Raw genomic sequence first — 143006 nt, forward strand, 5'->3', positions numbered from 1 at the left:
AGTTTTTTTTACTATGGCCCAATTTCTAAGAAGAAAATGAATACACTTTGAAATGAACTAATCTGCTTAAACAGGAGAAACAGAATATAGCAACAGTGAAATATAAAAGAGAGTAGCTGCTATGCAGTTTGTCATTGCCCATGCAAGTTTTGCTACATGGAAAAAACAGTGCTAATCAATGCTGTTGTTTATTGGCAATAAAACAGCAAAAGCAGCTGCTGTTATTTTTGTGGTCTCAAGCATTTCTTAAAAACTTTTTATTTCAGAATCACTTTACCAGTCAGAAATGTGACTCTGAAAGACACAAACAGTCCTTCCCCACAACTGCCCTTCCCCCTGCACCCTTTCCCCAGCTCCTTTTAGTCTGGACTGCAAGTATTAAATGTGGGCTTCACTGAAGGCGACAGTGGAACTCCTATTGTATCAAGTGCCTAGGCTTTTCACCTAACTATCCACCATTGTATAGTTCAGATTTTATTGGAGTGACTACTGCTTCCATAGAACAGCAACGCAAGTACCTGTAACACAATGCTTAGTTTACTTTAATACTTCATGCCTGTGCATAGAACTTCCACAGATCTCAGCTGCGTCAAGGCTCAGGACAGGCAAACCCGTAGGTGCAAACAGCATTACTGAGCTCGGTGTGCTGCTCACACTCCATGAATCGCTCCCGGGCTGCAACGCCTGCAGTTCAGCCTTCTCACGCTGGCCGGAGTGCCCACGAGTGCAGGGGGAGAGCATTAGTCTGGTTAACAACCCAAGTAAACTTCTGACTATTTTTTACCCTTTTTCTGACACTGTCATAAGTCAGTTACAAATTTTTACAAACACATTATAAAGAACATATTCTACTGGCAACCGAAAAGAAAAAGATGAAGCAGCAGCCCTGTGGCAAAAGCAGTCAGGAGATCTGGATACTTTTCCTGGCTTCGCTTCAGACTTCGTGACTGACCTTGGCAAGCCAGATAGAGGCAATCCCACTCCCTTCTCTGTGCAAAGGGTCCTGCCTGCTACTCAGAGAGAGCGGCTCCGCTACGAGTATGCACCGTCTGAGCATATACATACATGGACGCATAGTACATACAGAAATACAGATCACTTGCACAAGAGGCAACTATTCAAATCCAAAATTCCTGTCATTGACACAGAGCAAGGCGTTAGCTTGAGAGCAAGGAAGGAAGATAAGGCGCCGTGCAAGTCTACTGGGTTTCTCCTCCTGCAGGTCAGGTGTTGTGGAGCATTTTGTAGTCCTGATGATGAAGTAACAGACAAGCAACTTATTTATTGGGTAGTCTTCAAAGGCTATCTTTCCTTGCTCACATCTCTAAAAGTGAGGAAAATATTACCTACATTGTAGGATGGATTTCAAGGCTAAGCTGGTAAATATTTGTAAGAGACATAAACTTTGTCAGATAAACTATGCTTTAGAAAGACAAAATGTTATCTCTAGGCTGCCAGATCCCCAGAGGTGCCAAGTTTCTACAAATCCCACCAGATCTACCTTTTTTTTCTATCGAGGCTCGTATTTTCTCTGTAAAAAACAGATTTGTTTCTAAGCCACCTATATGATGAATAAACACAAGTTACTTCTCCTTCTCATTTTTAATTCATCATTAGATCTACTCATAACTATACCGAGATCTTCCTTGTACACTTAAAAATGATTGTGCAGAGTAACGACTGGATACATGAAGCATGTTTTGATAGCCCAGGCTTCCACCCTCCTCCACCAAATGAACAAAGCACCCAGTTGGTATGAAAACGCAGTGCTGGGACACTTTCTGGACGCCTGACTGCAGCAGGTGAGAGCTGCCAACACCAGCCTCAGACCCCCCAGGTGTGAGTTCCTTTCTTTACCACACACCATCTTCTGGTTGGCCAAGTCCAAGAAAAGGGAAGACATGCTTTGGCAGAAGAAGACCTGCGGACCAAACGCTGGCCGCCGCTGCACAGCAGACACATTTCTGGAACTACACGTTAGTGTTCCTGCTCCTGGCTGTGAGCGGGCAGCAGGGCCTGGCCCCGCGTCCCTTCTCTGGCCGAGGGCTGGCTCCCCAAGGAGGAGATGCTGCCATTTCTCCTGCGGCTTCCTCCCCTCTGCCCCACGGTGCTCCCCGACACCCGAGCTCCCCGCCCCGCCTCACACCGTTTCTCCTCTCACCCCCGGCCCGGCCCGGCCGCCCCGGGGGTCCCGCAGCTCCCCGAGGGCCTGTTTCGGAGACACCCCCACCCCCCCACACCGCTGCCGGCCGCGCCGCCCCGGGGCTGCTCCGGGGGGCGAAAGGCGGCCGAGCCCTGTCGGGGACGGGCAGGGCGCCAGCTAACCGATCCCCGGAGGACGGCGAGGGGGCTCGCCACACGAGGAGGGGCCCTGCCCCGGCTGCCTACCGGCCCCCCGCCCCGCCCCGCCCCGCCGCGGGCCCTAGCAACAAGCCGCCGGCGCCGGCCTCCCCGGCGCGGCCGGGCGGGGGGCGGGCCCTTCCGGTTCATGTCGGAGCTGGGCTCGGCGCGGAGGAAGCCGGGCGGCCATCTTGGCTCGTCCGGGAGCGGCGGAGGGGCGGGGGGCAGGCAGGCGAGCGTCGGGCGGCCACCCAGCTTCCCCAGCCCGGCCGCGGCCCGCGGGGTGCCGGCCTTCTCGGAGCCTGGGGCGGGCGGGCAGAGGCGGGCCGGGATGCCAGCGGCGGCCCGGTGAAGCGGGGCCGCGGCGGGGGAAGGAGAGGGGAGCCCCCTCGGCGCGGGCCTGCGCTAACCGCCGTGCCCCGGCTGCAGCGGAGAGGGGCCGGCAGAGCAGCCGGGCTGCGCGGCGCCCCGCTGCCGCCTCCTCCTCCTCCCCGCCCGCCCTGCGTTTCCCTCCCCCCTCCCCGCACACCCCGGAGCCGCTCCCTCGCCGCCTCCCTTCCCCCGGCTCCATCCCTCCCCGCTTGATGAGGCGCCCCTCTCCCCGCTGCTGACCCCCGCGGACCCCGGCCTGGCTGTAGGATGAGCCCGGAGGACTCGGAGGGGGCGAGGCCGCTCCGCTCCCTGAGGGGGATCTAGCTCGGGCGTGGGGCGCCGCCGGAGGGTGGGGGGCACCGACGCGACGCCGCCCCCCGCCAGCCACCTCGTCCTTCATGGTGGCTCCCTGCGACCACCATCTCCGAGCAGACGCGCAGCCCGGCCCGGGGGCCCGTGTGTGTGTGTGTGCGCGCCGCCGTCGCGGGCAGCGCGGCCGCCCGAGTGAAGTAAAATGTCCACTCGGACTCCATTGCCCACGGTGAACGAGCGCGACACCGAGAACGTGAGTACCGCCGGCCGCGGGGGGACCGGCCCGCGTCCCCTCCCCTGGCGCCGCCGGCTCTGGGGGCGCCCGTCGGGGCGCGGCCCGGGGGCACCGGGCCCCGGCCAAGCGGGGGGGGGAAAGGGCATCGCCCTGCGGAGAGCTGTCATGAACCTCTTGCCGCTCGTACTGTGCCCAAATTACCGATTTATTTTAAATTATTTTTCAAGGCCCCCACCGCACGGTTAGCCTGTGCAGTAGCGTTTGCGGGCATCCCTCCCCCAAACCCGGTGTCCCCTCTCTGACGCTTTATTGGGGTATCTCCGGCGACGAGGATCGGGTTGGTTATGTTAGTAACGGGGGAGAGAAGATCCGCGGTGGGGAGGGGGGTCCTGGTGGGCTGCTGTCTTCTCCTTATGTGCAAACTTATTACTAAAAGCAGCCGAATAAACCTCCGGTAAATGGATGGGAGTAATTCTGCTTTGGTAGGGGTGGGCTGGGTGACCTAGATAATAGGCCTCTTCCCTGCTTAATTTGCAGGGTTCTCGATGATAATGATGCTGTTAGACTAGTCACCTGTTCAGATGACATTAAAAGGGTTTCTTTATTGGAATTACCTTCTAGATAAGACCCTGTTCCTCCTTTCCTCCTCCTTCTTTCCCCCCCCCCCCCCCCCCCCCCTTAATAAAGCCAGGGTTTAAGAATTGATGTTTTATTTACAAGATTGAGTCAAACACTGTATTAACAATCGCACAGGTCGTATGCTAAAGGAAGAAAGGAAAAAAAAAAAAGTAGTCCTACCACATGAGCAGATAGCCACAAATGAAGCTCAGTAGGAGACTCCCTTTCTGCAGATAGGAACTGTATTTCTTTTAAGTTAAAACTTGATCCTGGTGTATCCTGTCTAACCGTTTTTCTGCATAGTCCCCAAACGATAAACAGAAGGGAGTTGCCATTCACTCTAGTATAAAATGAGTCGATCAGTGAACTTTGTATCCAGCTTTCTGTAAAGGCTATCTGATATTCTTTAGAAGATAGATGCTAAGCTTGACAGAGGAGCTTTTTTTGCAAGGGCTTCTTATGTTTTGGATGGGCATAAAAAGTGGAAACTTTGGTTAAAGATCAGGAAAAACTGTTGGATTGTTCCAGACCATAAACAGTCCAAGAAAAGTGGTAGCCCCATTGTTTAAAACAAGACCAGACAAAGCGTTAGAAAACATGCTGCATGGAACAATTACTGCATTACTAGGGATTTAGATTTTATTGACATAATAGGCACTTCTAACTTCTGTGATCTTTATTTGTTTTAGCACTAGATGCAACCTGCAGGCTAAGGGCTGTATTGAGCAAAAAGCCAACTAAGCATATTTGGTTGTAAAATTTCAATGAGCTTCCTGCCTTGTGGAAGAAAATAATTAAAATATTATGCAGCCCTTCCTATGCCATGGGGAGAGTTGAAGTTGTAGCATACTCTACAGAATACTATACAGAGTTTATCTGGATAATTGTTTTAGTCTATAAGCAAACCTGACTGAGGTTTTCAAGCGCCATGTATATGTGTGGAGGCCACCCAGTAAATTGTTTTAGAAAGTGTTCAGATCAGGTTCTCTAATGTAATTAATTCAAACTCTATTATGGATAGCTTAACGGTGGAAAGACTTAGTATGTGCTTGAGGAAATACATTATTCACAAGCTGTGTGTTCTAGCACTTGAAGTTAGATTTTTACATGTCTTCCACTTAGGGCACCTTGTTCTCACTTCAAAATATTGGTCTAACACTTCTCTTTAGTAATCTACATGATGTAACATACATGGATTGTCTTGCTTGCAGATGAATTGCCTTAGGTTTAGGTTAAGGCATATTTTTCAACTGCTGTAATCTGGGCTGGTGACCACAGAAATACCTTTAGGTAGTGATATTGACAGGGAGTGATTAATCCAAATACTTGCCAAATCTATTGAACCAACCTCCCAGTACAATACTGTATCCCTCAAGAAGCTGTCTTTGGTCTTATGGCCACCAGCTATCTAGAAATTCACAGAAATGTATTCTGTTCAGCCTTGCTTAAAACTAAATTTAAATCTGACATTTAGTCTGTCTGAATTACCCCTACAGCTGTAAATGCCAGGTGCCTCTTTTAATACCAAATGGGACGTTTTTGATACTTCAACTACCTGTTCTTTCACCCCAAAGCTGGGTGTATTCTGTTGGCAGGTAAATTGAGCCCTTAATTGTCATTCACCTAATAGGAGTCCAACCAGTTAATATTCATGGAACTCTTTGAAGCTCAGGTGGGAAGAGGCTTAAGAGGTGCCAAGGTATTCAGCTAGCCTTTGGGCCATGGTTGTGGACCCCCTTAATGCCTTCTCTCTGCTTGAAAGGTTACCACTGCTGACAAAGGCTTGGCTGGTGTTGAATCTGGTTGAAGCGTGCTGATCATAGCTTATCCATGCCTATACTTGCAGTTTTGAAAATGAAGTTAGCCTCCAGAATGACGGTGAGCGTAAATTATCATTGTCTGTGCTTGCAGTTAACCACGTTCAGCGGTTGGCAACTCCTGTTGAATAGACAAGGTCTAATTGTCAGTACTTGATTTCTTTTTTTTTTTAAGGCAGTGTATACCACTTCTTATTGAGACATGTACTGCTGAAGTGGAAATACTGTCACAGTGACTTTCCCCAAAAGCCACTCACAGCTATCGAGCCTTTAGTGCCTTTGAGATTAAAGAATTTGGCTCCGAGTCACCTGGTTTTGAGAGGAAAGGCATCCCAGATGATCTGTGATCATAGGAACTTCACACTTGGACAGTTGGAAGCTGGCTGTTGGCCTGTGATGGGCTGGCTTCTCACCACGAAGGTACAGCAGCTCCTCACTGGCCATGTCTTGTGCAGCAATGGCTGCCAGCTGCTTAGGGGACAAAAGTGAATGAGAGGATCAGGTCTTTTCTGTCTTCTTCAGAATCATGTCCTGCATGTGGGAGAAAAAGCAAGAGGCAGCAGAGACCTCCTTTATCCAAAACTGGGAGACAGAGTAGACGCTGAAGAAGGATCTTTAGGTGACAGAAGAATGAGTGAACCTGTTTTACTAGTGATGAGGAGGAAGTGAGAGAAGATGGAGGAAGAGTGTGGAAGCACAATGGGAAAGGAAGATAGATGGTGGAAAACAGAAGAGGAGACAGAAGAATGTGCACATGGCAGGATGAAGGACAACAGTGACAAAGAAATAGGAGAAGGAACAAGATTGTGGGGAGTAGGACAAATACTCATTTTAAAAAATTCCCAAAGAGTGGGAAGATGATAGCAAACTGTAGATAGAAACAAGGAAATACGGGTGGTATGGAGGTTGGTAGATGTTTTTTTTTTAAAGAGCGTGAAATCGAAAAGAAAAATCTTAGACTAAACAGTTGAGTTTGAACCTCTGTGTTCGTTGCACAGCTGTGGTTTTTTGGGGAAAAAAGGTAACCATTTTGAGTGTGTTGGTACTGCAAGCCAATCCAAATTAAAAATCTAAATAATTTGAGGAAAAGCGAGACTAAAATATACTCTTATCTCCATGACTGTGCCTAATGTGAAAAATTTGCTATTGAAAAACGCCAGTGTGATGGCAACTGTGCTTGTACAAGCCTATACAAAAGGATTCTGTGCAGTAAAAGTATCTTTTTTTTTTTTTAATTTAAAAAGGCTTAGTAAAGGCAGGGTTAGGTTCAAAAATCTACTTTTAAGATACTGTGAAGGCTAGTGCAGTACGTCTTGGTTTATTACCAATTAGCTGTGAAATGCAGTAGAGCATTTGCAGACAAATATGCAAGCTCACATTATTCTATATATTATTTATCAGTCTTCTCCTATTACAAATAGATCTGTAATCGGAATGCTTTCTTCCGTAGCGTGAAATCCTGGTGTTTTGGTTTGTTTTTTTTTTTTTTTTTTTAAAGAAGGGGCTGAGGAGGGGAGCATGCCTGTGGCCAAGAGTTCTGGTAGGTTTTCTTCTACAGGGACCATCTATGTTCTTCCATATTTTTCACCAGTTGTCATAAATGTTCTGGTTTGAATTAAATTAGTTGAAGGTGACAAAATAATTAGAAATAAAATATGTTTTAGGAATTCATCTGGGATGTGTTTTTTAATTCCAAACTTTCACAGAGCAGGAAAATGCTTTTTGTGCATTTCATACTGCCTGGGATGCCTGATAGGTCCTGTACTGTGTTTGTACTCAGAAAATACCTGATTAGGTTGTGTGACATTGTGAGTCCCTGACTGCTAGTATTTTCACATTTTGAAGTGAGAAGTTTCATTCTTCAGTTCTGCTAAACAGCCTGTGCTGTGTTGTTTAATCATTTGGTTTCACTGTCAGCTCGAACTGATAGGAGGCTGCTGGGGGTGTCAGCCTTGGCTGCCTCTTCCCACCTGCGGTTTATGCCAGCACTAATTACTGCGGGGCTGTATGACGAGTCTGGTCAGCGCTCTGAGCTGACTGGAACAAACCCTTAAGAAAAGTGCGTTTATTCCCATTGTGTGTGGCTGCAAATACTGACACAGAGGAGAGGATGGGAATGTCCGGTTCAGGTGGGGAAGGCTAGAAATGTTTCTTACTATTTTTGGTTTGGTTTGATTTAAGCTAGTCATAGCACAGCACCCTAGGGCTAAGATAACATGAGCTGTGCCACAGCTACAGAGCTATGTAACTGCAGTGGTGCACCTTTCACAAATTGTGGTGTTCTGCTCCAGGAAGCAACCTTCTTTTTTGACTTTGTTACATTATTTCAGTAACTCAGAAAAACTAAGCTACAGGACCTCACTCCAGAAGTTGTTAAAAAGTCAGACTTAGGTAATATATTTTATTAGCACTACTGAACATGACTTAAATTGTTGCCTTAGAAGTAGCAATCTGAAAAACAGAGCACAAGTACAGAAATTACTGAAAGAAAATAAATGAAGAAATACGGGATTTAGTACACTAAACTTTGTAGATGTCTTCCTAGACTTTCTTACCCACTCACCTAATAACCTGCTTGATTATCCATTTTAATTCTAGTCAAAAGACATATTCGTGTTGATGTGAGCGGACAATTCCTGTTGACTACATGTCTCAGGTGACTCAAGTCAAAGGAATTCTAAGAGTGGAGGCATTTGTCTCTCCACATCTCCATTTCATATAAGTAGCATGTGTCTGCAACTTCCTCTTCTCAAGTGAAGTTAATGCTGCCTCATGGATGTCAGCCAGATCAAAAATGGAGGTCACTTTTTTTATTCAGGCTTATGGCATATTCAGGTTGGCTCTGCTTAGTGTAGAGATCATTTGACACTAAAAATCTTCAGAACACATGATGAATAGATGCTCATTACTCATAAAACATAAACCTGAAAGGTACTGAGTACACCTGTGATAACACTCCAGTCAGTCTCCTGGATGAAACCCTTGGGTTAAGAAGAATTCTTGGCCTGTAAAGCAGCAACTTGTTGAGCTCTGTGTGTGTATATATACATATAAACAAAAATTAACTTTCAAATAAAATTTGTTCCTGCAGGGTTAAAGCCTAAACAAAGTTTTCTATCTGCAAGCTCAATGTGGTCTTTGAAAATCAACCGTGAGGTTTTTTTTGTTTAGCATGTAATTACTGACAGTGATGATTCTGGAAACAACTTAGTTGGCAGTATTGTTGATGAAGAATAGAATATGGTTGGCTCTTCAGCTATTATTCCCCAGGCTGATGTCAATAAATATCCATTTTAATCAGCAGTAAAGAAACTTTGGCTGGAAAGATATGATGAATGTCAGATCTTGATAATGTGAAGCAACAAAAGAGCTTTTAAAAAGCTTTTCTAACCGGCACCAGACTTATCTTTTTGATTATATAAGCAGGATTTCTTCACTGTTGTGTTGTTCGGTGCTAATCATGGAATTACAGATTCACTCTCTTTCATATGCTGTATAGAGTATGAACCAAATGATGTCAAATGCATCAGCAGAGGCTGTAGCGTTTGTACATGGAAAGGACTCCTGAGCCAGACCCTGTATGTCTGTGAAGAGGAGCATCCTTCCTTTGCTGAAGGCTGTTGGTGCTTTGCTGTCGGCGCTCTCCCGCCCTGGTCTTCAGGGCAGTGGTGCAGTTGTCACTAGTTCTTCCCACTGCTGGTCTGTGGCCAGAATTGTGAGTGTGCAAAGTGTTACTTTGGGTAGTAATGCTCCCTCTGCCAAGTGAGTCTCCTGTATGTCAGTCCATACAGTCTGCCTTCATCAGGATGCCCAGTCTAGAGAGTTGCACTGCTGTGCTTGGTTTGAGCTGTAGCTGCCTTGTCCTGACTGTTACTTCTGTTTTTTTTCCTTTGTTTTGCCTTCCCTACCGAGTTTAGGGAGAATTAGGAATGTGTGTTCAGAGGTATAGCCTGTGTGTGCTAAAAACTCTATTTACTCTTCAGGTTCTCCCTTTAAACTGGTTGTTTGACAAATATGACCTGATTAAACTAACCACTCGTTTTCATGAAGTGTCACACTGGTTAAATGAATGAGTACTACAGTAGGCTGCGAATTGCACAGTGAATTCTTCACCTTTTGACAACAGAAGCATCCAAATTAGTGTTTTCTCTCCCTTACCAGCTATAATGTATTTCTAGAAGGTCTGTTTGTCTCCCTTGCTGAATTCTGACCCTCTCAGTTGTTCCACTCGATCACAGCATTCATAATGGTAGGGCTGTAGCACACTTCAGTGAATAAATATGCCTTCATGGATTGGTAACTTTAGCACCACATTGGATAGCATTTTCTTTTGTAGGACATCATTTAAAATTTCATGAGATGGAAGCCATGACTGTTCACCCTTAAGATTGATTATGTAGCGAGCTAGTCTAAAAACTGCCTTTTAATTATATGTGCTGGAACCAAAGAATTGGTTATGCAAACATCAGCATGGGCATACTGAGTGTGACAAAATCGACTTTGCTCCGTGTCCTGGTTTGTGCCACGGTCAGTGGTAGGAGGGAAGTAAAATCAGGATAAATACAGGATGTCTTCACCTGATGTCTTCCTATTCTATAATATAGGAAAATAATGTGATATTTTATAATATATGATGACTTAGGGATTCCCAGAGCAGTAACTGGTATATAGACAATTGTGGTTGAGTGTTTGCTGTGACACCTCTTGGTGGTTGCCAGAAGCGTAAGTCTGTGTTTTGACTTTCCGGTAGAATTCCTTCGTCAGCAGTCGCAGGATACCCTGCTGTGCTGTTTCATGGATATATCTGTGCAGTAAGACGCTACCTCTGTGAATACCCCTAGGGCTAACCTTTTTTCTCTTACACTGAGTAGTACTCAGCAGTCTGCATGTTCTTAAAGATGTTAATGATAAATGGGAAGTAAAATACAACACATTGTTAGGAAGGGCTGCAGTAAAATTTGCCTTTGCGTGTTTCATTTAAAATATTTTTGTGTTTTAAAAAACTATGACATGTTTCCTGATAAGCTTTTCTATAAGAGTGCTGGTGGGGAGTGCACACCCAGAAATTACAATGTATTTTTATGTTGTGTGCCCAAGTTAGGGTAATGAAGCAATGTAGTGTGTCAAATGTCCATCGTGTCCTGGAATGCTTAGATTATTAACATTGTAAGGTGTAGGCTTTAAGTACAATTTTTTCTCAGTATAATTAAAAATGCTGAATCGAGTGAGGCTATCATGATTGTTACTGGTCTGACAGCTTCCCAAGAAATTCTATAATATCACTTCGTAGTATTTCATACAAAGATGAGGTAACAGCTAAGGTAATAAACATTCCTAGAGACTTTTGTAAGATTACATTTTATTAGTTCATTTGGCTGATAAGAAGGTGGTTTTCACTATTGTATAAAATAAATGCTTTTAAAAAAATGTTGATAACGTTTGTCCTCCTTGTTTTAGAAAAGAAAGCTTCCTACTTACTGTAAATAAACATGGATTTTTGCAGGTCTTGGGCATTCTAATTTCTTAATTTTTTTCAGCTTTTCAAATGGATATCAGATTCTGTCTCTTGCAGGTTCTTCTCAGCTGTTGGCACCTTCTTAAGCAGTATAAGAACTTTGATACTAGTCATCTTCTGCCGTGTGTGTTTCTAATGCTCTGAATGTTAAGATATCTCTAGTCATACGGATACTGGATAAAGCTAACATCTACCAAAAAGATTTCAGTTATCGGCACCTTCATACTTCATTTGCTTTTTACTTTCTTTTCTTTTCTTTTTCTTTCTCTTCATGCTAATCATTATCTGGCTATGAAAGGATGTCGGCTCATCATTGGGGGAAGGCTTTTGCGAAAAGGTGGGTTTTGTGTTGTATTCCAAATATAGTTGGTCTTAGGCTCAGTCCCTCACAGTAAGGTTTTTCACAAATGGAGATGTTTTACTCCATTTCCTTCTGGGTTGAGTAATACCAGGGTGGGGCTGGGAGGAGGAGGAGAGAGGTTTATGAGAGAGGTTGTCACGTTGGCTTGAAAATGGATAGTTTTTTAGGGAACCCTCCTACTATGTGCAGAAAAAAACTCTTTAAAGTATTTAAAAGACTTTGAAATGGAATCTGATGCATGTCAAGATATGGAAGAAAGTGCCTTCTTGTCATGAGTGGATTTCGGGAGACTTTTCTTTTAAAAGAGATGGTGACTCTGGCTAGCCTGAAGCCACACAAAGTACCCAGTCTCCTTGCTTCTGTTCCCCATCTGCAGTATAATGGTCTTTCTTTGCATGAAGACAGGTGTTTTGGGAATCCCTCAGTCATGGTGAGTGTCATGAACGAGTGTTACCCTTACACAGAATGCATGTCCAGGAGATACAGCTCACCTACCATGATGTATGGAGACTTACTACAAATAAACACATGCTTGTTTTAAATCTTATGTTTTTAAGACAAACCCCCTTTCTTGTTGAAGCCATATGAATGTGGACCTGGGAAAGAAGCCTGAAATTGAACAGAATCTTTGGGGGTCAGGGGGTGACAGAGGCAAAATCCATGGAGTTGAGGGCCTGCTTGGGAGAAGACAAGTGACCTGCATCTCAATTTAGAGAGCAGAAGATGCTGTTACTATTTCTCCAGGCTGAGGTTGGAGCTCTTAATCTGTTTGCTGAGGAAGCTACCCTGGGAAGTAGCTGAATACAGCCAAAGCTATACAAGCCAATGTGTGACTTGAACTTTTCCTGGACCATCTATATTTTTGCTTTTTGCCTACACCATTTAGCTTCCCATCTACCTATCATGGCTTCTTGAAAATGGTTTGGGTGGGAGAAAGACTTTTGCTCAGTTTTGAGTTTATGCCTTTTAGTACTGTATGCTACCAAGCCCTCCTCTTTCTTCATTTCCATAAACAAAAGAAAATCCATGTTGAAAATGGGAAGCTGTTTTCTGCAGTTTTTGGAAAGCTTGTGTTCTGTTCAATATAATAATCTTGTATTTGACAGAGGAAGGACTTGCTAATAGATTTACTTATGCAAAGTGAAATAAAGTCCAAATTAGATACGGTTACAAATGGACAGATTTCTACAGAGCAAAACACGGCTGTGAGCAAGTCAGCTGGAGAGAACTGAACTGCTTAGGAACACACAGCTTGATATTCAGAAACCACAGCTAAAAAGGTCATATTCTTGAAAAGAAATAATCTGGGTTAGGGTGGAAATGCAAACCTCCGTACAGGGAGATTGTGTTAAATTTATCAACGCTATTCCAAATAAGTTCACAGCTGTTAATTCCTCCCCTTAAGTGCAAAGCTAGAAAGCATGAAAAAAATGATAGGACACAAGAAGTCATTCCTCAACAGAGGACAGTGAAGCTCTCAAGATATATTAACTAGGGTGGTTTACTATGTGGAATAGAATTTGTTAGTGTAACAGAATCTTTCTTTTACCTAATATTGTTTATATAACGAGTATGATGAGTTCTGAATAACCTGTACACAGGTTCTCTGGTTTGGGAATACATGGTACCTGATGTCCACATTTCAACTGCTGCATATGCTAGCTCAGGTCTAACACAGTTTATTGATTCAAGCACGAGACAGCACAGATGGCAGATACTCTGTTTTCAGTCAGCTGTGTGGTTCAAAAGCAACCGACTTGTTAAATCTATCTGCTAGAGAGCCTAAGCTAATAAGCCCTTCTTGGAGGCAGGCTGGCTCTTGCTGAAGCTAGCTTGTGCTGCATGCCCATGTGTGAAAGGGCAATAGTCTAAATAGTTCTGATACACTTCTTTTTCTGAGGTAGGTTATCATCTTGGTGTAGTGCAGTGTAAGGAGTACAGCGGTATTCCTGGGATGCTGTACTTGAACTAAAAGTGAGCTTTCCTCTAATATATCCAAGAAATACCTTCATGGACCTGTACAGAACATCCCGGTCTCTGATTGCTGGGGGTAGCACTGTGGGGGAGGATGTTAGCATCTAGCATCAGCAGTTGCTGCTTTTTTCTAGCTGGTCTGAATAATTTGACACTAGAAGGTAGCAGAGGAGCTGACAGAGAAGTTCTCTGCATTGTGTGCTGCAAGGTTTGTTAGAAGTCAAAGTTTAGGAAAGTATAGAGGATTGGCGTTGCTGTGCCAGTAGATAGAGGGGTAACTAAGATGGCCTAAACAACCAGCACCATCCTGGCATTGAGGGCATGCAAAATAGTGAAATTGTTGATAGAGGATTTCACTGGCTTTACTAGTTCCTTCAGCTGGGCAACTGCTCTTGTCCTTCCTCTCCTTGAGAATTATTGATTGATAAACAGTTATCCACTTGTTATAGGTCTCGAGATACTGTTGAGAACAATGAATTGTTATCAAGCATTGAATTTTTACTGGATCTTGTTACGGGTGTGCTGCTTGTTCCTGTGCCAGTTATTAGTGGTTTGGAAGAAATGCGTACTACTGCTCTTGAAAACTAGGGTAAAGATTGCTAGCATATTAAATAGGGCAGGGTGGGCTAATCAGTGGCAACACATAATAACCTGCATGTAAGGAAACTGCATTTCACTTCAGCCAAATGTGAGATCATGCACGTGAGGAATGAGGAATGAAGGTCATTTTGTGTGGTAAGGAAATGGGAAGCAATAGTTGTTAAAAAGAGTTAGGGTCAGTGTTAGGTGGTCACATACAGATGGTCGTCTGCCAAGAAGGCTGGTTCTGTCCGTGTAAAAATCAGTGGAGTGTTGAACAGAAGATGCAGTCTCTGTGTTTAGTCCTACTACACCTACTGTTGGTATGGCATGTTCAGTTCCAGCACGGACCCCACAAAAAGATGTTGGAAAAATAGGAGAGGGTTCTGAAAAGAACTGCAAGAAATGTTTCCTTGTCTTTAATCATTCTTACAGCAGCCTGTTTAGGGATATATATAGAGATATAAAACTTATTAAAGTGAAGGGGTAATGTGATCATAGTAATTAAGTACCTATATGGGAAGCACAAATCTGTGACAATGCAGTAGGCAGGCAGTAAGGAGAAGCTAAAGCCAGTTGTATACTAAAACATTATATACACCACAGTGTGTGTGTGTGTGTGGTTTTTTTAAATAGTAACTATTGAAACAATTTTCCAAGAGTTGTTGTAGCCTTCTATCAGTAGTATTTCTTAAATGAAATGAATGTGTTTTTAAAAATAATTTGATCACAGCTGTTGTACTCAAATTAACAAACCAAGGAACTTAAGATGCCAGAGTATACGGTCACAAGGTTACATCAGGTTATTAAATAGAGTGTGAAACTTGCCAAGTGTCATGCAAGCATGGATTTGTTCATTTGTGTCTGTACCATGGTTATTAGCTCTCGGGTTATGATCTCACATCCTTATGCTACAGTGATTTTCAGATTGTGTGTTGCTGTATGCCAGATTTTTGGTTGTCCCCTCTGGGTTTCAGCAAGAGTAGTAGTAGTAGAAGAGCAAGATCTGGGATTTCTGGGATGACTGAATTTAGCATCTTCTGTGTAGCCAGACATTTGCTCCGCATTTGCAGACTACTGAGCATTTCTAACTAATACTTTAATGAGTGAAGTTGATGTATAGATCTCAACCATGAGTTGAGAACTAAGGGACGTGAGGGGACCTGCTCTTTCATAAACAGGCTGTCAGGAAATGAAAAAATACTTTACTGTTATCTTAGCCATGTGATCCAATGAATAAAGATTATTATAGGCATTATATATACTCCCTTCATTTTTACAACTAATAGCTGTTCAAGGAAACTGAGTGAAAGGAACTTAACAGATTGCAGACGTATCTCAGATCTCTGCAACTGGTGCTCAGCCTAATTATATCTGAGGTTTCTATGCATTTGGTAAGATTTCTTCCCTTGTTCTCCAGGCCATCCTGGCTGTTTTCAGGCATGAGGTTTTGTAGGAACAGGAGTCTAGTACCAGGAAAAAAAAAAAACCCTTTTATTATTTTATCGGTAGTATTAAACTGTCCAGTGAAGGTGAACATTTTATTTACTGTGTCTACTTCTGGAAAAGCTTTGTTCGTGTCTTCTTTCCAGAGGCTTTTCTGCTCTAGTTAGGCACAGTAATGCAAATGGGAAATAATATCAAACACCTCCATGTTCCATAACTGATCTGGCAGTCCACATAAGTTACTTAAAAATGCTTAAATATTGTTGCAGTTCAGGTGATGTTCCACTTGGTCTTTACCAGGTGATGAAATGGATATTGTGTTATGAAATGGGAACCTCTTTATTGTCGCCATCAGAACAAAGTTCAGCGTGAATCTGAAGTCTGAGTTGGATCCTTTGAAGGTTTTTTCAAAGGTGTTGCTGATGGTTTTGAATGTTATATGCTTCTTGTCATTGATGTGTTTTTATTTATCAGCCTTATCTGTGTATGTTTTTATTGCAGCACACGTCCCATGGAGACGGACGGCAGGAAGTTTCCTCTCGAACTGGGCGCTCTGGAGCTCGCTGCAGGAACTCTATAGCTTCCTGCGCAGATGAGCAGCCACATATTGGAAATTACAGACTCCTTAAAACGATTGGAAAGGGGAATTTTGCAAAAGTAAAACTGGCAAGGCACATCCTAACTGGCAGAGAGGTAAAGTGGTATGGGTGTAAACAGCAGTGAATTGCAGTAGGTGTGAAGGTTTTCTTAGAAGAGCATCATCTAAGTCTGTGAACATTTAGCACATTTTACTAGAGGTATTGCCACTGATGTAGAAAAAAATAGAAAAGGAGAACTATTTTTTTAGTAATGATTACAAAACAATTTCTCTTGAAAATGGTCTCTTAGATTTGTATTTGTGACAAGTCCCCGTCCAACTGAATTGTGTTCAAGTGTGCTACTAGAATTCTCTGCTAAATCCTCCATTCCCAATAGCAATTAAAGAAGTTTGCTGGAAAGACTGTCTCTTGGTGTCTCTATACAGCACACTGCAGGGCTGTACTGGAGAGGAAGTCAGGAATGAGAATTAATATCTTCTCGATTATGGTCTGAGTAGCCCAAGTGCAGTATTTTCTTGCCAAAGCAATGCATTTCACAGGAATTCTGCTAGTGTCTGCAGTGCTGGGCAGCCTTGGGAAGACACTCCAGTTTGTTCGGAGCCGGTTTGTGTGTCTTGCTCTGTGTTGTGTGGTGTAGACAAGCTTTCTCTTGTAAATCTTCATAGTGTATTACTTGGCTCCATAATTAGTTTCTACATGCCATTGCAATGTAATTAATAACTTGTACTTAATGATGGCTTGGTTTGGTGACCTGTAGTGCTGTTTGCTTGTTACAAGAAGGTACTTCTTGGTGTTGTTTTACTAATAGCAACTCTACGTACTGAAAGAGGGAGAAGCACCTTGTTGACCTTTTCTTGCCAAACCTGTCCAATGAAGTAAATGTTTGCCGATACCGGCAAGGACTTTTAAAGAAAGCTATGTGGCTGACTGCAGCGCTTTAAGGGAATTTCTTTCTTCTGAGCTAAGAAAGAGTTCAGTAGCACTAGGAGGAACAGAGGGGACATCATTTTGCAAACATTGTTGGGAGGGATTTTTTTTAAGCCAACAGTTCCGGTGATCGACAGTTGTCTTCTGTTGTTAAAGTTAGTGACAGTTTGTAGACAAAGTTTTTGGTTAATTGCTTTCCACTTAAGTTTCCTCCTCTTTTTACTGATACTTAACACAGGAAATGCAAGTACTTGGTTAGTATTTCTTTGCCTTTATTATAGGTATATGAGTTGGAGGTAGGTATCGTGTGTCACACAGTGCTTTGCAAAAATTGAACTATGTTTTCTTCTACTTGCACGTAACTGTGTGTTGACCTCTGGTTCATTATTTTTATTTCAAATTTCAACAAATAAAGTGACAGTGTAAAATCTTCGGCCAAATTTGGAAAGATTTAATTACTAAGTTTCTTTAACTCTCATGAAATAGATGTCATTCAATCAATTAAGAACTTAAATACTTTCCAGGCCATGGCCATTGGTCCTGGTTACTTAGAATGAGTGGCAATCTTTTGAAGGGAACAATTAAGCTAGTTTTATATGAATATCTTGAAGGTATTTTAAACTTTTTTTTTTAAATTGTGATATGAGTAAAAGTTTCTCTTCTTGATAGGTGAACTGTACAGCATGGATAATAATTAAATACTTTAGATGTGTATGATTAGAATTGTTCACAGTATTCTGGATAACAGTTTCCCCAGTGTCATTAATTTACCCTTGCCCTTACAGAAGTATTTAACTGATCAATCTTTAGATTGTGCTAACCTTTTTCATGGCTGTCACAATGATGTTTTTTGGTTGTGATCAGCAACAGCACCTTGTACTTTGTTGAATCTTGCTTTCTTTGCTAACTCATCTCCAAGGTTGATTATATCAGTTTTCCATTTTATTTGATGGTGCCTCTTAACTCCTTCAGCAGACTTAATCGTTATGGTTTGACTTCCCGTGCCAAGGCCACTGATACAGATATTAAACAAGATTGGTCCCAGGTCCTGTCCTTGAAAAACTCTTACTTGTTCATTTCCAACCTGATACCTCTTTAGCCATTTTTTTATTTAAATTAATAAAGCTCTGCGGACACTTCAGCTTATCTGGTTCAATAATTTCCCTGCATCCTCCTAGGTGAGACTTTACAATAGTCCAGATAGTCATATCTTGTGTGTTTCCATAGAGCACAATTAACTGTAGGAAAATATGTTGTGCTTAACCCTTCTGTCTGTTTCCCTATTTTTTCTGCACAAGTTTCAAGCTCAAGAATTTTGTGGTAAATGGCTCTACTAAGAAAAAAAAGAAGTGTGATAGTTTCTAAACTTGTGCTGCCATTTTGTTCTTAATAGATGTTAGAAATCTGTGCTACAAGAATGCTTTTTTTATTTCTTTAAACCTGCAACTCTTAAGAATTCCAGGATAATGTTCTCAGTCTGGCCTCAGTCAGACGACACTCATCTTCCTGAATTTGTGATTTCCTGCTTTACACACTCGTTCCTGCTGGCTGTCCTGCCTTTGTTCCTATTCTTTTTTTCCATCTTTTGTACCAAAACCTAAAATAAAATGCTGAGTTTTGGGAGTCATGCATAAATGAAATTTTTATCTCTGTTGTATCCTTGCTGTATTTGAACCCTACTATCTTTTCCTTGTTATCTATGTGGCTATTCTTAATGTTCTTTTAAGTGTCTGGTTCAAGTTCACTTTACGGCAATTCCTTCTTTATATTTCTGTGCTGATTAGCTTCTAAATGATGCTGCAGATCAGCAATTTTCTGTCATTTCTCGGGAGGATGGTATGTTTGTTCAAGCATTCTTCTAGGGTAATTGCTCATCTCCTTACATCTGGAGTCCTTCCATATGAATTTTCCTGTTGCTTGAGATACAGCTTTCGTGTTTCCAACTGGAGTAAGTTCCAGGACTCTTTCGTGTCCATCTTTAGTGTGTCTGCAGGATTATGAGAGCCCAGGCTCAGATTACAGAAAGGGAGAAATGTTTAGCCCTTTGGGGGGTGATCAGAACATCAGCTTAACTTGAGGGGGTTGAATTGTGGCCTTCTGCTCACTGCAGAGGTATGGAGGGAGGGTTAGCTTCACTGCACTAGAGCTGATGTTTGGAAACACACTCCTTTGAGATCCTCTGTCTAGGAGAGTATTACTTGTAGTCGGTCTGCCCTTTCGAAAGAAAGAATCTTCATTGTAAATCTGCTTTTATTAATTCATTGGCTTTAAGCTGTGTATTTTCTGTTGTAATTTATCAAAGGATATTTCCTCCGAGTTTTCTATACTTGTCAAAATTAATCTAAAAGATAAAACTACCTTTTGCTGTTATTGAGGTGGTTGGAATCACAACAAAAATACATGGATCCTTCCGTTCGTTAAAGGCATGTGTTCAGTTAATAGCCAGGAAGTTGAAGTTTCCTAGTGAGACAGGATTCTTTCAGGATCCAAGTCTGACTCCAAGGAATCTATTGTCATCTTCTTTCTGTTCTTCCCTTGGAAAAAGTGAAATTTAAGAGGGAGAACACATTCTGAGTGGTAGCAGGTTGGCCAATTTGCTTAGTGTCTCAACTTCTAATTGCTTTAACTCCCTCATTCAAGTCATGTAGGAGGAATGTTTTAAGTCATGTTATTGTGAATGGTGAAAGCGAAGTTAATTTTAATTCTACTAATGATCTCACACACAATATGATGGCTGATGCAGCGGTGTAACAGTGTAGGTGGACTTGAATTCCTCCAACATTGGCCATAGCACACAGAATGGTTTTAACATTCCAGATTAGCTTTGTGTAAAGAGAGCAAAGTTTCTGCTTTGGAAGGCAATTTGATGCTTTACTAACTATGTTTAGTAAGACGGAGGATTTTTTTTCTCAGGCTTGTCAGAACTATTCTTGATGGCAGGCTCCCTTTGGAGACCTTATCAAGGTACCTGAAATTGCTCCCTGTTCTGAGGACGGGTTCAAGCTCTCAAAGCCATTGTTAACACATTGTACTCTTAGTGTTCATGTGGATAGGAATCCTCTAAATTCATCTTGCCTTTAAGGCTATAATTAGTGCACTGAACAGGCCTGTGAGTCTGCCTTTCAGAAAACTGAGGTGTGTACCTTCCCTGTGTCTCCAGGGCTGAATTTGTTTGCCGGTGTCAGAGACCTCTCTGATCATCTGACACCAATGTACAGTGTGAGAGGTGAGCTGTGTTTTGCAGAAACTCAATACCTTAAGACTTAGTGGGTTGAAACAAGTTTGTCTTTCAAAGATTGACCAGAATGGTACAGCTTGGAACACAAATGCAACTTTTTCTGAGTGGCATGCACTTACAAAGCAAACAGACGTCTTCTGAGGCATGGGTAGTCTTGGGGTACCAGGTGACTTTCAAATAACATTATCTGCTCTTGACAAAGGCAGTGGTCACTCTATATCCAGCATGGATTTACAAGAGATTGCAGGAAGTTAATAACTTGTTACCTTTGTGACGATAGTTCAGCAGGCAGAAAGGTAGAGATAAGAATCTTTCGTGGTTTCGTACACAGCTGCTAATATAAAAATACCTATTGCTTAATGTGTTTATCTCTTGTGTGTATTTTTGAACTGATTTCTCAAGGTTTTGCAACAGAATTTTGCCTCAGGAAATAGAGATCTTTAATTTCAGTAGCATACCTTAGAAGAAAATACTTCTCAAAGCAAAAGTATTCTTAGATGACTTCGTGGTGACATCACATCATATCTTGCATCTAGAAGGGCTCAAAATAAATCTTGAATCTCAGTTTCAGAAAACACCATATCCATCACATAATTCTGTGATGCACCCAAGTGTTGAGCTCTGTTCCCCTCTTACCCTCTCCATCATGATGATCCATCCATGTGTTTTTGCACTTGAATGTAGGGATATAAATTTGCTTTGATGTAAGATAGTCTTTATTCCGTATTTTGCCAACCCCAAGTTAATGAGATGACAAAGATAGCACAAAGCGATGCAGGGAAATGGGAACTGTGGCATGGGAAGGAGCAGCATCTACTGTTTGAGCCAAAAATTCAAGGGGAATTGAAAGCCCTTGCTTTGCACCAGTAAGGTATTATAATCAGCTGAGTTTCAGCATCTTGCCTCTTTGAGAGGCACCATCTCCTTGGCTTCTGCACGGTTTCTTCTGGTATGTTTAGTCTCTAATTCAGAAAGGAAAAATACCAATTGGCATGTAATTCTAGAAAGATTCCCTTTTCCTGTTCTAACTCATCCTGTATCCAAATTGCATTGCACTGAAACTAGTCTCTGTTGCCTATTCACTGCCTCAAATCTTGAGGTTCTGACTAGTTACCATGGTACTGAATTTCTCTCTTGATTGTTTTCTGAAATTTTTATGTTGTTCTTTAATATTTTTGTGAAGTATTTACTGAAAAGATGAGAACCAGTAAAGCAATGAACTTGCCCAAATTGCTGTACTGTCACCAGTGGGTTTTTGCTGATGCACAAGTGATACCTTTTCGTATCCATCAGGGAACAAATTGATACAAATAATCAGTGAATTTCCAAAGGTGAACTTAGTTCTTGCAAAATATGTGTGGAATTACTTTCAGCTTGCTCTGAAATCTCAGCTTTTAGAAACATCTTCACAAACTGCCAATGCCCAGTCAGTACTGTGTAATCTGTTGTGTAATTATAGTGTGTAAATATTATCTGTAGGCACACTGCTCTTTTGGGGCACTGTCTGATGTTGGAACTTCCACTGTAATAAGTGTGATGGTCTTTATGTCAAGCAAAAGACTTAAGTGAGCTTTAATGCGCTTAAAATACTAGGGTTTTTTTCTACTCTTCTAGACTCTACTCTGCTAGAACTGAATTACACTTTAGCTGTTAATTCCAAATGTTTTTAGTTTCTTCAGCAAATTATATATTTGTATTTAAACTTGAGTTTTTTTTGCATCACTTTCATGTTTTCCATTTCTGTTGACGATCTTGTAATAATGCTGCATTGTTCATATGGAAAATACTGATTATGAACTCTTCCTTTAGGTTGCCATAAAAATAATTGACAAAACACAGCTGAACCCAACTAGTCTACAAAAGGTAGGTTTTTACATTTAATCTTGCAACTGTATTGTAACTTGTTTCATTTCACCACCTCCTTCCTTTAACCCTGAATGCCCGTGCTAGAGAAGCTGAAGCACTGCATACCTTGCACACATCTGACTACTGTATTTAATAACTAGTTTTGTAACAGATATTTTTGACAACCCTGCAGTTGTTCAAGATGAACTCGTACAGAACTGTAAACTGAGAAAAGAGTGGTATTACCCGCTTCCTTTGTCTCCTAAGCATAGCTAACTGTAGAGAGGAGGTTCATGGTTTGATGTCATGCCCCTGTGCCTCCTTCATGCTGGTCACTTTGTTAAACTTACAAATACGAAGCTTATGTTCTGTCCTCTTAAACTGGCCTTGAAAATACTGCCTCTGGACTGAAGGCCAAGCAGTATCTATGCCTTTCATGTAGTTTGCAGCAGGAAAGGTGATGCAGTTTTATGGAACAAATTGGGGCATGGCTATTCTGGTTTCTTCCCTCTAGCCTCAAATGTTTAATGTGCTGGTACAGTTGTATCGCCTTATCTATTTTAGTAAGTAGTGATAAATCCTACTCTTTCATCAAGGAAGCCAGTCTGCTTTGGAGTGCCCGCAGGAAGTACATTTAAATGTCACTTTTACCTAGGACTTTTCTAACTCTCTCCTTTTAAGTGCTGCAGTCAAAGGCTTTTTATTTACTTTTGAGTACTTTGATAAAAAAGCTCCTTGCAATATTTCTATTTGAGAGAATACCCAGAACTTACCTGCAAACAAAATGAAATGGCATAACCAGAGTAAACTGGAGAATATACACATTTGGATTTTATGCAAATACTAAAAAGATCATGTGACAAGATGTTTTTATCAAAATTAATGGTGCAAAAGTAAATTGGAAAAATACACAAGTTCTTACATTGTACGGTTTGGTTGAGGGGCAAAGAATAACCTATAGAAGAAATGCTGTTTTCTGGGCAGGTAGCAACTATCTACTGACTCTGTAGACTGGATAAAAGTAGATAATGTGGTTCCAGTTTTCTCAGAATTTTTTTCAGATTAATCCCTGAGGTTATTGGTAATTTCTGGGTAAGCAGGGAGGAAATTAAAAGCAAATTAGATAAGATGATGGATTAGATAAAGTTGATTTGTGTGGCAGATCTGCGCAACTTGGAATACCTGAAAAAATCGTTAAATGCTTGAAGCGCTTGGAAGAGAAACAAAAGCTGTGTGATATGAAGGGAAGGGTCAGGGCATGGGAAGAATGGTCAGAGAAAAGTAGAGAGGCCATGTTTTCAGACAAAAATGTAAAAACTTAATTCTTCACATGGTGTTATCTTGAGACTGGGCCATAAGGATAACTTGAGCTCCTATTAAGGTACAAAGCAAACCTTTTACAAGTCACAGGTGTTCAGTTGGTAAAGCCACATGCTGGAAAGTGTGATTGTTGGCCCTTTGGTTCCTGGGTTTCAGCCTGAGCAGTGTCCAGTCGTGTCTCCCTTGTAATTTCATTTTTATGTACAATTTATAAAATTAGATTATAAAATCTGATTTGTAAATTGGTCTTGTTTACCACTGCATTAAATGGGAGTGTGGAAGAATAGTACAAAATAGCAGGGTAGAAATCAGATCAGATTTGAAGAGTGAGATTGCTCACGTGTTCTCCTCTCTAAGCTCATTTGTTATAGGAGCACAGAAAAAAATTTGTCAAGATACATCGGTGTTCTCAATTCAAAAATTGAAAGTAACTTTCTTAAAATTAAATGCCTGCTTGTCCGTATTAAGCAGAGTGAATGCACAATGCATTACTTACCAATTCTGCTTAAGGCTTTTTTTGTAAAGCCTTGCCCCTTTTCCCCCAGCACTGTCAGCAGTGCCATATCCTCGGTGCGTTTGAAGCCAACTGCGCACGCGACTTGTAGGTGCGGGGGAAGCTAAGATGGAAGTGCTTCTGATCTTGCACTTCTGGAGAGAGCGATAAAATATTTGAGGTATGGTGGGGAGGGAAGGGCTGTGCCGAGAAGAGGGTGTGGTGTATAGTGTCTTAGCTGCGGTGTAGCTGCATACCCTAATCTTCCTTAGGTGGAGAAACACATGGTGATTAAGGCTGCTGGTTCTGATTTTTTTGTATTACATCTTCCACACTGATACTTCAGCTGCCAGAAAGAGGTTAACCTTGTTAAGGACTTGCTTTGCTTTCTGGAGCAGTAATTCTTGGTATGCCCTCGTGGTAAGCTCTGGGCGGCTGCAGTCCTGACAGCTCAATATTCTGCAGCACAGCTCTTCCGAAGAGTCGGGTTTCTTGTCTGCTGCTGAGGAAGTCTGTGGTAACCACATGCAGCTACTCTTAACTGTTGTTTTAGGACCTAATTACTACTCTGCTGCTCTTGCTTAGTGAAGAGGAAACTGTAACTGGTACTTCCCTGCTTTGAAAGAAAAGGGAATTCTTAGAGCTTTTTTCCCATGCCGGTGGTGTTAGTCATAATGGCTGTTCTCCCCAAATATACTTGTGTACCCAGTTCCAGTGAATATCGGTCTCACTGGAAACAAGTGCTGATGCTGCAGTAGTTCACTTCCTCCTAGACAAAAAAAAAATTTTTTTTTCTTTTGAATTAGCAATGCCATTATATGCAAGGGTTTTTTATCAAGCCCATATAATATCACTAAATCACTTCTCATTTTCCTTTTTTAGAGCTTGACTCCTCAGCCAGATATTTTTGTTCATTACATGCAGATGTTTTGCCACTTGTTTGGGCCATTTTTTTCTTAAAGCTTTTTAGAATTCTTAAGCATCAATTTTAACATGGACCATGTCCTTTCTAACCATGGGTCAGTCCATATTTTAAAAGCTGCAAGAAAAGGATGAGAATTTAAAATACCCAGGCTTTTCTGTTTATAACAAGTATTTTTTTCTGTTTTCAACTCGTGGTTTGTTTGAGGCAAACTTGTATTGTATAAAGGCTTCCTGCTTGAGCCTCCAAATTATACGTAGGGCATATTTCAGTGAGCAGTTACCAGGAGAAGCCTAATACACAGGCCAAGCTTGAGCTGGCTTGGGACAACATCTCATGAAAAGTCCCCGCTTTGTGGGGAAGGAGGCTAGGATACGTTGGTTCTCTGCATCCAACAAGTGTACTGACTTGCTTTTTAGCAAATTTTTTTTCAGTATTTTTGAAAGAATTTGTTGCTGAAACTCTTGCAATAGCTAATGCAGGAACACTTCTGTCTTTTGCTGTGTTCAAAGAGAATTGGCTCAAAAGATGGGTCCTTCTTTCGCCCCACTCCCTTACTGTTTCAGATGTCTCAGCATAATAAAGTTCAAGTCAAATTGATTCAAGATTATTACTCAGTATGTGTCTGTGCTTCCATTGCTGGTTTGTTGGGTTTTTTTTACTCAGTTTGTCAGCTAGCAGCGTTAATCAAATGTAATTCTTTCCCCATATCTAACATGGCTTATAGTCAAAGGACCAGACCACAACAAAGCTGAAACCCATTTGTTTGGCAGACTAAGGATGTTTGTCTTTGCCTAGAAACATTTGTAGAGCTCCTGTTGATGGAAAAGGAGCCATTCAACAAGTTGGGAGTAGTTTTTAATCTCGGTATTAGAAATTAAACTGATAAGCACTGGTTTCAGTTGATCATCTGCCTTTATGGTCTCATTATGGCAAGTAAGTTCCTAAAACTAAGAAAATTATTTCCTGTATTGAGAACCTTTGTGTTATGTCTTCCGATGTTACACCTTCCGCGTTCCTGGGGCAGAGAACCTCAGATATGTGGGCTTTTATCATACCTGGCTGTCTGCAATGAATTTTACTGTGATGACAATTACTACTTCATTTTCTGGAAGAATGCACATAATATTTTGGGGGAATGAAATCGAGGAAACCTTTTTTCAGCATTCTGTGTGAAAGTTGTATGATGTTTTGCATTGTATTCCTCTGTCAAAAATAGACTATAATAATACGATGTCAAGCATTTGTAGATATCCCTGTGGAAGTTGCTCTGTGTCAAGATGCCACATTTAACATTTGAACTGACTAGGGGAGCACAGTCTGAAGTGAATTTATATAACTAAAATTGTAATAAAGATTTTGGTGGTGGTTGTATCCTATTCTCAAATATTTTTATTTTTAATTTCCTCTGAGACAAAAATAGTTGTTTTTTAAAAAGCTTGTTTCTAGTCACCCACTTCAACAAATGGCTTATATGTAGAAGCTACTTTTTGACATGCTTCATTCAGGTTAGTAATGCAGAGTAGTTGTCCTGTGGACCAATGTTATATTTAGAGCAGCCCAAAACATAGTATGAGCCTGACTTCATCACATCAGACCATCAAAAAGTAAAATGGAGGAAGTAGCTAGCTCCAGCCAAGTCAGCATACTTAAAAAAAAAAAAAAGTAATTAATATATTCATTTATATTATGACACTGTGAATTTTAGCCTCATTTTTACTGTCTTATTCTATATTGCCCTGGTTGACTGTTCTTGTTTGGTGGCACCAATTATGACTACCTATATTCCCATATTTAAGCCTATGAATGTTTTTGGTGGTTTTTTTTTTTTGGTGGGTGAGGTGATGATAAATAGGCTAACGGCTGAATAACAGCCAAGGTCTTCATCTGTGCAGCAGTGGAGTTGCCCTTGGTGAGAGTCTGACCCAATAGGCTTTATCTGAGTATTGGGGGTAGAAGATATCAACAATCAGTTAGGAGTGAATTAAGCAAACTGTCTTCAAAACTTTAAAAGCTGACCAGAGGCTTTCAGTTATATAAGCTGTGATTAAAAATATTAATGGAGTATTCAGAATATATTATACACCAGTTCAGCTGAACTGAATGAAAAAGAAGAAAAAAATAGCTATAGATCCAACTGCTTTTAAATTTCTGATGATCAGAGAGATATGGTGAAGTAGTCTACCTTATTTAATTACATATGAAAAAGCTCCAGAAATAACATAGTTTAAAAAAAAACCCAATTTGCTTATCTCTCAGGGAGAAAAAGAAAACATGTATGCGTCATTTTTGAAACGCTGTTTTGCATGGCCAAAAGTTTACTTGATCAGCCAATCCCGATTGCATTTAAGCAGCTTGTCATCTAGTGAAGTGTCAGGTACAGACCTGGATAATGATAATAATTAAAAGCATTTGGAAAACTGTTTAGTTTTACTCTGTGTTCAGGTAGTGTGCCATTCACAGCTGGGGTAGTAGCATGGGAGAGGTCTGTTGGGCAGTGAAATGAGGATTGCTCCCCAAATCTTAGCCTTTACAGAAACATCAGGAAGCAGAGAATGGTTAGAACAACTGGTGATTTTTTTTTTTCCTATTTATTTAAATCCTACCCCCCCATTTTCTTTTATTTTAAGACAAAAAGGCATGAGGATTTTGTTTTGTTGACTCTTTGGTTGTTTTCTGTTTGTTTCCTATGTTTCACATTTTTTTTTATTTTATTAAGTACACCTACAGATTTTTGAGTCGTTAGTAATACATGTAGACATATTAAATGTCTTCACTTTATCTGAAATCTGACCTGAGGCAAATCTTGCAGCAGCACTTTTTGCTTCCTTACTGTTAATAACAATGCTGTTATCTCTTATTTACAAAACTCTTTCTTTTCTCCCATGACTGTGTTCCTGTGGAGCTGTGGACTTTCGTTCTGCTTCAGTCTCTTTACATTAAGCTCCATATGCTCTGTTACATTTCTGGTATTCCTCTAGAAGTTGGTGTTAGGTTTATAATAAAACCTCTTGATTACTCCTGCTTTTTGAAGCATGCTGTTAGAAAATAATTGTGGCTTAAGAAGGTCAACCCTCTGGAGTCTTGGGCTGGCATGGGGGGAGCTGCAGGGTGAGAACAGCTATGCACTTGACTGCCATATATATTTTACTGCCTAAAAAGAGAATTCTTTGGGTTTTCTGAATATGATAGTATTTGCCTTTTGATTTTTTTTGGTAATAATTTTTTATCTTGCGTCTTTTCTGTGAGAGGAAGTGGGACTACTTTTAGTTCATCTGCTATTAACCAGCTTCATTAAAAGCAATGTTTTATATCGCGGTAACACCCCCCATGACATTTTTAGTATGACACTTAGGGATTTACGTGCATCTTAAAACTCTTCTGCAAAAGACAGTTATCAGAGGTGAAAATAATTAACAGCTGATCAGTAGTAGACTTTGCTTTCATTTGTGGTTTGTTAATGTCATTCCAATATTATCGTCCAGTTGCAAGAAGACAAACTTTATGTGACAGGCTGTGGAACTCTGGAAGTAACTACTCAAGCAAAACCCTCTTCACATGGGTATTTCTTAGGGCAGGGCGGGGTAGGGGAAGCCAGATCCTTACAATCAGTATGTGTTCTCTGGATGCAGCGCTGTTGATGTAACGTCATGCTACAGCTTGAAATGAGCAGTGGTACTCCCTCACCATCCATCCTGTCAAAATAGATGTGCTGGGGCGGGTAAGGGAGCTGCAACAGAAAACTTAGAGTGTTTTTATTTGGGGGAGTTGTGTGTTTTGTGAGATTTTTCTGTTAAATTTTTTCCTGGACCTTGTGTGTCAGTCTGGATTAACACCAATGCTTGCATAAAGAGAAGCAGTACGGTCCTGTTGCATGGCAAGGTGGATGGTGAAGAGGGTGGGAGCAGGCTGATACCTTTGAGACTGTATCCCTGAAGTAAAGGTGTTTTCTTCTGTCTGCTGGGGTCAGAAAAATGCTGTTTGTATTCAGCTCTATTAATTTTGGCAGGTACGCTCAAGCGTGTTGTACTGGCTGAGCAGCCTTGGAGGCTGGGTGTCTGCCAGTGTTGTCAGTGGAGCTGCAGTGACAAACCCAAGACTAGATGCTGCTGTGTCTCAGTTGCCTTGTAGGAACGTTTCTGAAGGGCCGAGGGGGAGCCTTGCCTCCCCATCTCCCCTTAAATCTCTTAAATCTTGCTCCTTGCTGGTGTAGTTGGATAACACACTTTCTGTGCAATATAAGCAGCTGATTTTTCACCTGTGAGTTCTGTTGTAGCATAGTAATTCCATGGCTTTAACAAAGCACTGAAGAGGGATGAATTCATACCAGTAACATACTGCAGTGGTCTTCAAAAGGAGCTCTGGTGGGGGTTCCTGAAGCTTTGGAAACAGTATTTTCTGTGAAGGAGGTGAAAGATGGTGTGAGATGCACTGGCGGACAGGAACTGCGTAGGCTCATAATGATCTTCTCGCCCCAAAAGACTGTGAACCACTGAGCTGAGATCGCTTATCTCCTGAACTATCTGGAGCTCTTTTTAGGTGTTTTCAGGTTTTTGAGGGTTGATTTGTTTGGGGAGGGATGTTAAAAGAAGCAGGCACTCAACTCTTTCCTCCAATAAGTGCTTATTTCATGAACTTCATTGAAATGCTAATAGTAACGTTTGTCCTTTTTTTTTTTTTTAAATAAATATATCAAAATGATCAGGCTTTAGGAAGAACGGGTGTTACCAATTTCATTAACTTATTTCATGTTTTATATTTATTTCAGCTCTTTAGAGAAGTAAGAATAATGAAGATCTTAAATCATCCAAATATAGGTACCTTGTTTCTTTCACATAATTTCCACCTCTGGAGAAATTTTAGCTTTCTCGCTGTTAAAATTGTTGTAGTATGAGTTTAAAAGATGATTCTGCACTAGGGTGTCAATTTACTGTAAAGTAGCAGTAATAAATACTTTTTCAGATCTGTGTGGCTTTTTTTTTTTTAAAAAGCAACCCAAAAACCCGTTTTGGTCCCTTTGCACAAAACTATTATTTGCATAACTAACCGATAATTTTGCTCCTTTTGAGTATAATACTGATTTTGACTGAATTCAGGCTCTCATTCAAAGTAAGTATATACCAAAACCAAGAAGTGGTCAAGAAATTGTTCAGGATTGTAAATTTAAATGATATAGTATTGTTAAGGGACTGTCAGCAAACTGATAACTTACCTGTCACCATATATGCCAGTTTATTGCATAAAAATGGCTATTGCTGATGCTCAAATGTGTGAAAGTTCTGCTTAATTTAGTTGCTTTTCCCATGTAACAGAAGCAGAGTATTGTTTCTTGAGAAAATATTGTCCTGTATGAGTTGACCAAATGTGTTACAATATTTTCCATTAGACAGAAAAAAGTTTCTTTAGGGTGATGGTCTGATATTATCAAGCAGCAAGCAAATAGGTGTTTTTTTCCTCTGACAGAATTCTCTGTGGGGTTAACATAATACTTCTGCAACTAGTTAATTGGTTAATAAATGGCTTTCTTTTCTAGTGAAGCTATTTGAAGTCATTGAAACTGAAAAAACTCTCTATTTAATAATGGAATATGCAAGTGGGGGTAAGTACCTCTCTGCTGTGATGACACATGTAAACAAATTGCCAGGTGGGAGAAAGCACTTGTTTTCTTTGAAGTTTTGCTTTCTTTTTCAGGAAATACTAATAATGTCATGGTAGTGTAAAATATTAAGCAAAATCTTTAATATTCTCTGGGACTTCTTTGGGCAACATAATTAATTATAACTTGTAAAACCAGCTTCTGAACTTACTGCCATTTAGTAACATTTGCTTTGTTTTCACAACTCAAATTTAATGGGAATCTTTATTCGGCCATCACTTGTTCCTGTTTGTAATAAATGCCAACTTCTGTTGTATTCAGCTCCCTACCTCTGGTGTCCTATTTTGTATGAGATATTTGGTAAAAACATGTTCAGATGAAACATTTTTATTTTTCTATAACTCTTGCTTTCAAAAGCAGGAGTACTGCAACTTCTGGTTTTTAGATGTTGATGACATTTGACATATCTTAATCACAGACCTTTTACAGTCAAGAATTGTTAGGCTTAGCCTTAGGCCATTTTAGGAGGAACTTAAACATTTATTCCTGATTGCAGAGGGGGAGGGGAAGGTAGACATCATGCAATGTCAGATATTTTCACCAGAGCTAGAATTAAGGTATTCAGGCTTAATTTACTCCTTGCTGGCTAAAACCTAATAGCACCCAGTTTGTCAATGTGACCCTTTAGCATCAGCAACTGGGAATCTCAAATAGTTGAGACTTTTCTTTAGTTTGGGAGGGAGATGAGACTTCTCTTCAGAGAAAATCAACACTGAATTCTGACTCTTATGTTAGACTACCTGAAGTTTAACGAATTACTATAAATCAAGTAATGATTGTTTACCTGCCTGTGTTTTCTTCTAGCAGCTTCCTAAATGCTCAGCTAAGATTTGTCTAAACAGGAACACAGTTGGTAAAATACTGTTAAAAATTGCTAGTACAGGTGTTTGTGTAGGCATCTCTGTGCTGTTTGATGGTGTTAGACTTAGAAGTGAAGTCCTATTGCCATCTAGTGATTAGCTTCTAGGAGGTAGAAGGGCCAGTGGCTCTCTAAAGCAGTGAGGATCTTTCTCAGAGTAATGGAGATACACATACTGTACTGGTCTAAAAGGCCATGAGCAGTACCCTTTGCATGAGCCATGTTGTGCAAGACAGGAATGGTGGCAGGCATCAATTCCCCATATTTCCTCTTTATCAAGATACTGGTCACGCGTGATGCATATGAACTCCGTGGCTGCAGGATGAAAGAAACTATTGCTACAACTGCAACACTTTGCATAAATTTGGGCTAATTCTTTCTCTAGTGTCATTTTCCCTGAATTATCAAGAAGTGTTCAGGTTTGTTACTTCAAGCTTTTTGAAGAAACAGCTGTGAAATACAGCTGAGAGAGTTATCTGAGTTGAGTATTAAATAATACACTACAGAGTGTAGTAAGGCTATTTTGTAGAAAATCCTGATGTTCCCTCAGATTGCTCAGTTGTTGCTTTTCCTGCTGTATGAATATGGGGGTTTTATTCCAATTTAGTGGAGTTGCTTCTTTTCAGAAATAAATATGGAGTTACTCAGCTCTTCCCTTGTGAGGGGGGGAAGAAAACGATGTTTTCTTACTCAGTAGAGGATATTTAGATATTTGATCCACTTATAAAGTTTTCATTAATTTTGCATATTAGTGAAGATTTTTTAAAACTGCATACTGGTCTGTGTTTGTAGGAGTTCTTATGTACGTGACTATTGGGTTTTAGTAAAGAAAATCTCCCGTGTTCTCACAAACATGTCAGTGTTTCATGGGCCAGTTGGCTGCACTTAAAGCTCAAACATTGTAGTCTTATTGATGTCCTGTAAAATGACTGGATCGATTAAAGGGAAAAAAACCAAAACACAACAGATCTTCAGTACTGTTTTGATAATCTCCTTTAGCCATCCATAGCTATACAACATTGGGCTTGTTCAGGAGTAATCCTTCTCAGTATATCTTGCAGATCTGATGGTTGTGTGATTATGTCAGTGTGTCCTGCTGTGCTCATTATTGCAACGTTCCTTGCAGATACCTCTTCCAAGCCTAGGTTAAAGATAAGATTTTTGGGGTTTGGTTAGAACAATTTTATACACATGCACAAAGAAAAATTCTAGTGCTGGTAGGACAGTATTTACAAATATCATCAGATGTTCTCATATATGAAGCTATTTTTTGTGGGGCACAATAAACCCTTGTGAGAAAGTCTGTGAATGTTTATTTACAAGACAGAAGTATGCTGCTAAGTTTCTATCATAAATAATTGGAAGGAAGTGGGGGTTTTTGTCTATATCCAGTCATTCATTAAGTCTTATTATTTTCTTGTTTAAGAGATGACGGTGTAGTAATTGCATAGCAGTTGTGCCTTGTTCTTTTGAGCTAACCTGTAATCATAAACTTGAAGTACAGTCATTCCAGTGAAGCTGCTGTGGGCAACTGCTAGAGAGGAATCTCTAGAGTCTGAAACTGGCATTAATATATCTCTTTATTGAATTGTAGGGGAAGTGTTTGACTATCTGGTTGCACATGGAAGAATGAAGGAAAAGGAGGCTAGAGCTAAATTTAGACAGGTATGTATAACATTCCTATACATCAACTCTTCCCACCCTCCTTTTTAATGCTGAAATGATTAAAAAGGCTGTCCTTTGCATTTGACTTCTTGCAGTGTTCATCGTGTTGTGGACTTGTAGCCCTTAATGAGAAAGAAGCTTGGGTTACAGTAGTACTTGGAAGGGGCTAGAAGTCTCTTCAGTGGTGCTAGTTTCCTTAGTGTGCTGTGTGCCAGGGTGTCCAGGAATGCCAGAACACAGTTACTGCTTGATTTGGAAGTGTGTCTTGTTCCAAAATGCATTTCCTCTAGGTTGATTTCATATATCCTTAGTTCAGCTGGTTTGTAACATTTTGGAAGTTATTCAAATGTAACAATCTACAAACAGGCCAGTTTCAAAATGCAGGCAGTGCATGTAACAGGGACCCATTCACATCCATCTGCTTACATGAAAATATGCAGTTTTATTGTTGTTCTAAAAAGTCATGGAAAAGTCATTTCTAGGCTTGTTACTTTAGCTTTTTTTATGATGGATAAACTAGCCCTGAAAAGATGTTGGAATTTCATTGGTCTGTAAAAAGCATTTCCATTACTGCAGTAAAGCAGTATTGAACGTAACCAAATATTTTTGCATAACTAATTTAAATCTCTGCTCTTGTAGCATCGAGAGTTTCATTTGCAGACCTGACTGGTCTGATATACTTTGTTTCCTGGTCTTGTGCAGAAATTTGGTCACTTTGATAACCTAGATAATGTTGTGAAAAGTAATAAGTATCAAAATTATGCTCGCACTTACTGACACTTTAAAATAATGAATAGGGACGAGAATGTTTTGTTGAATGATATGCAGGGGTTTTAAACTGGTGAATTGTGGCAACGATGTGACAGTGAGTTTCACTGTTGCAAGGGGAGGCTTCGATAGCTTCACTTAAGTGTAGCTATACAAAAGTAGAAGAAATTTTGTATAATATGTGAGACTTCCAGGAGATTGATTAATGACTTTCACAAAATGCCTTGTAAAGAAAACTTTTACACTTCTCTAGTGTGGGTAGTGTGACTGAAAGGAACAACTAGGGAACTAGGAAACTGTGCCACAACTGTTTTGCTCCCTCTGTCTCATATAGTAAGAGTTGTGTGAAAGCAACATAAGCAAAAAGCTCAAAAGTAGCAATGAAAGTAAAGAAAAATAGTAATGTGTTTAACCCAACATAAGGAGGTAACAAAAGTGTTTCTGAGAAATCCTTGTTCCTTTGTTTTCTTTCATCCCTTTAAGTCTTGTATTTACCCTCTTCAATCTTTTTTTGGGGGGAAAAAAAAAAACCAAACCAACAAATCCACCAAAAACCAACAAACAAAATGACCCAAAAAAAGCAGCTGCAGACTTTATATCCCCAGAAGTGATTTGTGATTACTGGAGTGATACAACTTGATAGTAAGGAATTTTTTTTTCTTCCTCTTTAACAAAATCTTACATATCTTCTGCTGCTGCTTCCCTCCCTTTCATATTCCAGCAGGTAGAGAACTTTCCTTTGTGACTGAGGGTTTCTGGTATGTGTTTCTGTGCTGTGTTGGAGTAGATGTGATGGGTTGTGGAGCAGTCATTCCCACTTCAGCCCTCTTTTCTAAATCCCAGGCTGTTGCCTTGCTCTGTGTAAGGCCACTTGAAGAGCTCAGAGTAATTTGAGAGGATTTGCTGTTCTCTCTCAGATGTGAATGTTGAAAACTTCTACTGGTATGGTTCTCTGCTCTTTGTCCTCAGTTTCTTTTGTCAAGAGCTGTGTGGAAAAAGATCTTGCAGTAATTCCATTGAAATTGCATGTTTGTTCAACAAATACCTACTTTTTTCCCAACAATTTGACTCCCTTTTAAGTGAAAACTTGTGGAAACAGGTCAAACATGTTTTACAGGTACACTTTTAGTGCTTAATTTTATGGGAAAATGTGGGTAGTACAGGATATATGTAACTTCATTTTTCAAAAACAAATGTGAAGGGAAAGAATTTAAAAGGTAGTTAACCTGCTGAGCTGGGCATTTGACCCATCAAGAGTTGATTTTGTGTACTTCAGATGCTCAGCTTTTTTTGTACTTTGGTAGACTAAATGCTGTTTGTAAGGATATATAGATGGCCTCACTTGAATCCACTGAAATACACAGGAGTATGTTTTCAGTTTCTTCTAAGTCTTGTCTCCTGATGCAGGCACCTGTGCTCTGTCTGTCCTCCCTCAACATCTGACTTCCCAGCTACTGAGCACAACCAACTTTAGAGGACCTTGATCGCAAAGATGGGAGGCTCTAGAGAGTTTCAAAAGCATGAGTGCCTGGAAAAAGAGAATGCTGGTAACGACCCAAGGAGAGAAACTATAGCATGAGCTCATTGCGCTTTGCTAGAGAGAGGAGCATGTGCTCAGTACAGGCAACTTTGATCAGAGTTTGGCATTTGTTAGCCGCTAGGGCTCTGGCTGTGGGACAGTGTCAAAGGAAACTAGATCTTACTGGGTTTACAGGTCATAAAACTATTAATTTCACCTTACTGTAGTCCCAGAATAGCTTCATACAGCTTTTAGCCATTGTTGGAGGGAGAATGCTCTCTGTAGACCTTTTATCTGATTCAGTGCAGCTGTTCTTACGTTAGATAGAGACTTATGACATAAGAGGGATTTTTTTTTTTAATTTGCTAACTGGTTTAACAGACGGTGGCTTTCTTTGAAGAAACAGTTGTGCCCTGGTATTGAGCTTAGTTCTTACAATAGGTTGTATTATATCTTGTTTTCAGATCATGTTTCTTCTTTCAGTAGATGTGATTTCTGGATCAAACACTTGTGTTATATCTGAGGAGGCACTTCCTCTCTAACAGGCAAAGAGCAGAATTTGGTAATTCTCCCCTCTTTGCTTGTTAAAAAAAAATACAGTATTTTTTTGTACATTTTGTTACGCATACTTAAGGTTTTTAGCAGGAAATAAGAATGTCAAAGACAGTGATCGTGTTATTCCAGTCACGCTTGACAAGGAGCACAGGGGAGGGCACAAACACTAAAAATACAGCCATGGTCTGCAGTTCTCCATTTCAAACTCCTTTTGTGCAGCCATGTGTGAGAAATTCAAATCCAGAACATTTTGCATTCTTAATGTCACCTTGTTTTTCTTCCTCTCTTACAGGCTTCCAAGCAGTTCAGGTTCGATCTTACCATCCTTTTTCCATAGAAAAATCTGCCCATCTGGATAAGAATTAATGTAAAATGAGAAGCCAAGACTGAAGGCAGAGGGTCTCCCAAAATTCATGCGTATTAATTCCTTCTCTTCCTTTACTGGAGCCAATTAGATCTGGCCTCCTTCAGTCTTCCCACTCTTTCCTTGCAGAAGCAGTTTAGAATTTTTAATGCTGGTAGATGTTAGGACAGATCTTGCAACATAAAAAATCCACAAAATACATCTTACTTGTGTATGTTCCAGTTAAGAAGCAAAATACTAGTGGCAGTGTGGAAGGGACCTTGAGAGGTCATTTATCTATCCTTTTGTCATTTAATCCTTGTGAAGAATTGTTTCTCTGCCTAGAGATAACTTGTTCCAACTTGTTTTTTAAAACCTATGATTATACAGATTTTTGAAACCCCTCCCAATGCTCCAATTGTTACCTCTAGCAAAAAAGTCTTCTGTTTCTTCCCTCTCCCCACCTGCCAAGCATCAGCAAATTTCTCACACTCAAGTAGATTGGGGATGAGGGGGGCTGTCAAAGGAAACAGTGATGAAGGTGGAAGACAAGGGAGTCAATCCAGTGCAGCCATGCTTTGTGCTATTTTTCATTGTTATGACTGCTGTTCTTCAATTATTGATGTCATACACATTGTATTATTTGCCTTCCATTTAGATTGGACTCGCTTCTGCAGTCTCTGTGCTATCCTGTTGCAATGCAGGGTAGTTCAAAAGCATCTCCAAAGGAAACTACTGATTGATCATCTGCTAGACCTTCCGCTCTTAGTCAGAGTAAAAGCAGTATAGGAGCGAGAGGTATAGTGCTGTGTCTCTGAGGTGTTTGTCATGCTATCAGCCTTGGAGAAGCCCCTGCAGAGTGAGCTTGTGACTAGCACTAAAGTAATGGTAGCGGAGAGGAAAGGCAGGAAAACCAAAAGGATGGTACAGGTGGTAGCGTGGGAGCACTTTGGCAGTTTCGGTAACTGTAAAAAGCTGAGCTTGGAGTCTGAAAGAGGGAGCCAATACATAAAGGAACAAGCTAAAACAGAATGAAAGTGTAGGAAATGGAAATATTTCAACTTTTCATAGACTGCTTGGTTTCTAAGGTGGCATTTTGCACGTGTGTGACTAATACAGGAGCACAAAGGTCATAATATTGGTGCTTATGTTTCAAATGCAAAATTGTCTGGTAAGGCAGTTCTGTGACCTACTTTACTTTCACTGACTCTAAATACTAGGAGAGAGAACCATTGCTTCTTACCAGTACAGGAGGATTCTTATACTAAGCTGGGCGGTCCGATCACAAGTGGGTTTTTTTTGTAGCAGTAGTGATACCTCATCTTTCTGTATTGGAAATTTTCTTAATCTTGAATGAAGAATGGAAATATATTTATTTAAGCATAGTTATTACAGTGAGTTATTTTTATGTGCAGTTCCACTTAAAGAAGTAATAACATCTGCCTCAATTCTGACCACGTATGCATGACAATAAAATATATTTGACCACACTTGTGATCAGGTAACAGTAAGACTTTATCCAGCTTTTCCATACATGTAGAGTTCTGCAACAATGCTTATGACTCTAAAGCAATGTACTAGGACACTGTACTGTGCAAATAGCTTATAGTTTTCTATATAAAGCAGGAAAAACTTGGTATTTGGAAATTGTGATGGAAGAAGTTATTCCGTTACACTTAAGAGACGGAGTTTTTTCCATTGAGCTTGCTATTCTTGTACAGTATACAAATACAATAAACCATATGCACTTAGACAGCAGACCTGTGTCAGATGCATAGTTGCTTCTGACTGCATAAGTTTTGACAAACAAGCTGCTGTTTCCCAGTAGTTTCTCCAGTAGCTAAGCTCATTTCTTACCCTTTTCTCTCCATGCTGCGGCATGAAAAATCACCTTTGGAGAGGGACTGGAAGACTTCAGTCTAGAGGGAAAGCTTTGATAGCTGTATACAGTATTGGAATGGAAATACTTCACTAACCTTTCTGAAAGTCATTGCTTTTACTGGTCTATAATTAGCCACACAGGAAAAACAAAATCCTCTTTCAAGTCTAGTAGAAACCAAATAGATCAAATAACAAACACCTAAGTTATTTAGCAGCTTTTCCCCAAATACGCTGGTCACTGTAGTAGCTGGTTACGTAGCTCTGAGTGAATAAGTACGTGTCAACTTTAGTAATAACTGTTGAACTTTTTGATTAAAACTCCTGTTTCTTTGAGATTTCATTTATATAATTGGGTTTGTTTTCTATCCAGATAGTATCTGCAGTGCAGTATTGCCATCAAAAGCATATTGTTCATAGAGATCTCAAGGTGAGTAGAAAAATGTGCGTGAAGTGTGTGTGTGAGCTTCTGTACCTGTGGGTGTGATCTTTATTGGGCTGATAAAATGTAGTGGATATTAAGCTTTCTGATTTTTTTTTTTTGCATGTGTTATAGCAAGTTTTGAGCATGTTTAAAGTATAGAACTGTGTCAAATATAAGGAAGAGGATTTGTAAGGCTTTTAAATACAGAAATGTAATGGCTGCTGAAAGATAGCCTCTCACCCTGTGGTCAGATTCAAATCTGATGCAGGTCAGTGTTAACTGAGAGATATTTTTTAAAAAAAAAAAAAAAGGTAGTTTGATAGAGGTATGACAAGCTTTGGGCCTGAACAGAATGAATTACCAGTTGTGATGATGAAACTGAAGTATGGCTTCTTTGTAGCTTGGCATGAAATTGCATATCCCTTAACATAACAGCTCCCATAGTTTGAAGCTATTGTACAGAGATTTTTAAAATAGGGGATGTGTGAATGATAGACTAAAGCAAGACCTTGCAAGAAAGGGAACGGTAACAGATGTTTCAGCTTTTTTACTTTTAAGAATGAGTAAAAACAGACAGTAGCATTCAAAACCAAGTATTTTAAGTTCATCTTACAAACCATTCTTTCTCTTCCAGGCTGAAAATCTATTGCTAGATGCAGATATGAACATTAAAATAGCTGACTTTGGTTTTAGCAATGAGTTTACAGTCGGAAATAAACTGGACACCTTTTGTGGCAGCCCACCATATGCTGCTCCAGAGCTCTTTCAAGGGAAGAAATATGATGGACCTGAAGTAGATGTTTGGAGTTTAGGTGTTATTCTTTATACTCTTGTGAGTGGATCTCTTCCTTTTGATGGACAGAACTTAAAGGTGTGTTTTTGTAGAACATGTTGGGCCTGTTTATCTAATGTTTTAAGTGATTTTCTGCTTACAACTTACTGTCTCTTTTTCTTCTGTTACCAAGGAACTTAGAGAAAGAGTGCTAAGGGGAAAATACAGGATTCCTTTCTACATGTCCACAGACTGTGAAAACCTCCTCAAACGTTTCCTGGTGCTAAACCCAACAAAAAGAGGCACTCTAGAGGTAATGACACAAATAAGGTGCATCAGAAAGCTAGAAATTATGTTTTGCAAACGGTATCTTTGAGTTGTAACTTACTATTGTCATACTGTTCCTGAGTAATTTATTTGAAGTGGGTTCAGGGGGTGGGGTGTGAGTAAAGCATATGGCTTTTCTTTTAAATTTTGTTTATGGGGGTTACAAGACACCTTACTCCACAGTTACTTTCAAAATGAGTGTGAGACTACAACTGCATATGTCATACAACTTATCCTGATGGTTACCTTGTGGATTTCTGCGTTAATAGGTGATCCACCAGCCCATTTTCCACATTTTCAAATGTGAACTGGAAGTGTTGGCTGCTAGGTTATGATGTGGTTGCCTTTTGTCTGCATTTTGTACTATCATGGAGGAAAAAGACCCAAACAATACTGTCTTTCATGAACTTCCATAGTCGAGCCTGAACCTACTAGACTTGTCAGAGGTGTCACACTGCTCCTGGCCTGTGTTACAGGCTCTTAGCTTTCACTGTGTGCCAGAATACAGCTGATTGCAAAACAGCTTGGCTTGATGTGCATAGTTGATTCTCCTCACTGAAGCAAAACAAAACTGAGTAGGTGCTGGGGCCTGTTCTGGAAAAGAAAAGCTAGAAAAGGCCTTAGTGTTTGGTAGATAGGGGAGTTCTTTCAACAGCTCATTTTCTTTGCTGGTAAGTGTACTGCACTAACAAACCACTTTCTTTTATAGCAAATTATGAAGGACAGGTGGATCAATGCAGGGCATGAGGAGGATGAACTTAAACCTTTTGTTGAACCAGAACTAGACATCTCGGACCAGAAAAGAATAGGTAATCGGGTATTTCTCAAAATATGATACTGTTTGCATGATGTGGGTGTTTTTGGTTTTTTCCTCCACCACTCTGTATTTGATTGCCATTTGGAAAAAGTAATTAATCTTTTAATATTGGTATTTCATCAGGCTTATGTTCTCACACTTAATTGTTTTGTTTAATTCTTTAAACATGCATTTCTTTCTCTTGAACTTAAACACTCAGCCAGCCTAAACATCAGAGTGTTTCTGTTACTTACAGGCTGTGTGTTTGTTTTTAGATATTATGGTAGGAATGGGATATTCTCAAGAAGAAATTCAAGAATCCCTTAGTAATATGAAGTATGATGAAATCACAGCTACGTACTTACTGCTAGGAAGGAAATCGTCAGAGGTAAGTACCATTCTTATACATGCAAAGAAACAAAGGAATCAGAAAGTGTCCTTAGCAAAGTTAGAAGCAAAAATTAAGTCAGTAACTATAGGCATTGAATTCCTGCATGGAAGTCCATTACACTTAAAATCACATTATTCTAATCATCAGTGTCAACTGTCCGAACAATGCTGGGGTTTTTTTTCCACTCTGATCGGAGTCAGTAAACTCTTGCCTTTAAGCTCTCCAGAACTACCCTGCTTGCTCAGCACTTACTTCATCTGAAGGACTTTGTATGCCAGTTACTGTCCTGTCTAGTCTAGGAGCTCAAGTGTGAATGCGCCAGCTATTAAGAGAACCAAGGAGGAAAACCAATAAACCTAGAAAAGTTCTTGCATTGTACATTACCTTTCCATATGATGTTGAGAGGGCTTGCCATCATTAAACTGCTCTTGGTTCATCTGCTGGAGGAGTTGGTGTGGTGGCTTCTATGAAATGCATCCTCTCTTCCTGTTAAAATGCTAGAGAACTCTGAGGAGAGAGTACTGGAGGTAGAGATGGATTTTCTGATTGCTCTTTGAGGAGCTGCAAATTCTGCTGAGTTTTACCTAAAGCAGTTGCACAACAATCTAAGAGAAGTTGGGGCCTCTAAGAAACTTCCTTGCTGCCAGAAAGTTTCCTGTGTACCAGAGTCATCTTCCTTCTGCCTCCCTGTTACTGCTCCCATCACATGATGGATGTTTAATTTGTTTTGCCTGAACTCCTTTTTTAATGTTCTCATTTGTGTTGTAGTTGGATGCAAGTGATTCAAGCTCCAGCAGCAATCTTTCACTTGCCAAAGTTAGGCCAAGTAGTGATCTTAATAATAGCACTGGACAATCTCCTCATCACAAAGTTCAGAGAAGCATATCTTCCAGCCAGAAACAGCGGCGGTACAGCGATCACGGTGAGCAATTCTCATTTTCAGTGTTGCAGAATCTAGTGACTTTGAGTTCTCTTTGGTTTCTGAATTTGCCTCCATCCCCCAAAGGTAAGGATGATAACAGGAGTGTAGCTGACAGCATGGGGGTTAAATAATTTACTGAATAACTATTTTTTTAAAAAATTGGTTTTGTTATAAAGCTTTCAAAAACAGCGTCTAGAGAAATGCTGAATACACCAACTTAATTCTCTTATTCTGCCTTGTGTTATCCCTTGCATTCCTGACCATGCTGGGAAAGTCTTGTTACACAAATTGAAGAGAATGTTGCAACCCCCTTTTTCATGAAAAGCACAGCACTCCTCCCCCATGCTCTTGTATGTCTGTTCAGCTTTTGTTTTCTTTTGACACTAGTAGGTCAGCTTGTGTCTAAAACTTGAAGAAATGTCAGTTTGCCAATATTTCTTGTTTCCTGTTTCCTGAGGGTAGTGTCACTTCATTGTCCTGCAGGAATTAAATTTCTAAAGAACAGTGTCTCAGACAAACTTAGAACTCTTCTGCTTAATGAGTGTGCAAGATAGTAGCTTAGGGTTTTCTAGATAGCTTAAACATCTTCCTGCTCAGACACTGACTCATAAAAGGAGTCTCTGCTTAGGTCTACTTTTAAATACCTGAAGTGCATTCAGAGGTTGCTTTCCTTTGGAAAGTCTCCTGGGGTAATGGTTACTGTGTTTTGCGATGTTTTTTTAATATATATATTTTATTATATACATATATGTAATTTTATGTGTGTGCATATACATACGCTTTTTGATTAATTATTATTAAAACACTGACTACAGAGTTGATGTATCTTGATGTATCCTCTTCCGAGGAGGTGTAATTGAGACAGCGAAAAACACAATCCTGATGTCTTCACAGGCTTTTCCCCATGTCCAGGAAACTATTAAAGCAAGAGGGGGCTTGGGACTGTTGAAGGGGCTCTTCGTTCTCAGGTGTGCCAAAGCAGTTTTCTGTTCCTGGAACACCCGGGGAGGCTGGTGGCCAACTGCCGCTGCTTCTGGGCTGTTCCAGGAGCGCAGTCTGCTGGCCATTAGTCCAGGGTTGTGTCACCAGGTTCCCGTCTCAGGAGCCTGTTTTGTCAGAAATTGGCTTGAACAGCATGTGCCAGCTTTGTGCTTGTGAAGGATCATCTGGTTTGAGTCAGTTACTTGTTAAGTATCTTTAAGATGACTCTAAAGGGTTTTTCCTAGCAAGCCCAAACCAGTGTCAGTACTCAAACACCAGAAACCTCCATGAAATTCATAATTCTTTCATGGAAATCAAGTAGCATCTTCACCTGGAAAGGTTTTTGTTTTTCACAATATTTTACTGTCTTCTGAAATACACATATTTTGATCATTTAAATAATTACTTTTTTGCAACTCTGATTTCTAGCCCAATTATTTTGATTCTCATGTGTGAATACTTTTCTATTGTAGTGAAAAATAGCTACTGCACTTCTGAGAAGAAAAATCCTTTTCCTGTTTCTTTTGTTCATTTTTTAAGCTGGACCATCCATCCCCTCAGTAGTGGCTTATCCCAAAAGAAGCCAGACTAGTACTACAGACAGTGACCTCAAAGAGGAAGGAATTCAGTCAAGAAAATCCAGCAGTAGTGCTGTTGCAGGAAGAGGAATTGCACCAGCTAGTCCAATGCTTGGAAATGCCAGCAATCCCAATAAGGCTGATATTCCTGAACGTAAGAAAAGTTCGGCTGTTCCTAGTGTAAGTAGAAACTCTTATTTATCAAAACCATGCAATGTTTTTGAGGGTTGAAAAAGTGTTAAATCTGTGATTTATCAGTGGTGCTGATTTCATTCATCAAGAGTAAATGTAGGTATCTCATACAGTTGCCTTTTTTTCCCCTACATCAGTCAGCTACTCAAGTTACCTTTTTAATATTCCTGAAGTAGTAGGTATTAATAATTAGCACTAGTAGCTGTTTGTAAACAGACATAACTTGGGTGTTAAAATATATTTTAAAAAAAAAAAAACTGAACCCAAAAGCTGTCCCCTGAAATTTCGTATGAGTTATTTCTGTTATCACCAACTACTCGTCTTTGGCCTCTGTACAGAAGAACGAAATATCTGCTTTTATTGTCCTGTTCTATAGTTTTATGTATATTAAGGAGCCACCTAATCTTTGTTCTTAAACAGGCTATTCCAAGTCATAGTTACATATATTAAGACTATCAAAGAAATGTAGCTCTAAAAATTGTTCGAAGGTGTTTTTCAACCTGTATTTAAAAGCAGTATGCCTGGCTTTTGTCCTTGTGGGCTTCTCCCACCTGCCCCTAAACCTCAACAGCAAAAAACCCACACTAAGGTGCATAACTAGTGAATTTACAGGATTGAACAGTAGGCAGTGTGCCAAAAGAAAAGAAAATCCTTTGTTTGGTTTGGCTTTAACTTGTATACTCTGTGGTGCTTCCCTCTGGGGCAAAATTGGAAACCTGTTTTCACGTAATAACTCTTGAGCCTTGTAACATTTAATTTCTAAAACTTCGGAATTTTGTATTGAAAAACTTCCTTCTTTTCAGAAGAAATAACTTTCCAGTTCTTTATTCAACTGCAATGGAGTGATTTTTTTTTTTTTTTTAAACTTACCCCACAAAGCTGTTGTATTTGGCCATATACTCAGCACCATTACTTACAACAAAGGAGAACAGAACTCACTGAGCTCACAGCTGTCTGACAGTCTGAAGCAAAAGAAGTAAAATAAGATTTGTTTTACCTTACTGGGTCTGTATTGTCAGTTGTCTTGGTGAGTGATAGTGATGTGTCTGGAGGATTTCAGCCAAAGAGATTCCTTGGAAAGACACATCTTCTGTAGCAGCTGTTACTCACAAATGTGAGCAAGAGCTCATGATTTTGGGGGACCCTTTTCTGATTTTTGTGGTCCCCTGCCCTTTCCCTGGGTTTATGATCAGTCCAGAAACCATTCAGATTTTGTTTTGTCTTGCGTGACAGTTCTTAGCTACTGAGTCTCAAAATGGTAGGATAATCAAATCAGTTTTGTCCTACGTTGGACAGTATTGTGTAGTGCCTTATTCAGCTTTACATTACAGTTACAACATATTTTACATATACTGTCTTTAGTATTTTGATGTGCTATTCTACACCACTCCCAAATCCTGGGGATTTATTCCAGTAGTCTTACTTCAAGTTTTGTACTACTGTAGCTGAAATAGAATATGAGCTCATAACCATAGGATACTTCTGTCTTCTGAGTCAGGGTGCAACTGATCCAACTGATCCTTGACAAGCAGTAGTGAACAAGAAATCAGACTTGTGATATCACTGAATCAGTGTTTAAAATTGTTTATAGCTCTTCATGTCAGAACAAACTCTCTTCCCCCCTGCCCCCCATTTAGAGATTAGTCTTTTGCTTTCTGGCTGTTGGGGATGGAGGGAAGCACTGACTTCTTACACAATTCCTGGAACTGATCAGCATGCATCTAAAAGGGAAAAAAGGATGTTGGAGTTAGCATATTGTCCTGAAGCTGAAAAAAGTTTGAGGTGGAGAGCTTGTGTTCTCACTGAGCACTTAATAACATGATGAGAAAATCACTGAAGAGACAGAAAAATACTGTTTAAAAACAATTATTACTTTGACAGATACAGAGAACGTAGTAGAACCGGTTCTTGCTGGAGACCCTTAGCTGGTCATGTACTGCTCTTATTAAATAACAAAGCTTATAAGTAGCACTTAAGGATAAGAGTTGTACTTGTAGAGCAGATAGCTAAGTCTGGGGTTGGAGTAAGGGGCTCCAAGCTGTATTTCTAACGTTGACAGAGCGTTTAAACTCTGGCAGATGAAATAGTTCTGCAAGCTGAACAAATGCATGTCAAAAATCTTCAAGTTCATTGGGCAAATACCAAGTTAATAATGAAAACCTGCTACAGGGATTGCATAGTTATCAGCAACTAATAACTCCTTGTTTTAATAACTCCTTGTTTATTACAGCTTTGTATTTTTCCTCAATGCTTGTAATAAGGCTGCCCCAGAGCCCTTAATATAGCTTTAAGAAAACTGGAAGAGGAGAATAGGTGGTATGTTTGGAAAGTCATTTAGGACCAAAAAATATATCAGTGCTCTTAAGTAAATAGATTGGTTCATTACGGTAACTCAGAAGCTGACTCTCTGAACGTTTTTAATCCGTCCTCACCTCGGTGTCTCTTAATGTGAAAATAGCCTGCCTAAGCAATGGACATGAGACTTGTCTAGGAAAAGAGGAGGACTCTGCACCACAAATTCATCCTTTGTGCTGTGATTAGACATCGTGTGTATGCTCAGAAGTTTCAACATGTGCTTTTGCAGTGTCAGCACCTCCTGCACAGAGGGCGGATGATGCCATGAGGATGGGCTTACACAGCTAACCCAGACCCTAAGTCCTGTCATTCCATTAGGGAGTGTGGTGCTGTTGACACAAGTTTCAGGCTTCCTGTGCTGTGCATCTGTGCAATTTAGTCATGTCCACAGATTAATAGTCTGTACATTGGCTGAACAAAAAAGTCGTAGCTGAAGAACTTCCTTGATGAATTGTGAAAGGTCTTATGCTAAAAAGTGTAAAGGCCCTCATACCAAGACTGTATGCTTGCTGAAACTGAAATTTGAAAGCTTGAAATGCTTAAATCTCTTCTCATGACCTCTGGAGTCTGAGCCAGAAAAAAATGTATACTGATCCTTCTGTATTTGCATTCCAGAAAGAGCTGTGAAAGTGCATCTTTAGAGTCCTCTGATTTCACATATGATTACTAAAACTTGTCCACTCCCAAACCTGAAAATGCGTAGTCTTTAAAGTCTGATCTAGCACAGAGATTGCTGTCTTATCTTTCTAGATGTGCAACATCACAGTACACTTTAATGTTACGTGGTGTCTTCTCAAGGGAAACAAATATTTAATGTTCTAAGGGAGCAGGTGGGAAGAAGGAAGCCACCCGTTATTGTGCATATTTCCCACCAGAAAAACAGTTGGATATTCTAGGAACTCTAATATGTTTGGGAACACAGAACAAAATAATATGCTAATATTAATATGCAACACTTCAGTGTACCACTGTCTTGCAAGGGCTCCACAAAGTGTCTTGCACACCATGACCTCTCAAGAACATGTAAACAAAACTTCACTTTAGGTGCACAGTTTTTATTGCTAGCAAGTTTAGTAAAGAGAGGGGAGTTTGCACACTGATAAACGTCAGAGGAAAGTTGAACAATCATTGTGGGCTTATTTAAAAAAGCAGATTTGAAGACAAGCAATGTGTAAGGAATAAAGTAAAGGACTTCTGCTGATGCTTGGCACATGCCTATCCCTAAGAAATATTCAGGGAAGCATACTTGAGAATCCTTGAGACAACTACATACATCTTATGATTTAATTAATAGTTCTGCTAATCTAAAATACTCTTGATATTCCTTGTACTTTTTAACACCCGGAGGTTGCACAGTTCACTTTTTCGTTTCTATTTGTATATTCACATGAAGATGTATAACAGGTCAGCAGTCTTTTAAACAGATAAGATGGTTTCATTGTTAAATTTGCAGCTCAGAGATTGTGGTGCTTGAGATTCCCTGTGTAGCAAATATTTTGCCTTAAGGCACTGGAGGAGCTTTTGCTGCTTATTGAGAATACTCCACTTTAACAGTTTTATTTCAGGTTCGGAAACAAAAAAGGTTTGGCTACTCTCCTTTTGTGCTTGAACTAGTTTTTCCTTTTTTTTATCCTTCTGCCCATGGTTCTCTGCTGTGACCATTTATGTGAAACCTTTTCTTAATGCTATTTTAAAAATCCGCTGAATTTCCCTTGACTGTCATAGCAGTAATTCTTCAAAGAACTCCAAAAGGTTAGTTGAGCATGAAGTCCCCTGCCTGATTCTTAGTAGCCATCCTTACTCAACATATGCTTATCCAGGTGCTGACCAGTCATTCCCTTAAGCCAGCCTCCTCCAAGACTTTCCCCAGCAGTGACGTTTAAAGTTAATAGCCTATTTTGCTTCCTGCTTTGCCCCGTGATCCTTTTCTTTAAAGAAAATTTTTAAAGGTTTTTTTCCACTTTTCAACCATATGCAGTTTCCTGTGTTATGTTCTTGGGGTGGGGAGAAAAAAATACAAAGCTTGCCAGCTTTTACTTCCTCTACAACCTGGGGGTGCATGTTTATCTGGACCACCATGCTTTTCCTACAATAATTGCATCTAACTTTTTATAATTCTGTTATCTGTGAATTACCTAGCTTCTCAGTCGTTCCTGGAAAATTGACCGCCAACTTGGGCATATCTCCACCCTCTTTCTCTGTAAAGACAGAGGCAAAGTAATTCTATTTCTTTTCTCCCCTCTAAACTAAGATCTGTAGTTTAAGTTCCCCTGGTTCTCTTGTCCTCAATGTATTATGCTTGTATTTAAATGTATATTTTTAAAAATGTCTTATTAAAATTCTCTGCAACTTGTCTCTTTAATTTGACTTACTCTTCCCTGTTTTGAAAACTCATCTAGTGTTTTATAGTATTTCAATATTTAAAAGTCCATGTTTACGTTCCCACTGAATTTTACCATATTTGTTTCTTAAGTCTTTGCTTTCCTATCTTGTTTAAGGGTATGATTTTAACTTAAAGGAAAATTCTACAATCTGCAAGTGGTAAAGTATTTCAAAAATGGGCTATAAAAACATAGGCTGTCCATACGTAGCTGAATGCTATACTTGCTGAGAATTTGTAATTCAGAACATTGGTAATTAAAAACTTTAAGCGATATAAATTTTCAGCCATCAACTTGAAATACGAGAACAACTTGTTAGAATTATTTTTTCTTATTGTGTTATTCCTTAAAGATGCTGGAAGGTGTTTGTATATTGACTTACTGATTTACTGTAAGTTTTATAACTCTGTAGAACTAGCATGAAGTAAAACAGCCTTCAATTATATGTAGACCTAACCCTAGAAAAGCCTCTTGTAGGGAATAACAAGCCTGTGTTTTTTTAATTGTAGAATAATACTGCCCCCGGAGCAATGACACGGCGCAACACATATGTTTGTAGTGAAAGAACCACTGCTGATAGGCATTCAGTGATACAAAATGGCAAGGAGAACAGGTATATGAAATGTCTTCCTATGGTGTATGTCCCTTGTCTTCACATTTCCAAAAAATTGTAATGCCTAATATAAAACTCAGTAATTTTCTAGTGTAATTCTTAATGAAAGGTGAGTACAGATCTTTGATTATGGAGCATCTGTAAGTATGTTGGGTTTTTTTCCTGTACCAAATTAATGCAGTCTTTATACTTAGAATGTGAAAGGAAGTTCCCAATTTCTGGTTAAATATATCTCTCATTTGTACAGCTTTCATCTTAAATCAGTTGTTAACTCCTGTAGTCAAACAACATATGCTTGCAGAAGAGGCTTATTTAGTGTCAGACTACAAAGTCCATCTCTCTTGGGGCATTCTCTCTTTACATTTCACTCTGAACTGTACTTTGTTTGGTTTATTTGGGATACTGTTTTCTCTACAGAGTCTCAGGGAGAAAGTCATTTTTTTTCTGAGCAAAGATGAAACACTGATAGGCCATTGTCTTGGACTGGTAACGTTCCTTACTGAAACATCCCTTCCCAGTATTTACAGAACTCATCTTGAGAAGGGAAACACTGATACCTCCATATTCTGAGTGAAAACAGTCAGAAAAATAACAGGCTTCCTCTTGCTTTACTGAATGAAAACCTGACTGGAGCATGCAATGAAATTGAAGTTAACCAGCTCATGTGTTAGTACTGTAGGCACATCTAGTGCCATCCTTCCCTGTGTACCAAAGACTGAGGAGAGCTGTAGAAAATGAATGTAATAGAGAACATAGACATCAGGTACAGAGTAACACTTGTGAAGAATACCACCAATTTTCCTGGCTGACTGAGGTTTTCTAAGGTCCAACCAACTGTTCTTCACAGAATTTTACTGGTCTCAAAAGCTGGTAACAATTAAGGAGTTGACTGTTGGCAGGAGAGCGCCCAGATAGCTAGTACTTAATAAAAATGCTTGGAGGAATGTGTACCCCTCTCCTACTCTTCCTAATTTTATCCACCCCTTCCTAATTTTATGATAAATTGTAAAGGATGGGAAGAAAATAGTCTTCTTGTAGCTCGTGTTGAAGGTAGTGAAAGATCTGCCATTTTTTGCACAAAATTTTTCCTCTTCCTTTTGGCAGGTCATAAGGAAGAGTGGCAAAGTTGTGATGTTGAATGGAAAGTCTGTCTGTCCCTTGTTTGACTCCTAGAGCCTAGGGATATAAAGAATATGATTTTGACCCTGTCTCTTCCTCCTAGCCTTCTACAAACTGAAAGTGATTAAGAAAATGTCAAGTATAAATTTGAAGAGTGCCAAAAGTCTAGCTGGCCACCTGGGCCTGCAGTCAACTGTCTTGTGAAGTACAGCACAGCTATTTGGTACTGTCTCTTAGTGTGTCTGTCTCAGCCTTCATTGGTTAGTCCTTGTTAATGTTACCAAGTTTGTTTAGATTAAAGCTCACCATCCTTTCTTTGATTTGATATGTTGATAGTTTTTTTTCTTTGCAAACTCTCTTGCAAAAATGAATCTTTCTCTCCAAAATAGTTTTGATCAGATCCGATTACTTGATTTCTTGGTTTAATAACATTTTTTTCATCTTTAAACTAATATCTTTGCAATATCTCATCTATGATTTCTTTATTATATTTTTTAAGGTTATTAGATATTGTTTACTAGGAATGCTTGAGCTTCAGATGTCCCATTAATTTAGGAGTAACTTCATATGCCTAAGGACCTGTCTTTTGAAGTTGATATTTTTTTTCCCAGCTTCAAGTTTCTCAACAAACTGATGACTTCCTAGTTTGTCATGTGTGGGCATTAAGCTCAAAGTTAATGTTGAGTAGTACTTGGTGCCTATATTAATTGTATTTTATATCTATAATTGGTTATCCTTATATAGTTTACCTTTTATTGTCAATATGGTATCCAAACATCATTTGCTTATCCTGCAAACTTTAGCCTGATTTGGGTCACTTGAAATGTTTGAGCATTTATATTTTCACTGTCAGGAAAAAAAAAATATCTTTATAGCTTTTATCGCATATTTTTGATTACTACTTTTGTTATTTTTTATAGAGGATTAAAATGAAAGAAGATAATGAGAACGCATTGCCAGTTGTTCTGCAATTGGAGACTTCTCATTGTCTGAAAAGCTTCAACACTAAACTGCACATACATTCTGGCACGGTGTCAGAATTACTGTGATTTGGCACAGAATTCAGAATTTATGTCTGAATATATTTTGTTGCTATAACTGAGCAAAGGCTTGACTAATCACGTGAAATACAGGGACCTTTAATGCAGACTACATCAACATGGCTATTGAGGAGAATGGCTCTTCAGAATGAATGCTGCCTGCCTTCAGATGTTTCTGTAGTATCTCTAAAGTTATTGTACTCTGAACTTGGCAGAAAGTAACTCTAGAAACTTGTAATGGTTTTTCTTCTGTGAAGCAAGATCTGAAGTACAACCTGGGCTTTGTATAAATCCAAGGTTTTGTTAAAAATGCTTTCCGTGCTTTTGAAGTGCCTTTTGGTGGCAAATGTTAAAGGCAGGAGTAATTACTATAAATTATTTAATACAGATTGGATTTTAGATTTTCCGTAGCCAGTCAGATACTGACTGTGACCCAGTGAAAACTTGGGAGATTTGCTTTAAAAGGCAAGATGCGTGCATTTAAATTCTCTATTCTTTCTGTAGAGAAAGTGTTAAAATGCTGCTTGTTCTGCTTTTCTCTTGCACATTGAATTCTGAGAAGGCACTATCTCTCACGGTATGGAAACTGGAGAATCGATAGTCAGCTAGTGGACTTGATGTTGGAGAAAGTAGTCTTGAAGACCCCATGCGAGACTGGTAGAAGCAAAGAGTCTTTAAAGTCCCACGTTCCTACTTTAACACATTGTGTGGCCGACACAGGCATTCTGCTGGAGATGGCTCTGGCTTTCCTCCAAAGCCTGAGCATTAATTAACGCACTTGGGGACTCATGAAACACTCTTCATAATGATAGGCAATTGCTTTAAATCATTTGTAACACAAATGATTTACAACAGCCTCAGATTTTTTAATAAGCCTTGGCACTAATTGGTGAATGTTAGCTTACTGTTTCTGTGTTCCCAGGCTAGTAATTCAAGGAAGCTGATTTCTAGCAAAGCTTCAGAGGAAGATACACAAATGCTGTAATATGTGCTCTGGTACCTTATTGATACCTTTAGCTATCACATCTTTGGAGGCAGGTGACTGAATAAAACTTGGGTCTAATATGTTGTAAAAATAGGTTCTCCTTTATCTTTTGCAACACATTGAGAGGAAGGGAGCTAGAAGTGCTTGAGAGGTTAGTGACCAGTTATTTGGGGATTGTTTGACTTCAAGGTATTGCTTTTGAGATGAATGTTCATTTCCTTACAATGTCTTAATACCTTGGGGTAATGTAAAAGCCGGCTGTGTTGCAGGCTTCGTTGTAGTAGTGCTTCTAGTTGGCATCCTGCTGGATTCTGCATTGTAAAGAGATGCATGCGTGTCTCAAATGAAGGTTTCTAGATTCTGAAAAGTTAAAAACAAAACAAAGAGGTAGATTTTGCTAACTGTTTCAGCCAGCAGTTATGTCTGAGGTGTGAGGTGTTTTCTACTAGTGCTTTGGGAGCTAAGCCTGAGGAGTGGGTCAGCTGATACTTGTAGCTGTGCTAGCATTCTCCTCTCCAAAGTCTGACATACCAGAATGAGATAACGGGACTTGAATTTCAGTATGTGTAACCGTGAAGTAACTTGGAAGTGAACATGCAGTGTCATAAAACTGACACTGAGAAGTACTGATTTCTTAACCTCGAACAATATTTCTGGATTATAATTGCCTTAATTTTAAAGCAAATTTAAGATGAATGACATATGGTGTTTAGCCTGAAAGGCCCAGTAGATCTTGTGGCTTCTCATTTTTTTTCTCATCCTTATCATTACTAGATAATGTGAAGGCTGCAAAGAGTATTTTGGCCCAGAGAAGGAAAAAGACTTCATGCTCCTATTGTAACATATTATACAGCTGACAGATTACTGGCCATTCTGCTAGGACAGCACTGTATACCTTCCTTCACAGCCTGAATGGTAATTTGGAGAATTTAGGGTTTGTGGCCAAGCAGTATGAGATGCTCTTCAACAGCCATACCTCTTTCTTCAGAGAACACCAAGTGTTATTCATTGCCTCCTACATGTACAAGTTGATTAGTAGTAGCCTTTTTGTTTGGGCCTCTCTGGACTTGTTAAAGATCATGATGATGATGTTTTCGATTGTGCCTGTGAAATCCCTCAGTTATCAGATGTAGATCGAGATTTGACAGCTTGCCTGACTTACACTGATTTCTTTTTAACATGGATACATTCTGAAAACATAGTATTTCACTGCAGTAATGGAGCTATCATCAGTCTTTTGGAAAGTGCAGTTGGTGGGTTTTTTAATGCATTTTTTTAACGTTAAGCCCAATGAGTTACATCAGTGCTTTATACTAGTGCTTTGTCACAGAACACTGAGTTATTCAGGTTCTGTACATGAAGGAGGGTATCACTGCAAACTAATGCTAATGGTAAGAGAATGATCACTTCATAGATGTCAAGTGCTATAGTGAGGATACTTCTTAAGGGGAGTGTAGTGTAGTTACTGCTGTTTATGTAGAAGAGGGCTGTTAAGAGTTCGTGTTCTTTCATAAATCAGTTAATAGAAGGAAAAGTTTGCTTTTTTTCTATGCAGTAGTTTGTTGTTGGTCCATCATGCTCTTCTTTCTGCCTCTGCCTGAACCCAAACCCCCTCACAGCCTGACAGAAATGTTCGCTTACGCAGCTAGCCCTGCTTCAGTTTGTACTACATCCTTCTCCAGTGTTCGGCTGCGACATCAGAAGTCGATGTCCATGTCAGCCTCTGTGCACACGAAGATGATGTTGCCTCCAATAGACAATGGCGCAGATAACTTCAGGCCTATGTAAGAACCTGAAATCATTGTGAAACTAACTTATACCCACTGCTTCTTAACTTTGTGCTGTGGAATTTTAGTCCTAGATTGTTCTAGTATATATTGCCCACAAGATGTGTGTTTCCTCATTTTTTTTTAGTCTTGTTTACATTTGTCTTGTGGTGTGTCAGGCTGTCTGTGACATAATCCTGCAGTAATGAACCTTAATTTTTTTCCTTAGTGTTAGGAGTATTGGACATTCCCTATTGTCAAAGTTTGGGAGACTTTAACTGTGTATCCTGAAGGACTTCACTACTTGGAGCGGTTCGCTTGTAGAGAATTTTGTGTTGGATACTTTCAAATTAGCAAGATTTTTCAAAGATGTATATCTAGAATGTGGAGGGAGAGACACTAAAGTTACCTATTGCTTCTCTTTCCTGGGAGGAAACCTTACTCATCTATTCTTTTATCAGTCTTCTCAGTGAAACATTGTATGCCTAGTTTATCTGGTGTTTTCCAGGATACTCCTGTTGCATTTTTCTGCCTATGTAGGTTTCTGTTTCGGCAGCCTTTTAATCCTAACTTCTTACAAGTTTTGATTCCATATGGTGCTGTAATAATGTTGGTATTTCCAACCCTGGCCTATATAAAAGTGTGTGCTTATGCTTTAGTGTAGAACGTAGTGTTTTGTGTTTCCTGCAGAACCGTAGTGCTTCTGTAAAGAAGTTCTAGCGTTGTTTTTTGTCTTCTGCTCTAGCACTATTCCCGATCAAAGAACTCCTGTTGCTTCAACTCACAGCATTAGCAGTGCAACCACACCTGATCGTATTCGTTTCCCCAGAGGAACGGCTAGTCGGAGCACTTTCCACGGCCAGCTCAGAGAGCGACGTACTGCTACCTACAATGGACCGCCAGCCTCCCCCAGTCTGTCCCATGAAGCAACACCACTCTCTCAGACTCGAACGAGGGGTTCCACTAATCTATTTAGTAAACTAACTTCAAAACTAACAAGAAGGTAAGCCTCTTAAAAATGGTAATGCAACATTTCCTCTTTATCAGGTAGTGGAAATACTTAGTAGTTCATTGCTTAGGTTGTTTTGTTCACATTCTCTGATTAATGGCTTAATTTCTGCATCTTAAAATGCACTGGCATATGATTTTTTTATAGTTCTTTTTTGGTTACAGAAGCCATTTGTTTTTAGCACTTGAATCAAATGGGATAAAAAGTGAGACAGTTTGGTCTGCTATTTCTTCCGTGCTCTTCATCCTCATGTCTTGAGGTACAAATGCTGCAGAGCTGAAACATTTCAGCTCAGCTCAAAAGCTGCTCACTCTGACTGCATGATCTGTCTGTAGGCGGCATAAACTAGGATCCCAGTCTTGATATTTAATGTAGCGTTAGAAGCTCAGGTTGTGTTTCCCAGTCACTTAGGCTATCAGCGTTTCCAGAATAATCTCGCTGGCAACACATGAATAGAAATATCACAGGTTAAAGGATAGAGGCAGGAAACAAAGGTATTTTTTGGCAGTAGTGCTAGCATAGGTCATATTAAAATCATGGCAGTACTATGTCTTCAGTCTAGGCAGGAGTCTGGTCAAACAGTGAAAAACTTACTCCTGTTTTGACCTTTAGTTCACGTGCAGATTCTGGGTTTGGTGTGAAGGTGTGTTGGTCTAGTCAAAGCCCAGCTTAAGCAGGTGTTGTTCCCACACTAACAGTCTTTATTCTAATTGGACTTCTAGTTTCAATCCATGCATCATTTAAATTAGTTCCTACAAACCCTAAAATTGAAAACCACCTGTTTTCCTTGTGTATTTAAAACCTGTCGGTTCACATACTGCATACTTCAGACCACTCTGATACGTGCAACTTGTGTTTGCAGAAGTGAGGGTTTGTTTGTCTTTGCCTTAAGATAATCTCCATGCTTCTGTGTACCCTCCTCATCATGTGAAATTTTTTGCAATATAAAATTCTGATCTTGGCCTGCCTGCTTTTTGTTTTAGGCTTATATCACATCAGCACCAAGCTGTTCCCTTCCTGTCTGTTCTGTGACTATACATGTCTCCCTCTCAGCATCCTCTTCATAGTCACCCGTTCCTACAAAATAATGCTAAGCCAAAGTCCAGTTTTTCATGACTAGCTGATTTCAGTTTAGAGAGTAAATTTCTTTAAAAATGTAGAAGCCGTTTATGTGAAAAACAAAAATGTGACAGCCTAGCCTTTGGTAAATGTTTAACCCTGCTCAGCTCTCTGCAGCTAACACTTCCCTAGGAAATACTGTGCTGTATGAAATTATTTTTTTGCTTTTTTTTTCTTCTTTTTCTGTTGAGAGTGATAAAGGATTAATCTTAATTTTTTTTTAAGAGTTAAGTCATCTGCTTTTTGTCAAGTGAAGGCTTAATCAGACACATCCTTTTGGCACATCTTTCTTTCTGTACTTTTGTTTGTAATATCCTTACTTCATTTTCCATCTGACATTCCAAATGTGGACACTCAAACTGTGAACATGTAAGCTTTTCACTCAGTTGTTTAGGCAGCATTCAAACTTCTATCATTACCTCCAAGTTCCAACTTTTGCAGTGCAGTGTGGTTTTCTTGAAGAAGTTTTTCCCCACTACTTTTGACAATAGTTTAAATTCCATCTGGACTTGATTAAATAACATGCAGTTGTGACACAATAGCACTGTTACAGATGGTTAAGTTTGCACTTGGGGAACCTCTTATAGTTGGGGCTCTGTTATACTAGGTCCTGTACAAACGACTAAGGAGGTGGATAGTGCCATCAGAGGACATGGTTATGTTTCTTGTCTTCAAATAAATAAAACCCTTGAAACCTGTTAATTTATTCTAGCATTTGCTATGGGGAATCAGAATCCTTTTGATTATGAACTGCTTATGTTCTGGTGTAGGCAATTGTTACAGCTTCTGCCACTAAATTAACTAAACATTTAAGACAGTTTTTGACACAGCGTGGCTGACCTAATGTTATGAAGGAAGGGAGAAACCTAACTGAAGATACTCAAGATCTAATTATAGTAAAGTTACTAATTTTTGCTATTTGAAATACATGAAGAAAATCCAAACATATTTTTATATGACCCTGCAGATTATGAGTTTTAAAGTGTTTTGACACCAGTATATGTTTTAATTCATAATAGCTACTGGTGGCATATTTCCCAGAAAATCAAGTTTACAAGTAGCAATGCTAAGAGTTTGACTCTTCAGACCCTAAGTCATCTGCCTAATCTCAGAATGTATTGAAGTGTAATTTCATTGTGCGTTTTAAATGAGATCTTTTTGCATGTTTCACTCTAAATAGCTTTTTCAATTTATTTTGTACAAAACTTTTTGTTAATGATTATTTTGGCTTAATTTCTTTTAGAAACATGTCATTCAGGTTTATCAAAAGGTAGGATTTATTTATATTTAAAAAAAGTGGCTCCTGCAATTAACAACAGATTTGGCTTTCTAGCCTTGGTTTTCTGAAAACTAAACTTTCTGCTGAGAACTAAATACTTTCTTTCTTGAGAGGAAAGCATAGAATAAATCAATTAACTCATGATGATACTTAAGAATCTGTGGCACCTGTATAACAAGATGCTGAGCATGCCTTGTGAATTCTTCTTTCTTTGATAGAATTGGTAGTACGAAAGTAATTCTGTTCTCTGTACTAATACACTTAGCATGCTTATGTTTGAAGAATGAGGTGTTTGATAACAATGATGAAAGTATAAACAAAACATAAGTTTACAAGCAAATAAAGGTAAGTGATGCTAAATTTACATTCTCTTATCCTTGTTTTATATTTTATTAAAAAATCAGTTTGAAGTGTTGTCTGTAGTTGTTACAATAGAAAACAAACGGAAAGCAGCTGTGAATCTAACAGTTCTGTATGAAAGATTGGGTGAAGATGCAATGGCTGTATATTTATTTTAAAATGGGATGCTTTTGCTGAAGTGAGTTGCAGCTGAAGTACAAATAGAGCACTTCAGTTATAAACAAAAAGTATAACATCTATGCAAATTTATTAACAAAAGGGAAAAGCTCAGAAATCTGGTTCACATTTCAAGCCCAAAGGATTGAATTTAGTTTTACAATTTGGGAATGAATCAAGCTGCTGTATATCTTATTATCCTTCCATTAGGACTAATGGAAGCTGATTATACAATTTTAATCTGCAGGTAAATTTTCCAGTAGAATTTTGTAATACTCTGTTTAGTTTTATCATATCTTGGAGCTTCTTGAAGGGGGATACTTTCAATTTCCAACCACTGATCAAAAATAGGGAAATGGGGCCAAAAAACAGACATCTGTTTTAACTTTCAAAACGCAAGGCTACGCATGTGACTGTGATTTGGAGTTTGTCAGACCAATTCAAGGAAATACTTAGATTAGGGAGACCTGAGATATGTAAATTGATGCCTAAATTTGGGTTTATTATGTACAGTCTGAGCCTAAAGGTACCCTACCTGATTAAATGAGCAAATTCCATGCCACGGTAATAATAATCAGAGCACTTCCAAACACAACTGTGTTTAGAACTGGTGTTGGTTGGGTTGGCTGACATTGTCACAGCTGACTTGAGAAAAGGAACATGCACCAACTGTTAAGGATAGAAACCGTCCAACACAACATACAAATGAAACTGAGCAGTGGCAATAGTTTTAACCCATTGTGCATCATAAGCTGTGGGGTGCATACCGCTTCGTAAGAGGGAGCTTTTGTCTCTCTGTAGTCACACTGCTTTTAAAACAAAGGGTAGTGATTTGTGCAACCTCCACAACTGGATGCATATGAGTTTGTTGCCCTGCTGCTCTGAAGAAAGATAGAAAATGCTAATATGAGTACAGTTTTAAACTAGAAGGTTGCTGTTCAAATTTGAGACTTAAAGGTAATTTTTAAATTTTTAAAATTTTCTTTTGACTTGAGGCCAGGAATCTTACACTATTGTGGAAATAGCTGCTACAGCTTCCATGAATATGTCTTGAATAAGAGATTTGCAAAGTCTTACACCACCTACACAGGACCAGACTGTGCTTTTTAAATTCTGTTTTAAGTGTGCGTGGTGTCCCTCCATACCTGATCTGTATGTAGGTACAAAATTGAAAATGCTGGGAGTTTTGGCAATTTCTTCTTGCTTTATATGCTGTGAATCTTACCTAAGCTCACTGTCTTTGACACTGGAAGAACTACTGTAACCCAATAGTATGTATATATAGTACTGCAACATCATTCTAGGGAGCTGAACAAAAGTAGATAATCAGTCACTCCTTTTTAAACTACCTCAGTACACAGAGGGATGAAATATCTCCTGTACCATGCACTGTCCTTGCCGAGTCCTAACTTTTTTTCTGATATCAAAAATTACTTTCTGTATTCTGGGTTTTATTGCAGCATCTTTTCTCCATTTCCATAAATTGATCTTATTTTAGCATCTCTCACTTTTTGCTGTTTTTCTGTATCTTTTTAGACAGTTTTCTTTGTGTTTATTTGGATTTTTAACACAGAGTGTACAAAGATGTAAAGAACAGAATACACAGCATAACTCAGGACAGATGTATGGAAACATTCTTATTTTTGAAAGCCTTTCACAAACCATGAAGGAGACGGTGTATAGGCATTGCATGACAAATGAGAACATAACTTTCCTATATATTTGTTCCATTCTCAAGACCAAGGAGCGTGTTGGTCCATAAAATTAATTTATGTAAAAATACAAGCAAAAGCAGAAAATTTAGAGCATAAACCAGCAATTTGCGGTTCGTGCAGAAGTGAAGATTTTGTTAGCAGTGAGGAGGCCTCAGGGCTGCATCTGACTTGCAGACCCGCTGAAACAATACTGGCAGTACAGTAAGTGACTGTTCCCAAAGCAGCAGTGCTGGGTTGTAGAACTGGACCATAACCGTGTCCTTCGTGAGGAAGGAGCATCTAGAGAGACTGGCACAGCTCTCCAAAGCTTGGCATGATGACTCATATTTGAGGGTGCACGTCACCAAATGCAGTTCCTCATGCTAAATGAATGGAACACTGATGCATGGAAAAACTGAACAAAGTAGGGATTTTCTGAGAGGCTTCCATGGAAGAGTGTTTATTATTTCAAAGTGGCAGGTATTTTGTAAATAATGACCTTTCTTAGATTTAGAGTACAGTGATTTGGAAACTGAAGAGTTTGACTTAATTTCAACCTAAAAGAGGTCTAAGAACCTCCTTAGGGATTTTTCCTCCCAGACTTTTCTGGCTAGATTCCAGTAACAGTAAGATTATGCGTTGTTGGGGGGACTGGTTATGCTCCCATTCTCTACAACGCTTGGCAAGTTTCAAAAAGAACCCCAAAAACCCCCATAATCCATAAATTCTTGCAGCTCTTAAAACTGTCATCATCCACTTCATAGGAACACAGTAGGTAGGGTCTTTAAAGTTCAAGTACTTTCAATTTTTCAGTTGAGCAGTGTCTTCAAACTTTGTTGCTTGATTTGCCCAGTAAAATGAGCCTTTCCCAGATCGTCTGAAAGGTGTGGATTTGTTCAGTTGGTGCACATGATGGTTTCTCTCTTCCCACCTACCTCTTCTCAGTCCTACAGAGTTGTAGGACTCAAAGGATGAGTTCATGGACTATATACTCAGACCTTAAAAATATTTTTCCACCTTCTCCTATATCCACCATAGATAAGTAGCACAAGATCTCATGAAAACAACTACCATTAAAAACCCACTTTGAAGCGATAGAATTAGTTGAGGACTCGTCAGTTGTTTTCATTATCTTCCTTATCCTTTTTGCTTGTGACACCTGTTCATTAATCAATGGCAAACGTTTCCTAGCAGAGACCCCATCATACTGTGCTGCGCAGTACCTCAGAGAGCAGGGTTCTCATCGGATGCTGTTGTGACAAGCAGCTCGTAGCTGAGTGACTTACCACTTTATTAATTGGATTTCTGTTGCAATGAATAGTGAATTTTGAACGAGGAGCAGGCCCGGTAGCCTGTACAGCAAGTGCTGCCACCATGCTCCTCGCAGTGCTAGAACAGCTCCTGTGCCCTCGTGACAGGGACTGCACAGTCATCTTACAAGCCTGTTTCCTCACCGCAACCCTCAAAAGGAAGGGAAGGAGGGAATTAAGCCTTGTAACACCCCCCCCCACCCTTACATAAATACTGCTGTGCATCAGAAAATAAACTCACTGTCTTGCATTCCTACCCCTAGACACTTGTCAACCAAACTGCTTTAATAATTTATGTAATTCAGTGAAGCCATGTACTAGCTCAGGGTAGTCTTGGTCAGAGCCTTATAAAGGGAGCTTCACTGTTAGCAGAATTAATGCTGAGATGTTGAAACATGGTACTGCAATAATGAAAGGGTAGAGGAAGATGATTTTCCCCTTAATTGTGCTTGATACTGGGCTTTTTAAAAATGGTAGTGATCAGTGATGTAGCTTTAAGCAATGCAAGAAGACAGAAGATTTAAGCTTACTCTTAGATGTGGAAGATGCGTCAGTGTGGGAATTAATAGGCTGGAGTTACCACAGCTTGAGAAATCTTGGCTTTACCTCTAAACTTTTGTTAAAATGTATATGCGACTTGTTCTTTTGCATTAAGGTGTTTGGTGTTGTTTAAACACCTAATACCTTAGGTCTCATGTGCATGCAAACACACAGGGTGACCAGACTTGTCTGTAAATAGGGTATTTTTTTGGATATATGTTGTATTCCCAGGTAAAACTTTTAAATATCATTAGCCTAAAAGTGATTGGGAGTTATTTCTCTTTTAGGAGGTATTTACTAAATAATACAGTAATTTCAATATGTAAGTTGTAACTTTAGTTTCACATTTTTTGCTTTTAGAAGCTCAACTTTATTCAGTGAGTTAGTGTTCTACAGTATTAATACGTATAAATATACATTGTAAAAATTAGTTATGGTTTTTTTAAAAACTGTAGTTTATAAACTTCCATTTGGCTTGTCGATGTGTTATTCTGAATTTGGTCTAACCGACGAAGTTCTTTACGTCTTTGTTGCTTTGTATTTTAACACACCTTTGGTATGATTGCAATATCTTTTAGCAACTACTCAGATATTGTATATTGTAGTGTAAGATTTGTCTTCTCTTTCCCACTTCCTTTTGCTTCTGCATTCTTTTCAATGAGGCTCCCGACTGAATATGAGAGGAACGGGAGATTTGAGGGCTCAAGGTGAGGGTAAAATTTTTGTTTAAAATGTTACTTAGGTGAGTTTGAACCTTTCTCCCCTTGATTATGTGGCATAGTGGCTTCAGGCAGCAGCTTTTGTTTTGTGTAAGGCTTTGAAACTAAACAAAGAAGCATTTCTGTCTGCAAAATGGCTATTAAAGCACTGACTGACTTGGTTCTAAACTTTCATCTTTCCTGTTGGCTTTTCCCTTGTGTGTTTTTTTGCATTTTAGTCATTATAATTTGCTGTTGTCTTGTAGATGTGTAGGTAAGTGGTCTCTACTGAGGCTGCAAACGTGTGGGATAACCACTGAAGGGTGACAAGATATTTCCTATCTCCAAAATCACAGATAGTTAAACAATATTTTTCATGTTATACTCTTCTTCCAAAATCTACATATCAAAAAATACTGGAAACGATCAAACTTGTGCTGGTTCTGCCAACTGTTTTGAAGTAGAAAAAGCTTTCCAAAATAAAATGAGCATTGAATCAAAGTTGGTGTTCCCCCTATCCCCTTACAGCCTTATTAAATTAAAACCTTAAAATCAAAACAAAGTACTCTTTAATTTGCTTGCTGAATTTTATAACATCTGGTGAATAATGTAGGTGGATTTGACAGCATAATCCTGTGACTCTTTCAGTTACTGGAGGTCTTTCTAATACAAGGTAAAACTATGAAATAGGTTATCTTTGAGAAATATATTTAGGTAGTTTTGAGCTTGCTATCACTTTTTATTTAACTTTTTCATAATTGCCTGCTTAATGGTGGTAGAGGAAAAGCATTATGTAACTAGAAATTCATTGCCAACTATTTTAAAGAAAAGCCTGACTTAATATTGTAAATTGAACTTTGAAGCTCAACATGAGACCTAAACTGCATGGTTTGGGGTCAGTTAGGTTTTTTCAGAAAATATTTAAGCATGACAGTCAATATATTTGTTAAGTCTCGTGTCCTGAGGACAAGTACATTTGAAGAGGCAACTGACAGCATGCAAATATTCGCAAGACAAATCTGTTATATTTTATTTATTCTTATATAAAGAATTTCCTTATTCTTTAGCTGCGTGACCACTGATTTTAATTGAAGTAGAAGAATCATTGCTAACTAGAAATTTCTGGAACGTTTTTCTGTGTCCTGTATAACTTTATCCTTACCAAAGGAAAAGCTTTTTTTTAATGCTAAAAAAAAAGTTTCAGGCTTGGGAAATGCAGCCTCAGTGTTTTGTGCTTTATCTCTTAAAACTGTGACAGTAATAGTAACCTTCTTATTCACCATCTTTACTAACAGTGTTGAGGTGGTGTCTAATAGTGACTTACAACTCCTTCCTGCATTTCACTTAGCTGCATAGCTTGTAGCAGCAAAAGATTTTGTCGCTTTACCTCTATCAGTCATTGATATTAAAAAAAATTACTGGACAACTTACAAAGTATTTCCTCCCTATCAAAGGTGACCCCAGTAGCCTACAATGTGGTGGATCTCTAGTGATCATCTCAAACACTTACAGTGCAGAAAGGCCAGAGTGAAACCAAACCAGCCCAGAACTGGGAGGCACATGTTGGCCCTGGGCAGTAGGTGGGTGACCCCTGGCAAGGTCCCCCAGTCCTGCTGCCCTTCGTCCTGCTGGCAGCTAACTACCGTGGGACTCCGTGGGCCCTCCCAGTGCTTGGTGTCCAACCTGCTGCACAGGAGGAGGTGTGGAGGAACCCCCAGGATCTTTCTGCACAGGCTCATCCCCATTATGTATGGACTGGCACTCCTGCAACCTGGGCTGAGCACATTTTTGTCACAAGTCGCCGCTATTTGAATGTTCCAGAAACTTCTAGCACACAGCTGGTGTTTTCAGCTGTGCACGTGGCCTGAGAATAGGGGTTTGAGCAGAACCTGCCTTAAAATCAAGTCGTAGGTGATGCATGTAGTTCTACCTCTGCAAGGTCATTTCCCTCATGCTCCTGACTCCAGTGACTTCCAGTTGTGTCACCCGTCGTACCATACCTCCGTTTCAGCCCCAACCGCTAATGCTTCACCTTGACTGTGTGTTTGTACAGCAGCTAGGAAAGTGGGGTATTGCTCGCAGCCGGAGCCTCTAGATGCTGCTCTAATACCGGTAGTGTGCGTTGAGTGTTAGTTTGCTTCACTAACGTGAAACGTGGAGAAGGTAGCTGGCCCTGCTAACTAATAAATTCCTGTTTTTCAGCCGCAATGTAGCTGTGGATCAGAAGGACGAGAACAAGGAAGCCAAGCCTCGGTCGCTGCGTTTTACCTGGAGCATGAAAACCACCAGCTCCATGGATCCCAATGACATGATGAGGGAAATACGAAAGGTCCTGGATGCCAATAATTGTGACTATGAACAAAGAGAGCGTTTCTTGCTTTTCTGTGTCCATGGAGATGGGCATGCGGAAAACCTTGTACAGTGGGAGATGGAGGTGTGTAAACTGCCAAGACTGTCCCTGAATGGAGTTCGCTTTAAGCGGATATCGGGAACATCCATAGCTTTTAAAAACATTGCTTCCAAAATTGCCAATGAGTTAAAGCTGTAACAAGAAAAATAGTTAAGTTGTAAATTAGTTAGCAATTTCAAGTGTTTTTGAGAATTCCAATGGAAATGTATAGAATAACATTTAGGCAATAACTTCTGCATCCTTCTGAATAGTGATATTAAAAAAAAAAAAAGCTGCTGAGCTGGGAGGGAGAGTTGGACTTTTTTATAAGTGCACTACAGCATTAAAGTTGCCTACTATGTAAAATATTACCCCTTCTGCTTTATTTCCATTGCTCCTAAGTCTTTGACAACAAATTGAAACACAGAATATATTCATTTAAATATGCCTCCCGTTTGTGTGGACGTGTGAATGTACAGTATGTGTGTATAATATATAAAGTATTATATGTAAACAATTCATTTACAACATCAAGCTGTACCAGTACCTCTTTTTGGGCTAATTTTGGTGCTAAAAATTGAAATGGCCAAGGAGGAAACACTTGACTTAATATTTAAAGTAACTGAAGCGATAACCAGTAAATGCAGGTTTACAGTTCACTGCTGTGTTAAGGAAAAAAAAAAAAAGTGTGTGAAGGGTTTGGATTTATGGTTGTGAACATTATTAGTCCTGTTTTCTAAGTAGATCTCATGAGATTATTAAAAATTCACTTTTACTGAGTAAGTCTTGCATTATATTTTGCCCACCTATTTATTATTTAAGTCTGAATCAAATTTTAAAATGTAGTTGATCTGTGCATTAAAATTTGGGTAAACGCTTCCATTCTTCTGCTAAGCTACTAAAAATGTATCTTTGTCCTTTTGGCTTATGAGTATTGATTGCAGCTAAGAACGTTTTTCTGTTGTTCCACCGTTCCTCTACAGAATGAGGCAGTTTAAAAGGATGTGCTAAATGGTGACTAGTGACTTTTTCTTTCAGACCAAGTTCTCCACCTTAGACTAGGTCAGACTGATACAAAGCACAAAAGGACTCTCCAATAACGACTGTATTTTGATGCAAGTCGCCATGTCTGAGTCAGTGCCATGTTGAGGTATTGCTGCACGTGTGGCAGTGCTGTCCTCTGCGTTCTGGGCGCGCGCAGTACTGAAACCCAAAAGTGGGAATCAGACTGGCTACTGATCTCCTCTGTTATAACATCCAACTTGCTAAACTACAGCCATAGGCAGTAGCAGTTAAAACTTTTCCTTGCAGCTCTCTTCCAGCGTGCTTCCTCTTGGCTCTGGTTGTATTGCTTTTGATGGCTTTGTGCCAGTTGCGTCTCTAGCTTCTGCAGAGGGAGTCCACTGTCACTCTTTTAACATGCAGGGTGGAAACTCGCCCTTGATGAACTCTCTGATGGCCAGCTAGCTTTCTGTAGGACGCCAAGCTACTCTGGGATGGTCCCCGCTTTTTAACCATCACTGCGGTGAGCCGGATTTGATTTTGCAAGCTAGAATGAAGAGATTCCTTCATGCTTTGTTTCCTACTGATACTCGGTTTATGTCATCAAGGACTTCTGTAGATAATATCCTGCATTATCTACGTTTTGTATTAATGTTTTATGGTTATATTTCAGAGAAGCACTTAAGCATGTACTTAACATGTGCTTTAAACTGGAGCCTAAATTTGCATTTTAAATTTGCAGTGAGCTAATAGTTATTCATAGTACACAGTTCAGATTCGACCCAAGGTGAAAATGCAAAATCCTTAATATTTTGCAAGTTAGTTCTTGTGATCTGTGGTCTGTGAAGGCAGCAGACTTCCTCTCTCTTTCCCCCTAAGTCTTGGTATTGATTATGCTAGTTTAAAGGGTAATCATAGTTGTTAAATGTAGTAAATATTCCTGAATCTGCATTTTATTCTCTGTATATTCTGTATCATGCCATGGCTTGAGAACTTCAGGTGCTACCAGAGTTCAGTTGGCTTTCAGTGCTCTGCCTGTGCCTGTGCTGCTCAGTATGGTTTTTTTCCATGAAAACTCCATTTTGTAATAGCAATAAGACATTTCAGAGCAGTCATTGTACTTTCTCAGGTGAATGGTCACCTATCCTTTCACTTCCTACGTTTTAAGCACTCCTCCAAATGTATTTTTTTCACCCGGCGGTGCACTTTGTTGTCTGAACTGAAAAAGTGTTCTGGTAAATGATGTAAATCTGTATTTGATGGAAGTTCCAAAAGGTTTCATATTAAATGTTTTCTGAAATACTCTCTTCCTACTTCACCTGTTAAGTATGTAATTGTTTCTAAAAAGTGCACCGGTATCATAATTTGGATATTTAAAATTTGTATTTGAGTATTTTTCTTAAAGTATTCTCAACAGGTTCTTTCAGAGTAAATCTGTAATTTGAGGTATTAAAGAAAATTTACTTACTGTAATAGGAAACAGATTTTTAACAGCTTCCTTCCCAAATGCCTTGTAAAATTATCAAGTTGCAAGAATATACCCTTGTTTCTTTAGCATACTGCATGCTTGCTTTTGAAGCCTCTAGGAGTTGCCTGGAAATGAAAACTGCTTTCTTCAGATCTCCAAACCAAAGACGAACTTCTTCCCAAACACAGGCCTTTCACTTGTTCATATTCCTTGGGGATCTGTGTAGGTTTATTGGCACTGCTGCTGATATGACTCTGCACAGCTATAGCTGTTTTGTCTCTCCTTAAGAGACAAGTTTTTAAAATAATTGGAGGTCAGTGTGTGGTGAGGAGGTAGCAGCAGGCCTAGGTGTTTTGAGATGTGCGTCTAGCAACCAAGAAGTGCTTTTACATAATGGCATGACTGGTGTACTGGAATGTGTGGTCTGAATGGTGTGTTGGGGGGTGTTTGTAATGGGATTGTGACTAAACGATTGTATTGCTAAAACCCATGTCATCCAGCGCTAAAGATATCTTCTGGTTACCAGGTCAGTCAGAGAAAAATTCTTAGTTTTAGTTTTGGTTGCAGGGGAGTTGACTGCCTTAAATGAAAGTGTTTAAAGATACATACATTTTAAAAAAAATAAATATCTGAACACTGAGCAGAAGCAAACAAGTTCAGATGAACTCTCTCTGTATTTGCAAACTTTCCCTGTATTTAAGTTCTCTAAAACACTTCAGTCTGTGTGACCTCTACAAGGTCTAAGGTCCTCGACCACATTGAGAAGTAGAGGGGAGTAGGTTAGAGGAACAGCTAGTCCTGCTGGTCTGAGCGTTTTGTGTACTACTTTTACTCAAGCTACATCTGGTCCAGTCTTTGTGGGTTCAAAGATTTTTAGTACAGATTTGAGCAAGGTTCTCCTTTTTCTCTTGTATTACAGTGAAATTTCAAGATTAAATATAGTGAGATTTTGTATCTTATAGTTTTTAATTGCAGCGTTTGTCAAGATAAATTAGATTATTAAAAAAAATATACCTGAAAATAGTATCCACATGTTTATGTTAAAGAAATGACGTCAGAGGTTCAGGAGTCCTTCTAGTCATATGGAAAGATTGTAGCAGATCTGGAATGTAAATAGAGATCTCCAGTTCAATTTAAAGCTCAGATATACGTGGGCCTGTTGGGATAATGTGTAGAGACTTTTAATCAGTCTTTCCCACAGCTGCTGTGTCATACACCTTGTCGTGGATTGCAGTTTAATTAGGACTGCAGCCAACATGAAGAACCATTTTCTCCGTTAAGCCCTGGTCTGGAGCAGCAGTGTGTACATGGCTGCTTTGAGTTAAAACCCGCTTGGTTGTGCTGGTTTTGGTTCCTGAAGGGCTCAGGTACCTTGCTGACTGTGGGCAGAGGCAGCCTACGAACTAGTGGTGTTCTCTGTATTTCAAGGGTGGAGGTGGTTGGGTGTTTCTTGCTTTGCACTCTATGATCAGCTATCCAAGATGATGTCTTTTCTTAGTAATCTAAAGAGTTAAATATTTAGAGAATCTCAGTAGTAGATGGTATTTCTCCTATTTGGGGGGGTGGTGGTGGTGTCATACTAATGTAAAATTTTTGTTTTCTAAGTCACATTGCAGATGTTTAGGAAATACTAAATACAGTTTTGGAAAGCTGATTGCACTGTAGATTAACGTTTCTTTTTAAACATATAGATTTGCAATTTCCCATATTTTCAACTGTCAGTACACTCTCATTTCTGTAAGTTTTCATAGAAAAGCCCTGGAGCTTTCCTATAAAGATAAGCCCACGTTACTACACATCACTGGTGCTGCCAATTAAACCCCTGATCTGATATTCTGATGAAGTGTGGTTGTGAAAATTCTACCTTTGACTGGAATTTTTCCCTCTGGTAGCAGTGAGTTGCTTCATTGATTTCGCCACTGACCATTACTCCATTGCTTCAGAGAAGAAACATCCACCAGGAAGGGGGGTAAGCTTTGGGTAAAAGCTCAACCTAGTGCAATTAATAAGAATTTTTTTTAAAGTTACACTTCTTCATACCAAAGGCCCATTAGTGTCCTGCATTACAGAGGCAGTACATGCTTAGAGAAATCCAAGAAGCACAAGACAGAGAAATTGTTCTCTGTGTGTGTACTTCTTACTTCTGACAAACTTAAGAGCAGAAAAAAGCTAACCTTTAAACTTAATTGTATAACTCGATGGTTTTCTGTTTCCACTGGTCTCTTCTCAGTGTACTACCAGATACTGCCTCCAAGCCAAGGGGCTGGATAAAAAGAACAAAACCATGGAGGAGCAATCTCTTCACCCAGTGCTTCTGAAGTTGAAACAGTATAGTATTTGAAGCAAAAGAATGTGAAAGACCCTTAATTGGTCTTTTTTAACCTTCTAAGAATGTTTTAACTTTTGGTACAAACAGTGGGCGCTTGTTCTGGCCATAACTGAAAACAAGCTGTGTTAGCACCAACACTGAATCCTGTATCTGTGCTCAGCAGCCGTGTTCAGGGCATTAATTGCCAGTTGTTGGGAGTTCACCTTCACCTACAGGTGCCATTAACATCTTGTAGTGGTTGTGACTTAGCAGGTAAGATATTTATTGCAGGTAAAAAAATGTTTTTGCTTCGTTTTTGCTTGTGTGTTGAGCACTTGGAACTGTGTGTTCTGACTCGGATGTAAAATTCATGCAGAGTGGCCATGGTTATGGTTGCTGTGGGAACCATGGCATTGAATTTCAAGGCATAGAAATGTTGCAGTTCTTATCCCACTAATACCCTTATGTCATCATTTAATAATATCCATATGAAATTCGGGGCATAAAACCAAAATATTCGTACAGTTCATGTTTCCTTGTAGTTGCTGATCACACTGAATGTATGAGGTGAATAAAATCAGATAATGAAATACCTCACCACGAAAATAATTCTGTTAAAGCATACGGGGATGCAAAATCAGAAAGTAAAATGCTACTGGTGTTACAATTGCACGGTTTTCAATTATTTGCTTATCTTGAGGTAAAGTCCTGTTTGGTTGGAGGTGTCTCTTACCAAGACCTCAGCTCAGCATGAATGCTGTAATCAACTACAAAACAGCAAAGTCTTTCTAAGCACAGAATTATTTCCCCCACCCAGCTTACCCAGCCAAAAGGCATGAAATTAAGTTCTTTCACACATGTGTCCACATAGATGGGAAAAACACCAGCCTGATAGGAGCTTGGAGACACTTGAAAGCATGTGTTTTCATTGTCCTGTGTCTGCGGTGCCTGAAGGAGTGGGGCTGGTGTCGTGGGGTGCCTGCCTGGCAGGGTCAGAGGGGAGATGGATGGATGGATGGATGGATGGATGGATGGATGGATGGATGGATGGATGGATGGATGGATGATCCCTCCTGCAAGGAAAGGTGAGCTGCAGAGGGACGTTGCAGTGTCTGTAGTGGCCACAGGATGTCTCTCGAATGCAGAAACACCCTCTGGTTGGTGTTCATCTGGGGTATTTTTAGAAAAGAACTCCAAGAATCACTTGCTCCATGCAGAGCGGCAATTTCACATCGGTTATCGGTGTTATCATCTGCTCAGACAACTTTGACTTAAAAGTATTGGGAAAAATGCACCACAAGATATTGACGGAAGTTGTGTATTTTTCAAGCTGAAAAATACCCCAATGCTACATTTAAGTTTTCATTATGTCGTACTGCTTTCGGAGCTGAGGTGTAGTTAAGTGGTCATAGCTTTGCCATGGAAAACCTGAAGGGCTGCAAAACCCTTTTCCACTTCTTTGTGAAGCCTTGTTCTGTCTCCTTTCCTAGAAAATGACCATGTCCTGCAGCAGGCTTTTCTGCTGAGAAGGGTAAAAGTAATACTGAATATTTAAATTTACTTCCAGCTTTTTAAAGAGTAAGAATCTTTGTTTTCCTGTTCAGAAATTTAATTACTGAAGCTATTTTGCTGTTCATCCTTTAGTAATCAGTCTAATCAAGGCTGTAAATTGCAGCCAGCCCTTTCTAAAATAATCTGGGATCACTTGCCATTTATATTTCACTGTATTAAGTAACTCTAAAGCTTTATGCCTGGCATTTTCCATGCCTGCAGTCTGTTTTAATCCTCAAACAAATCTTGTTGCTTGTGCTTTGAGTAGGCAAGAAGTGAAACTTCCTTATTTGCTCAGGATTTTTTTCAAATCACATATTTTGCTGTAGCTTTCACTTTTATTGTAATCAAAATTTTGCTGGGGGCGATTAATAGTGACTGGTACTAATATTTATCACTGGGATGTTTGGGTTCAGCAAGTGGAGATGGAGAAGCTGTTTATTTCAGTCAATCTCAGGCTCCTCCATGTTCTTTCTATGATGGAGCCCTGAGACTCGTCCCCTCCTTCCTGCAGGTACAGGTCCATCAGCTGCTGCCCTTTTCTGCACCTCGCAAGGCGATGCCCTAAAGTGTTGGTTGTGGTGGGAGTCATGGGGAACAGTGTGCGCGGGGCTCATCACTTCATGCGTGGCTGTGCAGTGGGTGCAGCAAAAGCAGAATTTTGCTCTCAGGAAGTTCTGTTCCTCATCACCAATCTGGAAGCAGCCATCAGAGCAAATTTGTTGGGTCAAATATATATATATTTTAGTGATTTTATCTAACTGACCCCTTTATGAACCTCTTTATCCCTGGCATCTAAAACATGTTGCTTTCTCCTTATCTCCAGAGATGAGCTTTGGCTGAACCTTTCTGGATGAACGTTTCTCCAAGCTAAAGTCTCAATTCAAGGGACAGTGTCTTTCTGAGGTCTCCTGTGGTGTCAGAGCTCCATGAATCTCTCCAGACTGGGTCTGTAAGTGCTCTTCTAGCTGGGGAAAGAGTACAAGTGCTCCAGGGACCCCTGAAGCATCTCAACGTGGGTCTGTGTTGCAGAGCATGGCAAACGAAAAGGCATCTCTCCTCAAGTGTCCAGTTGCTGAAGTGATTCTCCAGACCTTGGGGATAGTTTAGCTCAAGTAAGTGCAAGGCTATAATGAGTGGTTGAATTTAGAGCAGTCCCTAGGATGAGGAGGAAGGAGAGTCATCTCTTCTGGATGACTTCAGTTCCTAGGTGCTTTCCAGACTGCTCGTTACGGAATCAAACACCTCCCCAGCATGTGTACTTTGATTAGGTGTATTCTGTAACACATGCAGGGCCTGCGTGGTGGTGGGCAACTTGCACAGCAAAATGCCCCAGCGAGGAACTGTGTGGGCTCTGTGCTGATGAACAGGGGCAGGACTGTCCTGTTCCTGTGGCTCTTGAGGGAGCAGCCTGCTCTCACTGTGAGGCCTCCATAACCAGGAGGAAAAGCTTGTCCTGGTTGTCTTGCTGTAGGGAACCACGTCCATTTTTCTCTCCGATGCCCCTCTGGTTCTGCTTGGGAGAGGCATTAAAAGTATTGCAAGGTGTAAAGGGCAAGATGGTGGGAGCTTACCGATGGCAGAAAAGGAACTCGGTGAGCACCACCTCAAGTGGCCCGTGGTTCATGTGGATTTGTGTCATGGGAAATGGTATGCTGAGACCCAATCTCACACTGTATTCGTTGGTGCAGACAGTTCTTAGGGTGAAGCTGCAGCTTGCAGGGGCTGCTTGGAAGGGCCTGTTTCTCCTCTGAGCTCTGTTTTCAGGGGACTTGAAGAGACATTTAATCTGTCGGCCAACCCTGGTTGAAGCTAGCTTGCAGTTTCAACAGCTACAGGGAGGACAGATTGAGCGTACATGAGCACAGGCACTCACACAGTGCATGGCTACATAAGGCTTGTTTCTCTGGGAAAGCAGCCTAAAAATTGTGACAGTTCACAGCAGGGACGCGATCTGCTGGTCAAGAGGCACCTCTCCTTAAAAGGTCACTTTTCAGGCCAGAGCTGCACTCAGGGTGAATCCTGATGGAATAGGGATGAATTCTGTGCGCAAAGGGGAGCCAAGCTCTAGTTTGTGCACCTAATAACTTGGGTAACTTTCAAATACCGAAGACTGTTCTCCAATTTTCTTTCTATTGCTGACATTATTAGTTTGGTCTGCCACTTGGTGAGTGTTGCATGATGTAAGACAGATTATTATTTTTTTCCTGACTATTTTACATCTGACTAATTCTGCTGAAGAAGCGGGGAAGTGTGGAACCACCTTTGCAAAGCAGTAAAAGTAAAAGCAGTGACAAAAGCATTTGTCAAGGATAAAAATAAAGCAGAGGGATGAGAGCCAAGGTTTATGGGGAGACACGCTGCTTATTTAACCAGCATCCAGCATCTCTCATTAACTCACTGTTACCTCTACCTTACCCTCCCCTTCTGTCCTACGACAACATGTGAGAATAAAGAATGTTTCATCTTTGCCTTGTTTTGTCACTTGGATGATGCCTGTTCCCAGTTTTCTGTCTTGGAAGCAGTAGCATTCAGCATTTCACTGCAAAGCTGAGTTTCATTGATTTAGCAGCTGAGTTCAGGGAAGGCAGGGGATGAAAACAAGTCCTAAATTTGGACTGAACCAAAGATAGATATGCTGCTAAATGGAAAAGCAAAAACCTGGAAGTAAAGTTCTGGATCAGCATGTATTTCAATGAAATCTGTGGTTATGCTGACTGCACCTGTTACACTCACTGCTGTGATGCGCCCTTTTATCTTTACTTACAGCACATGCAAGTGTCCTGGCTGGGGATCTGTGGAGTGGGGCGGCAGTCAAGTCTTCTGAGGTATCATCTGTTTGCAGAGAAATGGGGTTTTGTGCTGCTAAATTCACTGGTGATAGAGTAACCCTGTGGATAGGGCATTGCAGAGGTTGGAGGCCAAATTCTGACCTCTGAAAGGGTCTGATTTTCCCCACACACACACTCTTTGCCAAGGACTGTGTTGGGACACTGCTGGAGCTCTCCTTTCTCCTACCAGCAGTGCTCAACCTTTGCAGCTTATTACAGCAACAAGTGTATGCCTGAAGACAGAAAACGATAATTTCTTGCCCTTAGCAAGTCAAAGCTACACTGGCCCGCTCCAACTAGAGCTCTGGAGAGATCCACTTCTACACAGCTTTAGCCTGCAGAAGCCACATGGCCTGAGAGGTGGGAGACCCTGATTCAGTTTGAAAGTGGTTTCCCACAGAATACAGGAAGAGAAGTAAGAAAGGGGTGGGGGGTGCTGGTTCATCTCTGTTAAGAGTTCAGTGTTGTTTTTCCAACAGCTCAAACTTTTTTACTAACATCTGCTCAAATGTGTGTGTAGTTTTGGTATGACATCCAAATGTTTACTGAACCCTCTGCTGGGGCTGGGATACCTGAAGCCATGTCCTCTGCCCAGCCTGAGCACCCTGTAGTCTGCCAGCAGGGCCAAGTCAGGAGCTTCCACTTCCCCATGTCCACAGCAGTGTCTTGGAAACAAGACTGTCAGTCAGTCTTTGAAATGAAATTAGTGCAGGAGACAGCTCTGAAGATTACAGCAAACTGAACATGCAAAGTCAATGTTCACTGCTGTAACGCCCTTCCTTTACCATGTGGACAAGTATACGGCCGCATACATCTCCAAATGTGGGTCATGCTGCCAAGGACCTCTTGTGCAGTATTGGCCATGTCAAACTGACTGTGCTAGAGGAGGATTTTCTGGATGCCTCTCAGCCTCTTCTCTGAGTGGTGCCTGCCACCCATCCTGGCTGCAGAGCACCCTCCAGCCTAACTTCTGGTGCAAGGGTGAAAGGCTGAGGCACGGGCAGCCTCTGCAGCAAAGATGCTCTTTGTGCAGCTTAGGAGTACCTCTGCCAGCTCTGGTGCTCTGATGAACAGCTTGTGCCTTTAGAAATCTGTGTACGTGCAAAGAGGATGTGGTCACCAGCAAATGTGAGCTCCCAAACCAGTTCTTCAGTTTGTAGCACAGCAAGCTGTCTGCACTTGTGTGGTGGTGTACAATTTGCTGTTGAGCCTAAAGGGCGAGTAGCCTCCTTTCCCCATGTTTCTGGGGCAGACAGCAAAGGAAATGAGGTGTTAAACCCAGTAGGAGCTCGAATGCAGCCCTACTCAGCCTTGATGCCATCGGAGACAAAAAGGCCTGCCAGCAATCCCACTCACCAGCTGCCATGTGGAAAATCCCAGAGTGGGCTGAGATTCAGGAAAAGATACTAAAATCTGTCTTTGCAGGTGATGGGGTCCCTAACTAGGTCATCTCTTGAATCAGGAGACTGAGCAGAAGTGAAGCCAAGTCTGGAAGAGGAAAGGCTGGAATGACCTGATCTCTGCTTCTATTTTCAAGTAGGTAGAATAGATCAATGGATTTGAAAATGGAGTAGCAGGACTTCTCACCCTCAGCACCCTCCTCCCAGGCATGGCTGGAGTATTGGGTCACCTTTTAGGACAGTAACTTGTTGTTTCTCCTCCCTGTCTAGTGCTTCTAACAGGAGTCCCCTTATGCTGCACCCTCTGGGGCAACCCTACACCCCCAAATGCGTGGTCACCAGTGCCCACCACCGCTGCCTGCCTGCTGTGAGGGCCCAGCCTGGTAGGTGTGGGGGAGTACCCACAAGAAATCAGATCACCCACTGACACATCCTTCTCTAGTTATGGTTTTCTACAAAAGAGCACCCTGGTCTGCTGCCATCTTACCCTGTAGCACAGCTGCTGTGTCTGGCAGGGGTGGGTGCTGCCCCAGGACGAAGGCGAGCTGGAGGGTGAAGGACAAACCGCTGCCTAATCACAGCAAAAAGCCTCTTCCTATCTCAGCTGGTTTCATTTCTGTATTCTGGCCTGAATCCAGGCTGGGTTGGGGCCAGGACACTTCCTAGCCCCTGGTTTCTCATCTAGTTGCTAGACAAACTTCTCCTTTGGCTGGCTGGATGCTCCTCTGCTGGCCACTCTGCAGAAGGACCTTCTGCATGGACCAGGCTCGCCCCCTGTGTGAAAGAGGAAGGGAAGGTCCTGGCCTCATGCAGGGGGAGTGGTGAAGCTTGTGCAAGTGTCTGTCACAAGGCAGGAAGAGTAGGAGTCAGACTTTCCCGAGTCTTAAGTTAGATCTCTTTCTGGCCGCCACGATGAGTGTGGGTAGGCTGACGTGTAGGACAACAAAAGCTCTCTGTTGGTAGACGTAAGTGGAGTAGTTTGAGAAGGTCCCAAATTTTCTTCTCAGCAAAGTAAAGTGATAATTTTTCACAGTGTTGTTTTGAGAACTTTGCTGAATTTTCTCCGTTGGAGAAGGGAAGAGGGAGAGGTTCACAGCATCCAAGGACACTGTCAGGAGGACCTTCAAGCTTGTATTATAGTCATATGGCTCAGCAAAGAACTAGGAGGAGGCACAATACATCAACCCCTTGATTATTTGTCCTGTGCACAAGCTGCTGCTGTCCTTTCTGGAGGTCATAAATATTCACAGTCAACTCAGGCAGATGGTCAGCTAGTGATGTCTCTGGGGAGCCAGAAAGTCTCTTGAATCCTCACTATAAGGAGGTGGTATCTGTTTAAAGCAGCACTGAAAAGGGCTGTCCATCTCGCTGACAACCCTGGCTATGGCCAAAGTGTGGCCACCTGCGTCAGCTGGACCGGAGATGTCCTGTGCACATCCAGGGGAGGGAGCTGGGGGATGTGTGCTGAAGTCTCCCTCAATGGGTAACCACCACCCCTGAAGGAAGCAGCGAGCTGTTTTGTGAATCCCGTAGCCTGCAGCAACCCAGAAAAGCCTCGAGCACTGGCTCTTTCTTAGGCTGTCATATGCTTGAATTCAAGCAAAGTTTTCTCCCTTGGCAGAGGAGGAGTGAAGCCACCCTCTGGTCAAGAGCATTGCTGCTGCCCCAGCCCAAGCGGTTCCTGGGCTAGCTGCTGGTGGGCTGTGCCTCCTGCCATGGCCACAGCCGTGGTCCTGCTCTCTTGGGCAGCTCCCCTGCCACGTGTGACGTGCTGCAGACAGCGTCCCCAGAGGCTCCAAGGGAAGGAGCACTTGTTACCAGGAAGGACAGGCCTCTCAGATGCCTTTTGAAGCCTCTGAGCCCCAGGAGCGCACAGGGGTGAAGTAATGTGTTTCCAGAGCAGGAACACACCAGAAGTCTGGAGGAAAAACGGTTACAGAAATAATAACAACACTGACAATCAGAATAGGTGGGGCTGAGCTCAACACAAAGACAATGTGTCGGCTGAAGCAGGCATCTGTTTCCGTGGAAAAAGTCATCAACTGCTGTGATGAGACTGTGCCCCTCCTTGCCTTTGGGGAGCTGGGAGAAGAAGACAGGAGGGACAGAGGTGGCTCAGGGCGCTGGCAGTCAGACCTGGCTGCGCCTAAACTAAAGGCAAAGCTCAATGCCTTGGTGTGTATGTAGGAAAAAGCAAAGGAGTTCTTTTTCCTGCTCACTGCTCCCGGACAACATCAGCTATGGCTTTTGTGAACCTCAGTGGGGTGAACATGTCAGCAGAAACCCTAATGATTTGCAGGAAACATCATGTCAGGTTTGGCCCCGTTCGGCTTGGTGGACTCTGAGGTGACAGTAGGGACCATCTGCATTTTAAAACACGTCAGCCCTAAACTGCAGCAACTCAGGGTGGCCCTGGGTTTGTGGCCTGCAGATAGATGGTCTGGAAATACAGCTCCAAAGGCATGTGAAGACCTGTCTGCAGCCTGCTGCTGTGGAGTCAGCCTGGGTTTGGAGAGCAATGCAGTTGGAGGTAACCAAATCCTGACCAGCCGTGGGTGGTGGTGGCAGCAGCAAAAGCTAAGTCAAGCTAAGTCCCTGAGCCTGGCCCAGATCCAGCTGGGTGCTTGGGTTCCTGGTGGCGGGTGCGCTCATGCACCCTGACCCCACTCACTGCAAGCAGTGCAGTCCCCTGCTGCCAGCTCCTGCGGTCTGGGGGTGCTCCCCTGACCTGTCAACCTGCCATGGTGGAGGTTGTCCTGCAGGGCCTCAAGGGGCTGGTGCCACGTCCACCTCTCCTGGGCTGTGTTCTTGTCACCTGTGGAGCAATGCTCAGGCTCACAAAGCATCATTCAGACCTGCAGGTCTTGCGAGCCCCCACTGGTGAGGGGCTGCCCCATGGAAGCACCATCCAAGCTGTGGGCTGTGGCCTCAGTTCCCAGGACCCATCAGCTCTGCTGCAAGCACCCCTGGCTGTAACGGCAACACCCTACTATGTTTTGGAGCTGCACCCTTCACAAAAAATATGAGCATCCCCAAACAGACCCAAGCTCCTATCGTGACTTGCAGCTTCCAGCCTGCGCGAACATCAACCCAGGGGGAGATTAAACAATATCCTTTAATAGGAACAGACAGGCACCCATTTCTAGCACAGGGTAAAAAGAGCATTCCCCATTCAGAGCTCACACGCAGGCAGTGTGAGGGCTGTGGGGACACCGGGATGCCCCGATTTGGAAGTCTCTTGCTCAACCTGACTGCTCGAAAGGCGGCTGTTTCCTGTGCTTGGGCCAAGGGAGATTTTTTATTTAGAAGATTCCTTGCCTGCTCAGTGTAGAGGGGAAGTCAAAAGACACCAGCTCGCTCCCCTGGCCTCTGCTGAATGTGACTTTGACTTACAGCAGATACAGGAGTTACCACCAGCTTGTCAGAGCGTCCTCAGTGCACATGGCCGGGGCTCACCAGTGCTGCCATTTAGGGGGCTTCAGCCATGGCCCTGATTAGATAGCGCTCGCCTGGTACAGCGGCAGCTCTCCCCTCGGGGCCTTGCCTTGCTCCTCAAAGGCCACCCCGTGGTCCTGCTGGGGGGAACCCCCAGGAACGGGGCTGCTGAAATGCTTGCCAGCATAAACTGGAGCCACCTTTAAAAATAAGCTGAGAAAACAGCCAAGCTGGAGGGCATCGCTCCTGTTTCCATGAGAACGAGGGAACACAGCCTGCCAGGGCAGTACAGTTTCAGCCTCGGCTTTCCAACCCCACTTTCACCCTGCAAGGAGGTTTCTCCCTGGCTCTTCCCCGTTTTTACTCCCTTTCCTTATTGGAGCTCCTTCTGGTGGACCCTCACTGTGATCCCTGCTCTCTGCAACTACTCCTGCTGCCTCCCCAGGCCCTCTGAGCCCACCTGGGGTGGTAAAACCCCATCCTGCCATCATCAGCACCCCAGGGTGTGGGGTATGAGGGGTCCCACACTCCAAAATGGCCAAAACTTGAAGGACAAAGCCCAGCATCTGAAACAAGGAGCTGGGGGGCTTCAGTCCAGGAGTTGGCCACATCTGTTGCAGGGTTTTATTGCTGCCGGTGCTTGGGTTGGCACAAGGGTCTGCCCCGAGCTGGGTTGGAGGGTGATGTCCCCTTTGGTTCCCTCCCCATGCTGGTGGAAGGTGAGCTGTGGGGGATACCGGGGTCTCCAGCTGCGAGTGGACCATGAGGATCTTCACCTCCAATAACATGCTTTTTACAGTCTTTTCCATTCCCAAGAGAAATTCTGCAGGAATTTTCTATTTCTGCAGGAGAGGCAGCAGGGAGATGAAAGGTTGAGCTCTCTTGAGACCTTTGTACTTTATTTTTACTTTTGTTGTTGTTTTGTTTTTTGGTTTTTTTTTTTAATCTCAAGGAAGGAACAGACTAAAAGGGGCATAAATAAAATCCAGCTAGTTGGGACAAAAATACTCAGTCAAAATCCTCACCCTGGGCTGTGAGTGAGTTTGTGCGTAAGAGACACACTCAGCTAAGGGAGGATTCTGCATCTCAAACCAGGATGATTTTTTTTTCACCCTATATTCCATCTGGAGAAGAAGAGTTACCAGGTTAACGCTTATGTCTGAAGAGGGTGAGTGGGAAGACAAAGGAGCATGTCCGAGAGCTGCTTTGGCCACCTTGTCCCTAGCCTTAGCAAAGCAGCTTCCTCCAAGCTGTGAAACAGGGCTAACAATACTCTCTGAGGGACAATTAAAAGCCTGCATAGTGTTTTGCTAAATGCAACATCATACAAACACAAAGTACTGTTAGCACTAAGCCTGGCATAAACTGAAGAAAGGGTCGTGTTTTCTTTTCCAAGCCAGAGTTTGGGGTTTTGCTGTTGTTTGTGCCCCCAAAGCCCAGACCTGGAGGTCCTTCTCCTGGGTTAGCATTGCGTCACCCCCTGCGGGGAGTGACAGGGGACTTTTCTACCTTGGAAAGGAAAGAAAATACTGACAGGCTTTCAGCCCCTTCTAAAATATGCTTTAGCTTCATGCAGAGTGTAAGTGCTGTCGCTTAAAATAAATACATATGTATTTAATTTTGTCTTATTTTCCAAAGATCCCACAGTCTCAGTGTGACTTGATAATAGCCCCTCACCACAGGTTACCTTTTCCGAGAGGCTCATTTCCAGGTCCCAAAATATCTCCTGCTCATTTAGAAATTGCAGCCACTTGGCCACAGCCACTGTGTCCTGGGCGCCGGTGTGAGCACAGGCTCACTGCTGCAGCCAGCTTGCTGCTGCTGTCTGTGATTACCTCTGCTGGCACTCCTGGGTTTTTCTCAGTGGGGTGGAAGGGCAAGAAAAAACATGTTGAGAAAAAACAAATGAAGAATTATGTGCCAAGTTCAAAGATTAGTGGTTGGCTTATTAGGTTTTCCCCTAAGCTCAGTATTAAGTAATGCTAAATGACCCACACAAGAATCAGAAGGGAGGATTAATAAAGGTTTAATGGTGGATGTTTGTGTTTGAAAGTGTCATGGGACTGGAGTGCTGGCAAACAAAGTGTTTCCCCCTTCACTAGTACCCACTGGAAGATGTTTCTTAGTATATTAAAAATTGTTTTACCCCACTTCCTAGTTTTATGAGTCTTTTTAATAACTGTTCCCATGCCTATTTGGCTTCAAATAGCACTTGGGTTTATAAATATGTTTCACTGTTTCTCTATAAATTCTTGATGTGTTAATGCCAAATCCCTTTTAGGTAATTTAATCTGTGTTTTTGGTGGTCCCTGCTCAGGGTTGACTTTAACTGAAAGTGAATTAACTAAGCTGAAAGGCACATCAGCTGGGCATTTAAATAACTCCTCTATGAGATGATGGCTCTCTGGAGTTTTTCTAGGTGGAGGCTGCAATTTTGAACTAAGTTGTATGAAAAATCTCTATGTGGCCACATCAATGGCAAGTGAAATGGAAATGATCTCAAAAGAGAAGGACCGTGTACAGATGCCCCAGGAAAGTAAAGGCTCAAAGGGCACATAGGCTAACTACACAGACATGTCATTGCTAGCTTTGACACTGATTATATAAAAGTATTTGGAAAAGATACACTGGCCATCTGCTGTCTTATGCCTCTTCAGGGGCTCCAGCTGATCCACCGCTTGGTGTCATTTCTCATAAATACTGCTTCAGGGCTGATCCTTTATTCCTTGTGAGGAAAAACAAAATACAACTTTTGTCTGCTTTTAAAACTGTGTTTTATACTACATGCAAGGGTCTTCCCAACCATGCATTCAGGGGTGTCATGCCTAAGCACCAGGACCATCTGAATCAATTTGAAGGCATTTCAAGGGGAGCAGGAAGGGGCTGTGGGGAGGGGTGCTCAGCCCCTGGAGACGCTCTTGTCCCCCCAGGAGAGGAGAGGGACTGGGCACCTTTCTGACAGTGGGTAGCAGCCCAGGGCTGCATCCCAAAACATGCAATCCTGTTGCCTGTGTGAGGACACAAGTGACCACCAGCATAAAACACCACTGAGCATCTGTGACTGCCGTCAGGGGAAGAGGCTGGATGCTCTAGGGGTGCCTGCTGGGGCCAGACTGATGATTCTCCACTGGGGCTGGAGCCTGGTTTTATCCAAAATTCAGGTTATTACCAGGAAGTGAGGCACATGAACCAAGGTAGAGCCCTGTGCTGCTGCAGGGACCCTTCCCCTCTGACATACTCAGAAACCAGCCCCCCGTGCTGGGGGTGCTGCCCCACAGCAGCAAGCGGCAGGTCCGGTGGAGCTGGACCTTCTCCCTCCCCTGCTGAGGTTGTCCTCATCACCTTGTTCCAGCTCGGCAGTGACACAGGCTGTTGCCTGCAATTCGAGGCTGGCAGCTCCCCCCATGCTAAGCTGCAAGGTCTCCATCCTGCTGACATGTCTCTTTGCAAACCACAGGGTTCATTACAAATAAAAACCACCAAAAAAAAGCCCCAAAAAAGGCCAAACCACCAAGTAACAGAAAACACATAGCTTATGGCTCTGGGTTGGTCAGTCCCTTGCTTGCTGGCTGTGAGGTTAGCTCAGCCTTTTGCCTAGATGAGCCCTCAGCCTTGCTTCACTTCATAGCATCCCACAGAATGAGTAAGTCAAAGCAAGCACTTCTCTGAGTGAACTGGTGGGCAGTTTAGCTATTGCACAAGGATAGCTGATGCTCAGATGCAAGGTGAGATAGGCAGCCACTGCTGCATTAGTGTGCTTCTCACACATTCCTGCAGAGAGCTGGCTGGTGTAACCCCTACTGCCGCTCCTCCAAGACACTATCAACCTGACTCCTCCATGTTAAATGCAATCAGGAAGGGCTTTGCAGTAAGAAATGGTCTCTGTGGTCACCAGTGGTCAGGGATGCTGGCCAGGACACAGCCCTTTGGGACATCACTGCGGTGGGGAGGTGCACCCTTCCCCAGCACTTACCTCCTGCTGTTGAGATGGGGCTTCACAAGAGTTTGGTGGAGGGGAACGATGGACCTTCTGGGATGCTGTGAGTGCCAGCACAGGCTGGGGACCAGCCTCTGGGGAGCCACGGGCAGAATGGGGACATGCTCAGAGCACCCTGGGGGGACACTGAGGCTGAGTGCCGGGGTCAGCTGGGTACCCTGCAGCACCTGCAAGCACATCCATGCATGCCTGGCCTTGTATTCCCTCCGCTGCTCTCCTCCAGCCTCCAGGAAAGCTCTAAGAAATCCTCAGGCCTCTCCCAAGGCTTTCAGCAGTGGGGAAATAGCTGAGTTGTTGATTCCTTATGGCTCTTCCCATCCTCTAGGTAAGTGCAAGGTTTGGGGACCCAGCAGCCACCCCTCTGTGAGAGCAGAGAGCACCCCGTGCCACCCACCAGACAGAGGAGAGGAAGCGGTGCTGGCAGCGGCATGTCCCCTTGGCTTGGCAGAGGGGCAGGGGGGGGACATCCCAAAGGCAGCTCTGGGGGAAAGAGCATCCTCAAGATGCTCAGCAATGTTTTACCTTAAAACAATGGCTTATTAAAAAAAAAAAGCCAGCCATCACTCTCCCATGGCAAGGACCTGACACTCTGCGGTCATGAGCATTCCCATCCATTCCAATCCTCTTCTCATGCACTTTCCCATGCGTATCTCTGGAGCTGTCTCTCCCCAGACAAGTCCCAACTTGGAGGCTGTTACAGCAGCAATCCTATACGACGGTATCCCCATGCCCTTTGCTGAAGACAGGCCACTCATGGAGCAGCGTGGTCCCTTGGCTCTCCTGGTGTCCAGCCCCACTGGAGACCTCTCTTTTCATGCCCATCTGGATGTGTTCAGTCACTCAGTCCCGAGGTGTCCTTCTGGATCGGCACCGCCAGTGCAGGACGGCTCTGCCAGCTTCCCAGTAATCACAGGTGTGCTCTGCCCAGCAGCCCAGGAACGTCATCAGCCCGAGTGGTGATTAGTGATGATTCAGGTGATTTCACCACAGCCATGAAGGAAGACCAGCCAGTTTCTGTGGGCCAATGCAGCCTGGCCCATGCTTACGGAAACACCAGTTTTCCTGCCCGAGATGACTTCACCACCCAGTGCCCTAAAACCATCTTGTTTGCCTCTCGCTGCTGTGATCACCTCCAGCTTTGTCCTGGGCCAGTGAAGCCGGAGAAATCCCCTCTGCGCTGAAGCCGGTGCTCAACCTCCACCAGCTCCTGTGGGGAAGGCTGGTGCCGGCAATGAACCTGCCATCGGTTTTCCCTCCAGTTTCATCATGCTTTGAGCACACAGCAGCATTTGAACTGCAAACAGCCCCTATTTACATCCCAACAAATCTGTTCTCAGTGTATGTGCTAACCACTCTGCCGGACCAGTCTGAAGAACATGGGGTTTCAGTTGAGTTGATTCATTTATTTTCCAATCTCACTCGTTCCCAAGTAATCCAGGAAAGCTTTGCCGTGCTCGAGTACTACCATCAAACACCACCACAATAAGTCACTGCAAAAATACAAACTCCTCAGCACAGGTTATTCTCGGTTTTACTCTCAGGTCATCAATAAAGGATGTAGAAAGAGCCATCGGACTGCAGCCGTTGGCCAAACCTCACACCCACCTACACTAAAGACAGTGAGAAGCCGAGATCTTTACAAAGATCTGGGGTTTGCATGTGTATCTGTCAAATTAATCTTCAGTTCTGGTTTTATTCTGAAATTGCATCATAGAAAGCTCGGGGTTGCCCGTTCTATATTTTTAGCCGAAGCTTTTGACATTCAATAAAAACCTTAATGTTCACTTTTTTTCTGAGTGTTACCCTTTCTATCCATTTTCCCAGGTGTTAAGTATGAGCCATTCTGCCCTTTGAAAGTTTATATTCATACAAATACATACACATGTATATATTAAAATATACATATATATATATGGTTTCTCATAGTCTTACTCACTGGCTGGAGGAGGAAAACAAAAATCTTTGGTAGGTTTGAATGCATCTGTTTATTTTTACCCTGTCTGGTAATGCAGATTTTCTCCGTTAATTGTCGATCCCAGTCTGAGCCCACGCTGCCAATTTAATTACTAGACCCACACTGTGGGTGTAGTAGATACAGCTTCTCCTCTGATGCGCTCGACCTGGCTCTATGCAGCATTTGAATTTAAAAAAAAGGGTCTTTCAAAAAGCATGGGAAGCCCAATATCTCCACGTCCAAACACCTCTGCAGCCCGAGGGCAGCCCTTGCCTTTGGGTGTGCTTGTGTGGCGGCCAGCGGCTCGCAGCCGGGGAGGCAGAGGTGCTGTGGGGCCAGGAATCCGGGGCGAGCAGCTGGGCCTCGAAATGGAGCTGAGTGGGAGCTTGTGCAATTCCTCTATAAGAAAATAAACCCCAACATGTCAAAGACAGGGGAAGAGGGTCAAGCGATGCAAGAGACCTGGTTCAGATTAGCTGCTCAACATCTTAGGCTGTGGGGTGTCCTCCTCCATTGCTGGGCTTGGCTCCCTCTTCAGTGGGGACAAATAAACCCCATGAAGCCCCACAATGGTGGTGAAGTGCCCTGTCCCACTGGTGGAGGGCTGGAGCAGATGGTGACTTGGGCTATTTCCAGCTTTGTAACTATGATTTTTTTTAGGAGAGGTGGGAAGGCAGACTAGCCAGAGGAACGCAGAGCAGCCAAAGGAGCCTGCTGGCCTGCTGCTTCCCCAGGGAAAAAAGAAAAGCAAACAGGAGATGAAAAGGCTGTGATGCCGTCTCCATTCCCAGAAGAGTGCCCTGCCCACCACGCTACCACATTTTCTCTGTGTGGGTGGGTGGGTGGAGCAAAAAAGAAAAAAAGAAAGAAAAAAAAAAAAATCACTCAAACTCTTCTGCTCAAGCTATTCCGTGTTGCGTAAAAATATGGTAACACTCATCTGAGGACAGGCTGGAGCCTAAACCGCCTCCCTCCCAGATGGGTGCTGGAGACATTAGGCAATAGCACCTTCCTTTTTCTTCCCGGCCCTGCAATGGATTAATTATGCTGGGCAAAATGGAAAGCCGGAGGAAAGCATTGCATTGGCCTCGGCTGGGGCTGGGGCCAAGCTGAGCCGAGCCGAACTGAGCTGAGTGAGGATCACCCTGCGGAGGGCAGGACTCGAGCAGCAGCCTCCTGTGCCCGGGGCAGGGCTCTGGCCATGTGTCCAGCAGATAAAACCACTTTTCTCCATACTTTGTTTTTGTGAGAGAGGAGTCTCCTCGAGCAGGAGCCTCCCTGGAACACCTGGACCTCCTCATGAGGCAGCTGTCCTGTCCCCTCGCTTGGCTGGGGGCACAAGGGGGTGTGCGGGGAGCTTGAGCACTTCACTCAGGCCTGGGAGCTTCCCACGGCATGGCAGAGTGCCCAGGGTCGATGCTGTAATGCTGAGCTTACCACCATCCCCCGTGTGGCTTAGTCCACAAGCGGGTGAAAGAACATGAATAATTTTCCAGTAGATAGCACGAAAGTGGAATAAGGAGCATTTATGGGCAGTCTACTGCCAGTAAGTGTAATGTGAGAGGTAAATGGTTTCACAAGCAGCTTGATTTCTTGAATAAGGACCCTGGGGTCCCATCAGGGAACGTGCTGCCTGTGCCACGTGCGCCAAGAGGGAAGGGGACTGAGCGGCTGGCTGCTGCCGGCACAGGCATTGCCCTGCACGGGCATTGCACACAGCCAGGGCTGGGCAGCTGCTCCCCCTGAAAGCAGAAACTTTCAGAAGGCGGCGGCAATGACAAAAAGAAATCCCCCTTGCAAACGTTATAACAACAGCGCGTGTTTCCAGCGGCAAGCCAGCAGCCGAGGGACAGCGTGCCAGCCTGCGGGAGCAGGGCGCGCGAAGGCAGCGGAAGAGGTCGCCGCCGCAAGGCTGGCTGACGGCCGGCAGAGCTCAGCTCGCCCTGGCAGCAGGATGGCAGCCACCGTCGCTGCCCTCGAATCTGCGTGAGAAAAGTTCAGCTGAAACTTCAGGGGAAAGCGCAGAGATGCAACACACCTGCACGGCCCGAAGGGGCCCTCTCTTTCCCCAGCCCGCACCCACACACCGTCAGCACTTCTCCAGCCAACGGAGGAGCCTGTGCACCGCTCCAGGCCTGGCGAGGAATGACGGCATCACCGCTGGGTGTGATGCCCAGCATGAGCTCACCCATCCAGAGGGCTCTGCCGGCCACGCCAGCTCCCGCATCCTTCCCAAAAGCTACACACAAGCGAGGCTAATTGCAGTTCCCCCATCTAAAGCACATCAGCGACAGATGACCTCCCTCTCTTCCCCTCCCTTTAAGGCCGAGGCACCCCAGACCCCCACAGCTCGCCACTGCCCAGCAGTTTCAGGTGCCCGAGGCACAAGCGAGCGGCCGCTCCGTATGACCCTCTTCATAGGGCTGCGGTATCTGAGCAGCCCACGGTGGGCACTCAGTGCGCCACGGCGAGTAATGCTGAGAATCAAACCAAAGCTTTTAAGGTGAGGGGGTCGGAGGTTTAATCTCTCTCTTGATCACAGGTTTTTAGCAAGTCCCAGCTGGGGTAGGTCACTGTGTCCAGCCTTTTGCCATGACATGTTCGTTCTCTGGAATATTTTCAACTGCTTTGTACAAGCTTAAACAAAAGCATGGTTGGGTTATTCCTCGTGGCAGCAACAGGAGGGAACACAGCAAAGGTGGTGGGTGGGAAAGAAAACCAATTAAAAAGAAATATTTTCTACTTGGATGCAAGCATTAGAGACTAGCTTGCTGCTTTGACTGTAATCTTTTAGCCAGCTACAGGTCCTGTCTCAGACAGTGGGTTCCCAGGGGCTAGAACAAGACAGAGATGTAGCAGCTCTGATGGGCTAGGGACATAGGAGAAACAAGATGCATAGGGAGAGAGATGTTTTTATTAGTCCAGCTGATATAGCTAGAAAAAAATAGACAAGTTTTCAGGCACCTCCTTCCATTAGATAATTGCTGTGAGCACAGTAACAACACCGTATTGAGGAGAGGCACCACTAAATGAGCACTCTGATTACAAGATGCAGCACCAGCTATTTGCCAAGCATCTATGAACAGCGAAGGACAGCAAGGGGCACCTAAAGAATATACAGACCCAACCGGTTGTCTCTTGCACCATTTTCCCTTCCCTGCTCTCACAAGCCTTGTACAGAAAAAGCCCTGTGCTGATTAACTCAAATACAGGAACATCACCCAGCACAGAACAAAACTCTTACATGTGATCTCTTCTCCCCCACTCAGTTAAATTTGAATTACATAGAAATTAAAAAAACCAAAACTCATCTGAGATGTTCACTCAGCCTTTCCCTCACCAAAATTTAATTAGCTCACCTCAGCTGGAGTCATCACTTCAGCTAAGTGACAGCCTGCAATCACAGCCTTAGAAATATCACAGCCTCTACAAAAGAAAGCTTCAGTTATCTGCACAAACCTATATAAAGCTGCCCGCTGTGAAGCTACGTATCAACCTTTCATCACGCTTCTACAAAAGCCAGGTTTTAGCAGTGGGTAGAGCTGTTGAGCAGGTACTATCTGCTTCCCAGGTTGCACAAGCTGCAAAAGCTGTTGTTAGTTAGGCTCCAATGCTCCTAGTGATCAATGCTTCTGGAGAATGTTGCTCTTGCAGGTTAACATGATGCTTCCACACACCAAGCACACATGTACACCAACTACAGCCATTCTGGAGAACAGACCTACTTGATACAACACTGTAAGCTCACACCCAGAGAAGCTTGCAAGTTAGACCATTTGGAAAAACACTCCCAACTATTTAGCATGTTTTAATTTACTATACTGCTTGTTTTTAGGTTCATGGAACAACTGGTGCATGAGCAAACAACAGTCAGCTGAAGAAAGTTACAGTTATCTCATGTTTTCTCAGAACTGGCAGCTTATAGCCCCCATCTCTTCCCTGACTGAGCTGGAATCACTTAGAGAGAAGCATGGGTTTAATCTGTTTCACATCACACCTTACCCCAAAAGAGTGATTCGGTGTTTATACCAACTCTCTGCACATCTCTAGATTAAAGATGTGATCTCCCCACAAACTAGCTTAGTGTGGGTATTATTATGGGCTGAAGTCTGAGCTCAGAGCATTGCCCTGCAGCCCCAGGAGGACCTGTCTGAGAACAGTGGCCCTTTGTACCCAGATCTGTCTCCCCTCCCTTGCAGGAGTCAGCCTGGCTTGCTGCAGTCAGGATAATGACAGTTTACAGTTGCCATGAGCAGATACACAAGTCAAAGCCTTGGAGGTAGGGCATGTTTGCAGTGACTCATGTTTAACACTAGTTCTCAAGTTTACAGCAACTACAATCAAGTTAAATGTTCACTTCTGACACTGCTTTAACCACACTTCGACTCAAGTAGACTGCAGACAGGAAGATGTGCTAGCAACAAAACCACCCCAACTAAGAAAACCAAGTCGCTTAAATCTCAAAGACATACAGTTAAACACATCTAAGACATCTCGGGCAAAACCAACAGTTTATTTTGTTTTCAGCAACATCTCAACCATCAAAAAAATAAACTCTAACACAGATGGATGGAAGACTTCTCTACAGTGTAACTAAGTGGGCTCTGACCCCAGGGGTTTGAACTGGAGTAACATTTTATTATTCATCCAATAAGTTAGGAAGCACAAGAATAAAGCGCTTTATTTCTGAGCTGGTATGAGGGCATCGATGGACTGGCCTTTTTCAAGGCATTTTTCCATTTCAATGAGCAGCTTCACACCATCCACCACCATCTGCACCAGCTCCACCTCAGAGAAGCCAAGACGATCGGCATTGGAGACATCGAACACTCCTCCGACAGCAGCTGTGTCCACACCACCTGCAGCAAGAGATGGAGTTAGTACACTGACCACTGCTAGAGCCAGCGAGTCTACCCCTCTTCCCTCAATAGCTTCAGGTGGGAACGCGGCAACACCATTCTCTACAAGCTGCCACTGGTGCCTCCTCCTACACGCAGGGAGATAAAACTGCACGTGACTGCCAACACGAGCCACAGAGCATGCCGTTAGACCAGCTTTTTATTCTTTTAATCCACGAGCTATCTAGCCCGTGGTCAGGAGTACCCACTGTAGCTATTTCTTAGCCAGAGGTTAAATCAGGATTCCCATCCCTGCTTACAACAGGAACAGCTGCCACCAGGCCCGCTTTATCTGGTGCTCAGGATCCCACAGAGGGACACACCTACATAGCTACATACAGTAAGGTATAAGCAGAGCACTGGCATCCCTGACTCCAAAACACAACAATTTTAAGACCTGGTTCTCTCCACGTGCTTTACAAAGGTACATTTGGGATGGTCTGACAGGCCCTGCCACTGTGAACCAAGACATGACTCTGTCTGTAGGCAGGCTTTTGCTGATGTCTCAGGGCAGCCTGACTAGGGTATCACTGTATCACTTCTCACCTGTGCCTCGTTTCTGCAGCCGAAGCCTCTTGAGGACTTCTCCGAACTTCTCGTGTTTCCCAAGGTTCGGTAGCTTGATGTGCACACCAGCACGGAGCCCTGTTCCAAGGTTGGATGGGCAGGTCAGGATGTAGCCCAAGTGTGGATTCCACATGAACTCGTAGTTTTTGGACTTGAAGAGAGTTTCTATCTATAAATAGAGAGAATGGATGTTTAGAGATTGTTCTCTGCCTGAAGGATGTAGGTCACCCATTAGTGCTCCTTTACTGCTTCAGTTACATAGCAACAGCCACAACAGTTTGAACAGCTATTTAAGTCAGTCACATAAGCCCCCTCCATCTGGAAAAAAACGGCCACCAACAAGGGGCTTTTAAGGCCTTAATCTTGCTCCTAGCAGTGAGGCTAAATTTAAGCTACACTACATAATCTGAAGTCACTATCTGTTGGGAAGCTTGATTTAGTAACATGTCAAGCTGGCACGCCTGTTAGGATTAGGGAAGGGGCTGGTAAGGCTCAAATTCGTATCAAGACTAGGAGCTAAGAAAAGCATTCAGCCTAGAAACTTCAGCCCAGCTTTGTCTGTCCACATTCAAGCAATTTCTCCTGCCACACAAGGTCTCTCAAAGCTTGATTTATAGAACCACATAGAAATCCTTTCAGTACAGTTTAGACACTCGGATAAGGGTGCCACATCAGAGGACATATGCTAGATCTCATAGCCACAATGCCTTGCCAACACAGGTGTTTCAGAGCCCTCACAGCTCTGGACCTCGTCAGGGTGTTCCCAGAGACCCAAGCCATGAAACACCAGTACGCAGGACTCAGGAGGTGGCCTGAAGAGTTTGCATTCTCAGCTCTAACCAGAGAAACATGTACCATTTGAATCTACAGCTCAGACAATATTGATTTACCTGTGTTAGCCCAGTACAGAAGCGGGTAAATACTTCCTTCATGTTGCCACCTTTCTGCATGGAAATAACTCTAAGGTGATCCTCCTCATTGATCCAAACAAGGAAGGTCTTGTTATCATTGTGCCTAGGAGACAAGGCAAACAACTTGTTGTCTGTCCCACCTGACATTCTCAAGTTAATTGTAATAGCACCAAATTACTCATCATTCTAGCTTTTATTTCGAGAGGCTCGCTTAGTTGCTTCTTCAAAGAAATTAATCTCACTTCTTTTGTCCATGCAGGACCTAACAGAGTTAAGCTAGTAGTTTTTACCCTGCTCTTTTCAAGACGTAGTTTGAATCAGCCTATACCTAAACAAGTCAGAATGAGTAATAACATGACATTAACCAGTCTTGCAGCATCAAACCTTAAAATCCAGTCATCCCCCTAGCTCACTTGTGGTCTGAGTTTACAGATTTAAGAGATTTCATCTGTTCAGCTGATTTGCAGAAGGGTGATCAGTATAGACTTGAGGCAGCCCTGTACAGTGATGTTCATGATGACACCACGTTGACAATGTATAAGAAAGCTGTTTATCATAATTTTGTCAGATTTTGTTAAACTGCATTTTGTACCTTATCAGAGAAGTTGAGTTTTCACTATTAAATTTTAGATCGGGGCTCTTCAGAGATGCTATAAAAACCTCTGAACACCAACGGGCCCCTCCTGTCCTAGCTTGCAGCTGGCAGCAAGTACTATCGTCAATATTTATCATGCTGATAATTTCTCAGCTTGATTAGGATCAAAAATTAACTAGTACCTGAGGAAAGTTATTTATGCAGACAACACTGAGACTTTACACTTCAAGCCTGCAGATTAGTCATGCTCAGATGACAGCGCTATCTAGTGCTGGCAATCTGCAGGTAGATGATGCAATCTTAAAGGTGACCTACAGAAACAAAGCATGCTTCCTCTGGGTTGTACTGAAGCGGCTACAGTAATAAGACTGGAGTATTCCAGTTGATAAAAACCTAGCCCTTGGCTTGCAAGGGAGCAAGTTAATTATGCTGCAGAAGCTCCTGAGATGCAGAGTTTTACGTAGGTGACCTACATCTAACAAGCAGAATCCTTCCATTCCACACCACCGCATCAGTCAACTCATGTCACCAAGTCTCTGGGGGCAGGGGGGGAAATCTTATCACTAGGACAGGTAAAGCCATCCTAGCCCAGCAGCAGTGGGTTTCTGCAAGCAGAAGTGAGGAGACTACAAGGGAGCAGCTGTGAATCCAGTATCAAGTCTGAGCTAAGCCAACGCTATGGTTTGTTACCACAAGTTACGCTAAGCTCCTGGGACACGAGCTGAATGTAGTGGCACGCTACTTTCGTAAGCTGCTTCACTAACCTGTGCTGGATGGGTAGGCTCTGGTTACAGGCTAGCCAAGCTGGCTTGTTCCTACCAGCCCAATGCAGTGCATAGTAACACTTGTCCAAATTCTGCTGGTTTAGATGCAGCTTCCCCAGTGGATAACACAAAAGTTTCTCATTAGATTCCGCAATACAAGTTCAGAAGCTGCCATTTTGCCCAACAGTACAAGCCACAACCAAAACCGCAAGGTTTTTCTGCAGACACTGTGTACGACTCCTCCCTTCCAGGCATACTCACCAGATACCCCTGGCATCAGGCCAGTCTCGTGCCATCCCAGATGCCAACAGAAGAGGAGAAACTGGCTTGTCAAACAAGAAGTGATCATCAATCAGCTGCTGCTGCTCTGCATCAGTCATGTTCCTCAGAGCATAGTACTTCCCCTTGAGATCACCTTTCAGACTACCCAGAGCTGAAAGACAGAGTCACTTTTAGGATGGGACCAAAGATGTTAGACATTCCCAGCACTTGAGAGACCACACACAAAGTATGGCAATGTCTGATCTGCTGGGTTTGGTTCCTCCCTTGCTTTCATCTGCAATGGCAATGCCTTTGTGGCATCACAGAACTTAAGGCAGTATCAGATGATTTGTCTGCACCTTCCAGGCTTATACAAGTAGCCTTTGTTCCCTTGCATGCAGTATAGATTCATTACTGCTGCTTAACTGTAGAGGTAGAGTGCCTTCTTCCAAGGAGAATCAAGGTCATGTGTATAACAAACAGTATTATTCTAGTCAAGGACTGTCACCCTGCCCTTGACAGGTTTTGGAACAACTGAACTCTCAGTCTCCAGAACTGCACCTTGAGTGTATCATTTCCTCTCAGTGGAGTTGAGAGGCAACACAAAAAACCTGCAGCTGAGTAGTTCACTGAAAACTAGGGCTTACTCTAGTCAACTGCACATGTGGAGCAAGACTAACCTCTAAGCAAGCTGAACATTAATGAAAGTCAATTAAAAGCAGCCACAAAAGACTGCAACCATGACTCAAGCCCTGAAGTTGCTAAATACCTGTTACATTTCAGGTTTGAGCCATGATGAACCAACCTCTTTCCCCACGCACATAGAAAGAAGCTTTCAAGATCAGCAAAGGTCAACTTAAAGCAGTCCAACTTCCCTCTGACATGTGCTCTTGCTCTCAGCTACAAACTGCAATGCTGAGGCAGCTGTAATGTAATGAGACATTTTCAGGGAAGGTTCATGTTCAGATTAAGTCTTGAGGGAGGCGGCTTTTGCCAACTGCCTCCATTTTCAGCCTGCAAAGAACACCTCTTGTGCAAAGGACATCAGTAGCTTTCCCGATGTACCCAGTTCTCACTTTACCTTCAACAGAGAGCTTTTCAATAGCCCGCCTCTCTCCTCGACTACAGTGCGGGGGAAGACAGAATCCACGGATGCTTCTACCAGTTCTGACACGGGAACTTAGCACATAATTGGGATCCAGGTCATCACCTCCCTACAAGGTTAGGACACCAGTGAGTACAACTCTGTTGCCAAGATACCCTCAATACAGGTAGCTCCCATGCATTTAAGTGTGCACCTTGTACCTGAGATATTGAACACTTGGCCTGTAAACCAGTGTCTTACTTCAGGACTATTTTCTTCAGCATTACCTCAAGTATCTGTGTAACACAACCCTAGTTTTGAGGCTAAGGCTACAGCTACTAAGTAGTGCTAGAAGACAGGAATACCACCAGACCATCAGTTTTACGTCCATTTCACACTACAGTCTGGGCTTGTTACCCCTTCAGAACTGCAATCTAGAGGTATAAACACTAGGCAAACCCTTGTTGTTTACGTAGGTATTTACTCTTGCAAATGAGAAATATTCACTGCAGTCATCCAAAGTCTCTTATTTTCAAGATGACCTATAGCTAGCCAATCAACATGGCATTAGGAATTCCTAGAGTCTACAGTAACATTTGAAATCCATAAAATGGGCAGAAATCCTTACTCCTAGCTGTAACAATGTCTATTCTATAGTATGAGACCAGGTGATATTTATGATCTGAGATCAGGTAAAGAAGTGTTACGTTTTAAGACAGTCCTTGACTCCTAGGACACTGTTGTTTAGCTTGACTACTGCAGCCCACAGAACTACATCTGGAATGTGTTTGGCACAACCTGTGCTGCAGCAGCACATGAAGCAAGCTCCTGCTGCATGCCAGCTGCCTGGTTCTACTGAGCTGCGGACATGCTACAGCAGCAAGCTCTTAAGTCTGATTGCACTGGACACCCAGCCTGTGGGTCTGTCTGGGTGAAAGTGAGGGAAGGGAGCTTGAGCAATCAGTTTAGGCAGCTGGCAACAACTTTACCCAGTCCTCAGACCAGTAGGCATCAGTAATTGATCAAAAGTTTATACCTGCAGGTTATCAGCATTCAGGTCGGTCTTGTGCTCATCAGTTGGTTTGTAGCCACCATGCCTGTCTTCAATAACTGGATCAAAGAGTTCCTTAAACACATCATAGGATTCCTCATCACCAGCTACGCATCCTACTGTCATTATGAAGGGATGGCCTGGAGTGGTAATAAAGTCAGAAGAGCTAAGTTTGGGTGATGTTTGGCTGTACTCCAGCGCAGCACTAACCAGGCAAGTTCTTTAGTGGTAGGTCTAGTCACTTAGAAATGCATTCTTACATAAAAACATTTGGAGAGACCCTACATTTTACGCTTCATCCAGTTAGCAAAATGCAGTGCTATGGAAACCCGTAGCTGTTGCCATTAAACCATGCTCATTTGTCAAGCTTGGTTTAGGACAAATTTGCACAGCACATCCAATTTCACTAGCTAATTTAGACTACCAGATAGAACTTTTGTCTAAACAATCATGCTTTGCTGGAAGCAAGCATGCTTCCCTTTTTGTTCCTTCTGCTACAGGCAGAGCTGCATTTCTGTAGTCTGCTCATAAATATCACCTCCACAAGATTAGTTTTAAGTCACCATATTCAAAAAGCACCAGTTACTTCAGCTGGTTCACACAGAATATTCTCAACGCATTTTACCAGGATTATCAACCCCAGTCTGAATGACATCATCCAGGGTGAAGCCACTGGGCGTGACTCTCTCTCTCAGTTTCTTGTATAAATCCAGGGTTAGAACTTTGGCCATGTGGTTGTTGTGGGTGCTCAGGTCCGGATACTCCTCATCAGGAGGCAGTCTCTGATTATTTAGTTGGGCCATTTTGATATTGCTAGAGTAAAAATAAATACTGTAATGTTAACATGTAAACACGTCTGCTCCCCCTTTTTTCATAGAAGTGCTAGAGAACATCACATAACCAGTTTGGAATAGGAATAGACCAGAACAGCCAGGTTAGCCGACATTTTTTTCCCCCCCCCGGTTGTGTTATAATTAGAATGCATTTTGGTTCTTTGGGTGGTTTCTTTCTTTTTTTCCAGATTGAGAGTATTTAGCAGAGCAGTTACATAATTGAAGTGTCTGGGAATTGATATGTCAGATCACAGCAAGGAATACGGCTTGACAGAACAAGGCCTCTTAACACAGCCATGTGTTTAGAGCCGCCTCTCAATGCTTTACGAGACTTGCTTCTCAGCAGCTCAAGAGCTTTGGGTGCCATTGTCAAGAAGCACTTCCAGTAAGGAGGGAGAACAGATCGTTATGCAGATCTAACGGTCCCCAGCCGTTACCTGGGTTGTCAACCCCAGTCTGGATGACATCATCCAGCGTAAATCCACTGGGAGTCTGCTTATCCCTCAACTTCTTGTACAGGTCCAGGGTCAGCACCTTGGCCATGTGATTGTTGTGAACGCTCAGGTCAGGGAACTCGTCACCATCAGAGTACTTCATCTTCAGGAGGTTGTGGCTGTTTGAGAAGGGCATGTCTGACCCTACCGCAGTCACTAGGGGAGAAAGAGGGGAAGCCTATCACTGGGGGCTCGGCAGGCCTCCAAACCACCCGGGGGAGAGCCAGGCACCCAAGCAAGGTCACCTTGGCTGTTGTTCAACCCGTGTCTTTTACACCTTTGCTGCTACACCACCTTCCACAAGAGCCAGGAAGAAAGAAAGAAAAAAGTTCTTCACCTCCACCAACCTTGCCCCGTCCTTAAACATCCCTGTTGCAAGGGCAGGGGCTCTCCCCGCTCCGCCAGGGCTCCGCCCGGGTGCAGGGATGCGCCCAAGGTCGCACGGAGCGGCCGTGGCAGCGCTGGACCCGCCGGCGGCTCTGGGGCGGGGGGAGCGTCCGGGCCGCCGCGGGGCTGGGAGGGGGGGGGGGGGGCTCGTCCCCGCCGGGATCCCGGGCGGGGCGGCAGGTGAGCGGGGCGGCACCGCGATGCCCTCAGCCTGCGGTCGCGCCTTCTCCCGCCGCTGCTGGGCAGGGGTGGAGGGGGGGGGCACCCGCCGCGCCCCGGCCCACGGAGCGACAGCGCCCGGCGCCCTCCGCGCCCGCGGAGCCCCGGCTGCTCCCCGACTTGGGAGCGGAGGAGTGGGAAGCATCCAACAAGCCATTATACAACAGACGGCTCCCTCGGGGGACCTGGCTGGGGCGAGCATATGTAACTACCCTGCTAAATACCGGGTTAATCTGGTTTTAGAGCGGGGCCCGCTCCAGCTGGGGACAAGCCCAGTAAGCACCTGCGCCGCGTCCCCCGCCCCGGCTGCACGCCGGGCGCCCCTGCCCCGCGCTGCCCCCCCCCGCCGCACCCCCAGCCCCGCTCCCCCTCCTCAGCCGGACCGGCTCCACCCCACACAGGCGGAGGTGGAGGAAAAAGAAAACAAAAAAAAAATTAAGAAAGATCTTATTTTAAAGCTGCAGGACGGCTCGGCTGCCCCGGGACTTACCGAGGGCTCCGCAGCCAAAGCAAGGACCTCCGCGCCCGCTCCGCTCCCCTCTGCTGCCCTAGCCGGAGTGGAGCCCCGGTGCCGCCGCCGCGCCTCTTTTATATAGAGTGTGACCCGCCGCCCCATTGGCCGCTATTTATAGCCCATTCATTCCATTGGGCCAGGCGCGAGAGGGCGGGGCGAGCGCCCCGCCGCTGGCCGGGCGCGCGCTTACCGCCATTTTGGTTGGCGGGGCGGGGGGCGGGGGGCGCGGGGCCGGTGGGACGCAGCCGGGGCGGCTCCCGCAGCGGAGGGGGAATGGCGGCCGCGGTGACTTCACCGAGCACGTGTATGCGCGCGGAGGCGCATCCCCGCGTCCCATTGGCCAGGGGCTGCCCACAGGGGGCGGGGCCGTGGCGCACCGCAGGTGGGCACGCGGCCGGTCGCCGGTCAGGCTTCGCGCCTCGGTTGGGGATTTAACGGGTGTAGAAACCCAACACCCTAAAAATAAGGGTTTGTAGTGTCAGGACCACGTGCCCCGAGTTGCGTGAGCGATCAGCTGCCCCCGCGGGGGCCTGGCCACAGCTCTGGCGCTCAGCCCCCAGCACCCCAGCCCAGAGGCCTCCCTCTGCGGGGGAAGGAGCTGCCGCTCGCCCCGCGCCTCGCCTCCAGCACCTGCGAAGCCGTGGGCTCATTTTACAGTTTAATTTGAAAGGAAGCAGGGTGGTTGTATAAAGCACAGCGAGTCTCCTGCTCTTGTCGTGTGCCAAAAAAACCCCAACTGTCTTAAGGTTTATTGGAGAGTGGCTGATTTCCCACTGAAGACTGAAGCGGGAAGGCTGAGATTTGACCCATCTAAAACTCACCGAAAATTCATGAAAATAGTGACTTCCACTGGTCTCTTCGCAGGCATGAGCAGGGTTTGTCCCAAAGGTAAGGTGCAGCTGAGAATCCCATTGTTTGCAGAATTAAACATATCAATAACATGAATGACTGCCTTGATCTGACCTTCACCTTTACATAACAGTTTCTTCCTCTTTCTCTGACGCGTGTGTCTCACAAGAGAACCCGTGTTTATTCTCCTGTCCCGAGAGTGCACTTACCCATGTGAACACGGATCTGAGTTGCGGAGTTCCTTTCTTTGATGCGAGTTGTCAGTGTCAGCAGACATCAGCAGAAACTCTTTCCCCACGACAATTCTTTCAGCACCACAACCAGTACCCTCACCCCAACCACAAGAAGCATATGCACTTTACAGAACCGCTTAGGATTTAAAAAAAATAATATACATATAGAGGAAATCATTACAAAATAAGAAAAATAGACTGCTTCAAATAAAAATGTGTTGTGTTTGGCTGCCATCCAGATTTCCCAGCTATTCCAGGTCCGATAGACCGAGATGCTGAGTATACAGATCTCCAGCAGAAGCCAAGGGCTCAGCATCTGTGCTAGTCTGGTCTCCTACCTCCCGGATCAAAGAACAAATCCTCTCTCTAGGTCTCCTCTGCCTTTTTAACCTCCCAAAATCTTCCCCTATGTTTTACTAGTTTCACACAACGCTCATGCCTCAGAATTGTGTAAATTGCAAATAATGCCATCGCCAACCAAGCGTTAGATGAATGTAAGTGTAAAATCATACCCGGAGTCCTCAAAATAAATGCAATGTTGCTGGATGACTTCAGTTGCAAACACAGTTCTGATTGTGGATTTTTTTAATGTAAAACACTTGGTGGGTGTTGTTTTTTTTTTAATTTAGAACAATAGAAATAAAACTAAGGCCATTTTCTTACATTACACCGTATTTTGGTGGTGTTTTTCTTCACAAAAAAAAGCCTATCAGGGTTAGGTACTGAAGGTTCCTTTTGTCTTATTCCATAATCTATTGCTACACAAACAGAGAAGCAATCAACTGTTCTGTACTATAATTGTTCTGCAGATTCGTGGAGTTGAGGTCACCTCAAGAACCAAAATCCAAGGATCCATTTCTATTCATTGGACATGCCCTTTCCTTTCCAGTCTTGCAGAACAGGGAATACCAGTCATTATTATAAGCTGGTAGTAGTCTCAATGTGCTGTTCATTATAGCACTTCCGACACAAACACACACCTCTTCCTCACTTTTGACTGAAAAGAGGACGTGGAAAGAGAGTCACAGGTGCAAAACCACCAAAATATATCCAATTTATGTGTTTAATAAACAGTGCACCCTCTACCCCCTTTTCCTCACCACTATTTGACAAATTTCTAGCATGCAGTAAGTCAGAAGTGGCTATTACCTCACTGGGTTTTATTCAGAAAGCATTTTAAGATTTGCTGAAAGCTGTGTGTAAATTGGATCCTACCTTTGTTACAGCACCCCATACCAGCTTCCCTAGTGACTTAATTATAGATGCTGGGCCATATGTCAACAGACTCTGATCAACCATTTTATCTAGCTCATCTGCTGAGAGAATACTTTCTTTGGATAAGCCTGTATGGCCTGTTAGACTGTGAGAAAGACACCAGTACTTACCTTCTGTGCTGGGATGATCTCTCAGTGCACACTGACTTACACAGTACATTGCTGTTCTGCAGCTCAGGATGGAAAGGTGGGGTGATTACTCCAGAGATCTCTGCACTGAGCTTTAACAATGAAGAATCAAGGGAAGTTAATCATGGGCCATGCAGCTAACTTCCTAAGAGGCTTAATTATAAACGTTGTGCAGTGTACAACTGCAAGAAGAGATGGGTGTTAGCTAGCGAATGTGTCTTCTGAAATTACTCGTGTGAACGTAAGATGAACCTGAAGAACTGAAGGATAAACATCTTCTGGAAAATCTAGAATATTCCAAATTAGGAAAGAGCAAGAGAATGTGGTTTGCTACAAACAACTGAATTGTTTCCAATTCTTAATTGACAACTGAACAGCACTTGAAAATTAAACATAACACTCATTATCAGTAGATTAAAGAAATTGGTTATAGATGCATCTGCTTTCTCAAATGAAACTTCTCTTTCCATTTATCACTTAAAATATATTTGCCTAGTTATTATCCTTGGTGTATTTTTTCACGCTGCTCAGGCAGTCTGTTGAAAATTACTGATTGTTTCCAGTGAGCTGAGTGCCTGTGGAAACTAGATGTTGCTGAGTGTCTTGATCTGGCATACAGTGAGGCCCACAGCGATCTGAACAGCAGTTCATCATGGGAAAGAAAGGGCATAAGAACATAAACAATGACAAATATGACCAATGACACTAAAATTGACAGAAAAAACCCCAGGGTAGTTGCAAATATAAAGGCACAGTAGAGCCATGATTGCCAGTCAGAAAAACAGCTGAGTAGGAGTTCGCAGTTTAAGAAACCTCTGAAACTGCATACATTATGTTTAGATTAGATGGAGGAGAGTTTCATAACTAAATAACAAAGACTACTGCAATTATGATATGGGCAGGTCAACAGCACAACAAAAAATATGTTCTCACTGAAGGTAATGGGCAAAATTTCCCTTATACTTGATGGAATCACATTCATTAAAAAAAATCACAAATTGTCATCTGAACAGCTCTCCGTTAATGTGTTCTTGAATGTGGAAGGATGACTTTTTCTCCACTACCATGCATTAGAGGTTACTGGTGAAGACAGCACCATACAGGGCGTTATCTGATTTAGCTGGGAACGTTACCTGCACGTCCAGTGTGATTCACATGTTCTCTGCTATGCCCATACCCCTCCCATGCCAGGTGGCCTGGGCTTGTTGCAAGCAGAAGATGAGGCGATACTCTCCTCCTTTGCTCCTCCTTGCCTCCTGACTACATCCCCCATACCACTGGGGCACGCAGGGCTCTCCACATCACTTCAATCCTAAACACGAGACAGAAGTAGGAGTTAGTACTGTGCTATTTGGGGTTTAGATAGTGATTCTGCTGCTTGCTTCTGAGCCCACATTGTGGTTTCTCCTACAGCCTTACGAAACCCGTGTGAAGAGCTTGGTTGGCCTTGAGCTGCCTTTCCCCCGAGCTGGCAGCCCCGGGGGAGGGCTGGCAGAGCTTTCTGGAAGCCACCTGCCTGGGGAACTGGAGGTGAGGCCCGGGTCCACCAACGGCAAAGGCAGAACCATTCCCTGGGGAAGGGGCTTCCCCCCTGCTGGCGGCAGCCCTCAAGGCTCCCCAAACACACACCTGATGGGTGACAAACATGAGTTCCCACTGGGTTCACTGGTGACCCTCATGGCCCTTCACAGCAACGTGCCGCCCGTTGGGTCCCCTCAACTTTCACCAAGAGGCGCAGTGAATGGCTGCTGCCCCTTAGCGCCCTCACGGCCCCACAGCCGGCTGGGACCGCCACCCCTCCAACCAACCCCGGCCGGCTCGGCGAGGGGTGCCCGGAGGGCAGCTGAGGGCGGTCGGTGACCGTCCCCCCTCCTCAGGGACCCCGCAAGGAGCGCTGAGGGGACGGGCCGCTCGATCGGGCTGCGGGCAGTGGGGGCCGAGGGGCCGGGCGGCGGCAGTCGGGGCTGACGGCGCCGGGCACCGGCACCGGCGAGTCCCCGCTCCAGGCAGGGCTGACGAGGGCGGAGGCGGCGGGGAGGCGGGAGCGTCAGCAGCCTGCGACCGGGGTGGAAGGAGGCGCTGGGCGGGCACCGCGTGTAAGGAGAGCCGGGCCGGGCCTGCTGGCGGGGCTCAGCCCCGGAAGGTAACGGCTGTGGGGACGGGGAGAGCTGGTAACTGCTGGGGGGCGCGAGGCCCTGCGGAGCGGCGCGGGACCTAGGGCGAGGGTGCTCCCGCTCCCTGCGGAGCCGCCGCCCGGGCCCGTCACGGGTTAATGCCGCTCTCTTGCAGGCTAATCCCTCCTCTGACCCCGCTCTCTCCCCTTCCCAGCTTGGGCTGTGCTTTTAACCCCTCCTCAGCAAATACTGAATTAAATCAGTCAAACCTGCACGCGGCTCCGGAGCAGCCATTACGTTACGGGGTCCGCTGCCACGGGCTCGTGCGCTCCCGGGGGGCGGGAACGGCGTTACTGGCCTGAGGGCAGGGGGACCGGGCTGTCGCTGAGGGGCCCTCGGGGAGGGCGGGGGCCCCGCCGGCTGACGGGTGGCCAGGTAGCGGATTCACCAGCTTCCACGTTACCGGGGGCCTGCGCTGCCCAGGAGGCGAGAGGGTTATGCCTGCCTCCTCCTCCTCCTCCTCCTCGTCGGGAGGTTCCCCCTCTGCAGTGCCAAGCAGCAAGGCTTCTCCGAGGGGGAAGAGGCAGCCTGCCAGGTCTGTGGTGGAGCTGGTCAGGAGAGGGAGAGGTGTATCTGGGTTTTGGTTGAAGGGAACACAGAATCATTTTAGTGGTTTAATTTGTGAGGCTGTGAGGGGTCGCTTGGGTCATGGAGTTTAGGTCGCTGCAGTCATGGGAAATACAGAGTTGAGGCAAGCCCGTAGAAACGCCCTAATCCCTTGCCACAAGCCACTGCCTCATCTTCCATTCCACTCCCACTCCACAGCACAGTGTGGCAAAAGTAATAATGTACCAAAGCATCTGTATGCTACCCAGAGAGCAAAGGAGACAGAGGTGACAACAGTCCACGAGGCCCTGCCTTGGTGGGGAATGGAAAATGACTGAAAATGAATGAAAATGAGCGCTTGTAGATCACTGTGCTCCTTGCCATAAGGGGAGACAAAGAAACTACCAAAACTCCTCACAGACCCCAAATTCACCCCAAGTGTGTGAATATAATGTGCCAGGTGAGATCTGAGCCCGAGAGATCTGTCACTTGGGATGTCAGCATACACTGTTGTGACAATTAGTTGTGGTAAGTGTAGCAGCTCGAAGGCAAAGAAACTGGAACTCAGTTTGTGTAATCAAAGGGAGAATAATTCTCCCTGTGTCCCCGCAGACATGCTGCAGAAATGTTGCTTTTGCACATGGGTGTAACTACAGTCTAAATACTGTGAAAGAAATGGATTACAGTCGAGCTTCTTTCAAATGGTACTGTTCTAAGAGCCGAAAACTACCTTGCATTAATAGCATCTAGAATGAGAACTACAAGTGTCATGAAGGACTAAGACATGAATATAATCAGAAAGTGCAAGATATAAAATGGGGTTAAACTTTTGTACTATTGCACAAAGTCCAGTCTGTATACATTTCTGAATTCATGGGATGCCCTTCTTACTATTTCACCATATGTTCAGAGAGGCCTATTCTGCTTTGGCATCTGAATACCTTATGCAATAAGCATGTCATAAGCTTTGGAAGTTTTAGCCACAAGCACACCTGTTTATCAGTCTCAATGACTGCAGTGGAAGAATTATAAATCTAGCTGCTTAACAGCAAATTGAACTACAATGAGTTTTGGACAACAAAAACAGACTAGAATTTGAGAACTTAAAGTTTTTCATGAAAACGATGAAGTAGGACCAAGCTATTACAGAAGCACTGGAATAAAATCATAATTTTGAAACTATTAAGTAGCACTGCTTTTAGTTATCTCGTGGAAGAAATACCAGAAATCTGACTTTCAAAGCCTTCTGTCATAGGTTTAATTGCTAACTTTTGGATCACCATTAAACAATTCCTTCCATGAACTGATCAACCTGCATCTTAGGTCGTTAGCTGCCTTATCTGAAAGGCAAAGCTAGGTTTCATTGTAAGCTGCCTTATAATTTCTAGATTGTCTTCTCAAAGACAACAAAATTTAATTGTAATTCTCTAAACAGCTCTGAGATCATGGGGCTAAAGTGATAAAACTGCTTGCATTAGCTTGCAAATGGTTGTTTACATTTAGTTGCAGCACAGGTCACTTCCCAGACAATTACTCTGCACCTCCAATGGCAAATTAAAGGCCGCAGTATTGTTTTTTCCTTGTAGCTAGTCAAATTCATGAGTAAATTAATGCAGATACTACCTTTATCCTACCTCTAAACCTTCATTTGGAAAACTTTCATGTAAACTTTTGTTTGTGGCCTATTCTAATAACTAGGGATTGATATCCAGGCAAGTATGTTGTAAATCACCAAGGAATAACCCAGCAGATGGAAATAAAAGTTACTGCTTAACAACATACTCTGAGAGCTTGTGAACTGGAATAGAACAGAGTACTGAAATTGATACTAACATGCAAGTTTCTCAGTAGTATTGTGGAGCAGGCTGAGTAAATTATAATGTATTTGCTAAATTTTCTTTAAAATGCACCATAAAATGGGAAAAACACTGGTTACATTCAAATCTGTGGGATCTTTCCATTGATTTTAATTGGATCAAGAGTGCAGCGTGGGGGAGGCCCCTGAACTTCATGGAGTTCTCTTGCTAACATCTTATTTGCACAGTGTGGTTTTGTTCTGTGTTGGGGAAAATAAAATTACTTGGGTTTATGTCTGTAGTTTCAGCTCCATTGTGATCCTGCAAAACTCTCTTGACATGCTTATTCTTTTCTAGGTGACAACCATCAGCCAACCACAAGACTGTCACAATGAGTTTTGTTGAATATGGAGATACAATAAAGGATGGGGACACAGCTATTGTGTTCTTGGGGCATGAATCCATGTTTCCTGTGAAAGTCCAGCATGGCACCGTAACTCAGACTAAGTACGGGGTCATCAGGCATTCCACAGACCTCATAGGCAAGAAGTATGGCTCCAAAGTGACCTGCAGTAAAGGAGGATGGGTGTTTATTCTTCATCCAACTCCAGAACTGTGGACCATGAATCTTCCGCACAGAACGCAGATTCTGTATTCCACTGACATCTCTATAATCACCATGATGTTAGAACTGAAGCCAGGCTCCATAGTATGCGAATCAGGTAATAATTAATACACTGAAATCCTTTATTAAGAACTAACACCAACACTTCCATGAAAAAACAGGCTTATCTTTACATTTTGCAAAAAGCCTTTTTTTTCCATTGTGATATAATTTTCCCAACCTACACATTGAGTAATTCTATTTCATATGCACGTGTTACCAGCTGCTGTTTCTTCAGCAAGTGATGTTACCTTAGTATGCTGGGCTCATGTATGGGTATACCTTTGAGTATGTGTTTGATTAATTCATCTTCTTAGAGTAAACATAAACATTTTTCTTTGCCTTTTCTAAAACTGTTGTTAAGTACTTCAAAAATATTTTTAAATGCGTGATTTGAATCAAAATTCAGGCTTTGAATTTGCAGTTTCAGAAAACATAGTTGAGATAACCCAGTGAAAGAGACCCTGATGATAGGGTGTTGGACTAATAAGGGAAATAAATTGGCATATTTATATAATGTGATACCATGTAAGTACATATATTTCATCTTTCTCTTCTCAAAGTGTGATCCACTTGTACCACTGCAACTGCATGCAAAGTCACTGTAGCTGTATAATACAATGGATGATGTGTTCATCACAGGGCTGTATTTTGTTTCTAAACTTGGTTTAATTTATTACAGCTTCCATGATTTTGTTTAATTTGCAAATAAGGAGTGAAATTTTCTGTTAATAGATATTTTCCTGGTTAAATACAGTTAATGCTTTCATGGCTTTATTACTGCAGGCAGTATGAGGCTTGCTTGATTTGAGTGCATCTCTGCAGTATGGAAAATGTGAACTGAGGTAGTTTGTCCTTGTTTTTTCTGGCTGTTTCCTTTCAGTGTTTTTATGAAGCAGTTTCATGCATTTCTCTCTCAAGCATAGATATGGCAAAGGATCAGGATGATGGGATTGTGCTGCACTGCGTTTTCTTGGATTTAGCATTTCCTGTTCCCACCCAAGCATAATTTTGGCCAGCTTTTCAGGCATAATGACCACTTTACAACACAACTGAAATACCACTTATCTCTGCATCCAGTTGCACCCATTAAGAAACAGGTGGTATATGGAGCTGGTTGCTGTATAGCAGCCCTTGAAATAGGCAAAGCCATATGCAGAAACCTCTGGTACTGTTAAAATGGTTGGGTCCTATGAGTTTACAGTTTGGTTTGTAGGACGATTGGGCATTTTTAGGGTTGTCATGGGAAGTAGTAGTATTGTTCATTGGGCAGCTCTTCACCTCTTCCCCGCCTTGCTTTGTTTAGACAGGATGGGAAAAATAAACACAACCAATTATTCAGGGAGGGGGAGATTGGAATTGCTCCATGTCTTGCCTCACTTGGAACAGGCAAATGTTGAAGTACAGAGCTGCACATAAAACGCTTTCAGTAACGTCAAAGGTACCTAGAGAGGGGGAAAATGTTTAAAAGCTCATTTATCTAAACAGCTAAGAAATAGAAACACTTGATGAGGTAACCTACCCAGATTCCCCAAAATTTTGAGTCAAAAGTCATAACCACAAACAATCCTTTTGCTAATGGGAAAATGTGCCCAGGTTTATTTAAATGCCTATGCTGTCAAAGTATTATAACTTCAGCTTTCCAGGAAAAGTGAACAGTTTTGCTGCTATAGTTTTGCTTGTACAGCTTGAAAGATTCACTGTTCATGAAGAAAGAAGGAAAGAGTATTGCCTCAAATTCATCTGGTTAACCTTGAAGCAAGAGATCTTAACTGCAAATTTGCTTGCAACTGGCCAGAAGTGGTGATGTGAATTAAAAAGCCTCCAGTGTGATGATGTAACCTACTTTGGTGCCATCCTAAATGAGACAGTATTCAGTGATCCGAAATCATTAGTTCTAGATTAACCTTGTGTGGCCTAGACAGAATCAGCCCAATGGCAATTAATAGAAACAAGACAGGAAATCTGGTCTAGTAATGATATTTGAGTCTGCTTCTTGCTGGTGCTTGGTTTAAGTGTATTTGAGCATTAATTATCATGGAGGTCTGTCTTTTTTATTATTTAAAATTGAACTGATATATATAGTTGCTTATGGACTAGCAAAGCAGGTATTGTAAACGAGCCAGGCTCTTTTCCACTTGTCTTACTAATGAGACCATGAAAGAGTGCCCTGCATTTACCCAGTGGAAGCAAGCAGAATTGTGGATTAGTCTCCACAACTCTATGAAGAAAGAATCAATAAAGTAAGATGAAATACCCTCTGTGTCATGTTGTAATGCTGTGAATATGAGCGTAAATGACCTTTTGTGTGGGATTAGAAAAATTCAGTAGAATAACCAGAAGGCTTAATTTTGTATCACTTGAATTATGCAGTTTAAATTGATTAGTCGTGATTTTTCATAAATGATATAAACATATTAATACAGTTTTTGCCATTTTTAATCATCTCTAATAAATACATAAAGAGCAAGCTTGTCAGCAGTGCATGCATAATTAAAATAATCCAACCATACTCTATTGAGGCTATGAGGGAACTCGGCATCTGCCTGATGTTTCATGATGGAGGTGTAGGAATATAATCCTTTTCCTGTCTTCTGCTCATTTCTAATTTATAAAAGTATGTTGAGGTTTAAAAACTGTTAGTACCGTTGCTAGAGCTAAGATCCCTTGAAGTTGTTGGTCCCTGATCTGAGGAATTCCCCACTCCAATCCAGTCTTTAACAGCCCGATCTTTCCAGAATTAAAGGGTACTTAAAAAAACTGCTAAAGTACCTGCTGTTGGTGGGCTGGTAGTGTGCAAGGTTTAGTTCTTGTCAGGTAACTCTGAATCTTTTTTTTTTTTACGTCACCACACTCTCCAAAACTGATCTTGATGTCATCTTCCCAGGCAAGGCTTTTTTCAGTACAGTGATTACAGCTGCCTGTAGTATAACAACTCCATTTGACAACAGATTTTGAGGTTTTTGCATTTATTTTTACACCACATTAGAACCAATATGAAACCTTTCAGATACTTTTTCAAAACAAAAGTGTATGGAATTTTTTTTTTTTATTTCCCCACATATTGAGGCTTTTTTGCTGTCCTCTCTTCAGGGTGAGACCTGAACAAGCGTCTGTCCTAACCCTCTAAATTACTCAGGGAATGCAGTACAGCACTGTGAAACCTCATTTAATCTGATAAATCTCAGAAATATTTTGGCTTTGATTGGTGCATTGTATTTAGACAAAATGTAATTTAGTCAAAAGTATTCTAACCACCATCCTGGTGATCCTTCAGCATTCAACAAAATCAGACTCACATGAGCAAAAATGTTAATTGGATTTTTCGTTTCCCTTCAGCTAAATCCCAAATTAAAAATTGCTAAACCATGTTCATTGCCAACAACAATGGGTTTCTGAGCCCACAGACAGGATTTCTGAAGACTGAGAACAGTATTCTGGGTTCTCATGGTTCCTCTGTGGAGGAGTAATGAGAGCTGCTGGTCAACCTTACATTAGAGCTTCTCAAAAACAATTATGAAATTTTCAAACTCACAGCCTGGGTATAGATTTTGTTAAGAGTACACTCATAAAAAATTAATGAGGACTTAATGATTAATGGATACTCAATAAATGATTAATAGTTTATTGTGGAGTCCCAGCAAGTCACCTGTATGCTTATGACTGTTATGAAGTGTTTATAGACTTTTTGACAAATACTGCTCCTGTCTTTGCAATTTTTGTGGCATAAATATATGTAAACTGTTTGCAGCTTTACCTTTAGTGTAAAGTACAGACCATTAATTTGATTTTTGAACATGCTCATACTAATTAAGTATGTTTTATAATGTGTCTCTTATCTACCTCACTAATTAAGTATGTTTTATAATGTGTCTCTTATCTACCTCTTAGCAGCCGTTGAGGTTAGAGTGAGAGGAGAATTTGAAAACCCAATTCTTGTATAGCACCTTTTGAAGTATAGGAAAGGCCTCATCGGTACAAATATCAGAGAGTATAGTATTCTCTTGACGTACCAAAGAACTGAACCAAAACTGTGGCCACATGAGTCATCACTGTAATGTATTCAGACTTATGGCTGACCTGCAGCTGATGAGGAATGCTGTTCATACCCTAAAGTGTTTGTTTCCAGACTTTTCTGGACTCACTTTCATCTTATCATTTCACTTGACCACCATGCGCATTTCTCATGCAGCTCTGAACTTAACAATATTATGTCCATTTGCAGAAGATCCCTCCCTAAAGAACTCTGACTCTTGAATCTCTAAGGAAAAATTCTTCTCAGTTTTCACATTCCCATTCCTTTCACTGGCAGTGCCAGCCTTGAAAACTTCCCTGCTATCCTTCCCCTCACTCCTCAGTCTGGTCAGTGAGCAGTGGCTCTCTTTGACCTCCAGTCTGCTGCCTGAAATGCCTGTTAAGCATGGTGTCCTCAACAGATAGGCAGGAGAAAGAGCAAATCTTCTGTGAAGGGAACTTCTTGATTTGCTGTTTCCTCTTTCAGCTGCCAGCTCATCTCCTTGAAACTCTTTCCCTCCTGCTCCTCCCTCTCTCTGTCCCTGCTTTTCCTGTGTCTCACCTCTGCCACTGTGGTTTGTGCCCTCGACTATCTTCACAGTAAGATCTTTGGGTTAGTTTCTATCAGATGCTTAATATCTCTTCATATATTTGCTAAAAATTATTAATGATTCTCCTGTTATATAAACTTGCCATGTACATTGAGCAATCTTTCTCTGTTCGGTGTTTCTTGACAGATATTAGCTGTGGAGTTGTTAGCTCTGTCTAAAGATTATTTTTCCCTTGGTTTTGAGGTTCCTTCCGTTCTCATGGTTGACTCATGACCTATCTTACTATTTGCTAGGTCTAAGTGGTGTAACTAGGAGACAAATACAGCAACAATGTCATTGTTTTGTTGTATTTACTCATTTTAGAATATCTTAGCTAGCCAAATTTTGCAGCAGAAACTTCAGTTCTATTAAAATGTTACTAGATATTGTATTGACCCAGTATTAAGTAATAATCTGCATACTTTCCTCTTTTCAAGCAATATGAACCTATGTACGCACTTAAAAGCTTCTTCAAGCTTTATTCCAAAATGCATTTGCTTATGCACTGCTGTAAACATCTAGAAGTCCTAACTCACAATTTGTAGTTCCTTTTTTAAAAAGAAGTACCCCTGATGAGAAATTTTTAGGGAAGACAAGCCAAGCGATAGCCTGTGATGAGGAAATGTAGTGAAACAGGTCTCTTATGTTTATAGGATGGGTGGGATTCCAGGAGGTTAGACAAATATCCTTTGCAATAAGAAAAGCAGACTAAACAGAAAACAGTGTCAAAACGTACTCTCTTAGTTATCAGTCAAGTGCTCTGCTAGATCCTGTGGTAACACTCATGTTCCTGTTGACAGTGTTCTGATGTGTATCTATACTGTGTTGAAATAGCAGCTGTTATTTTTGAACAGCTCAGATGTTGTCTACTGCAGCTTTGAAAAGGTGAGCAATGATCTTAACGTGGACATTGTCTCAAGATGGCTGAGGTGTGCAGAGGCTTCTCTGTGGAAAACCTGTCACTTGAGTAAGCAAAGAGTAAGCAGAACAGATCTGAGGTCAGGGGAATGATCAGGGAGTTCATCTGATCAGTACTTTCTTGTCTACAAATCAGGAGGAAGTATTGGTGGGTGCTGAGCTAGAGTGTTTCATCTAGGTGTCCACTTGTTAGGATTGAAATCCTTCTAAAACTGAAGTGTTTTCATTGTCAGAAACATACCTTGGGCAGCAACACTCCCCTAAGCTTAAATGTATCAGAGAAGAACGGAGTGTACTACATTGGTCTGCAGGGCCATTAGCCACCTAACTCATGTGGTTTTAACACAGGATCCTAATTCATGCCTTTGGACTGAGATGGACCACTTTCCTAGTCTACATGCTGATCCCCTGCACGGTGCCTCCTCAGATTTTAAGCTTTGAGTTTGGCATATTAGGGACCCTGTGGTGTCATTAAATGCCTGCAGTGCAGATGTCTGCTTTTTTGACTAAGATGTTTAAGATCACAGAATAGTCAATGTAAAAGAGCATCATATTTTCCAAAGGCATTAGCAATGACCTAAGCGCTCACCTAAGTGAGTTCTAAAACAGCAGCTGTGGTGTTAATACCGTCTTCAGTGCAGTTTGAATTATCGTTTTACCTTTCTTCTATAGACTCCATTCATGATTAATACGCTGTAGTTAAATGGGCATTGTCCTGTGGTAGAGAGCTAACGGTTTCTAAGGCTATTTATAGTGCAAGCTGTCAGAAGGGCAAGCATCCTGGTGTAAAAATGATAAGCTGTATTTGTTCCAGAAGTTGCCTTACCCCCTGCTTTCTAGGTCAAATCAGGAATTTCACCTCACCTATATGAGACTGAAAATCTATTGAAGTCCATCCAGTTCTTAACTTGCCTCTTCTGATACGAAATACTAATTTTTGAGCATTCAGTTTATTGGTTCATTTGTATACAGGTAATTCAGCTATGATATCTCAGGTTTGGTAGCATTCTAGTTCATGTCTTCAGTAGTGCTACTTGTGTTTTGCCGCTTTCCCGACTGATTCTGTATCATGCTAAGGATACATGAAAGGCCCAGAGGCCTTTCATTTCCCAAGGAAATCTGAACCTGTCTAGAACTTATTCCAAACTGGTGCCTAAGACTCTTTGAGTCATATTTTGCTGAACACCGCTTTTTTCAGTAGTGATTTTGAAGTAAGGACAAAGAAATTGAACAGAAATTGAGAAGGTGGCGGGAGGACTCAAATGTTGAATGTTGCAGATTTGCAGCAGAGAAGGTGAATATAAACATTCATTTCCCCTTCTATAACATCAAAGAAACGTTGTGTTGAACCCCTGCCTTCTGTAGATGGTGCTGATTGGGCTTCAGGGACTGTGTTGTGTATGGACTCATGCTGAACTGCCAGACCCTCATATTCCTAATGAATCACATCAAGCGTGCTGAACTATCAGGCACATGAGAGTTGAGGGTCATCATCATTTCATGGGACTGGGTTCAGAATCTGTCATCTCTTCAAGGAGAGATTTTGCAATGGTGTGTGATTCATAACCGTCTTGTTCTTTGTTTCCTGCAGTTTTGAAAGTGTTGTCACAGAGAAAGCAGGCAGCATCTTCAGAAGTACTCTCATTAATGATGTTAGTGTGATAGAATTTGATATGCGAAAATGTGATACATATGTATTATTCTCATGTTTGTGGTGGCCAGACAACAATAAATAATTCCTGGTAACCTTGTTTAACAAAAGCTCAGTCTGCAATACGCCTGCAAGTGGTGACTTCCAGCATCCTGGTTTTAGTTCAGGGTTTGGCTTGGAGTGTTTGTGAATAAAAAACGAGTACTGGAAAAGAAGCCAAAAAATCTTAATGGGTTTTCCTAGGAAGGAGGCAAACAGTATGTTCTGTGGTGTTTTTAAGAGCAGATTTAAAAGGAAAGTGATTAAAAATGTAAAAGAATATGAACAAGGAAACTGGATACATGCACAAGCTGCCTCTCTCTTCTGCTTACAGCCCAGCTGTGCTGACAGGCCTTCTGTTCACTGCTTTAGATTAGCAGAAAAAGATGCAGAAATTGTGCAGCATTACCCATTTGAGAGGTAAAATAATTAAATTCCGTCAGTTTGCAAAAGTTCTCAGTTGTGCAATCTTGCCTTCTGGCATGAAATGTAAAGGCAGAATTTCAGTCATTTTAGCATCCTGTGAACAATAGTTCCCTGCTCTTGTCATTAAAAAAACCCAAACCATCAGTGAAATGCTATTTCTTTGCTATGCACATACCTCACTGAGTTTTTACAACCACATAGCTACTGTGCTACCCTTACTCCTTTTGACCAGGGAGAAGTTTATGTTGATGTTTAGAGCCTACAGGCGCCATGACCAGATAGTTTTTCATGTGTGGACGTGTAAGTGTTTTTTGCCTTTTGTTTGCTTTATTTTAATACTTGGCATGAATGCATGGATTTTCACTTCAAATAAATGTGTGTATCACAGTTTCTCTCTTCCCTTGGACCACTCTGAGGCCAGTGCTAAAATCTGCAGATCCTCCTCCCCATCTAATCTGCCCCAATCATTAAAGCAGGGGGGAGGGTGCAACCCTTAGAGGGAAGCAGAGGAGCAGTGCTGATCCGGTGGCAAACATGGGCCCTGAGCTCTGTTTACAGTCTGAAGGTCTCCCCTTTCAGAGCTGTCGGATTAAATACAGTGCCACAACAATGTTTCTCTCCTTCCGTGACTAGAGGGCAAGAACCTTGGATCCGTCAGTAAACTCTGACTTCCTGTACGATTATGAAAAGTATTGCTCCAATTAAGCAGCTGTACCAGCCCCTGTGTCCCCTAATTAATTTCCTTTCTACTAGTTTCTGAGCTTTTCCACCACTGCTGTACTTCAGGTTCTGTCCTTTATGAGTTTTTAAAGATTTATGTTAGTTGAAAGAACTTGCTTCAGGCTGAAATTTAGCCTAAACAGTCATTGAAGATAGCTAGAAACAGATTTTCTTTCTACAGGAGAAATGTGTTCCAAGTACAGAATTATAAATCAATAAACACAGATAATTTGGGGTTGCTGTGGGGTTTTGAGTTTGGGGGGATTATTCTGTTAAATGCCACTTGAGTGAGTAATTTGCAATGTGAATTGGTATATGGGTGTTTTCTTCAGTGAAAACGTTGGTTATTAGTCATTCATCTATTTAATATGCCAATGGATCATTTAAAATAAGTTTCCTAAATTATCCAGCTAAAACAAGGAAAAAAACCAGTTAGTTCTTGGCTGTACATGGTAATTGTACTTGCATACAATTTCAGGTATGTGATGGATCTCATTAAACTTTGTTAGGATTGTGTAGGCGTGTACGTATGTAAGTCACCTGCGGAGGCAGGTCCTTTGGTCAGTGTGACTGCAAGGAGCCCAGAGGCCTTAGTTTTGGATAATGTCAGTGGGAGCTGAGGATGGCCAGTGTCTCTTAAGAGGCCTGGCCAAAACGGCCTCCATATCCTGAAGGCCATTTGTTTGCATGGATATCAATAAGATTTTCAAGCACGGACCCTTGCCAACATCTCTTCTTTGTTTTAATGAAATACAAGGTTTTGAAAATACGTTAAAATTTGCCTTCATCTCTTTTTACCCTAGAAGAGTCCGGCACTTTGAAAAAAACTCTCTGGTCCCTGATATTTTTCTGTCACGTTTACTTCCTCATGTTCTCTTGTGGCACTTGTTAGAGCTATAGCTGACCCTTGCCATTATTTTCCTACTCCAGGGAGAGAGGACAGGTCCCGAGTTTGCCAGATTTTTGACTAGTGCTTTGAGGACCCGGAAGACTGTTTCCTTGGTCATTTAGTCCCCCTCACCTTGTGAAGGAAGGACTGTTCTCTTTCAGTAGTTTAACCGATGGTTTCTGTTCATCTGGGTTTTGAGTAAGTGTTCAAGCAGGAGGACTAATGGAGAAGACCTTTGTTCTAAAGTTTAGCACTGTCCAAAGGCACTTTATGAGTTGTTTGTCTTTTCTAGGTACGGGCAGCGGATCCCTCTCCCATGCTCTCATCAGGACAGTGGCTCCTACAGGGCACCTGTACACGGTGGAGTTCCACCAACAGAGAGCCGAGAAGGCCAGGGAGGAGTTTCGAGAGCACGGGGTGGAACATCTGGTCACCGTGACCAACCAGGATGTCTGCAAAAATGGGTTTGGTGTCTCAAACATTGCAGATGCAGTGTTCCTAGATATTCCATCTCCGTGGGAAGCCATAGGACATGCAAAGTCAGCGTTAAAAGCTGAAGGTAACTGCACTTACCTCTTTCTGTTCAGGAAGTACTGTGCATGCACACATTTCTGCCTTTGAGCTATACACTAGATCTGCTCACTTCCATTGTGTGATCCCTATTCTCAAATGTCAAAGTCTCTAGGCATTTCTAAGGCTGAAAAACCTTCAAAAGAGGTCTTCAATTTACAGTGGAAGATTTGAAAGGGGAAGAACTTTTTCCTACAGGCCTGTGCTAGCTGCTACAATTAGCATGGGCAGTTTATAAAAAGCCCTTTAAACCTTTGTCAAGTGCATTTTGCTAGATCTGAGGTGTGTGGGAAGCGGTGGTAACAATAAATGCTGAAAGCAAATTTCTTTGGCAATTCAGTGGAAAGGTGTTTGTATAAAAGGTGTTCAGATGCACTTCACATCAATCATTGCAGATTTGGACCTATTTAACAGAGCACCCCATCAGTAATGCTAAAGAAACTGTGGTTATACTTAAATACACTTGCCAATTTCTGCCTTAAATCTCTGCTGTTGGAGCTAATGAGAAGTTTGCCATTGGTTGCAGTGGGAATGGAACATAAAGGCTGTTCTGGCTTATGCCAGTTATTCCGGGATTGTGACAGCAAGTGAGAACTGCTGTTGAGGTATTGGATGGATTTTGTCAGTTTATTATAAATCTTTTCCCTATTGAAAAATGAGATTCAGTGAATAAATCATTCTTTTATCCTAGAATAAGTTTTCCCCTAATTAATGTTACACTAGTGTAACAATACTAGTGTGGATCTGAACTAACTTGTGCCAGATCACTTTCATCTACAAAACTGACTTTTCTAATCAAGAAAGCATGGAGTGCTGAACAGTGCCCATGCTGGGACATAAGTTTAGTAAAACTTGATTATGTGCCAAGGCCCGGTACTTTGTTAAAATACATAATCACAGGCCTGACTTTAACTGAATTGCTAGGTCTTCTTGAAATCACAGGATTTAAGCTTTTTGTTAAAGATCACCAACTGTGCATTACCTTGCTGAGTCAGGAATGACCCAGATGTTAGGCTACCTCAGCTGCTGCTGAAAATTTTCTAGAAAGCTTCTGATACCGATGTAACACACACTTTCTTTAAAAAGTGAATAAATAGACTTGTTAGCACTCTGTAGCTGCAAGGGTTACAGCTCAATTTGTAGCTGCTTTCTAGTGTGTCCTGGGAAAAAAATAATTTTCACTGCTCTGTACGATGCCCTTCCCATGCTCAAATTATCTAATCTAGTGAGCACAACACTCAGCTGACTTCCCAGCTCAGAAGGCGCTGCATTGCGCAGTCCAATTTGAATTATTTAAGTGGTGCATGTTTAGAATACTAAGCAGAGCTGCTTGAACAGTTCCAAGTTTTGAATCCTTGTCTCACTCCAGCATTTGAAATCCTAGAAAAGGTATTATAGTCCCAGACTGGCTGTACTATCTGGCTGTACTTTTCTGTGCTATGCCACAAGGTTACATCAGCTTAGGCAATACAAATAATACTTTAAAATCCCACATTTTTGTGTTTGTGAAGTGACATCCTGCACTTTATATACCAGGCAAAAGGCAAAGATGCAGTTGCTGCAGTTTTTGCTGCAAACAGCCACCAGTGTCTGAGATCTGGTATTGGTCTAAGGCTCATCTTCTGCGTTTCATAGTACCTGAGTGAGCCGGGGGCATTTTTTTAATTTTGCTATTTTGCATATAAACAAAAGCTGGTTTTCATATAAAATATAATTGATTGCAGTAGTAATAAGTACAAACTTACACACATTTCTGTTTTATTCCAAATCATGTGGGTAGTTTTGTTGTGTTTTTTTTTTTTTTACTGCTGTAAAATCTAAAATATGATAGAAGAGTATCTGTAACTGCTTTCCTGCAGGCAGTTACTTTCCTGTGACTGCAGGCAGATAATTTTATAGTGCTCCTTTGTTTTGTTTTCAAATAGTTAAAGCTCTTCTGCAGTAAGAACAGTTTGTGCACATACGGCTGTTGTTCACCGCCTTTCCAAGAGTTAGTATAGTGATAAAGCATCATTGGAGAAAATGAGTCGTTCCACTCCTCCCTCCACACCCTCTCTCTCACATCTGGACAGGGTCACATTTGAACCATTCACACTGTGGGTTTTATTGTGATGTGCCATGCAGAAATCGCAGCTGTACTGCCCGATAGTGGTAATTTATTCCCTAAAGTCTTAAGGTACTTTGAATGGAATCGGAGCTAAGCAATATACAGCATCATCTAGCCTCCTTTTTAAAACCACAGTATTCATTATAGAGTGTTGAGCTGAGACAGCTTGTAAGAGAGAGTTCTTAACCTTAACAAAACCTTATCAAATCAGTGTTTTCTCTCCTACTTAAGCTCAAGATCCTGAATAGTTGCAGCTCCTAGTAGGCTGAGTGTTAATGATCCTCTTTACAGAGTACATTTATCACTCACATTATGCCTTGCAGTATGCTGTAAATACACTACTTACAGTAGCTTGGCCTCCTACTTAAAGCACTGCCAACCTCTGAAGAGCTAAAAGAATAAAATGGCACAGTAGGTTTGTGACTAGAAGGTTCTTGTTCTCTGATGTGCTCTGCTGACGTTCAAGCTTGCATCTCAGCTGCATCCCTCTGTGCTGATTTTACAAGTCACACTTTCAGCAGAAATGCTGCTTGTAATATCTCTCGGGCACTGCTGCACTGCAGAACTTGCTTTCATTTCCAGATCTGCACTGTTTTTCTTTTGCAGCATCTGCTGATTAATGCTTTTCTATAGTCATAGCTGCTGTTCCCAATACCTGACCTTGGTGGGTTTCGCAAAATTCCTGTTAACCCCTTCAGGCTAAATTTTAAAAACCAAAGAAAATGAAAAAAATGTGAGGTAGCAAAAATATCCTCAATATTCCACAGTTCTTAAATGCCCTGAAACTTTTGACTCACAGTCATCTCACAGCTGAATACTGTAGTGTTTTGAATATAATTCTGTACCCACCTACTCTACTCTTATAAATATTGTCTATTTCTTCCAAGGCTGTGGAAGATGAGGCAGAAACCCATTTGTACAATAATTTTCATACAGATTTTAAATTTTCAGGTAGGGAGATGGAAAAATACAGCCATGTATTAGGTTGGATTGGCCTCTTGCATTATAAATCTGTCCTCGGAGGTGTTTAAATTAACAGTCTGAGTCACAAAATTATTAAAACCACCCCGCTTTTATTTCCCTTCTTTCTTTTAAAGATTTTACTCTTAGATTCAGACTTGTTACTCCCTCTTGAGTGACATAAAGCCCCTAAATTATGAGTTGGTCAAATTGTGATCCTTGAGATATCACCTGAATCAGGTAACATGGTGCTGTCAGGTCTCCCCCCAAAACTCTGCAGGGCAAGTTCCCTCTGAACATCTCCCTCTTTGGGCCTCTGCATTTCCTGCCATCACAGAAGCCCTTCAGCAGTACTCTGCTCTTTGTCATAGTAGTTAGTTTTCATTTCCAAAGTCTTATATTTGTTTTGTTTGTACACAGTAGACTTAAAACAGGTCTTGTTTGCATTTTTTTCCCCTTAGCATAGCCATTGATTGTTGTTCTAACCTGCCAGGTTTGGTTATTACAGATGATGTATAAGAGAATAAATAATTCCTCATCCTCCCAGTAGCCTGTAGTGCAGGTAAGGCATTGCCTGGTTTAGCTAGTTTCAGTTTTCACTTGGGCTTGCCTCCCTCCTCCCCTGAGCTTTCAGGGAATACCATGTCCATGTAGAAAGTCTCACTGGCTATTTTTCTTGAGCCCCAGAGGTTATTCATGGTCCCGTTTTTAAACCACCCAGGTGTAGCTTTGAATAGCAGCTGAAATCCCTGGTCACAAGTCTCACCCCTGTGGTATCTGGGCAGGGAGAACCCCAGGCTGAATCACACTGAGAAGAGGGCAGTGACATCAAGGCTGATGTTGTTTGGGCTTGGGCTACCTCAAGAACACACGGAGAAGGTGTTAGGGCAGGACCTGGAGCCTGACAGTCTAGCATGCTGTTGTCCTCCACCCAGGCAGGTGGCACTCAAGTCGGTATCAACGCTTCTCATGTTCCCAGGAGATTGTTTTGGAATACATGGATGAAGTAATAAGTGCTTGCTAAAATGTCAGCACCAGCCTTTGCTGGTGTAGTACCTGCTTTGATTTGAAGGAGAGTTAACTCAAGGTGAGGTTAAAGATCCACAAAATAACTTTAAATTGAAGTGCATCCTCTCAACATTGAGGGGCCATCTGGTCTAGTGCAAAGCTGCCCTGCTAGGATCTAGGACCGGGTGCTAACCCCCAAAGCAGCTTCATCAAACAGCAGCTGTTTGCTGAGCCAGCCCCAGTAGTTATATCTCATTGGAGGGCATTAACCTAGCTCCAGTCTGTCGGGGCTTGATAGGTCAGGTGCACATGATGGGCCTTGGCTGAAGTAAAAGTGATTCTCTCACATGTCAAGAGTCAAGCAGAAGGATTCCTGCATGGTAATCCATGCTGTGGAATGCCGGCCAAAGCTGTTGGCCTTTACACAGTTTGTAGGAAGTAGTTTGGGATGAAAGGATCCTTAAAGGAAGTTGTTAGGGTTTCTTCCCCAATTTGGAGCCAACTGATTTTTTAATTTCTTTGTTGCATGCTTTTGCCAGCCAGTAATAGTGAGCAGGAATAGATTCCTTTTTGAAGGATGCACCTACAAACGTAGACGTTAAGGTCACATTTGCAGAAAATCACATCAGGCTCCTATTAATGAGCTGGCAAGTGATTTGGAGAAAATTTTCTTTTCTGAATCAAGAAACATCCTTTAATGTCTTCCAACAGCCGAATCCTCTAATTTCACTTGTCAGGGAAGCTGCATCAAATCGCCCACGAGCACACTCACTTAAAGGACGTTCTGTCCCCTTTTACAGAGGCAATATTTTTAGTGTCCTACTAGCACAGAGTAAATGCCACAGTGATGCTGCTCAGTGACTCTCCTGCCTCGCCCCTACATAATGAAAACGCCTGTGTGATTTTGTTCTTCCATGAGGTCTTTGTAACGTAATCCTCCAGTTACAACAGTGCACTGAAGTCCCAAAACCCAGAGCTGTGTTCTTTTACCAGAGATAAAAATGCTGTGTTGTATTCTTTACATCACAGAATCATTTCTAAAATTACAGGCCCTTTTCCCTGGAACTTATTGGTGCTGCACTACATATGTTCTTTTTGCATCTTCTGAATAATATTGGAATGATGAAAAAACCTGTTAGAGCCCTTGTGACACATACTATAACCTACAGAAGTGAAAGCATATAACTTGGACACATTTTCTGTATCATAAGCGTGCACTGGAGTTCTTGGCAATTGGGTAGCACTGCCAGATTTTCCATACTCAAAACCTAATGCAGGTATTAGCTAAATAGAACTGGTAGAGGTGTTAGTCCTTGGTCAGACAAACCAGAAACAAAATTGTTTGTTGGAGTTGCACAGGAACGTACCAGGGACTGCTCTTGAAGGAGGAGTACCTTTCAAGACACTGACCTCTTGTAAAGGTGCAAGGGAGTGTCCCTTGATGACTAATTAGATACTGTCTGTTAAAATGTACAGTGCTATGTGAATGCAAATCTTATCTTTTATTTCCCCCTTCCCTTAAGCTCTCTTCTCTAATCATTCCAGTCTGAATTGTACTTCAGTTTTCATATCCTCTCGACCCTATTGCTGATTACAATGACTGCCAGGACTGTGTGGGCTTGTTCTAGCCTACGGGTTCGGGAGATTTAACCTCTCCGTTAAATGTTTCAAACTAACTCACTCCCTGTAAAATTGAAGGTAGAAAAATATTTAAGTCTTTCATACAGTCTCATTATTCTCTCTTTCTCAACTGTAGCACTTGTCAGATGCATTATACATGAATAAACACATTTTTAGACAGCTCTTCAGATCAAAAAGCTCACACAGCTTCCCAATGTGAACAGGATTAATCTCAGATAATTACTATATCAATTTATGATGACACACAGATCTCATTAACCAAATTTAGGAATGGTAGCTTTCCTAAAAGGAGAACTCTGAAAGAACATAAACTCAGTTTGTACTAAAAAGTTTCTGTTCCATTGTTTTCACTGCTCTCTAGTCTAGTCCTTGCCTTTGAGATCCACAGACAGAGCAGTGTGCCCCAGCAAGCAGAGAGGGAGGGAGTACGTTTCTTTTCTTCATTCACTAAGGAATCCTTGGCATGGCAAGACAAAGCAATGCATATTCAAGTCCTTTAAGCCCTAAATGCCTCTCGATGTCTAAAGGACAAGAGGGCTCTTGGAGAATTTGAGAATTGTGAATGCTGAAATCTAGATTTATATCTGTTTGGTGATTGTGACAGAAAGGGTGTTGCCTAGCTGGTAATCCTGTGAGGGTACAGAGGGCAGCCCACGGTGTGGAGAATTCAGAAGCATCTGGTCTGTTGAAGATGACAGCGTCTCTGCTCCTAGAACAGATGAGCCTGTCCTTCTGAGTGCTGGTTTTCTGTTGCTCAGAGTCCACATTTTTTGCTGGTCTAAACACACCATGGCAATTGAAGCTTCCCAAATCTTTCTATTTTAGACAGCCTCTTGCAGTCTGGAACTGCAATTTCATTTTTGCCTTCCAACTTTCTGCTAATTGTAGCTTTCCAGCCTTCTCTTAATATCTACTTAAACAAACAAGTCCAGCCTGCAAGTCAAATCCAGCCTACCCAATGGCGTGTACAGGAAAAAGCAGAGGAGACCCCTTTCCCACTTGTTAGGATCCATGAAGACAGATGCTTAGTGGGTTTGCTTCTAAGCTATTTGTAGGTACATATATTTGGGAGGGCTGTATAATAATAACCATAACAACAGGTATGAAGGGGAAAGCATGAAACTGGCAGAACTACTAAAACCCACTGGATGCTCTCAGTTATATGGAATACCAGCTGTTATGCTGTTTTCTCACTCTTCATACCTGAGAAGCTTCCAGCAGGGCAGTAAGTAAAGTAGCGTTATTTTTTGCACTTCCCTTCTGGATATTAGCTAATGCAAGCAAGAGTTTTCTTCCCTACCGAGCAGCTTGAAAGCCTATTTTCTGTGACCCTACTTCCCCAAGCAGTCCGTTTTGCAAGGAGGCAGTCTGATAAGTCATCACCAAGTTTGGTGTTGACGTGCTGTGCTCAGCTGACCATCCCGAGGCAAAATGAAGGGTGCTCTGCCTTTAATTGAAGGCTTGACAAGAACCGTAGGCGGCTCTGCAGCTTGTATGGCAACAGCTGTGTGCAGGCTTCTTAGTTTCTGACTGTAAAACTAGAGCATGTGAATTCGAAAGCCTAAACATATCTTGAAACCCTTGTAGTCAGAATAAATAAGAACAGGCTTACTGTAAATGTAAATATATTTCCCTTTTTTATTGCAACATAAAACACCAAAACCAAAAAGCCTGAATGAAATAGTAGTAAGTCTCTGGTCTCTCTGCAAATTCTTGCTTTGCAGACAAAGAGTTATTGTGAACTGACATTTAACTAAGTTAGACATTTGTTCAATTCCCTACACAGTAAGAATATAACATCTTTCTTTATAACATATGTGCATCATAGTAACTTTCTAATTATGTAACAGAAATTCCTTCTGAGCTTTTCTCTATTACATCTACAGACATGGTAGAAGTGTGTACTGCTTTGGCCAGAAGAGATTAGCTGTCTGGTTCAGACTCATTTGGGTAGCCCTGGCCGTCCTGATGAACATATAAATCTAATTTCATGGGAGCTAGTGGACTGGGTCTGCAATTAAATCGGCATCAACAGAGTTGATTAATAATGACACATACCAGCATTAATTTTGCAGGTGATTATTAGATTTGTTTTTTAATTGTCACTCCAGGGAATTACTTGTCCAGGGTACTTTGTTCTGAAGATGCATAAGAACCCCTGGCTGTGGAGACTTTATTTCAGGACTAAAATTAAATCCTACTTAGTGTATGGTAGATTAACAGTCATGGAAAGTGTTCTTCCCCAGTCAGTACCCAGCACATAGTTGCTGCACAGTAACTAGAGTGCTACAGTGACGCTTGCAGGCCTGACGCTTTCTTTTTTTAGAGATGTGACTTTAGAAACGAAAAAGGAAAAAAAAAGGGGAGTTTGAGATAAAGCAGGCTTCACGTAGTCCCAGCATAGCCTCTATTTTTAGCAGGATGCTTTGCTCTCACTTTAACTACTTAGACAACTGGTGTTGGAAGGCTTGACTGGATGAGCCTGGGAGAGAGCTGGGAAGGAATGCAAATCAGGTCAGCAAGCGTTTTCATGTAATTGTAATAAGTAAAACAATAGCTGAAGCTGCATTGCCCAGTGTTCCTTCCCCCAGCACAAAAGCTTTTCAGGAAGGGCAGTTGCCTTGTGGGACACTGTGTCCTGGGTGAAAGTACATGCCCTGGCTTTATGGCAGACAGTGTCCTTACAATTCTTTGATCTGATTTGACTGTGGCTTTTCAGAGTAAACCTGAATCATTCTGTTCTCAGCTTTTAAGGTAACTGTAGCATGCAGAAAGTTGTAGGGGGCCTATTAATGCTCTGTATTTAGAATAAAAAATCTGAATTGTGCACAGACGAGGAGACGAGTGTTAGTTTATCATTTAGAAGTCCTATCCTAGAGTTTTGAAGCATTTGCTGTACACCTGCCCGATGTCATACCCAGTAAACTTTAATGCTCAGGAGACATGCTAGTCAGCTTGACTAAAAGGGTAAAGCCTTAACAGCACTCCATCTATGGCCTGGAGAGATTACTTTATTCTGTACACGCATACCATCATTCTCAAATAAACACAGCCGCTTTTGTCAGAGTGTGTGTGCACGCACGCTTATATTCTAATGAAGGCAACTCTGTACAGTGTGTGGAGAATGACTTCTGGCTTTGTGTAGGTGCCAACTTCAGTTTGGTGTCTCGATCCGGAATAGTGGATAGTGATTCCAAAAGAGTTGTTGCTGTAATGGTTCTATCATGAACAAATGTGATGGGCAACACTGGACCTTGTAGAGTCATCCATGTTTGATTTTGTGCTGACACTTTAAAGCTGCATAGTTGCCTCCTGAAGATTTTCTTGAAGAATGTTTTCACTCTGTCCGTATGATAGTAATTCTATGTGCATCTGTGAGAATTTGAAAAAAGATTAAAAGTGCTTTGTTTTGGTTTCTGCTCTCTTTTCCACTACCTGTCTCATTTTGCAGGTGGCCGCATCTGCTCGTTCTCCCCTTGCATTGAACAAGTCCAAAGAACCTGCCTAGCGATGGAAGAATATGGTTTTACAGAGATTAACACCTTGGAAATTCTGCTCCGAGTGTACAATGTAAGGACAATTAGCTTGCAAATCCCTGACCTTGGAAAAGCAGCCGAGGCTAATTCTAGCACTGGCTTTGATAGCAGCGACCCATCAAACCAAGGTAGCCTGAGCGCTAATCTGCAGCAAGGAACTGTGCAGTTCAAAAGCGGTGTGCCACTCAGGGAGATGGTCGGCCACACTGGATACCTGACCTTTGCCACCAAAAGCCTGTTTTAGTACACGTTGAGTTTGTGCATTTTGAAGTGGTCTCTGTGTGTATTCTGTTTTCATGGTTCTTGGGCATCCAAATTTTTACTTGTCGGGGAATTCCATATATAGTCAGATTTGGTTGGAATACGCTTTGTTTAAATAGCACACAAGCATTAACCAGAGCAGCATCAAGGGAATGTTGAAACTCTGGAATGGTGCTCCATTTGCTGTCAGAAAGAAGATAAATTAATAGCGAATGGCCATTCACTGCAATGTGCAGAATAAAGATCCCTCCCAATAAGAAAGCAAAACAAACAGCACACTTATTGCAAAAAAGTGGGGGTTTTTTCTCCTCTTTTCTGAATTACTTTCCCAGGTTTATGTTTTTATTTTTTTCTAGCACCACTAGACACTTTTTTTTTTTTTTTAACTTCTCTGGTGTCTGTGTTGCTCTTAGGAATGTGAAGCACCTACTTGCTTCATTTTAGATATGAAAGTTGTGAGGTCATGGGGTCGCCAGCACGACTGATCACAGAAAATTAGTGTTTCCTTGGAACAGTGTTCAGCTGCACAGAGGATTATTGACAGTGCTCAGGAACATAACCTCTCACTCCATTCCAGGCTGGCATCTGCGAATCATTTAGATTACACAAAGGTCAAAGAAGTGTGCTAATTGTTGGATTTGGTTTAAAAGAGTATATTGTGTTCCTCAATTTATAGTAGAAATTTGGGCCTGGATTCATACTGTAGTCTCCTAATAGGTCATCCACTTTCATAGTTGATGAATCCCCTGTGAAAATTCACTGAACAGCTGGTTAATATTATCTGAACACCTCTTTGTAAGCGGTGTGGCTGAGGTTCCGTTTGGTTGGCTTTTTATGTGCATTATGGTGTACTATCTTCCTGCAGTTGAATGACAGATTGCTTTTGGCAGGATTTCTGTCTCCAGATTGCAACAACAATGCAAACTTAGTATAATCCTCAACCAGCTTTATTAATTAAGTTTTCAGACCATTTACTCTTTGGTCTTCCATACAAAGCTGGTGGGTGTGATGAACTGTTTGAATGCTGGATTAAATTTTGTATTTACAGATTAAAATAATTATGCAAATTTATGAAGTCCCTTCTTTGTTTTTCTTTTTCTTTTTTTTTTTTTTTTAAATGAATTCACAAATACTTTCATTCCAACCACCAGTACTGTCTCTGGAAGCATTCAGCTGTGCCTTGCATTCAGTACCTGCATATATTGATTGCTGTGTCAGAAAAATAACCATTCATAAACTGCTGCCTGAACATTTGAACCTGATATCCCTCCCCGATTCTTGACAAAAATAAACAAAGCTAAGCTTTTAACGTGTTATAGCAGAATGCTAATCCATAATGGTTTAGAGAAAGCTCAACCGATCATGACAGCAAAGATAAACTGTTGAGCTGATTAAAGGCAGAAAGCAACTCTGTTGAAGTAAATCAGTTGTGTAAGTTGGCCTACAACTGCAGCATTTCTCCAGAAATTATGTGAAAGTTCTCTTTCTACTGCTGTTAATGTCCTCCAGAAAGGCATGCAGCTACCTGTTAACGCTCTTTATATGGTTTGGTAGCTGTATTATAGTGACATGCTTGCATGTGTATGCATATGCACATGTTTGTGTGCTTAAACCACCACCACAGAAGTAAGGCTAAGGTACCAACACAAACCAGAAGAAAGGATGGCGAAATACAGCATTAATGCTACAAGGTTGTTCTTAACTCCCTTCAAGGTGATTCTCATTCAATAACAAGTGGGATCCCCAATCTTCACCAGGGATAATTCCAACCCTAGACTTGATTCTTTTTTCCTGACAGACTTTATTTTAAAATAGTATAACATTTAAACAGGATTGAAGAGGAACAGAGTCACATTTCTGTCCTAGGAATAGATGTGGAATGGAAATACCAATGTGTCTTCATGGAGCTTGAAACAAGGCTGATGCCTTTTTGCCTACAAAGCCCAATTCAAAACCCCTTGAAATAAGCCATTGACTTTGCATGGTCCTATATTGATTTGATCCCTGCTGAGGAAGGGCAAGCATTGCGTAAGAGGAGAAGGATTTAATTTCTGTCTTTGCAATGTTAAAAAGGCTTCTGTGTTTTTGTTGCCAATCACAGCCATGGCCAGCAGGACCACACCACTTCCTGCTCTTGCTTTGTTGTCAGGGTCACAGGGATGATCCCACACTGTCCAGCATGGATGGTACTGTGCTGCCAGAACCCCCCACTGTTTAATTCTGCTTATGATCACCCATGTTTTACATTCTGGATACATTCCCTGCCGAAATTGGTAAATCAGGAACATAGGTCTTTCCTACCACACTGGGGGAATCTGCCTGGATCATGCTTTCAGAGACTCATTTCTCTTTTTGATACGTTTTAGTCTTCAGTCTGGAATGAAATATCTGTTCTTCCTGCCCTGACATGGTTCAGTCACAGGTTGGCAGGCTGCTTGTTTTCATTGCTGCCATGCACTTGGATCCCTCAGTTGTTGTGGACAAGCACCAGTACACAGCTCTGCCTGACAGCCAGGTTCAGCTTGTCCCGTTGTGCTCCAGGCCCTATGAGCTAGCGTGGAGAGCAGTCCTGGACACCTTGCAACCAACAAGGCAAACAGTAATGACTCAGATGAGGCTTGTGAAACACTGGAGAGGTCTGCTGCTCTTTGCTGTTTACCTGTGCTTTAATTAAAGCATTGCAGATCTGTATCACTGTGGTTGTTTCCTGCTTACCTGTTAGCACAACACTGTTTTCCTCTGAAGACAGTGTGATCATAAATCCTGCTTGAGGACCTTATAGGGGTAAAGTAGCAAAAGTGCTAGGATCTCACTTTTCTGCTTAATTTCCTGCTCTGTCTTCTCCTTAGGTACTCTGGGATACGTGATGGTGAGGAGATGGTTCTTCCTGGGAAGCGTTTCAGAGATGAGGGTTCTGGTTCGCACTCTCTCCCTCGAGAGTACATCTGTTCTCCATTAGTCCTGGTGAGCGGGATGATTGCGGAAGTCACGGTGACCTAGAAAGGAGGGGGGCCCAGAGATGCAGCGAGCCTAGATCTACTTGTAAATACTAGCGTGCATCCCAGTAGAGTCTGCATCATTTAGGTGGACGAATGCACTGGGCAGCCAGCGCGTTTGTGCCCTACCAGGTTCCTTCTGGACAGAGACTGGAGAAAACTGTGCCCGCCTGTGCTGCGATCCAGTGGTGGTTGGTGCTCCCAGCTCACCTCTGATGCCGGTGGGAGTGGTGCAGGCTCAGAAGAGGAGGGTTGAGAAATGGCTGGGCTCTCGGAGGCTGTTGCCGTGCTCCGTCTCGGCTTCTGTTTGCGCAAATATGAGAGAGGCAGAATAAGAGCAAAATGGGAGAGTCAGCATTGCATAACCATGATGTTACACCAAAGGTACGTGCAGCTGTGACTAGTCAAAGGGAGGAAGGGGGTTCTCTACTACCAGAAAGTTCTGTCTGTGTCACCATGAGGGAAAGTATTTACATGCTGCTGGCCTCTTGAGTGCTCCTGAGGAACTGTGTTGTTCAGATGCCAAAAGAGGGGAGCCAGATTGTGTTATTTCCTTTCTCCCTACGTGACGGCTTCTGAACTGGAATGAATCTGCATCAGTATCAACACAGGGAACAAATAAACCTTGAATTAAATAGTCAAATAAAAATAATCCTCCTCACTGATATTCAGCCCTTTACCTGCATATCTCACCCAGAAGGTCTGTGTCCTTCTGTAGGTTGTTTAGGACACGCTGTTCTCCTCTGCCACAGGGCAACAGCTTTGAACTCTGAGGTTAGCTGGCTGATATGCTGATAGAAATAAAGGCAGAAGCCAGCTGGGAACACTGGCCTGTGGGGCATCTCACCGTACCTGCGTGTTTCTACCTGGCTGCTAAAGTAGATCACCCGCAACAGGGCTTCCCTTGCTGTGGAGTGTTCCCGTCATCTTCCCTTCTGCCCTCAGACCCAAAGCAAACAGATGTACTGCTAGCATGCACCAGCTATTCCTGGCACTTCAAGGCAACTCAGATTGCACAACCAGGTTTTTGGCAGAAGCAGGCATTTTCCTCTTTTTTCTGGACCACAAGGTGGGGAGAATGGCTTTTTTTTGCCACCCCACCAGGACATGGAGCCGCAGAGGCCCTGCAGGTACGGCTGCTGCTGCGAGGTGCAGCAGTGAGAAGCACCCGCCCCATTGCTCCTGACCCCAGCACCCTGCAGAGTGATGTGCTGCCATGGCAACAGCACAGCATCATTCAAGCCACTGAAGACCTCAGCCTGAAGTTATTTCGGTGGGGGCTGAGTGGGTTGATGCTAAATATCGTATTACTTTATAGTTCTTAAGAGGGTGATTTGCATGAATGGTTCCAGTGGAGCTGTGGAGAAGCTCTCCCCAGGGGTCTGGATAGCTGCATGAAATGTCAGAGACCAGGACCGAGTAAATTCAGAACCACTGCTCCCAGAGGTGCTGGCTGAGCAGTCAAAGCTACGTAAGTAGAGGAAGGAGCTTTTTCCATATTTTTCTGATAGTGCTGATACTGATTCAGCACGAAGCCCATGTGCATGACTAGTTCTAGTCAGCTAGGAGAAACTGTTGCTTTAGCAACCTCCCTTTGTATTAGGCACCATGCAGGAAGGGGAAGTCTGCAGTGAGATTTTCCAATCCCTCTCTTGCTTTGCTCCTTCCTTGAGTCAAAAGTATGTTAGCAGTAGTTACCCCTAACACAGGTGTCTGTGACTCGGCGTGGCTGGTCCCTGGGCATGTGGAATGAAACTTTGTGATGCCAAAATATTCTGAGTCAGAAGATATTTTATTCCACTTGGGGGGTGAGGAAGATGATGAGATTGTAGACTCTGGTACTTTTTACATTAGTCTCCCATGCCCTTAGAAGTTGTTCATAAAGCACTATTTCAGAATAATGAAAAAAAAAATTAAGAGCCACCTATTCCTAGGAATCAGCTGGATTTGAGAACCAAATCTACTTGGAAGAAGAAGTGAAAGAAGCAGTAGCAAGACAGAGAATGATTTCTGGGAGAAGGCCCCTCCTTTCCTGACCTTTTGCAATGAAGAGGCAATCGCTCATCAGGTTCCAGCGGCTCCCCTTGAAAGCCGTGGATGAGAAATGCTCATTAGTGAGGATGTCGGTTCAATCAGGCTGTTTTAGCAAGGCATGTAGGCTGGGATCTACAACTGATGGAGTGGAAAGGAGGGAGGGAAGGGAAAAGAGGTTTTTAAAGCCTCTGCATTCAGTTTAACCTGTTGGATTACCTGTATGTCATGTCACGCTGTCATTACAAGAGTCGCAGTATGGTCTAAGTTATCTTAGCAAAATATACAATATACTTATATGTAATAGAGAAAAGAATCACCCACTCCAATATGTTAATAGGCAAAAGCATGGGACAAGAAAGAGATTTGATTACCTGTGTTGAGAAATCAGGTTGCAGTTTCTGCCTGTTCTCTTAGTGTGTTTTTGTGTCCTCTGTCAGATAAGGTGAAAACATTTAAGAAAACAGGTAATACTTGAGTGGAATATATACCCCACAAGCACGCAAAGCCTTGCAGATAGGAAATCAACTTCCAGTTTTTACCACCTAGTGCTCCCAGGAGAATGCTTCATTGTCAGCATTTCCTCATTGATCTTAGCAGCACATTAAAGAGACAGAAAATTGCCCTTTTTCAGTGGAGAGAGCAGATATTCACATGGTTACAGCTGATTACCAGCCTGTGGACACGTCAGAGCAAGGACAGCAGCACTGGGCTCCTTAAGGTTTCTTATGTAGATTATAAATGGGACTGTATTCCCACTCAACGGGTTGCTAGCATTACATCCAGCCCCTATGCATTGCCAGCATTATAGCAACACCAAGAGGCCCAGGTGGGCTAAACACCACACACAGAGCCTGTCCCAAAGAGCTCACCAGCTGAGCAAGCCACGGGCAAAACAGATGTGGCGTGACCGATGCACAGCACGTCAACTAGCCCAGGGCTTTCTCCCGACCTCAGGAACAACACTGGGTCTTCTTGTGCATTATCCTTGGGAGCATTTTCTGCCTCCGAGGGAATACGCAGGGCTCGGTGTTTCCTTCAGACTGAGCAAGTGCCTTTGCACCTGCCAGCTTCTTCTGTACCAGTTCTGACAGAGGTATATTATAAGAGTCAAGGTGCACTATGCCTCCCTAGGAGAAGAAAATGTGATTCTTCCGCATGATAAATCTCCATGTGAGACGTGATTTCTGCTTTGTAAGGGAACAGTTCCTCATTTCTCATGCAGTTTGTTTTTGATCCTGCAAACATTTACTCAGGGAGGGGAAGGGATTTGTAAAATGGCTGCAGCAGGAGATACCCGCTGCTGTTGTGAGAGTGTAGTGGTACCTCCATGTTAGGGAGCTGCTGACTGCCTGAAGAGCGAGCAGATTTCTCGAAGAAGGTAAAGAGATTTCATGCCCCAGCTCCTACTCACTTTCCTTACCCATTTATTTCAGTGGAATTTCAGCACAACTCCCCTGATGACCTGGGCCCTGGTTGCATAGGCTTCTTGGGGAATCGCACAGCAATGCTCATTTGAAAGGCTGACTCATACGGGGATTGTGCAAGGATGGAAAACAGGACCTGACGTCCCAGATCTTCCCTCTGCTAGAAGGGTCACAGCTCCTTCCTAGATAACAGTGCTCTCCTCATGCTAAGCAAGAATCTCCTCCAGAGCAAAGCTCCCACATGGCATCATCTCATTGCCCACAAGTTCTTACAGTACCTGGATGCAAATATAGTTAGATAATGTTCATGCTGTCATGACTCATTACCAAATCAGAGCATGCAGCCATATCAATGCTTAATGATTTGCTGAAACTTTAATTCATTTTACTCTGTAGCCATTTTCATTAATTAGCTGGATTAATTTTATACAGATTAAAAATGTAAGTCAATCTCTTTGAAGCAGAAAAGTGGCATTTTAAAAATCTATATTCTATCCCAAGCCTATAAATACATCTGCCTCAGAAATCAGCTGTTTATGGTTGTTCTTATAGCAAAGAGGATGACTCAAAGAGGCTTATGCGCTGCATTGTTTTTTATCAAAGCTGAAAAAAACCAACCAAACTCCCTGTGAATTTGAAGGGTCAGTGAATATAGATAGATACTGTGCTTTTCCCCCACCAAATGAAATGTGGCACTGGTTTTGGATAGTCTGGATCCAGTGCAGTCACACTAACAGCAAATAGTCACATTTTGTTGCACTTTTGCAGAATACCAGCCAACATTTGATTTCCTCAAGTAAAAATCAACAAAAGCAGAAATACCACATAGGCTGCTGATTGCTCAAAACGCCACATAGCCAGGAGTTTCCTCTCTCCCTGCCCCACTTTGTTATAGAGCACCAAAGAGTGGTTCAATTCAATTATACACCCCAAAATAATATTAAAAGACCATGTGTAAGGCTGCAGAGGCACCCATGCAAAAAGCTAGAGAATCTAATAGAATTAAGGCACTTTCTAAAGCCATTAGTTGTAGGATAAATAAGGTGAAGTAATGAGTTCAGGGATAAGGCACAGAGGGTAGAGGTCCCCGCTGGGTCTTGCAGGAGCGTGGAGATCACAAGTGGTGTCCCAGAGTCCATGCTGGTACGTGTGCAGCTCAACGTTGTTATAAATGACCTGGAAAAAGGGCTGAGCACTTAGCTGAGGAAGTCTGCTGATGGCACAAAGTTATTTATGGCAGTAAGCATGGGGAGAGGTTGTAAAGAACTATAGAAAGACTGTACAGGTGAGTCCTCCTTATGAATGACTGACTGGGCAACAAAGTCCAGGTGAAACTCGGTGTAGATAAATGCAAAGGGCTACCAGGGTGAGGGGGAGAAGGGTAACCCTTTCAGGAATTGTGAGCCAATGGGCGTTGGGTACCAGGTGTTGGGGCTGCATCATGGAGAGAAGCTCAGCAGCAGCTCACAGCAGCAGCTGCTCCAGGCTGAGCAACACTCTGGAGAGCAGTACGGTTGTCCTCTCCAAGAGAAGGACATGCTCATTCCTTTTCACAGGAGCTGTTTTAAACCTCCTAGCAGAGTGTGACTAAATGGAGCTAGTCCAGGAGCTCATAGAATCACAGAATGGTTTGGGTTGGAAGGGACCTTAGAGATCATCTAGTTCCAACCCCCTGCCATGGGCAGGGCCACCTTCCACTAGACGAGGTTGCTCAAAGCCCTGTCCAGCCTGGCCTTGAACACTGCCACGGAGCGGGCAGCCACAGCTTCTCTGGGCAACCTGTTCCAGTGTCTCATCACCCTCACAGTGAAGAATTTCTTCCTTACCTCTAAATCTAAATCTACCCTCTTTCAGTTTAAAACAGTTACCCCTCATTTTGTCACTACACTCCCTGATAAAGAGTCCCTCCACAGCTTTCCTGTAGGTCCCCTTTAAGTACTGGAAGGTCTCCCTGGAGCCTTCTCTTCTCCAGGCTGAACAACCCCCACTCATGCCCCTTTACTCCAAGGTCCCTCTGTACCTTCCTGGCAATGATGGTCTATAGCTCCATGATGCTTCCCAAAACATGTCATGGCTGCTTGCTGCAAGTCAGAGTCATGTTCCAGTTGTGTTTTCAACCACAGTAATAAGATTTATATTGCAAAACTCTAGTGGTTCTTAACAGCATATTTGTCCACTTGTAAGATGGCAGGTTTTCATTATGACTTTGTTTCCTAAACATTTGATAGCCTCTGAAAAACAGAGGTCTTGCTCAGCTGTGTCCATAAACATTCAAATTATACTTGAATTGTTTTCTACCCTGTATTTATCCTCTGAGTATGCATGTTGCTGTTTAGCAAGTGCAGCAGTCCTGTGAGACCAACGATGGAAGAAGCCTCTTACCTGCAGCGCAGCCTGGGGGAGCTAAACCTGACTCCCATGCCTGAATTTGTGATGAACCAGAGAGCCAGACTTCTAAATTCCTTGTTTAAACTCCGTTCTACCCCAAAACCGAGGACAGCAACCACCGCAGTGCCAGGAAGGGCACTGTTGAGTAGCACTTTTGCCTGCACTGGTGGAGAGCTGGGCAACCCTCTTTGTCCTGCGACTGCAGCTCTCAGCCCATTTACCTGCACCAGGGTTTGGGCTGCAAGGGGAGCAGCCGTGTTCCCCCGCCAGGCAGCTCGAGTGACCTTGGGAGATGGCATGGTTCAACAGGAGCAGTTTGTTTTACGGGAATTAGGATTTTACCAGGAGTTTTAAGAGACAGCTCCCTGCCTTGGGAACAGGTGACACAGCAAACACTGGAGATGGTGCTCTCCCCTGCAAGGCTCCACACAGCTGCGGGGAGTATCTGTTTCACTGCTCCTGATCATGGCTGCCCATGGTATTTCAACTTTTTTTTGACTACTACTAAGTCCAACTCTTCCACTTCGTTTGGGAAAAAAATGCAATAAACACACACTACAATTTGCATGAAATTTTTCAACAGCCTAGGCTAAAATCAGTCTTTATGTGCTTGGAATTTATTTAAAATAATTGCTATTTATGTTCTCTTTTTTTGGCTTTTTACCAATCTAATCAGCATAATTTGACTGTGCTGGAACAGATCTACAAGTCTCCAGAACCGCTCTTGCAGATTGTGCAGATTAAACATGAACTAATTAGTCGATTTCTGGATCTCTAAGTACACAGCTTTGGAAAGAGCTGACAATGCCTATCCGTCTTCCCACGAGAAGAGAGAGACAAAACCCAGATGCACCAGAAAAATGGCTACAGATGGAGATATGTGTGACAAGTCTTTGCAAAAGAAAAAAAAAAAAAAACAACAAACCAAAACAAAGACATTGGGATATTAAGCAACAGCAATTAATTATCTTTTTCTTCTAAACATTTCAAGAATAAACACCTTTTTCTGATAGTTCACACTTTTGTGGAAATTAAACATGGTTCTGTAAGAACTAGTGGCCATAAACCACCGCAGGGTAAAAAGGAAAAAATAGCAGAAGCTACAAAGACAAATATTGAATTCACCCACGAGTTAGTCCAAGCACATCCAAAAGCTATGACGTCAAGTAAAAAGGAAAAACTCTGACTATCGCCCTGGGAATGAAACCAAAAAAATCACTTTGCCAATATGCAAAGGCTTCTTCATTCTGAAAGTCTTATAAAAAGTTTCCTTGGGAGGCAACAATAACTCAATCAGAAATGTTCCAGCAGATGATGAAGAACAATAACAGCTGCTCCGAAGCTCATGGCAAACAATGGAAAGTCCCCAGTTGATTTGTTCAGTCTTGAACGGGGTCCAAAATTCACAGAATTTCGGAGAAGAGGTAAAAACAGCTGTCAGCCTGCGAGAGTGGCAAGGAGGGAACTGGAATGGCCCCATAATTCAAGCCCCATCCAACAACTGCCACTGACAGGCAAAAGCCTAAAAAAATGCACTGGAAAAGTGGGTTCAGCGCTGGTCTGAAAGAAGGATGCTGCCTTCCCAGGCTTGGTGTTTGATGAGATAACGTGGACAAACTTGGGAAGGTCTGTGGAATTAGACCCGTCGTGCATAAGGTGACATTGTTAAATCCCAGGTGCATTAAAGAGGTGGTTTTACTTTCCTGTTTGGTTATCCACACACAATCAGGCTGCCCTCCTGATCCCACCAGTACTGGTTTTATGGGAGGTCTCTCAGTTGCATTCGCTGGTGCTGAGATTATCAAGCTGCCAGTCAGGGCTGATTGGGCCGGACAGGCTCTGCTCTTTGATCTGATCTGATTAACATCCCAGGCCGCTTCACCTTCAGCGGTTACTCAGGGGATACCCGTACACGAGACTTGCTCTAATGACTTCCCCTTACCATCGCCACCTAAAGCCTTCCTTGCTGCACAAGAGCAGGAGACTGCCATGTCTCTGCCCAGAGCCCCCGTTATCATACCCAGTGCAATTAGAGTTAACGAGGAAATTTAAACCAATGGCATCAGAAATGCATTTGCCTCATTATCTTTGAAATACAGATAAAAGAGGCAAGACAGCTTCAAAAACATCTAAAGAATGTCTGGGTGCTGCAGACTGAGTTTCACAGTGCCGGGGGTTTACTGCCACGTAACCGCAGCCGAAGCCGGCCGCCGACACCCAGGGAGCACTGGGCTGAGCCCCGCAGCAGCACAGGCTGTGCGTGTTGGAGCAGCCTTGCAAGGAATTTCGGTTTGGTTTAACTGCTGATAGGGAACTGTGCTGCCATGGGGGCGACAGCGTAAGCAGTGGGGTTTGCCAGCGGAAGGACAAATTCCTCTTTCACCTCTCTAGGACGTGGAGCAAACCTGTGCAGGGAGCTTTGTGCCTTCCCCATGGTTCAGAGCAGAGCAGCTTTGCACAGTAGCTGGAGAAAGTAAGCAGGAACAAACTGAATCCTAATAACATCCGCTTGGCTTTCATAGCTCTTCCCCCACCACCCCCCCCCCAAGAAAAGAAGTATTTGGGAAGTCCCAGAGACTCTTTCCCCATGATGCAGCTTAAAGTCGATTTCAAAAAAAAGACCACACTTCTCTGCAAACAAAGCTTTAACAGCAGAATTATTTCTTTAACAGGAAAATCAAGCTGAAGATAAAAATTAACACTATGGCTGAGCCTTTCACTAGGTACATGTTTATTTTGTAATTTCTCACAAAACTACACAGTCTTGTATTTGAAGGGAGCTTTGTGTTGCTCATACCCTTTTGGCCAGGTACAATAAATACTCCTAAAAATACTCCTAATAAACCTTGCGCAAACAGGAACATTATAAGCATGCTCCCTTCCCAAATTCCTGTCCATGCCCCATGGAACTGAAATCAGGCTTTTTCCCTGACATGGTTAAAGCCTGTGCACAGGCTGAGCAGAGGCTCTGGGTCCTCATCCTTGTAGTTAAAATCCCTGTGGAATTTGTGTCAATTTATCCAAAGAGCCACTTGGAAATGCTGAACAGGGCTTAAAACCCCCTCCCCCGTGCTATTTTTGAGCACAAGCTCTAGCAGCTCTGAAGCATTTATTCAAATTGCACCCACAACTTTTCACTTTGGTCTCTTTTTAATGTGTCAGTTTAAATCTCTTCCCCTTTCTCAGGCAGCTCTCGGGCTGTGCAGTGGCATTGGGGCTGATGCCCACGAGCAGGAATGGTGCAAGGTGCTCTCATGGCAGCAGCACCACAGGGACGACTTTCCCACCTCACAGCTTTGCACATCTTGGTAGGCACAGGGTAGATCAGTTTATGCCCCGAAAAGCATGTTGGCACTTTGGCATGTGTGAAGGCAGTGCAGTCAGCAGCCTTTGCTTTATCTCCTTAATCACCTTTATAGCTTTACCTTCCTGCGTCATGTGCTGTGAATTCAGACATTAGTTACGGATCAGGGTTTTTTTGCATTAGAGGTTTCATTTGAGGAAAACAAAGTGGTTGTACCTTCACCACAAATAATCACATCAATAAGGCTGGACAGGAACAGAAAATTCCCCGGAGGTGGATGTCCCCCAGAGGCAATCCTGCTGTGAGCTGCAAGAGCAAGAGGAGCGCACAGGTGCTGTGCCCGTATGTCCCTGTCACCTCTTGGGACACTGCAGGGGACTGATGTTATCACGCTGGAAAACCATGTTCTCTCCCTGTCTGTCTCACCAGGAGCAAGCGAGGATTGAGGAGGCAACTTCAGAAACTCAAGCCCCAGAACTGGGAAAGCTTTTCCCATGTTCCTTGCTGAAATCAGTCTTTCCACTTCTCTGCCAATCCTCCTCCTCCCAGTCAGACCTGTCACTGAGGAAATGCTAAACCCCAGGAACGTTGGTGCCAATTTGGGGAAGGCACAGGCGGGGAGGCTGCTCCCCCTCTGGGGAATGAATCCCTCCAGCTGTGGGGGAAGTTTCTTGCAAATTCAAAATTAAAGAAATCAAGGAAAATGGGATTACCTGTACAGGAAAGCTTCAGCTGATGGAGCAGGGCCAGTGTCCCTGCTTGCTGTTGCCAAACCGGTCTCTGTGTTTGACCTTGGACGGGTCACTCGGGTCCATCACAGCACTATCACGGGCAAGGACTCTGCAGTCAGTCAGCACAGGGCCAGACACTGCTGCTAGCTCTGCCCTTAGCATTCTGCTATCTATTTATATTATTCATATTAAGCCTTCTAACTTGCTTGTTTATAATATTAGTTTCTACTCTACAAAGGCATTATGGACATGATTGATCAATTATATGCAGAAAGCAAAGTGAAGGATGCTTTATAAAGTCAGCATATTAGTGGTTTATTCAGTAAACTAATGTCTTTTAGAATGCTTATGTACATTGAAATAAAGGTCTGTCATAAATTACTTAGTTCAGGCCTATGATTTATATTTCTGAAAGCCAGGGAATGAAACAATAAAATTCAGCCCTATGTCTGCACAAAATAAGCACTCTATATTCTTCATCCAATATGAAAGCAAAGTGTTTGGAGGTCTCTGGAAAAGAGTTGCAATAGCCAAGCTCAGCTGTAACACGCACTAGCTAGAAGCCAGATGAGCTTGTGGTACCGCAGATTAAAGACGGAGTGGTGTGATGCAGCCTAGTGCATCCCATGTTCCTCTCACCTGCATCCTGCCGGCCTGGGTTGCACAGGGGCAATGCTTCAATTTAGTAAAGAAAGCGTTCTGTCATCTTCCTCCAAATCTTCACAAGGTATAGCCTGTTCTCAATGTAAATATCAAGAATCTCAAAAAACTCTCCCTTGCAGAACACAGAGCTAAATGAAAATGTCTCTTCCTTAGAGCTGGCACTGTTTAAGAAGTCTTGATGAGCTTCTCTTATTCATAAAAATGCTTTGTTTTTAAAAGCTTGCCATTTCATATTTAAATAACCACTTTAAATGTGTCTTTTGCACCTCTCCAAATTTGCGACTTTTTTTCCTCCCACTTTCTTCCAAAGTCCACATTATGGAGCATACATGATATGGTCTTGCAGCTATTTCTCCGCAAGGGAAGTCCAGCAACTCATCAGATGTCATCTAGGAGGAAATATCAGCAGGGAAAGTTAATTTTAATGGGAAGAAAGGAAAATGCCCAGAGACAAAAGTCAAAGCCAGATTGCACTACCAGTGGAAACCTCTTGATCCTATGGGACCCCTGAAAATCACACCCAGAGGACTCAAAAGCACCTTTGCTGGGCTTTCTCTCTAGCTTCTTCTTTTAAGGTCCAGCCCAGCATCATGTAACATGGACATCTTGCTACACCTGCACGATGTCTCTCTGAATTCTGTCTGCATGCAGAAAGTTGAAGAATTGGCATTCTCTATTCATTCTTTTCTGGGCAAGAACTATTCTTTTAATTACCAGTTTCAATGTGATATAATGTCACTCCTGTGCTCTCAGGCACCAGGCTGTGTGCTTTTGTAGAGCAACAGTAGTATCCTAGCAGTGATAAGATCTTTATAAACCCATTGTCCTTGTTAAACAAAGAGAACTTTGATTCTATAGTAACATTGCATTTGGTGAAAACTTTATTTGCAGACATTCCTTTCCCTTCAGCCTACTAGAAAATTCTACCATTGACCTTCAAAGGATTTTGAATTCATGACTATCAAAAGAATTGCGAGGTGAGCACCTGACTTCCAACCTGTTTGTCAGTCCAACCATTGCTGGCCCCACCTCAGCGCCTAACCTTCAGCCGTGGACTCCGAGCCTGCAGTCAGCGCTTTTACCACCTGAGCACTTTGAAATGCCTTTCAACCCCATTGCAAATGGTAACACCGGTGATAGAGAGAGATTAAAGGCCGATGGGGAATGTCATAGGAACTACGGTATCTTTCCAGTTCTCTGCCAATATTTTCCAGGAGCCTGTTTCCTCTTATATCAGGATATATATTAAAAAAAAATTGATCTGCCTTATGCAAATACTTCTTATCAGCAGATAAATGCACCTGCACCACCAGGCACATGCGATTAAGGAGCCTGGGCTCGAGGTGACACAGCAGTAGCACATGGTATTGTGCAGAACAGCAGGTGGACTCTTTCCATCTAAAAAGTTATTTGTGCTAACTATAAGGAATGACCCATTAAGCACAAATGACCCATTTAGCAAAATGCTTTACAGAGCACCATTGAGTGGACCCTCCAATCTAGCCTACATGTGCCAGTTCAGGATTGGGATGGGGGGAAAATGTGGCGTTAATCCCTTAAACTCTTGAGATGAGCAAAATAATATAAATGTGTATAATACAAAACTGCATGTTATGACCCAAGGTGCTATTATGGCACTCAGGAGTTCACCAGCAATGCTTCCTTTCTTCTCAGGATAGACAGTAATTTGGGTTTCCAAGGCTTCCATGTATTAAGTGTTTTTCTCAGTGAAACCATGCCCAGGATTTATGGATCAGATCTAAACCCATGGATATTGTTGGAAACCCTCCCATTGACTTCAGCAGCCTTTGAATCAGCCCCTCGTTTCTGCAGGTGCTGTAGGAATGGGGATACACAGTGTTCTGCAGCAGTGTTCTCAAAAATGTATTTAGGATCATCCCTCCCTCTGGCAACCTTTAGTTTAGCAGTTTAATCACCAGACAGGAACGAGAGTAGCTGAAAGATCTTCCACCTTTCTGCAATGAGTTAATTTTCTCCCCTGCTATATTAGCCGTCATACATCTATATATATTGTCATTTGTTTCCTACCCTCCTTCAGATCAGAGAGCTGCTTGATCACTGCTTGCCAGCTCCTGCCTTGCCATATTTTAGCCTGCTCATTTAAAATGTTGTTATTCACTCCCTGGGCAGCCAGTAGTAAACCAGAGAAGCAATCAATAAATGACCTTAACTGGAGCTCAAGCTGTAAGCGGAAGCATTGTCTAAAACAACAGGGGGAGGATAAATCCTTGTTTCCTTCCCCCGGCACTGCTGATTGCACGTATGCACTGATTCACTTGTCAGCTTGCCATTAGCAGACGCGCTCTCCCTCCCAAAGCAAAGGGGTTGTGAAAGAAGAGAGGGGAAAGCCACGTGTGGGAGCGGCCAGTGCCCCCTGGGCAAGCTGAGTCTCCTCTCCAGGCTGGGCTCACACCTCCAGGACATCCCTGCCTGGGGAGGGTTTGTGTGCCTGCAGCCTGTCCCAGCCCCAGCCCCAGGAGGGTCTGGCATGGGCTGGCATGTCACGGCCCGGAGCATCCCACAGGCAGGCCACCGTGCCAGGGAGAGCCCACGGTACGGCAGCGGCACGCCAGCATCCCTGCTAAGGGCTGAGCTTTGCTATTGTCCTGCTCAGCACTGAGGTCCCCTCCCTGGGTGCTGGTGCATCTCCCCACCAGACCCCCAGAAACTGTGGTGTGGGGCAACAGGGTCTTTCCAGCCAAAGCGGGTCTGGCAGACAAAGGAGCCGGGCAGGGGACATCCTTTGGCAACACAGCGGGCAAGAGGCACAGGTGTCTAAGCAGGGACAAGGGGACATTTTCAAGAACAAGACACTAACTGCTTTTGTTGCCCCACAAGCCAAGACATCAGAGTGAACCAAAACCAGGGTGGCCACAGCCACAGCTCGCAGCCCCGCAGAAACATGCCAGTTGGAGCTGCTGCCCCTTCAGAAGCAGGGAGGAGCTGGTCTCTCCATCACAACACCCTGCACCAGGTGCCCCATCCCTCCCCACACATTGCCTGCTGTGTAGCTCATCAGCAGGAGCTGGGGATTTCTTCCTGGCCTTGAGCAGCAGTAGCTCTGCACCCCAAAGCCTCCACACCCATAACTCTTGTCAGAGTTGCAAACGCTGCTCAGACACAAGCAATGTCCCCTTTCTCCTTCTGCTCTCCCCGTCCTCCTCTATCAGGATTCTTTGGAAGCAAATAAATGTTGTCACACTCACAACAGCCATCATTTTGGAAACTAGAGAGATTATTCTTCCTACCAGCACTTTACACTTGGACAATACCACAAAATTACAACAAAACAAAAGCAAAAATCCATCCCAAGTGTTGCCTGCTGCAGTTAAACTCAAAGACATTGTCCAGACTGAGAAGTTGTCTCCTGTTGTAACTTGCCAATTAAATTGAGGTACCAAATGCATCTTTAAATGGAAATCTACATAAGGGTTGTTAATTCCACTGATGGCACAACCAGTTACTGATGTGGAAAAGGATTGGTGGGTGGAAAAATGGTAGAAAACAGTTTTATTTTGTTCTGCCAGTGAAGGAACATGTGTAGGTGACTCTGTCCCTGGGTGCTCTCACTCATCTCCAAAGTTCCCAACAGTCAGCATGTGGGTCATCATGCTCCCATCTGGCCTGAGCTGATGTTTCCATGCCATTTAATGCCACCATGATGCATGTCATAAGGCATAAACCTGGCATTAGTGAGCACTGGGGACATAAGCCAGAAGCAGCAGATACCCCTTTTTGGGCCGGTGAGCTGCCAGAGCAGCTCCCTGGGGTTGGGGATGCATGCTCAGAGATATAATCATTCTGGCAGCACCCACAGCCACACACCCTGGGACCAGGTGCTGCTGCATATCCTCAGCATGTTAAGCAAAACTGGCACAGAAAGGTGCTGCCCAACCTCTGCAAAGGGGTAAGAAACAGTGTGCCAATAGCAAGTGTTTGTAAGCTTGAGTCCTGTATTTAAGCGGCTCCAAATGCTTAATACCGACATCTTGATAGAGACAGTAAAAAGGCATCAGAATGGGCTTGCGTGACAGCTGTTTTACCCCAGAGGCATTTCAATAATCACTACATTAATTGCATCCCAGTTTGTACATTTTAGCCCAGCAAAACTAAAACCAGTATCTGTCTTATGCACGTGCATTTTAAGTCCACTTAAGCATACAAAGCCATGAGAGGTGGTTTTCTTTCCTGCTGTCTCTGCCTGGGATCCTGTGCGTGTCTACAAGTGTTTCCATTTGTTCCCCTTATCATAATGTTTTGTTGATACAGTAGAATACTGGAGATATCCATTAGACTCAATTCCAGTCTGTAGGATGGATCTTCTCCAGTTTTAGCTTTATCTTTCTCTGTAAGCCCTCAAAAACAAGAGTTCAGAATTTATGAAGTGTTCCTGAGTTGACCTATAGAGAAAAACTAGGCAAATGAAGATCATGGAATGATGTTTTCCTTATAGACACACCTTTTAGGAAAGATTCAAATTAGAAATGATCTACTATTAAACAAGCAGGATTCTTCTCTGTGGGTAAATCAGGCACTCTAAACTAGGAGCTGGAAGAATTCCAGCATTTGGGAATTGGAAAATACAGCTGATTTTCACTCCTGATCATAATGGACATGGTCTAGTGGTGGACTTGGCAGTGTTAGGTTTATGGTTGGACTCGATGTTAAACATATTTTCCAACCTAAATGATTCTATGATTGCACTTCATTGCAATAGCCTGCAATGGCTTCGTGTGCTCTGCTTGTTTCAGTAGCCTAGTTTGGTCTGTGTGTAGGTGCAGATGCCATTTAGTTATTATTATTTTATTTTTAATTCATTACTTGTACTCTGATCATTGCTGTTGGCCCAAACCTAGCATAATAATTCTACAAACCACAGAAATAGATGAGAAGTCCCTTCCAAAGGGACTTTTCTGCCTCAAGTCAGCATTGGGATTCCCAGGGGTGCTCAAGCAGAGCTGAAGTAGATATGTGATACAACAGCTGCAAGTAATGGAAGGAGGGAATATTGTAGGAAAAAAGTAAAGGAAACAGAAGGTTACACAGATTGCTCAAAATACCCCTTCATTCCTGCCAGGTATTAGTCAGTCTTGTCTCCAGCCATAACACGTCTTCCACTAAAGCAGCCCTAAGAAGCACTGTTTTCTGTTGTCCTTCTCCAAAAGTGATCTGACATCTTCTGTCTTGACACTGGAAGCTGGGAGCAGGCATCATGTCGCATTTGCAGCTGTCAAGGTGGAGAGAAAAAATTCAGGCAATCCCAGCTGATCTACTCATGTCTCACAGTCATCAGCTGTCAGCAGTGAGACACTGGCTGTCCACATTGTCCCATACTCACCCTGAAACCAGAGACCTGCACACACAGATGGACTTGGCCCACACTTTTAACAAATTTTTATTTCTGCCTCCATCTTCTCTTGCAATAAACCAGCTCCCTGGATGGCTCACACTACAGAAATACTCCACTGCAAAAGCTCTTAGATACAACCAAAGTTTGAGAGATGCTACCATGGTGCTGGCTGGAAGAAAATATGTCTTGTCAACTCCATTCTCAGATAACAATAAGTGTCACCT

The 143006-nt window shown here is 42.7% G+C and overlaps 3 protein-coding genes across 26 annotated transcripts; 2 read left to right on the forward strand and 1 right to left on the reverse strand.

Moving 5' to 3' along the window:
- Window positions 1-2529: 2529 nt before the first annotated feature.
- MARK3 (microtubule affinity regulating kinase 3) lies at window positions 2530-65135 on the forward strand. 18 transcript variants are annotated; one of them, XM_074868876.1, is made up of 20 exons: window positions 2530-3277; window positions 11508-11546; window positions 16071-16262; window positions 22143-22196; window positions 29682-29730; window positions 30447-30512; window positions 33023-33093; window positions 38530-38586; window positions 39215-39451; window positions 39546-39665; window positions 40389-40488; window positions 40751-40863; window positions 41635-41788; window positions 43310-43527; window positions 48785-48888; window positions 53652-53816; window positions 54628-54801; window positions 57170-57196; window positions 61928-61972; window positions 64166-65135. In XM_074868876.1, exons 1-20 carry the CDS (start codon window positions 3227-3229, stop codon window positions 64509-64511), a joined length of 2382 nt encoding a protein of 793 aa, XP_074724977.1. In that variant the 5' UTR covers window positions 2530-3226; the 3' UTR covers window positions 64512-65135. The 18 variants fall into 18 exon arrangements, with proteins under 18 accessions (XP_074724977.1, XP_074724971.1, XP_074724975.1 ...); XM_074868870.1 differs by having other exon boundaries at window positions 2531-3277; window positions 54544-54801; XM_074868874.1 differs by having other exon boundaries at window positions 2531-3277; window positions 53715-53816; window positions 54544-54801.
- Window positions 65136-88792: 23657 nt separating this feature from the next.
- Window positions 88793-97007, reverse strand: CKB (creatine kinase B). 3 transcript variants are annotated; one of them, XM_074868889.1, is made up of 8 exons: window positions 96853-97007; window positions 95700-95912; window positions 94415-94569; window positions 93376-93508; window positions 92295-92466; window positions 90654-90777; window positions 89743-89932; window positions 88793-89157 (listed from the first exon to the last, which is right to left on the reverse strand). In XM_074868889.1, exons 2-8 carry the CDS (start codon window positions 95890-95892, stop codon window positions 88979-88981), a joined length of 1146 nt encoding a protein of 381 aa, XP_074724990.1. In that variant the 5' UTR covers window positions 95893-95912; window positions 96853-97007; the 3' UTR covers window positions 88793-88978. The 3 variants fall into 3 exon arrangements, with proteins under 3 accessions (XP_074724990.1, XP_074724991.1, XP_074724993.1); XM_074868890.1 differs by lacking the exon at window positions 95700-95912 and adding an exon at window positions 95055-95242 and having other exon boundaries at window positions 96853-96999; XM_074868892.1 differs by lacking the exon at window positions 96853-97007 and adding an exon at window positions 95055-95242 and having other exon boundaries at window positions 95700-95716.
- Window positions 97008-101435: 4428 nt separating this feature from the next.
- TRMT61A (tRNA methyltransferase 61A) lies at window positions 101436-137126 on the forward strand. 5 transcript variants are annotated; one of them, XR_012628977.1, is made up of 6 exons: window positions 101436-101504; window positions 104235-104599; window positions 114081-114347; window positions 123526-123644; window positions 126721-126835; window positions 135386-137126. XR_012628977.1 is itself a non-coding variant. In XM_074868894.1 (5 exons), exons 2-5 carry the CDS (start codon window positions 104269-104271, stop codon window positions 126736-126738), a joined length of 735 nt encoding a protein of 244 aa, XP_074724995.1. In that variant the 5' UTR covers window positions 101436-101504; window positions 104235-104268; the 3' UTR covers window positions 126739-127559. The 5 variants fall into 5 exon arrangements, 2 of the variants coding, with proteins under 2 accessions (XP_074724995.1, XP_074724994.1); XR_012628979.1 differs by having other exon boundaries at window positions 136203-137126; XR_012628978.1 differs by lacking the exon at window positions 135386-137126 and adding an exon at window positions 128802-130326.
- Window positions 137127-143006: the final 5880 nt, after the last annotated feature.

Source organism: Strix uralensis, chromosome 4, assembly GCF_047716275.1.
Source record: "Strix uralensis isolate ZFMK-TIS-50842 chromosome 4, bStrUra1, whole genome shotgun sequence".
Classification (NCBI taxonomy): domain Eukaryota; kingdom Metazoa; phylum Chordata; class Aves; order Strigiformes; family Strigidae; genus Strix; species Strix uralensis.

Coding starts and splice junctions, on each gene's coding strand:
- MARK3 (XM_074868870.1), top strand. CDS start 3,227: ATGTCCACTCGGACTCCATTGCCCACGGTGAACGAGCGCGACACCGAG. Junction 3,278..11,507: donor ACGAGCGCGACACCGAGAAC/GTGAGTACCGCC, acceptor TGGCTATGAAAG/GATGTCGGCTCATCATTGGG. Junction 41,789..43,309: donor GCGGCGGTACAGCGATCACG/GTGAGCAATTCT, acceptor TCATTTTTTAAG/CTGGACCATCCATCCCCTCA.
- CKB (XM_074868889.1), bottom strand. CDS start 95,892: ATGCCCTTCTCAAACAGCCACAACCTCCTGAAGATGAAGTACTCTGAT. Junction 89,933..90,653: donor TCTGTACTGGGCTAACACAG/GTAAATCAATAT, acceptor CTCTATTTATAG/ATAGAAACTCTCTTCAAGTC. Junction 89,158..89,742: donor GCTGCAGAAACGAGGCACAG/GTGAGAAGTGAT, acceptor CTCTTGCTGCAG/GTGGTGTGGACACAGCTGCT.
- TRMT61A (XM_074868893.1), top strand. CDS start 104,269: ATGAGTTTTGTTGAATATGGAGATACAATAAAGGATGGGGACACAGCT. Junction 104,600..114,080: donor CTCCATAGTATGCGAATCAG/GTAATAATTAAT, acceptor TGTCTTTTCTAG/GTACGGGCAGCGGATCCCTC. Junction 114,348..123,525: donor GTCAGCGTTAAAAGCTGAAG/GTAACTGCACTT, acceptor CTCATTTTGCAG/GTGGCCGCATCTGCTCGTTC.